The sequence below is a fragment of the Canis aureus genome, chromosome 17 (genome assembly GCF_053574225.1).
Source record: "Canis aureus isolate CA01 chromosome 17, VMU_Caureus_v.1.0, whole genome shotgun sequence".
Lineage (NCBI taxonomy): Eukaryota > Metazoa > Chordata > Mammalia > Carnivora > Canidae > Canis > Canis aureus.
The window spans coordinates 1,153,132-1,277,503 of NC_135627.1; the positions used below are offsets into that span (position 1 = coordinate 1,153,132).

Genomic DNA, 124,372 nt, shown 5'->3' on the forward strand with positions numbered 1-124,372 from the left:
ATAGGATATGTGGTCTTTGGTGACTGGCATCTTCCATGTGCGACAAGGTGTGCAAGATCCATCCCTTTGTGGTCTATGTTCCCACTTCATTCCTTTCTAAGTAGGCTGGCTAATAACCCCTTGTATGAATGAACCACATTTTATTTATCCATTCATCAGTAGATAGACACTTGGGTTGCTCCATTTTTTTTGGCTACTATAAGTAATGCTGTCACGAACATCGATGTACAAGTTTTTGTGTGGATGTATGTTTTCGTCTCTCCTAGGTGTACACTTAGGGGTGCAGTTGCTGGGTCCCCTGGTTGCTCCATGTTGAGCTTTCTGAAGAGCTGCCAGGCTGTTTTACCAGCAGCTACTCCGCTGTGCATCCCCACCAGCCATCTATGAAGATTCCAATTTCTTGCATCCTCACCTACATTTGTCATCTCTCTACTCTGTTACATCCCTGCTGGTGGGGGTGAAGTGATATGTCACTGTTCGATTTCAGTTTCCTTGATGACTGCTGATGTTGGGCATCTTGGCCTGTGCTTATGGGCCATTTGCGTGTCTCCTTGAAGAAATGTCTATTCAGATACATTTCCTTTTACAAAACATGAATGGCCTTTTTATTGTTGAATTGTAAGGGTTCTTTATATATTCCAGATGCAATTTTCTCATCAGATATATGATTGCAAATACGTGCTCCCATTCTGTGGGCTGCCTTTCTGCTTTCTTAGTGGTATCATTTGCAATACAAAGTCTTTGATGTTGATGAAGTCCACTTATCTGCTTTTTTGTTGGTTGCTTTGAGACATCATATTTGAGAGACCACTGCCTCATTTTAAATTTTAGGTCATGAAAGGTCAGAGAGCAGAGATAATGTCTGTATTGTTCACCATCCCCACACTTGGCCATGCCTAGCACATCATATGTTCTCGAGAAATATTTGTTGGATGAATATTTGTGGCAGAGCTTTGGTGGCCCAGGTTTCTCTCTGGATGAAACACGCTGACAGCCTGCCCCTCACTGCTTGACACTCGAGGTTTGAGGACTCTCCTCCTGGTGCCCCCTGCCCCACAGTTATGCCATTGACTCTTGCCCAGTGAAGTGAAGGCATGAAGACTGTGGAGGCCTGACCCAGGGGCTATAATACACATGAGCCGGAGACTGAGCTGACCCCACGGACACTATGTTTACCTGAACGATGTGAAATTGCTTCTCTTTGACCCATTTTACCTGTAAAAATGGCAGTTGAATACGGTTAACCAAATTTTTTGAATCAGGTTCAATGTAAGAGAATGAAAATGAATTTAATGAAACATTTTTTTTTTAAAACTCCCCTTCTCTTTCTCCTTCTGTTGTTTCTTGTGATTTTCTCATTTTCTCACTTCCCCGCCAACCAAGAGCACATGCTCTGGGCCCTGGCTCTTTGCACCCACCATGGAAAGACCCTGGGTCCCTGTGCTAGCACCTGTCTCCTTTACCCTGGGACGGAGGGTGCCGCAGGGTGATGACCAACAGACAGGAGCTGGGCTGGCACCTCCCTTCTCTCTGCTTATCGTGCCTCCATCTCTGGTTCTAGTCCTCATCCCCTCCTTCCCAAGTGACCAGGGATGGAGGATCTCTCAAGAGTGTCTAGACCAGCCAGTGGCCCTGACAGGTGCAGGCAGAGCTGGCCTCCTCCCGTGCTGTCTCATGGCCTATAAGCCGGAGCTGAGCATTCAGGTTCCCACTTAATGCCTGGTTCTTTGCAGCCTGGAGACAGCCTTGCTCACGGGGCTCCAAATCCCTTTTGTCCTAAGACAATAGCAGATATTTCATGTCTAAAGCAGCTCTGCCAGACTCTTGAAAGTTCCCTGACGTTCCTTACAGGGAAATTTTACCAGACAGCTCAAGAAAGCACGTGGGGCTTGAGCACCTGGTATCAGGCAGGGACAAGGGATGAGGGGACATGTCATGTCAGACATGTCGTGACATATTTTTTGTGTCATATACTAGTTGACTGGGAAGAGGAATTTCTCTTGGTCATTTTTTTTTTCCAAGTGCTTGTCATATTTTGCTGTTACTGGAGATCTCAAGTACTGGACTGACTTTCCTTCCCTTTTATTTGACTAAATTTACTCTCTCATCTTCTAAGTCAGACTTGATACGCATCCTGGATGGCAAGTGATGCATTATTCATAAAGAGTTGGTTGAAGTAAGAAAATGTAAGTTAGACACTTTCTTCAGAAATTCCAGTTATAGTACAAAATTTGTGGTCTAAGTGCTGATGAGGTACATTTATGAGTTAAGACGTGACTATTAAGGAGGGTATTTTGCAACAGTTTTTGTGTTCGGTTCTGCTCCTCTGAGTCTCCTTTCCTGACAGTCATGCCCCTCACGAACCTGACAAAGTCTGAGGTTCAGTGGCACGTAGTTTTATCCTGGAAGGGATGCTGACAATGAACATCAAAGCCTGAGGTCGTGACGTCAGAGGTCATGTAAGGTGTGGAATGACAAGATGCCAATCCTTGTTCTAAGTGCTGCTTGATAGGTATTAAGATTGGCAAAAGCACTGCATGGCTGTTACCCTGGATCCTGGAGAGTCATGAGTATTTTATGATGTGGATGTCTTAGGGCTTCCGTGGATGGGGCACAGGGTTGCAGCGAGACTGAGCTCGTGATCCAGCCCTGATTCCAGACCCTGGACTCTGTAGGATCCTCTTGTGTGCATCAGGCCATCTCACTGGATTTCCACTTTTCTTGCACAAAATGAGAAAACTAACACCCTGCTCTTCCCCTAAGGGTGACTCATTCCTTCCTCATGAGACCCGAGTGGTCACTCTGACCTGCTTTAGGTGCGGACTGAAGGTAATTCAGGGAGTTATTGATTTGCCTTTTGAGTTCCACCTTGAATTGTTCTTTGAATTTCAAAGCTTCTAGAGAAACCCCTTCTGATTTATCTGCCAGGCATAAGGCTCTGGTGTTGCCCAGAGGAGCTCTGTTAGCACGGCAGGGCAGCATCCACCTGCCTGGCCTTTCTCACTGCTAAGCTCTAAACCTGCCATTCCTCACATACTTCACCCCCCCAAAACAAGAAAACAACCACAAAATGTGGGGACCTCCCTTGTCCAGCATGTGACATACATAGAAGGGAAAGAGAGAAAGGCATTCACTCCAAGTAGAGACCAGACAACTGCCCATGAACCTCGAGTGAGCAAAAAGTTAAATCCTTAGTATGAAAATCAAGGCTCTGCCCTCCACTGAATGGGGCCGGTGCCTTGCCACCTGCTCAGCTGTTTCTTTTAGGAACCTGGGAGTTCCTAGGAGTCAGGCTCTTCCCAGGTATCTCCAGACAGATGATGAAATGCAGGAATCATTCAGCTAACGTGAGCTGTCCAGTGGTCCCACAGCACTTTCTGGGGAGACGCGGGCTTTGAGAACCTCGGGCAGCTATCGCAGGTCCAGGACCCAGGTCTCATGCTATTCTTCAGTTGCACACGATGGAACTGCAAGCACAAAACTGAGAGTCCACGGGGTCTCTGAGGGGTGCCCACTGGTAGTACAGAGTGTGAGGCACAACTGGCTCATCTCAGAGGGCGGGGGGGCACTCTAGATGCCTGGTCAGTGTGTGCCTTCCTGACCCCTGGGGCTCACTGTGGTGCTGCCCCTCGGCTGATGCTTGAGAAATATTTACTGAGCGGACAAATGGATGGAAGTATGAAATGTAGCTCTCCCTGATCTCCTGGCCTAACACATACCATATTCCACATTCCACCCCCATAAACCCTGAAGTCCCAGGGGAGCCACATTTGAGTATCTGAGCCACTTAAATCCTGAAACTCATGAATCTGGAGAAGCAGACCCAGACTGGAGAGCAGAGTACCCAGTGGTCTTTCTCCTCCCCTGCCCCTGCCCCAGGTTAACACCTGCTGCCTGGCCCTCCATTCCTTGTTAGGCCCCATGAGCACGCCCCTCACCTCCTGCTAGCCCTGTAACCACATATTCCTGCCACCGGTTCCCAGCGCTGGATTAGTCTAATCTCCCGAGATAAGGTGAGAGGCAGGTATCATTAGCACCCCCAGGCCCCTCACCTTTGTCCAGCGAGCTGAATCCCCGTGAGAGCTGCAGCTGGGTGCCTGCCCCATCCCTCCTGGGTGGGAACTGGCCTCAGGCTGCAGTGTTTGCTGCAAGATGGGACAAAGGGAGCAGGAAAGGACAGGATCCCTCTCCACCCCTGTGATGGAGCAAGGAAGTCCACCGTCTCTTTGCAAATGTAGTGGAGACAAAGCAAAACACTAAAACACCCAGCGACTAATCCAGAGCTTTTCCTGTTGGCAAATCCTTTACATAAGATCATTTTCACCAGTGTAGCTGGTAAATCGGTAATGTGATCAGGCCTGGGAGAACCAGGTAAGACCCCAAGAAACACCCTGCCTCTACCACGTCAAGGAGCTCAGGCGGGCGAGCAGGTGGGACATGCAGGAACTGCTCTCCTGTTGGGTTTGGATTCGGATTCTCAGGGTGATGCTCTGGTTGGACGTCTCCCATGAGGTGAAAACACAGAAATGAGGCCAATGTTTCTGGCCCTGGCATCCGTGGGGTCAGGGGCTTGCTGTGGGAAGGCGGTCTTGTTGTAGGAGTGGCCTCTGAGTCGAGCTCACCACCCTGGGATGGCGCGCAGCACACGGGAGCAGCAGGGGCCAGGCCACGGAGATCAGCTCGGGCTCCCTCAAGGCCTCCTGGGTATTCACATGGCGCTCAGATGATGCCGGGGAGGGCTGCTTCGTAGACTCTAGAATGATCCTGGGACAGTCGTTGGCTGAGGGAAGACTCACTTTGGTTCCTTCTCACCCAAGAAGAGGTGTGCTGACAAGCTCTTGTCATGGGTGGAATGAAGTAGAGGCAAGACGGCCAGGCTCTTCACTTTCCTCCCAGGCCAGATGACGATGTGTGAGCTCAGCCCTCCCTCAATGCTCGCGGCACTCGGGGAGACACGGAACGACATTCAATCCCAAGGGGAGTGGATGAATTATTAAACAGCCTAACACAATCGATACAGTATTGCTGGTGCGTTTCCTTGTAGGTATTTCTGGAGTTTGCTTCAATATTTAATTCAACCGAAGCCTGTAGGTCATTAGAGAATGTGTATTCCAGGTTACCGCGAGCTACCGCCCGCACCAGATGGTCACCCCACAGAAGGACGGACGTTCTAGATGCAGGTTGTAGGTCTGGTGGCTGACACTGCAAACATCTCTCCTTCAAAGAAGGGTTCAGAGACTCTCATGTGCTCTTTTCTTTTCTGCCTTTTTATTTAAAAAGGACAAGGAGAGGTTACTTCGTCTGCAAATTCTTCTTTTTTTTTTTTTAAAGATTTTTATTTATTTATTCATGAGAGACACAGAGAGAGAGAGGCAGAGACACAGGCAGAAGGAGAAGCAGGCTCCATGCAGGGAGTCTGATGCAGGACTTGATCCCAGGACCCCGGGGTCATGCCCTGAGCCGAAAGGCAGATGCTCAACCACTGAGCCACCCAGGCGTCCCTGCAAATTCTTCTTAAATTAATAGTTTGACAAAGAATAAGATGTGAGGGGATCTTTGTTGAAGATGGTGAGAAATGGAGAAATTCACATCCAAGAGCAGTGCATGTGCTTCCTGGAGTGGATGTGGGCAGGGGGAGGCGCAGCAGGGAAACTCGATGCTCGGTGTCCCTGGGTGCTTGGAGTGCCAAGGCGCCAGCTGGCGCTTATGCCTTTCCTCGGCTGCTTTCATGTGAGCGCATTTTCTACTAGGTCTAAAGAAACAAAACGCAGAAAATCTCACACATTTAACTTTCCTCCTTTTAGAAATTTTTGGATTGTTTTACTAAGCTGTTGACTAGATTTGCCTCCTCCCAGGCCAAGCTTCTACTCGGTGGAGCTGGGGAGGACAGAGGAGGGGATGGACCAGGCTTGTCTGAGTTCCTAGGTAATAAAGAGTTACAACTTCACATTTTGATGCAGTTTGTGTGACACAGTTGCCGGGGCCACCCTCCAGGAGGCTCCTCTGTGCCGCTCCTTCAGGAGGTGGATGCAGGGATCCCTGGGTGGCGCAGCGGTTTGGCGCCTGCCTTTGGCCCAGGGCACGATCCTGGAGACCCGGGATCGAGTCCCACGTCGGGCTCCCGGTGCATGGAGCCTGCTTCTCCCTCTGCCTGTGTCTCTGCCTCTCTCTCTCTCTCTCTGTGACTATCATAAAAAAATAAAAATTTAAAAAAAAAAAAAAAAAAAAAGGAGGTGGATGCACCTGAAGCCCCAGGGAGGCCCAATGCCCAAGTCGCCGTCCTCCCTGGAGACCATTCCTTCTGGGCTGAGCACTTGTCCTGCTTTTGGAAAGGGCAGCTTTTCCACCAGGAGCCCTTCCTGGGTCAGACAAAGAAGCACAGGCATGCTCTCCCTCTGTCTGGGGGGCCAGAAGGCCACACTTAAGGGGTCTGCATGGCCACAGTCCCTCTGGGTGCTCCACTGGAGGGTCCTCCCTAGCCCCTCCCACTTCTGCCGCCAGTCCTGGACCTGGGGCCATGGCCCTGCAGTCTCTGCCTCTGTCCTCACGTAGCTTCCCCTTCCATGAGTCTGTGTCCAAATTTCCCTCTTCCTCGAAGGACCCCAAGGACTTTGGATCAGGACCCACCCCAGCCTGCTGTGGCCTTGTCTTAACTGTGTCTGCAGAGACCCTGTTTTCAAATGAAGTCACATTCACAGCTTCAGTCAGACATAACTTGGGGGGCCCTCCCCAACCCCATGAGGTCATCATCGTCCTTCTGGTCTGAGGTCAGAGATTAAAGAGGGGATCCCTGAGGCAGGATGCCTGGTCGGGGCCATGGACAGACTTGTTCTCAGGCGTGTGGCCCTGGAGACTGTGGTTTGGGAGACAGTGGCAGAGCAGCAGGAGCCCCCCCAAAAGAACCATTATTTGATTTACTTCTGCCTTGGGTGGTATCTAGCAATTCCCCGTTTCTGAACACTGCCCATGCTGCTGTCTGAACCAGCAAGTTTGGGGGGCACGTTCCTGTCCAGGGCTGGGTCACTGAGCCTGCCACTCCAGCAGCACCGTGGCCGAGGACACTGCCAGGCTGCAGGTCTGAGCCCACGCTGACACTCCATGAGATCCCCCCTTCCAGCCGTGCCTTCCAGACTGCTTGCCTGCAATGCAAATAGGATCACTCATTCATTTTTAAATGAAGAACATGTTTGTATTTCAGCTTTGTGCAAGAGGCAAGTGTGTTAGTGAAATGTGAATTCCAGATTTTGGTAAAATCACGTTCAAACAGTGCACTGAATTCCTCGTTAATGCAAGGTCTGTGTCTAGTCCCTAGACAGGGTACATCAAGGAGGCATTAGAGTACTTCTGATAAAATCTAATCGAATTCCAAGGTAAATTACTTGAAGGAGTGATGGAAACCTTGCTGAGAAGATGGTCCAGCAGAACCTCAAGACTTCAGTTCACACGACGTGTTCCTTTTCTGGTTGTTTTGAGGGTCTAGAGGCAGAAAAGAATGAGAAAGCAGAGTTGCCATTGTAAAAGAAGGTACAAACAAAAGAAAAAAAGACATTTTACAAAAAAGAAAAGTCATCGGAGTATTCTTTCCTACTTGAAAATAAAGTAGGTATTGAGTTTATCGATGCTCTGGCTGCTTCCCCAACCGGAACTGGCCCCTGGTTCGCAGACACTGTGGGTGCCTCGAGGAGGCCGGAGGCTTAGGAGTTGTAGTCAAACCACCTTTTGGCAGGATCATTGAGGTCACGCTTGCTGCAACATGAGGAAAATGTGCCCTGAGGAAAACTGGAGGATGAGCTGGTCTCCAGCTCCTGCAGGCAGTAGGTGGATAATCGACAGACCATCACTGAAGGAAACCATCAGACAAATGCAGAATGTGGGGTTTCTATGGGAAGACTGGCAGGGAGCTGGACGAGGACTTGATCCCAGGACCCTGAGATCAGGACCTGAGCCGAAGGCAGACACTCAACCCACTGAGCCACCCAGGTGGCTGTAAGTTTTCTCTTCAATCTTGCATCCTGTTTGTGAAACGACACCTGTATGACTCCAGCCCTTCTGGGGCAGCACTGGGGGAGAGACTGTTGCTCTGGAGCAGTGGCAAGAGTCCTGCAGCATCTTGATTTTCCGGTAATGATGGCTAACATGTATTTAGTGCTTTTACACACTAAGGCCCTCAGTGCTCTGTGTGCATTAACTTCCCCATAAGGTTATTCTGCTCGGCCCACAAACAGCCACATCTTGCAGGTGAGGACAGACGGATTCAGCCAAGGTCTCACAACTAAAATGCCACAGGATGGAGCAGAAGCAGAAGTGTGTGATGTCTGTAGTTTATTCCGAGATACGTCAATAACAGGACGAACTGATGAGCAGAGGCTTGCCAGGTGGACAGACATGTATACGGTGTGGGCCACAAGGAATCTCGGTGGTGGGTGCACGGGTGTTTGCTGATCCATTCATTCAGGTGTTGTGAGTGTAAAATTTACCATAATAAGATGCTGAGTAAAAATATTTTAAAGTTGCAGAACTGAGACTCAAAGTGAGGCAGCCTTGCTCCAGAGTCTCGGTTCTTGGCCACTCTGTGTCCCTGCCTCCTCAGCAGGAGGATCTGGGCCCCAGAAGCTCGCAGGATTTGAGCCGAGTGTACCTGCAAACACGCTGTAGGACGCAACGGAATCAAAGAATCATCTGGTCGACCTGCCCTTGGCAAGATGAACCTCAGGGAGAGTGTGACTTGCTTGAGGTCTGGGAAGGGTTAGGACCCATCCCCAGCTTGGCCTTGCTCCATCTGCCCACCACTCCATGCTGCTGTGTCTCCTGGTCGGAGTGGTTGGGCAGCCTGGTGGGTGATCCCGTTCACCATCTGCATGTGTTGACCTTGTTGCCAGTGGGCATCTACCTATTGGGCTGTCCTTCCCTCTTGCATCCTGGGCTGCCAGGCTCTGCATCCTCCGTGTCAGCCCATGGCTGTTCCCGTCGGGCCTGTGTTTGCTCTTCTTATTGAGCTGCACAGGAAATTTTACCCTTGAGTTCAAACCTCTTCTGGTTTCACTTCTATTTTTAATACCTTGGATTCAGAGAGCAATTTCCTTCGATGAGCTCAGGCACTTCGCAGACATTACCTAATGAATCTTCCCAGACTGGCGGGTGATGGTATTGTTAACCAGAGGCCATCCCCTCCAAGAACTGAGGTGACCTGTCTGTGATTGCTGGGTGGACGCAGAGCAGAGAGAGAGCCGGTCGTCACCACTGAGATGGATGTGCACCTTCTGACCCCTCCTCTAGGTCCCGGGGTTGATCCATGTTCCTGCACGAGGGGATGCCGGCCAGGCACAGAAGTGCAGAGCTGTAGCATTCCAGTGCCAGAAGGGCCCATGGAGACAGTCTGCTGCAATCTCCTTGCTCCACTGGCAGGGAGATCAGAAAAGTCGAGGGACTTGCCCAAGGTCATTGAGCTTATTCCTGACAAACCCCCCTGCAAGTTCCTGGGCAGCATGGGTCTTGGAAATATAGTTTTCAAGATTAATATTGTGTTTCCTTGTGGGAAATATTAAGCCACACACCTGAGTCCTTGCTCTGAGATCACACAAGCCTTTCTCAGCCCAGGGCAATCCTGCCTTTCAAGGAAATTAGCCTGGGAGACTTACCGTAGGCCCGGAGACCCAGAGAGGCCTGTATGTCTGCAGGGCCTTTCCAGGTGTGTTGGCACCGACAGTGTGCACTCCAGGGGAAGAAACAAGCTGCGGTGCGTGGACAGATCACGCAGAGCACGTATGGGGCTGACACCAGGCCCGGCAGCAGAGCACGCCGGCTGCTTTCCCATCACCTGGAGTAGGTCTGGCACAGGCTCAGGGCTGCCCCGGCACCTCATAATTCCGTGTAAGCTTCCATGAGCTCGGCACACGGGTTCCCAGGGTTTGGGTAATGCTGGGCAGGAGTGAGGAGCCACGCTCCGTGTTGTTCCTCGGCTCCCTCGGCCCTGTGGGACTTCAGGGCGGGTGGGCTTTGCCGCAAGCTCTTAGGAATGCTGCACTGGGGTCGACCTGGACCCTAGCAGAGTTCCAGGGTGCCTAGACCAGGGCCTGGGTGTGTCTTTGGCCTCTGCCCTGTGTCCTGTTGCTCCCAAAGGCGTTTCTCTGAAGGAAATCCTGCCACTTGGTTTTGGATCTCGATTCCCTTCAACCAGAACTCCCGTGACTGTTCCTCATTTCATCTTCCAGATATCACCTCAGTAAGAGAGGTGGTTTTCTCGTCATGTTTTATTCCATTGTTTATTTGTCCCTCCATCTATCCATTAATTTATTAATTTAGTTAATTTGTTATCTATTTCTCTAATCACACTCGGGTGTACAGACTGGATTGACCACAATCCTCTGCACTTCGTCACCGGCCAGTGGATGGTAGTGAGTTACTGGTTATTATTTTTGATAATATAATAAACACCTATAACCCACCACCCCACACAAAAGCTAGGACCCTGATAGTATGATCCGTCCTCACCTCACGTCTCCGCATGTCCCCCCGTCCCAGGGGACAGTCACCCTGAGTCTCTGGCTTAGTGGCCCCTCACTCTCACCTTGCCCTGTCCCCCCCATCCCAGGGAACAGTCATCCTGAGTCTGTGGCTCAGTGGCCCCTTGCTGTCCCCCTGTCCCCCTGTCCCAGGCTCAACCACCCTGAGTCTCAGCTCAGTGGGTCCCTGAGCCGAGGAACCTGAATCTCTCACAGCAGGTGGGAAGCATGTCTCTCCTGGCTGCAGAGGGCGTCATCCTCTCTGTCCTCCGTGGCTGTCGGCTCCAGCACTTCTGGAGAGGGTGGCTGGGGCCAGAGGGCAGCTGGCACCTTCTTGCTAGACCTGCAGGGTCTCCCAGCGCACAGCACAGGCCGGTCAAGCCTTCTGGTAGGCGTACAGTATGGTCACTAATGGAGCAGGAACCGCTCCGAGAAAGCAAACAGTAAGCTTTTCCGACTCACTTACTCTTAACGAAATTTAATGTATCTGGTTTTTACCACCTTGAGGGGTGACAGAGCCAAGCTTATGGCACAGAGTCCAGAGGACCCTGGGGTCCTGAGCCCCGGGGCGGGGGGTGTGGAGGCTGTGAGGTGGGTGAGCTGTGCTACACTTGGCTTGGCCTGTTGGGCAGTCTTGTCCTGAGGTGACTGCGGCCACGCATCTGGTGGGGTGGACACCGCTCGCATACATGGCCAGAGCATCAAGGAGCAATTAATGATCTGACTGCATTTTCAGGCTTTGTGCTGATTCGGCAACAGGGAAGGCCAGACGAAGGGGAACACAGCCCTCAGGGGCAGAGTGGGGGTTCACCCCAGATTTGGACGCGCTGCACATTCTGGGCCCCTCCCCCCAGAAAGCCTCCCTCCCCCTCACGGGGCGCGTGATGTTCTGCGCAGCTGAAGAGCTGCACATACCGGGGCCTCTTAGCTGACCCGAGGGGTCCGGGTGCCTGTATCCCACCTGGCCACCCAGGGGAACCTCGCGGGGCTGCCAACAGGCCGGGGCCAGGCCGGCCAGCACAGGCATAGCCGTCTTGAGGGCACGCGTGCATTCTGTGCGAGTGTGTGTCGAAGCCGAGGACAGCCACACAAGGGCACGGGGCTGGGTGCAGTCCTGCTGTCAGGACCTGACTGAGCTGCACGGACGCTTCTCTGGACTGGAGGTGGTCTTCCACCTGGCCTCCCGCCCTCGCCTGGGCAGCACCAGAAGGACGGACTCGAAGACCTGCCCTAAGCCCCGGCAGCTTTGTTTCCGAAGCTCCGGGATGAGAGCCTCGGCCCTGGGGAAAAGAGTGGAGACTCAGACCCTCGTTTGCCACTTCATCAGAGGGCTGGCCACAGGATCGCTCGGAGAACACAATGAAGTCAGGGGGTGGCTCGTCCGGGTCTCCTCCGAGACTGACACGGAGCCAGGGGGTGAGCTAAGTGACTTGCTCCAGGGCTCCTGGGGAACCCGGCCGGTGCCCACGGGGGCTCCTCTGCATTGCGGCTGCAGCCAGGCTGGGAGGTGTGCACAGCACTGGGTCTCCGGAGATTCCTGCGGGCCATCGAGGCTCCTCCGTCTGGGGCTTCTCTGAGCCAAGGTTGGGGGGGGGGTGAGGCCGGGTCTCTGCTGTACCTCCCCATCCTCAGCCTCTTGGGCCTGGGCTGCCCCAGCATCCCACCATTGCCAGGTGACAGGCTCCATGGCACGCAGGCGTTTACCGCTCAGATTCAGCTGCTCTCCCTGTCACCACCCTCATCTTCCTAAAGGCTGAAGCTCCTGCCAGAGCAGTATCCCAGGCTGAGTTCGGTGGAAGCCCCGCTCTCCTAAGCTTTCCAAATGAAGGGCCTCAAATCTCTGGTCTGAGCTGTGAGGTGTCTCCCAAACACGCCTGCACGCAGCCTCCCGGGCATCAGGTCGACCAGGTGAGAGGGTGTGGGTCTTCACAAGGCAGCCTCGTCTGCACCTTCAGAAGGCAGGTGGGTAAACACATGCATAGAGACCATGGCATTGCTCCCTCCATCACGTGATGGCTCAGTCTTTTTCAAGGGGGTCTTTCATAATTTACGGGGAGCTTGGTGAAGGGAATCAGATAAGCCCTTGTTGGAACAGATGCTTCTTACAATGCAGAACAGCCCATGGCAGTCGGAGCGAAAGGCCACAGCCCCAGCAGACAGCGTTCTTAGGGACAGTGACAACCAACAGACCACCAGTGTGGCCTGGGCAGGCTGGAATCTCAGGGCAGGACGTCAGACGTGTCCCCCAGAGGCTTTTGTTTCCTGCCATCCCAGGCTCTCAACCCCTACCACCCCACCCCCGTGTCTGCAGGGTGGGACACCCCATTTCTTGGCATAGCCCCATGCAGGAGCCCAGGGCTAGGCCAGCAAATGGATCATTTACAGCCCGAGGCACAGTTCAGATGAGCTGGGAGCTTGGACAATGCCCTGGAGCTGGGCGGCTGGGTTCCCAGAACAGCTCCCACCTCCTGTCATCCCCTGGTGGAACTTCTCTGGCTGTGGGAGTCTCTGCAGAAGGCGGAGCTGGACTCCAATGCACACAGTGAACGCGGCGCCCAGGGTGCTCCCCCATGCCCCAGGCCTGCCCCACCCTTCCCCAGGGGCTCTGGGAACCGTCAGCACGTTGGGACACACTGGCTCCCTCTCTCTGGCCACGGGGGGTGGTGGGGGGCGGGGCGTACACGTCCACAGCTAATGGGCCCAGCAGGAATCTCTGTCTTCGCTGCAGAGCCCTGGACAGTATCCTGGGACACTGGCTACACTTTCTATGAGCAATTCTCAGCCCAAATGAAGGAAACATAGATCCGTGCTCCCCATACAGACATTGCTCCGTGAGGCCTTGCTGATGCCTCCGCAGCGAACACCTGGTTCTTGGGGGCAGCTCTCAGACTCCTGTTGTTTTCCTGTGTGTTTGCTTCTGGGCTATTATTCTCTGCGTGGCTCTGCTGCATCCTGGTTGGTTTTTCTGCTGCCAAGGGCAACTTCCTGAAACCCAGTATCTTGTGGACAATAAAAGTGCTTCTTCCCCTTTAGCCTCAAATATTTGCTAATTATCTTTATTCCCTCCAACACAAGAAGGGGGTACTGGGTGTTAAGATACCACTTATAACTTTCCATCCAGCATTGCCTGCCTACCTCAATGTCAGCCTCGTCTCCAGGCAGTGGCACCCCTTGTGTCTCTATAGCTCTAGGCAAGGGGGATGATGATCATGTTTGAATTTCCCATGATAAATGTCCGTAAAATATTGGAAAATATTTCTTCAAAGGCAAGTTGATGGTAAAAATCCTTTAAGCTTGAATTTTTAAATTATGCCCCAAAATCCATAATATGAAAGCAGTTTTTTATGAGTAAGTTGGTTATGAAACACGAGTTCAAGGGGAAATTTAATGTAAACTTTTATCGTCATTGGAGCCATGGTGACGTGTCCCTGTAATGCCCTTTTTCCTGAGATTATGTCACACACAAATCAACAGGAGCTTGACCATGAAGCTCTGCTACCTCCCAGAAGAGATCCAAAGCCAGAGGTGCCTGGCCCCGTGCAGGTGGCAAAGCCCTGAGGGTGGCGGGGAGGAGGCCTAGTGAGAGAAGGGAGCCGGCAGACGTGAGGACAGGTGCGCCCACGGGGAGGGAGCAGGTGCACGCCACCCAGCTTCCCCCTTGAGGGGAGGCAAACCTCACACACACGCACAGACTGGCTGTGTCAGCCGGAGTCTAGACACATAGCTCTCTCCATGGCTGTTCCTTTCTTTGGAGCCAATTCCTCTGAAAACATGAATAAATAAATAAATACCGATGAAGAGTAGATTGAGTGTCATTCCTCTTTCACGGTCTCTGATCTTTTCTCCTTATTTGTTGAAAATGTTCCTTTGGACACATGAAAGGTGACACACTTAGATCAACAAAGAAGAAATTGCTATTCTTATTGCATTGAGGAATCTGCGAATGTGTCATCTGCACAGCTTATGTCAGAAAGAAGACCTCCCCCCTTCGCATCTGTAGGAACTGGAGACGTTAGCTCTTCACAGAGCTCCTGGAACTTAAATCCCTGTGTACAAGGACCGTTCTGGCCTGAGCGAGTGTTCCTTCATCCCGTGTTCACCAGGTGTGGACCACCCCAGACCCCATCCAAGGCATAGGCCTGTCCTCCCCTGAACGAGGAAGGAAGGTGTGGCATGAGCCACAGAATCATCCCTCTCATGATGCCGGGACCACGGTTCCAAGCAAGGCCTTGAAGTGAACACCATTGATCCTTCGGAGGCAGCAGGAAACTGAGATCAAAATCTGATTTTCCTGAGGTTGATCTCTGGGAGCAGACACAGGGTAAGCCCAGACCTGGTTGTTTTAATTCCCAATCTTGCACTTTGCATCTCTAGCCGTTACTTCACAGGGATCATGGAGAGACGTGTCTGGGTGGTAGATAATGCAGTCCTTTGGTGGGGTCCCTCGTGGTGTTCCCGGCACCTGACGACAGCACGGATGGAGGGGCGGGGGGCAGAGGGTCTGTAGTCAGAGGCGGGACCCTGCCGCCCGTTCCCAACCAGCTTCCCCAGGCGCTGGTGCTCGGTGAGGCTTAGTGAATGTCCTCCACTTTTAATATTCAAGAAGTTTAATACTATGAGTTTATGCTAAGGTCATAACGTGTCACACTAACATGGAACTAGAGCAGATTCATAGGCCAGACTCTGCAGGCTCATTTCTGGGGAAGCTATGGGAGGATGTGATGTAGGATGTGCCCAGAGCCCTCCAGCCTCGGGGTGGGGGGTTGGCTGGACTTCCCCCGGCTGTTTCTAGGATGTCCTGGTTAGCCTGGTGATGTTTCTTTGATTGACGGAGGTCCAGGCCAGGATCGTCATCTACATTAAGAGAACCCCTTACTCGGACAGTGCTAAATATACATTTTTACCTCTCTGGCATTTTGTTTTTGGGATGAGACCTGAAGGGTGTCACTTCACTGCCTCCGGACCTACTGGAGTATGCAACACTGCGCAGGATCTGCAAACTCAAAACCCGTGGGCTGGGTCTAGCTCACTATCGAACTGAGCCCTAATCTGCACAACATCAGCCTGAGTTTGGAGCTAATCCGGCATCGGAGGCCAGTCCTGAAGCAGAAACTTCATAGCTTGAGTCTTGTTCTATCCTTTGCTTCTGAGTCAGAACAAATCAGCGAGGCTACCAGGACTCCACTCTGACTTTCCCCTGAGAGAGGTGTCTGTTCTGAGGCAGGAGCCATTCTGATCAAAGGCATCCCTGAGGGAGGATGGAGGCTGATGGCCCACCTGACTCCTGGCCCTCGCTCCCTGTCTCTCACCGGCTGTGTCGCCCAGCAGAGATCCGGTCATGCCCCAGTTTGTCCGTGACCTGACACTAAGTCAGCCTCATACTGCAGCCCCCACAACCTGCTTCCTGGCGCTGTGTCTAGGAAGCCTCCTGTTCTGGTACCTGGGCCTCTGTCTTGGCTCCCTGACATGCTCAGTATGTCACTGACTGCAGGAGAGGTCTCAGAGAGGCCTGTGCATGCCTCTCCAGGGAGCAAGTGTGCGGCTGGGCCTAGCCCTCTGAGGCCTGCAGACACGCGTGCAGCCTGCCAGCTCCAGAGAACCATTACTTGTGCTGCAATCACCCTAGGGGTGCTGGGGGAGAAGCACGGGCAGCTTCGGACGGAGCGTGCTCTTGCCGCCAGAGATGAGGCCACGGCCAGGCCTCTACAATTGTGAGAAAGCTCAGCCACGTGAAAGCTCAGCCATCACTACACCTTCCCACTTCCTTTGCTGCTACTATAGCTCTGATTCCCTATGTTTCCTTAGTAAATGCTTTTCTGAAAATCCAAGCTTCACATCCTGGAACCCAGCCCTGGGCACAGATGTTGGAGGAAAAGCAGGGTCCTGGCATGAGGGCACAGGGTCCAGGCCTGGGATGTGGGTGATGCTAGGGACCCCGAAACTCCACCCATCCAGGTGTCTTCCATATGTGTGGAGTCACCTCTGACTGCACCCAGGACTCGCGGCTCTGGCTGCATCTAGGTGGCCCCAAAGCCATGCTCTCCCCCTGCCACCTGCCTCCCCTCATGCCTGTGCAGACTTCCCCTGCCCTTGCTGGAATCTCCCCCAGCTGCCTCTTCTACCCTTTTGGGGAGGTTGATTTAATTTCAGGCCATTCCCAGAGTGGTCTGATCCATTTCTGACTGAGCCATAGTTCTGACCTTCCCAAAAATCTCTGCTGGGACACGTTCCTAGCAAGTTGCATGTAATAGTTTCATAAATCGTCTGGACAAAGGAGCCCATGGTGACACATACCCCAGCGATGCCAGGAGGAGGCAGGAGCATGCAGTGTGACCTGACTTCTGTTCTCACCTGGGGTGGAGTGAGCTGAACTCCTGGGATCACACCTCAGCCATCTCCTGTCACCCTGAGCTCTGATTTCTTCATATCCAAGTGGGGCCTCAGTGGCCACCTCACAGTTGGTCTGGGAATTAGGAGTAACTGTAAAGCATCCAGCAAAGTCTGCAGAACACAGCAGGCCTGAAGAAAGTGCTGCTTCCTGTTGCATAAGAGGATAAACCTCAGGCTGTGTACTCATCAGACCCTCGCCGCGAGCGCTACATCATGATTGCAGTGCTGTTGTTTTTAAGTAGGCTCCGTGCCGAGCGTGGAGTCCGGCCTGGGGCTGGAACTCACCAGGCTGAGATTGAGACCTGAGCTGAGATCAACAGTCGAATGCCTAACTGACTGAGCCACCTGGGTGCCCCTTCAATGTCTTCATCTCTGTGAGACTTTCCCTGATTTTATATCGCATTTTCCTAGTGTGCTCTCTGAATAAGAGCCACTAACAGGCATGGAGCACCTGCACATTCAGGCACCAAACTCCGAGAGTGATGGCTCAGCAGCTCTGTATGTCGACCTGGTCCAGTGGGAGCTTAAGTCCCCAGTTCTGAGATGAGGTCAGAGGGCAGAGTCCTCTGTCTGTGCACGTCCTGTCCTTTCTACCTTCTTCCCCATCACTGCATCCTCCCTGTCACTGCATCCTCCCCATCACTGCTTTGTCCCCCGTCACTGCATCCTCCCCATCACTGCTTTGTCCCCTGTCACTGATTCCTCTCCATCACTGCATCCTCCTCATCACTGCATCCACCTCATCACTGCATCTTCCCCATCATTACATCCTCTCCGTCACTGCATCCTCCTCATCACTGCATCCTGCCCATCATCACTGCTTCCTCCCTTATCACTGCATCCTCAACTTTCCTGGAAGCAGTATTTGGAGAAGCCCAGGGTGGGACACTCCCCACACACGTGATCTGTCCGTTTTCCAGTTTCTTCGTGGCTAGCCGTCCTCTTGCCTGCCGGGAGCAGACACTGTGGTTCACTTCCCTTTGGGTTCCTGGGACCAGCACAGCACCCGGCATATACAGGCACCAAATGCATCTTTGAATGAACAGACGGACGCACCAGAGGTGCCACAGGGAAGTGAAAAGGAAAGAGTGAGTTTGGAAGGAAGTTGGGAAGACCAGGATGAATCTGGTGATCCAGAGTGGGTAAGGAGGAGTCACAGTGCTGCCAGGATTTCCATGCTGCTGAGTGATGGGAAGGACAAAGGTACAAAGCCAGGAAGGCAGGTGAGGAGATGACGAGGCTTATTTGTAGACTGGGTGGGGGGGTTTGAGGTTAAGTAAAGCATTCAAGTGAAGTATTCTGGCCCAGGCAGATGAAATTGAAACCCAATGTACTGCTGTGGTCGACAAAAATGTCAACAAAATATTGCTGTGCATCATCACCAAGGATATTGGAAACAGAGCAGAAAGTATCTTCCTACCAATTTCTGTACCTGGATATGTATATATTCCTTTGGTTGCCAAACTTGAGAAATAAATGATAAGGCTAGAAAAAGCCCAGGAGGCAACTAATATTTTCAAGCATAAAGAGATTTTCACGAAAAGCCTGGTGGAGGAAAAAAAATGTTACTTGTCAGTTTGAAAATAAACAAAAGAAAAGATATATCTTAGGAAACTGTAATGTGAGTAGCAGATTAAAGCAAATTCTTGTTTACCTAATTGAGGATAGGAAGACTGCAGAGACGACTGACAGCCGTAAGTTGCTATATTCAGTGTGAATGATTCAGGAACACACACGCATTTGTACACACACTGGAGCTCACATGACCCTGGAGCCCTCCAACACCTATCACAAGCTCCCTGTGACCCTTGATGCTGCCCCAGCATCATCCATGTGTGGACTCAATGTTAGCATGTGGGTTGCCCTAGTCACCCCAAGCAGTGGCAGACAGAACTTTTGAAGCAAAGTAAGTATCACTTAATACATTCAGCAATAAAAAATGTGAAGTTTGTTAATCCCCAAAGGCAGAGTAGCACCAAAACTTCACACATTTATATTTAATATAAAATACAATATAAATACAAGAATCATATAAGATACGAAATAAATGTAAACTATTTCATGTTAGGGTTTCTCAAACTTGAGAATCTATGAACCTCCTTGGAAAGAAAAGAATATGGTGACTCCACAGTTTGAACAAAGCATTTGTAGAATATGCTATGATTTCAGTATGCATGAGTGTAAAATTATGTATGATCTCCTTACATGTACAGCAAATTAAATAAGACAAAACTAGAGAATCAATAAAATATGAATGAACAACGTTTCTTCATAATAGAGGAGCTGTTTTAGTTTATCTAAAATACTGGTAAATCTGCATGTCTTGTGCTGTGCTGGCCTAACTAAGTCTTCTGATTGTGAGCATGATACACCATCATTCGAGTCATCATTATTATATTTCTCTTTTCCCTAACAAGTCCATTTAACCACTGATTCGTTATTTAGATGAGATGGTACATATAATAATGTACCATCAAAGCACAATGCTGAGAAATAAAAATAACTGCTTTGGGGGCATCTGGGTGGCTCAGTCAGTGAAGCATCTGCCTTCAGCTTAGGTCATGACCCTGGGGTCCTAGGATCGAGTGCCCTTTGGGGCTCCCTGCTCAGCGGAGAGTCTGCTTCTCCCTTTCTCTCTCCCTCTGCCTCTCCCCCTGCTCATTCTCTCTCTCTCTAATAAATAAATAAAATATTTAAAAATATAAAATAAAAACTGCTCTTACGAATGTCACTAAGAAAAAAATCCACATACGATGCCTACCTCAGAATCCATGTTACAAACTCTAAGATGCATTGTTTTAAATTTTTGCTGTTCCTGTCTAACTATTTGTGACATAATGTGAGCCAATTCTCTGTCAAATTCCTGTGACGTCTCATCTCCCGTCTTGAACCTCCCAGTCATTCGGCCTTGGTAGAGTTTCTCTGATTGACGTGTCTAGTTTTATTTCTCTCTGTTCATGATCCCTCAATGTCTAGGGAGGAATTCTGCCCTGCAGCACTGTGTTCATAGCCTCTGATCAAAGTCTTCAGCGGTTCAACAATCCAACATGCCAAAGTCTCACTATAGGAAATGGTCTTTTCACTGCAAAAACAACTCTTGACTTTGTAACTTGATGAAGGTTTTATGAACACGATGAAAGTGGGGTCATCATGGCTCTGAATTTAGGACGTGAATTTAGATGGAAAGTCACGCTTGGTGCATGTGAGCAGGCGCCACTGCCTCGAGGACACGCCTGCCATCTGAGTGATCAGCAGCAGGTCGCTGGTGCAGGCGGGATGGCACTCAGGCAGTGGTCCTGTCTGAGGCAGCTGTTCAGATGGTCTTCAGTGTGCTGAATGCTTCCAGATTCACACGGAAAAGATCACAACACTATGTAATAGAACTTGAGCCATGAAAAATTCAACACAACCTCTCATCTACTGGAGCTATTTATCATCTATCTATCTAGAACATTCATGTTCAAAAAGGGTTTAGAGGGACACCTGGCTGGCTCAGTTAGTGGACCATGCGACTCTTGATCTCAGGGTTATGAGTTCGAGCTCCATACAGGATGTAGAGGTGGCTTAAAAATAAGATCTTAAGGGAAAAAAAAGATTTAGAGAACTTTATTAGGAATGGAACCATAGTTTGAGAAAGATCAGTAATTTCTAAGCAGGAAGGCACTGGTTACCTCACGGAAGCTGAGCCAGCCTTCCCCAGGTCAGAACGTCCCCAGTCATCTGATCTTGGGCGCTCAGCTTCTCTTTCTTAGCTTCCTCATCTTTCAGGTGAGGATAATAATAATCCCCGCCTTACAGTATTGTTGTGAGAATTAAGTAAGTTAATTATGTGAAACATCTAGAACTGTGCTTGGCACATAGGACGTGCCTCACTGCTATGACCGCCTGTGTGTTCCCTAATATGAGGATCTTTCTTTTTTTCAAGATTTTATTTATTTGTTCATGAGAGACACAGAGAGAGAGAGGCAGAGACACAGGCAGAGGGAGAAGCAGAGGGAGAAGCAGGCTCCATGCAGGGAGCCCGACGTGGGACTCCATCCCGGGTCTCCAGGATCACACCCTGAGCTGCAGGTGGCGCTAAACTGCTGCACCACTGGGGCTGCCCATAATATGAGGATCTTTATTCTTCTTGTAGCCATAAAGCATACAGAATCACAGATGCAAAGACATTCCTTTAAGTGACTCTCATAAAAATGTGGATATAACAGAAAACCATCTTCATTTTATTGTTAATCTTGGCTATGCTATAAAGCAACCCGTCCAATAACCAAAACCTCCGAAGGTTTAGGAAATTGGAAACTGGACAGTGCAGACATGCCCAGAAGGACAGTTTCCAGCCTAATGTGGCCACACCCAGAAGATGCTAAGCAGCATCCAAAGGGATATTTGGAAGCGACATTATAATTTGTCACAACCTTGTGACATCAAACTTAAGAAGCAAAGACACTCATGTCCCAAAAGGTAAGTTACTCAGACTTCAGAGGACCATAGGCCTGGCTTCCAACCCTTTACCCACTCTTTACCATGCTGCCTGGGGGACCACAGACCAAGAGGGACCGGGTGTGGGTTTGTCCAGGGACATGCCATTCGGTCTCCTGTCCCTAAGGCCAGTTCCAGCCCTGGGGACAGCTCTGGGTGCATCTCCTAAGAGGGAGGACCAGAAAACACCAAGAGTTCTGAGGGAATGCTTCTACGCTCAGCACCACGAGAGCTTCCTCATGATGTCTACACCACCTAGTGATTACTGGCTAACTGTTCGGTTCCCGGGTTCACATCCTCACAGGGACACTGTGGGTAGAGAGTTTGCAACAGCAGCAGAATGCCAAACATTGTGTTGGGGGTGAACTAGCTGAGTCACGTTTCCCAGGGGTCTCCCCAATATCCAGCACCGTCCTGCCCTGAGATGGTTCTTGTCTACTTGTGGTGAGAGGAGGCCTCTCAACGGCGGATCTGCAGGGTGGAAGGTGTGGACCTGGGATGTCTGTGTCTGGAGAAGGCAGCTAGCAGGCCTTGAGGGACATGGGGGTCTGCAGCCTTCCTGGGCAGGTGTGGGGTGTCAGGCTCAGGAAGGGTCAACAAAGATCCTGCGGTGAGGTGTGGGCACCAGCTCCCTGTTTCTGCCTGGATCTCAGGGCACCCAGGAGGAGCACTCAGTTCTGTGCACCTGCCAACAAAGACCGACAGCGGGGCTGGAATCTCACGCTGCTGGTCTTGTGCAGCCCCCTCACGTGGAGACGGCACCCTGACTTAGCAGAGGACGAGAGGAGAGATGTGCGGATTCAGGTTACAACAGGGAGAAACGCTTCTTCAAGACAGGCCTGCTGGATGCAGGTGTCATGAAGGGGCAGTTTCAGTAAGAACCAAAGGCAGGAGAGAGACTCAGGGTCACCTGCTCTGAAGGACTTGGAAGGCAGGTTACTGCGCCCTGTCTGGGCTGGGGAAATAGTTCCTCCGAAGGGAAGGAAATGCATCAGAGCGGCTGTCGACATGCCTCCTTGCCCTGTGATCCTGCAGCTTTGCCACCGCCTGCAACAAGGAAGGTTTGACTCAGAATGCATCGTGGAGAATTGAGAAGTCCAGGTGGGCTTTGCCGGGTCTCGAATGTGATCTGTTTGCACGTGTGGTTGGAGGTAATTCAGATGATAGAAAATACACTGGATTTGGTCTCTTGTAAACCCACAGTTTTGGAGTAACTCACCACAGCAGGACACTCAGGTCGTCCAAAAGCTGTTGAAGGTGAAAGAGACACTGAACACACTCTGGGACACATTGGGTCAGGCCCCTCCAGAAATTCGAGGCGCGGTTGCAGGCACAGAGGGTGCCAGGGAAGCACAGACGGGAGACACGTCACAGGTGCCGCTTCTGGACAAAAGTAGAGCAGAAAGACGGCGTTATCGCTCTAGGAATAAGGAAGCTTTAAGGCCTGTAAAACCTGAAGACAAGAAGTAGAGTGGACAAGTGCACCTCCCACGAGGTATCTGGGATCGTGGTCAGAGAAGGCGGCGGGGCTGGTGGCTGGCGACCCGGGGACCTGCCGCAGAGCCGGCCTCCCCAGCCAGGGCGCTGCGTGTAAGTCCTCGTCCACATGAAGAGGTGACGTCCCCGTTCTTGGTGTCAGGCCACACAAATGAATGTCTCGCGTCACCCAGGTTATGTCATGAGGGCTGGGTCAGGGGTGCAGGTACCTCCTCTTGGCAAGACGCTCACAGCCGCCTCCTACTCGGCCCCTCTGAATGTTTACGACTCACGGCCGGTCTCTCCCCTAAGTGCCTTTGGAATCATACTGAATCAGTGCTCATTTACTTATTCGTAGCGGACGCTTGTTGAATGGCGATGTACCCTGCGGGGCCGCAGGTCTTAATGAAACGTGGCCTCTGCCCCAGGACCCCGGTGAAGGCTGACGGCCTGGCCCGGGAGCAGGGGGCCGGCGGGGCGAGGCGTGCAGAGGGCTCCCTCCCTAGGCGCCGAGAGCCCTGAGAGCCCTTCCGCAGGCTGACGGGGAAGGAGCCAGTGAAGGGAACACTCGCGAAACGTCGCTCCTGGCAGCACGCCAAGAGTGTTTTCTGAGCGGCCTTGGGCCAGTGCGGGGAGGGCCGGGGCTGCACAGACAGGAACACGGGCTTCCAGCCGGGCAGCCAGGAGCTCGCCAGCAGGGTGGCTGCCTGGAGGGATGTCTCCTCCCTTGGCGACACCCGCCGCTCCCTTCTGAGGCTCGTGCGTGCATTGCAGCAAGTGCCAGGGCTCAAGGGTCCAGCATCTTCCTGCTTGCGAAGACATTCTGCGCACACAGGAGGGACCATGTCATGTGCCCGTCATCACCCACAAGGTAGACAGGGCGGCTACTTCTATCCCCAGTTTCCATGGGGTTGGTCCACCATAATCAAAGAGTGCCAAATTAAAAAAAAAAGCAGCACACTAGCTATCATTTTAGTTGCATTTTGCATGTGTTTGCCCAGTCCAATAGCAACAATCCACCCGAACATCGAGGATGCTATGGGAAGGTATTTGAGATTTGCTTCACGACCATCAGGGGGAGAGTAGTGGGTCTCCGAGGGATCTGAAGGGACACCCTGAGCCAGGGCCATGGAGGGAGGTGGGAGAGCTCCAGGGCTCCAGGGCAGTAGGTGACATCTAGGGACACTGGGCAGCAGGTTCATGTAGACAAGAAGCGTGCAGGTTCCTCTTCAGCAACATGAGTCAGGGGTCAGAGAGCAGAATGATAACCAAGAGTCAGGTGAGTGCAAAGCCCCATGAAGGAGAAAAGCAGCCAGAACTCCAAGCCGGGGTTGGGATGGGGATGGAGGGCGGGGCGCGGTGCCCCTTTGTGCTATCCCCAGGGTTAAGGCTTGACTGCAGATCAACATCACTTGGGGAGAGTGTAAAGATACCTGGCCTGGGCCCAAGCCCTGGAGATCCTGATGGTATTTGAGAGACCTTTTCAAGTTGGGATTGAGAAGCAAGGATTAAGGTGTGAGCTGGTCCGTTCCCAGGGATTGCTGTGAGGATGGTTTATGTGCGTGTAGGGGTACACAGTAAACTGTGCTCCCCTGTCCGTCACCTTCACCTCCATCTCTGGTACTTTTTTAAAAAAGATTTTATTTATTATTTGACAGAGAGAGAGAGAGAGTGAGAGCGCATGTGCGCACATGAGTGGTCGGGAGGGGCAGAGGCAGAGGGAGAAGCAGACTTCCTGCTGAGCAAGGAGCCTGATGCAGAATTTGACCCCAGGATCCTGGGATCATGACCTGAGCCCAAGGCAGACACTTCACTGAGGGAGCCCTCCAGGTGCCCCTCACCTCCTCCTACCGTATTTAATCATGTGACATGACTTCTCTTTTTCACTGTCTCCCATAGATGCTACAAGAAACGCGTCCTTGATTTCAATGTTGTGACCTATGAGATCATTGCAGAAGAAAAGCATTTTTTTTAACCATCATTTTATTTATTTTGCCAAAATTGCACTTTTGAGTCTATTGTTGGCAGAGACTGCAGCATTGTTTTTAAGAATTATCGCATTGTCGACATTGGCATTACGGAAACCTGATATAAAACACTCTTTCTATCCTGCTTTGATATTGATTTACTATCAGAAGACCATTTTCTGTTCATCTCAACTAGATGGTAAGAGGAACGTGAGGTGGATAGGACACACATTTCCTGACAAGGTATTTCTCATCTAACCTAAAGTAAAAGACATTTTCCTTTTGCTTGAAATATCTTGTTGCATTTTTTACATATAGAAAAGAGCATGTAACTGTGTTAAGAGATGGTAGGATTCTAAATAATAAAAATAAATCTGAAGGATGCATTTTGCCTATTTATGTGCATCCTTTATTATTTCCACTATTATATTTGATAAATAACACCTGTGTGTTTCAGATGTACAATGTGAGGACCTGATAAACCTTGTGAAACACCACATTAAGGTTAGCACACCCACCACCTCGCACAGTTACTGTATTTTTGTGTGTGTGGCAAGAACTGAAGATCTACTGTCTTAACAGGTTTCAAGTACTCAATATGGTATTGTTTACTGTGATCACCTTGCTGTACATTAGATCTCCAGAATTCACTTATTTTGTAAGTGAACGTTTGTATCCTTTGACCATCTCCCCATTTCCCTGACACCCCCAGCCCCGCAATAACCACTAATCTACTCTATTTCTAGAAGTTTGACTTTTTTAGATTCCACAAATAAGTGAGGTCATGCCATATGCAATGCTTATCCTCTGTCTGACTCATTTCACTTAGCATGAATGACCTCTGGGTTCATTCATGTTGCAAAGGGCAGGGTTTCCTTCTTTCTCATCACTGAATAACATTCCATATGTACAGCACATCATTTTTGTGGGTTCATCCATGGATGGGGACCTGAGGTTGTTTCCATGGCTTGGCCATTGTGAATGATGTTGCAATGAACTTGGAGTGCAGCCATCTCTTTGAGAGAATGATTTTGTTTCCATTGGATATATACCCAGAAGTGGGATTTCTGAATTATATTGTAGTTTTATTTTGAATTTTGAGGACGCTCCATACTGTTTTTCACAGTAACTGGACCAGCATGCATTCCCACCAACAGTGCATGAGGGCTCCCCTTTCTCCACATCATCACCAACGCTCGTTACCTCTTGTCTTTTTTATAATAGTCATTCGGGGACTCCTGGGTGGCTCAGTGGTGGAGTGTCTGCCTTTGGCTCAGGTCATGGTCCTGGAGTCCTGGGTTCGAGTCCTGCATCAGGTTCCCTGCATGGAGCCTGCCTCTCCCTCTGCCCATGTCTCTGCCTCTCTCTCTCTCTGTCTCTCTCTGTCTCTCTGTGTCTTTCATGAATAAATAAATAAAATCTTAAAAAATATATGATAGTCATTCAAAAGGGGTAAAGTGATACCTCCTTGTGGTTTCCATTTGCATTTCCCCAACGATGAGTGATGTTGAACACCCTCTCATGTACCTGTTGGTCATCTGTGTGTCCTCTGTGAGAAAATGTCTATTCAAATCCTTTGCCTATTTTTAAGTTATATAATGATGATTCCCTGCACAAGATCTTTATACATTTTGAGTATTATTTGGTTACACTGGGCTCACAAAATCTTCCCTTCTCTTTATAGAAATAATTTTGTAATTTTCTTTAAACGGTGAGATTTTTCAGTGAAGTCTTCTGGGTCTGGATATTTCTTTTTTGGAAACTTTAGTGGTAAGTGGAATTTTTTTAGAGGTTATATACTTATTCAGGTTATCTATTTCATTTTGGCTGAATTTTAGTAGTTTGTGGTTTTCAAGGAATTGGACCCTTCCAAGTTTTTAAGTTTTTTTTTTTTTTTAAGATTTTATGTATTGATTCATGAGAGACACACACAGAGAGAGGCAGAGACATAGGCAGAGGGAGAAGCAGACTCCCTGCGGAGAACCCGATGTGGGACTCGATCCCGGGACCCCAGGATCACGCCCTGAGCCAAAGGCAAACGCTCAACCACTGAGCCACCACCCAGGCCTCCTCTCCTTTCAAGTTTTGATATGTAAGAGTGTAAGCTGTTCATAGCATTCCTTGGTTATCCTTTGATGACTGTAGGATCTGTAGCTATAGTTTTTACTGGTTTCAGACCTGATACTGGTGAGTTGTGTATTTTATCTTTCTCAGCCTTTCCAGAAGTTTATCAATTTTGTTGATTTTTTTAAAGAACTAATCAACTTTGCATTTCACTGATGTTCCCTATGTTTCTTCTGCTTTCAGTTGTATTGATTTCTGCCTTTATCATGATTATTTTCTTCATTTTTTTGCTTTGGATTTATTTTGGCCCTATTTTTCTAGCTTTTTGAATTGGGAACATACATCATTGATTTGAAACTTCTCTTCTGGTCTGATGTAAGCATTCAGAGCTCTCCGCTTCCCTGTCAGCACTTTTCTAGCTGCATTCCACAAGCTTTGATATGCTGCACATTCATTTTCATACAGCTTTATGTATTTTCAAAATTTCTTTTGCAACTGCCTCTTTGGCTCACGGGTTATTTACAAGTGCATTGTCTAGTTTCCATATGTTGGAGATTTTTCTGTTGTCTTTCTATTATTAATTTCTAGTTTGATTCCATTATGGTCAGAGAACATGTTCCACAATTTCAATTCCGTTGAATTTGTGACCTGGATGATTGTTTCTTGTGCTGATTAAAAAGAATGCATGTTCTGCTGTTGCTGACTGCAGTGGTCTAAAAATACTAGCTCAGGTCTGTTGGTTGGTGGGGCTGTTTCATTCCCACACATCTTCTTGATTTTTCCTCTACTTGTCTGTCCACTGTGGAGGGAGTTAGAGCCTCCGACTACGATTTTGGATTTGCCTACCTACATTGTTAGCTCTTTCAGTTTTTGTTTCATATATTCTGAAACTCAGGTTTTTGGTGTCTGAATATTTAGGATTACATATATTCTTGGTTGATGAATCCTTTTATTGTTATGTAATGTCCCTTCCCATCCTTAGTGACTTCTTTGTTCTGTAGTCTACTTTATCTGATACTAATAGAGCATTTCCTGCTTTTTTTAAATTAATGTTTGCATGATATATCATTTTCCATTCTATTCTTTCCATCTACCTTTGTAATGACATTTGAATTGAACTTCTTACAGTGTGTGATTGAATTGCATTTTTATTTATTCTGATAATCTCTGCATTTAATCTTAATACTTGGTATTTAGGACACTTACATTTAAGGTTATTGACACATTAGGGCTTTGGCTTGCCATTTTATTATTTGTGTCTGCTCCTTCTGTTTCTTGTTCCTTTGTTTCTCTTTTCTTATGTTGGGTCACTTGAATATTTTTTAGAAATTATTTTTAATTTCTTTTTAACATTTTTTTGTGTATCATTTTGTATGGTTTTCTTAGTGCTTGCTCTAGGTGTTACAATATATATATTTATGGACATAGTGTATGCATATGTGGATACAGTGTATGTGTGTGGAGATATAGGGTATGTATGTGTAGTACAGTGTACATGTGTGTAGATACAGTGTACACATATACAGATACAATGCACACATGTGTGGATACAGTGTACATGTGTGTGGAGACAGTATGCATGTATGTGGATACAGTGTGTATGTGTGTGGATACATTGTACATTGTGTATACAGTGTGTATATGTGTGAACACAGAGTACGTGTACTTGGACACATGCATAAATTCTCTCTGGTTTCTGCCGTTAGCTCACCACTTCAAGTCAAGTGCTGGAATCTTGCTTCCATTCAGATTCTTTCACCATCTCCATTAGGTCCTGCTCTTGCATATGTTGGATACCACATCAGGTGGTGTGATGATTTTAGCTTTAGCCATTAAATATTATTTAAGACATTTACAAAATAAAGGACGGTTTATTATATTTAGTCCTATCACCACTATTACTATTACCGTCCTGCTTTTCATACTGAAATTCCCAGTCTTCTTTTGTCATTTTCTTTCCATTTGCAGAGTTTCCTTCAGCCGTCCCTTGAGCTGAGTCTTCTGTGGATAAACTCCCTGGGTTTTTCTTTGTTTGAGAAGGTTTTCATTTCCCCTTCATTCTCAAAGGATAGTTTTGCCAGGTGGAAGGTGTTAAATGACAAACAATCAAGGAAATCTGAAGATCTAATTGGCTTTATTAAACGTCTCATGAACAGGGCAGCATTTTATCTAGCAAGTAGAGGGGAGCTCTGGGAACTTGTACAAATGGAAGGTCTTTATAAAAGGAGACGAGGAGAGAAAGTTACTAGCAAAAGAGAAGGCTTATTCCTGGGACAGTCTCTTTCTAGGGGGAAAGCCAAGGGGTCTTGTAGTGCAGGCTACCTCCTCTTCCTCAGAGGATGGAGAGGCCACATGCAGATTCGCTGGCACCCATCCGAGAATTCCTGACCAACACTACATTCTGGGTGGAGTTGGAAGTGTGGTCACATCAGGTATTAAGTCCTGACTTCAGGACTTGGCCTAAGTGGCGCCATTTGGGCCTGTGGTTTTCTCTTCAACTGTTTGTGGTTGACGGATTGCTCTCTCTCGGCTCTTCCTTCCTCTAAGCCTCCATGGTTTTGGACAAGACATTGATTGCTGCTCTGTGTTGGCTTTTTAAATAGGTTATGCATCATTTCTCCTTTGTCTTTGTCTTAAGAGGTTTTATTTTTATGTGGCTTGGTATGGAATTTTTTTTTAAGTTTATCCTGATTGGTGTTCACTTAGCTCCTTGAACCTGTAGGTTGATTTCTTTGGCCAAATGTGGGTGGTTTTCAGTTCTAAGTGTTTAGCCCTCATGCTCTTTATTCTGCCCTATGGGACACAGACAAGAAGAATGTCCGAGATTTGTCATTGTCCATAAACCTCGAGGCTCTGTTCATCTTCTTCAGCACTTTTCCTTCTGTCACTCAGATTGGGTAAATGCTATTGATCTGTCCTCAAATTCACTGCCACTGTCCCACTATTGAGCTCATTCAGTCTATTTTCATTTCTGTTATTGTATTTTTCAATCCTACAATTTCTACTTGGTCCTTTTTTAGAACTTCTATTTCCTTGTTGAGATTTTCTGTTTTTTTCATTTGTTTAGACTGTTCACAATTGTTTCTTGAGGCATTTTTATTGTCATTGCTTTAAAAACCTTGCTGGACAATTTTCCTATGTGATTTATTTTGGTGTTTGTGTGAGTTTGTTAGCAAGGATGCAACAGGAAGCTGCTCAAATCGGAGGCTGAAAGCTCTCAGCAGAAGGAAGGACAAAAGCAGAGAAGGAGAGAAGGAATGTGTTTTGTTTTGCAGGATGGACAGCACCAGCCAAGGAGTCGCCCAGCTCCGTGTCTTACCTGTCTTCTATGTGAGCCAGTCTGAGCAGGATTGGAACTGAGGACCTGCACAGAAGCCCCCGAGACATCCTGGAGTTGTCTTTGGCTCACTATAATACTAAGAGCTCCTCCCGCAGGTAGGGTTCTCCACCATTTTTTGAACAACGTAGGCACCAGTATGTAGACAAGCTCCCCCCTGCCACCTCGTAATACACTGAGTGAAGGCCTCCGTGCTAACCCCGTGGGAGATGGTGCTTAGCAAGTGATCTCCCTGTCTCTACTTAAAACAAATAATGCAAAGTTCTTTGTTCTCAACACCTGCTTGGGCTGAATTCAATTTGATGCAGTCCAAGAGCTGGATGACAAACTCATCTTCTCTTTTTAAAAATCACATGTTTTTCCTGCTTCCTGTTGTGATAAGTGATTTGCACTTGTATCTCATGCATTTGGAATATTTTGTTAGAAGATTCCTTGATCCCACTCAAACCTCCTGTTTATCGGGCGGTCACTCTGGTTCTGTTCAGTATGCAGGGTCTGGCCCACTTCTGTGAGCTGTAATTACAATGCCAATTTAGTTTTGGGGGCTCTATCAATGCAATTAAGGTCTGCCTCACATTTCAGCGAGGTTCAAAGTTTTAATAGGCATGAATTCACTTTTTAATTAGAAAAACAAAAACTCAGTACGGGCATATCGTATCCCATGGGTGAGAATGGAGGGCAACAAGATCCAGGCGAGTCAAGGTAAGGACTAACATAATAGTGTCTCTACTGTGGCCAGGAGGAGATCAGGCAAGTTAGCAGGTCAAGTGGACCTAATGCCAGCTAGCACCAATTTACTGGTACAAGGACTCCGGGTTAGGGTGCACCCACTGGGTTAGGACGTGCCATCTCAAACATGCTCACCAGCATTTGAGAGGTGTTTGCTCAGTGGCCAGAGTTGGAATAAAAGTTAGGTCTTCAGAAGCTGGAATGTCCCCTCTCAGAAAGGAAGATGCATAGCAACACAATCTTAATTAATTAGTTAATTAATGAATGTTACACGTATAAAACATGGTTGTAGAAAGTTTACTTTATATATGTGATCTCCGTGGTGACTCACATTTCAAGCGGAGAGTGTTGCTCTAGAGGGTGATTTGTGTGTCATGTAGACGAACTATCTCTGCTTGCTGAGTCATGAATCTCTGCGGACTAGACCTTTGCTCATGGATTACTACTATTGAAATAATTTTATATATTTAGACCTTTTGTTACTTCTCAATTAATCTTTGATTAAATTTTAATCCATGAAGTAATACAATTTTCACACACATGTAATGCTGAATTAGGCTTCATTTTAAAATAGATTCAGTGTAATGAAATGAGTCTCTCTGTTGGTCTTTTTGTGCAATCCTGAAAAATTCAAACACTGAAATCTACTAATAGACAATCCAGATTCTTTTTTATGGCTATGATTTTCAAAAGTTCACCAGGTATTTTTAACCATTAACTTGGTTGGAACCTTTCCAAATCTTACAAGGGAAAGATGTTCTTTCTACTTTAAGGAGGAAGCAGACAGTGGGAGAAGTCGCATGCCTGGAGCCACGTGGCCGGTAGTGGGCTTGAGGTGAGGCTTTCTGAAGACTTTTGCAGTTTGTTGCCTCCTGCTTTCTCTTGCAGATGCTGGAGTGGAACAGTCTTGCAAGCATGCTGCAAATGAGATGGACTATTCCAACAGCAGCTTTTCTCAGTAAGGCGAAGACTGTGGGCCAGTATAGAAGAGATTTATCTGTGGAATTATGAGAATTCTATTAATGAGATGATGCTTACTAGATTTATTCTGTAAAACCAGAGGATTCAACTCAGTGGCAGTTCCCAGGTCTCAGGTAGTAATCCAGCTATCTGGCCGGCAGAGGGCAGCACGAGGCCAGCACAAGGAGGATGCTCCGCACGGTGCCCTGCATCACCTGGCTGTGCTCCCTGGTCATCTGAAGCCCATCGTGGGCTCTGAGGGGCACCAATGTCCTGGCACCAGGAAGCCAGGCAGGGCCCAGGGGCAGGAGCTTTGAGTCCAAAGCTATTTTAAAATGGTTTTAATGTTTCTTATATGCAATAAAGAAAAATTTGAAAACAACTGGATGTCTAAGAATATGAAGAGGGAAATTAATATAAATTATGATATATCCATTAAGACAGAATATTATGCTACCATTAAAGTAAGGCTGTATCCTATTTGATGACAGAAAGACATGAAATAGAATATTGAGTGAAATGGGAGGATGCAGAAGAGTGTGTAGTACAGTTTTAGGTGTATGTTCACACCTCCTCATGCAGAAGACCAGGTGTGAAGATACTGAACCATTTGTGGTGGCTACCCCTATGGGTGAAATTATGCCTGATTATTATGCTTTAGGTAGTTTTCTCTGGTTTCTCAATTTTTCAGTGTGCTTTTATCTTGGAAACAAAAAAATTATTTTTTATTATTTAAGTATAGTTGATACACAATGCAATATTAGTTTCAGGTGCACAACAATTCTATACACTATACAATGCTCACCACAATAAGTATAGTCACCTTCTGTTATCATACATCATCATCATGTATTATTCTCTACATTATGTATTATTCTCTACTGTATTCTCTACAGTACATATGCTGTACTTTTCATCTCCATGTCTCACTTGTTTCATAGCTGGAAGTTTGTACCCATTAATCTCCATCACCTGTTTGTCCATACCCCCTCCCCTTTGCAATGGCCAGTTTATTCTCTGTACTTATGAGTCTGTTTCTGGTTTTTGTTGGTTCATTTGTTTGTTTTTTAGACTCTACATGTAAATGAAATCACGATATTTGTCTTTCTCTGGTTTAATTCACTTAGTATAATACCCTCTAGGTCCCTCCATGTTGTTATAAATGGCAAGATCTCACCCTTTTTATGGCTGAGTAATATTCCATTATATATATGTATGTGGAATTATAATATATAATATATATACACATACATACATATCTTCTTTATATATAATATATAATATATATAATATTATAATATATAATATTATAATATATAATATATATACACATACATACATACCATATCTTCTTTATCCACTCACCTAACAGTAGACACTTGGGCTGCCTCCATTTCTTGGCTATCGTAAATAATGCTGCAGTAACACAAGGATGCATGTATCTTTTCAAATTACTGATTTCATTTCCTTTGGGTAAATACCCAGTAGTGGACTTACTGGATCATACAATAATTTTATTTTTAATTTTTTGAGGACACTCCATACTGTTTTCCACCTCTGTTTTGTGTCAGTTTGTATTTCTACCAACAGTGCATGAGGCTTCCTTTTTTTATCCCACATCCTCACCAACACTTGTTGTTTCTTATCTTCTTGAGTCCAGTTCTCCTGACAGGTGTGAGGCGATATCTCATTATGGTTTTAATTTGCATTTTCCTCCTGATCAGTGATGTTGAGCGTCTTTTCATGTGTCTGTGGGCCATCTGGATGTCTTTTTTGGAGAAATGTCTATTTAGGTCTTCTGTCCTTTTTTCCATTAGATTATTTGGGGGTTTTGTTTGTTTTTTGGTACTGAGTTGTATCAGTTCTTATATATTTTGGATACTAACCCTTTATCCGATACTTCATTTGCAAATATCTTCTCCTATTCAGTAGATTGTTTCTTCATCTTGTTGATGGCTTCCTTCAGTGTGCAAAAGATTCTTATTTTGATATAGTCCCAGGTTTTTTTGCATTTAACTTAATTAACTAGCTAGTTAATTAAATAAATTTAAAATTAATTTTTAGAGAATTGTGTGTATATAACATTGCCAATAAAATCAAGACAATTCTGTAGGTGAATATATGGAGACAAATTCCCAGACTAAAAGATGCCAAAGGAAAACCTTAGAAATGTAGAAAGACTGAGAACTGAAAAAAAGGCCTCAGAGCCCAGCACTTTGGGAGGTGGGGGAGGTGGGGTGGGGAAGATGGGAGCTGGGGGGGGGAGGAAGTGGGGGAGGTGATGGGGAGGAGGTGGAGGTGGTGGATGAGGAGGTAGTTGGGGAGGGGTAGGGGGGGTGGTGGGTGAGATAAGGGGAGAGGTGGTAGGAGAGGTGCAGAGGAGGTGGAGCAGGTAATGGAGGAGGAGGGGGAGCTGATGGGGGAGCTGATGGGGAGGTGAGTGGGGTTGGTGGTCGGGGAGGTGATGGAAGAGGTGATGATGGAGGACTTAAGGAAACTGCAGGAATTAAGAGCAGAGCATTGGAATTTGGGTTTTCTTCACACAGGAGGGTCGTGGATCCTATTTGTCACTAAAATGCCTTTTGGAATTCTGGAAATAGAGCTTAAACAGTGGGCTTTTTACCTGGAAATCTGAGGTAGGACCCCAGGAGCACAGTTGAAATCAGAGAGCTGGGAGGTCATCCTAGAATCGAGTGAGCAGAACAAAATTCCCAGCAGGAAGCTGGCAAAACAGACCTCCCCCTCCCCAGGCTCTTTACCTGCTTCCCTTTCCTTTCCTGCTGTTCACATGAACTTTGACCCCCATCCTGTGCACCAAAGATCAAGTTAAGTGTGATAAATTTGTGGATGTGATTAGCATTTCAGATTGTTATGTTGAATTCTCCATAGCTTCTGATTTTAAAAACAAAGCAAATCTACTAACTATAGAGAATTAGTTATTAAATAAAATTGTCAGGAGAGAATAAAGATCCAGTTTTAGAAAGAGCAAACTCTGAAGCAATCCATTTATGATACCAAGGATAACACAGCAGAGCTCAGTGAGCAAATCTGTGATTCCTGATGGAAGTGCTGCAGGATAACGGTGAGATGAGGTCATATGTCACGGGACCTGCTCTTCAGTTCTTCAACAAGAGTCAGAAATTAAAATACCGCAGTTCTGTTTTTCAGCTTAGAAAGAGACTGGTGTAGTGGGATGACCGGCCCTTGCCCGCAGCAAAGCTGCCACACCACCACTGTCCTTGACTCTGGGTGTTCTTACCACACTTATGACGCGGACGTCGTTGTGTGAAGCTGTGCAGTGGGTGTGCACACAATGAGACCTGGCCCAGGGGGTTTCTACACGGCTATCTTATATTCACCTTGCACACTGGATGTTACTGAGGGTGAGGAACCATGTAATAGGGTAATTCATGTGCATTAAAGTGTTGGTGTGTAAAACATGGGATGGGAATTTTCTTGGCTTTAATTCTGTGCCTTGTATGATGCAGACTTGCCTCTTCTATTCCAGCTGCACCTATAAGAATATGTCCGAGCTAATTTTATGTTCAATGGAGAAACAGCGGCCGTTGTGCACGGTAGGTCAGTGGTCCATTTAGCTGTTTTGTGAGGCACAGCAAATATGAAAACGTGACAAAGAACAAATGCTTTTCTCCACTCTGCAGAGATGAACAGAGTTCTGCTGCTGCCAAGGGAATTTATAATAGATATTTATAGAAATAAATGAGCCGTCCAGTGATTCATGTGCTTCAAATCAATCACTGAACACAAAGCTCCCTGATTCAAAATGCCTGGGAGGCCTCGGACAGCCACGGCAGCCCCTTGAAGAGCTTGCAGCTGAAGGTTTTGTGGCCGAAAGAGGCTCCTCATCTCTGCATTATTAACTCGGGTAAAGCATTTGTTCAAGCAAAAGGGGAATAAGCACTCTAATCATCCGGAAAACTAATTAACTTCTTTTTTTTTTCAAATGCCTTATCAGATTTCTCCTGTGCAGCTTTCCTTGAATTCCTCAGGACTAAAGGGCTGGAGACATCGGAGAGTAGTAATCAAAATATATTAAGCAGTCAAAAATGTCTTTGAAGCGGAGGCCTCTTTGTAACACTGAAAAAGCGGCAGTCAGGGGCTTTCGATGTGGAGTTGAACCCTGGGTCTCTCCTAGCTGTGAACCTGGGTGAGTTACTGGTAATAACGCCCTGTGGCAGCTTCCCTTCCGTCCCCATGGGGCAGAGCCCCCAGGCCTGGCCCAGGAGCTGTGGAGGTGAGCCTTCCAAACCCTGGGGCCCACAGAGCCACCCACGAGCTGCCACGCACCTCGGGCAGGAGAAGCGAGGATGCATGAGGTGGCCGCGGTGGCCCAGGGGAAGCAAGGGGTCCCACAATGTCAAGGACACCGCATTTCCTGAGAACTAGTCCCATGGGTCCTCGGGCCACGAATTTGGACAGAGCCAGTCTGGGTCCTAGAAGCGCAGCATGCTTACTGGGCAGGTGGAACACCGCCTTAGAGATCACACCGTGCTCTGGGGCCAGCCTGGCCCACAAGAGCGTTAGCAAAGGCTAAGAGGCAAGCAAGGAGAAGACATTACACCCACTTCGTAGGCCTGGGGCCAAGTCAGGAGGGCCAGACCCACTGTCACCTGCAACCTGAAGGGTGCATCCCATCCTGAATCGCAGAGGTGGGTTTAATCTTCCCAATACATCAGCCCAGCCCCAGCGACCTGAGACCCTGACGTTCCAGGTGTTATTCACCAGCTGGGAGGCGCAGCCTTCTCCCCCATCTCTTTCCCCTCTATCGCTCCCTGCGAAGCTCGTTTTAGGGTTGCTCAATCTTCCACCACAGCTCCAGATGACAGAATGCCAACATTCAACCAGTTCATGAATCAAAAAGTTCATGGTAAGGGCATTGTTACCTGGGGAATTGTGAGGAGCAGCAAGAGAATTCTGTGCCCAGACAGATGTTTCCTCCCCAGTATGAGAAGCCATTCGTAGTTCCTTTCTTATAGTATTTTAAGATTAATTTGAAATACGTTTAGAATCGAAGAAGCAACATTCCAGTTGAACACCATCCTAAGAAATTTAATACGCTTCAAAAACTGTAAATCTAGACCCAAGTAACAGGATAAAAAAATGGAGGAAAAAACAATTCTAGGAAGCAGGGGCACAGAGACTCCTGCTACCCCAGAGTCTTTAGTCCTAGTGATATTTATAGCAATACCTGTCAAATGTCAACCTCTGAAAATCAATTCCAATTTCTTAAAAAGTAAGAAGAAACATTGTGCACATAAAACAAGGGCAGTGTCTCAAAAGACTTCTTGGACTTTTTTTTTTTTTAATATTCTATTTATTTATTAGAAACACAGACAGAGAGAGAGAGGCAGAGACACAGGCAGAGGGAGAAGCAGACTCCAAGCAGGGGGCTGACATGGGACTTGATCCCGGGTCTCCAGGATCACACCCTGGGCTGAAGGCGGCGCTAAACCACTGAGCCACCCAGGCTGCCCCTGACTGCTTGACTTCTGAAGTAATTTATTCATCTACTTACAATGCTTAAATGACATTTCCCCGAAATATACGAGTTTTCAAAGCCTAATTGGAGTTTCTTTCTGTTGATCTAATGTCAGAACAATAAATCATGATGATCTCAAAAAAGAAATGTGAATATCAATTTATAAATTAGTTGTAGTCTGAAAGACCATTCATAAGTTCCAATCAATCAGGCATGAGAAGATCTGAGGAGCTGAGTTGGGCACCCATAACCACATTAATCACAAAGTTTCTCACTTAGCTTGAATGCAATTTTCCTACAATGTCACATGTGACATGAAAGAAAGGATACAAGGGATGCCCGGGTGGCTCAGTAGTTAAGCGTCTTCCTTCCAGCTCGGGGCGTGATCCTGGAGTCCCAGGATCGAGTCCCACATCGGGCTCCCTCCATGGAGCCTGCTTCTCCTTCTTGCTTGTGTCTCTGCCTCTCTCTATGAATAAATAAATAAAATCTTTAAAAAAAAGAAGGATAGAAAAGGACTTCATATCTAGTCTACATCAAGGTGAAGGGGGACAGAGCTGCCCGACTCTTGCACGGAGGAGCATGCTCACACGGGGTGAAGGGACTGTGGAGAGGCAGGTGCATCTCGTACAACCCTGCCTCACACAAAGGGGCCCGTTTTACAGAAAAGATGAGACAGTGGTGCATGACCATGGGATTTATGGTCTCATCACAATATCCCATCACCCAGTTAATAGTAGTGTGTCTATGCTGTTCATTAACTGTAACAAATACACCGCACTGATGCAAGATGTTAATAGTAGGGGACCCTCACGCCAGGGATGGGTGGCTATGTGGGACTTTCTGTACTCTCTACTCAATCCATTATAAATCTAAAATAGGAGTACAAAACATGAAGTATACTCATGAATTTTTAAGAACTCACAAGGATGAGAGAATGTCAAAAGGAGCCAGGAGCCAGATGAAAGAGCTGTGAAGGGTGAAGACTGAGCGAGTAAGGCAGTGCTAGATGAAAACCCACGGTATAACATCAATATCCCCAAGTACGTACTGATTGAAGTAAATTACTAAATAAACAAATAGGGGAGAATAAACACATCTTCCATGTAGGACAACTTCGTATAGTTCATGTGGAGATGCCGTATGGAGGGACCTGCCGCCTAGCTCTCCATGCAAGTTCGAGCAGCACAGCGCAGAAAGTCAGGAGAAGGGCAGCCCCCGTGGCTCAAGGATTTAGCGCCGCCTTCAGCCCAGGGCCTGGGATCCAGTCCTGAGTCCCTCGTCAGGCTCCCTGCATGGAGCATGCTTCCCTCTCTGCCTGTGTTTCTGCCTCTCTCTCTCTCTCTGTGTCTCTCATGAATAAATAAAATCTTAAAAAAAAAAAAAAGTCAGGAGAAAAAGGGTGACTTTGCCCCGGAGAAAGTGGACCCACAGGACCTCAGGCTCACAACCAAGGTCAACACCAACAGTGAGGATCAGGCTGGTGGAGCGCACGCACCCAGCTTTGATACACAGCGACTAGCATTGTATCTGCCATCTGCGGACTCAGGGCACCTGTATCCAATGTTATTTGTGAAAAATTTTGGCTTAAATATACTATCTCTCTTAAATATACTTTCCTCTCGTTCCTCCTGTCCTATGTTCATTTTTATCTGGGGAGGGGGATTTTTATTTTCTTTCTGTGGATGAAAATTTTTTATTCTATAGTCTACTTTTTTTGCAGTTTGATAATCATCAATATATTTACTCTTTATTTGGTAGTTACTAGGCCCTTGATTTATTAAAGTCCGACATGGATTAGTACTCTTGCCTCTGCAGGGCATTTTGCAGATGGGAGAACTCCTTAATTACATCCACCGCCTGGTTTATTTGGAAGGTCATCTTCTATTTTTGTTTCTCTGGAGCAGCCTGTCTTTCTTCCATTTGGGTTATTTGAATTCTGTGGAATTCCATTTTAATTTATTTGCTCATGAGAATATCTATTCTAATTGCTTCAGGAAATCAAGGATTTCAAGGCCATTCTCTGCATACAGAAGAGAGGTTTTATGTTGTTTTAGAAGGCCTCGCTGACTTGGGGTTCACTCTAATGTCTCCACCCCAAATCTCAGGCCCCTCTTCTTCTCAATTATGACCTGCCCTTAGTAGAAGAGTCTTGGCAGGACTGCATGTCCAACTTACATCATAATTTACAACTTGGACAGTCAAGTTTGGAATCTGGTCCTGAGTTCTGACTACTTTGTAAGTCCAAGAATAAGAGATTACTTGTGGCACCTGCCTGGCTCGGTCGGTAGAGCATGAGACTCTTGATCTTGGGGTTGTGTGTTTGAGCCCCATGTTGAATGTAGAGATTACTTAAAACATAGATTTAAACAACTTAAAAAAAAAAAAAGAAGAAGGGCACCTGGGTGGCTCAGTTGATTAGGTGTCTAACTATTGGTTTGGCTCTCGGGTCATGATCTCAGGGCCATGAGATAGAATCCTGAGTTGGGCTCTGTGCTGGGAGCAGAGTCTGTTTGAGATTCTCTCTCCCTCTGCCATGCATTCTCTCTCTTAATAAATAAACAAAATCTTAAAAAAAAATAGAATAAGAGCTTCCTCTTGGAGCTGTTGTTGGAGTTCCCTGGCTCTATGACTATACCTTAAGGTATACCCAGGTTTTCCAAACACAGTCCAGTCCAGCCCACCCACACTACAGTCTTGGTAGTCATCACTGCTGCCAAGACAGCTGACTACAGCAGCTAATTTCCCAAAGTCTTGTTTTCAGCCAGCGGTCTGTCTGGAGCAGCCACACGTGATAATACGAACCCATTTTGGAGCTTCAACATATGATGGATTACCCCGTCAACAAGATCCCAACAGGGGCGCCTGAGGGGCTCAGTCGGTTGGGCATCCAACTCTTGGCTTCAGCTCAGGTCATGTCTCAGTGTCCTGGGGTGGAGCCCCAGGTCTGCACTCAGCATGGAGCCTGCTTGAGATACTCTGTCCTCTCCCCCTGCTCCTCCCCTGCTCTCTCTCAAATCAATCAATCAATAAATAATTTTTAAAAATCCTAACATATCTGAGCTCAGACATGTGAGCAACCTAATACTGGAATCTCAATGGAGGATCTCTTCCTTGGGATCATTCCCATTAGCAAGAACTAGATAGTAGGGACTAGTCTGTAAAATAGATACCACTCCAGCAATTTCAACACAGGGGCTGTAATCTAGGGAATTAGTCATGGGTGGTTGAGGCAGGAGGAGAGGAACTCAGTAGCAAGTGCAGAAAATGCTTACTTTTCATAGGGCTGAAGAGACAGTGGGAAGAGTTAATGCTACTGGTATCCTGTGTTCTGGAATCCCCCAGCAGGAGTGAGATCTGTGAGGGGACTTGCACAGAGGGGCCTGGGGCCATGAAGGAGGAGAGGAGCAGGCTGGTAGCAGGTGTTGCTGTAGAGGACATTCAGCAGCTGGCACGGACAAGGCGAGGGGCAGATGCAATAGGGTGATAACTCTGGTCGTCTCCTCCTGACCTCTAGTCCTCTGCCACTGACACCTTTGGCTGAACCCACCAGGAGGCCGGCTGTCCCGGGAGCTTGCACTCCAGGGTTCTTTAGGATGTAGGGCAGGTTAGGGCAGGGCAGGCAGTGGCTCTGAGAGTACACAGGGAAGGATGGGCCTGTCCCGCTCGCAGCCACATTCAAACCTTCCAGACAAACAGCCCCAGGTTGTTAGGGAGCTTCCCTGGAAGTCTTGTCCTTAGCGATACTTGAGGCACCATGACCATGTTAGTCCTATTTAGTTTGTAAAGGTTCTGTCCAGGTCAATTCAAAGCTACCATGTAAGATCCAGTCTGAAGCATGAAGGGAGAAAAAGGCGTTTGTCCTCTCTCCCTTCACCTCCACTGCTGATTCTAACTCTCCAAGTTGGAGTCCAGATAGAGGGATCAGGACGGGGGCTGAACATCCACACTGGCTGCACCTTCTGCCGGTGGTCCTCACTGTCAGCCCCGGATGGCTGTTGATGCTGTCTCTGTGTGGGCATCTGAGCCCAATCCTCTGTGGGACACGCGTGTGACTCTCCTTGAAGGTTCTGTGCAGGGGGCCTGGCCTCTGCGGTTTCCTGGCGGGCCGGACCTGGTGTCTCTGAAATGGTCTCAGGACCTCCAGAACCCCTTGCTTCTCCACCATCAATTGTTCGGCTGTGGATGGGCCTTCAGGATGGGGGTGATGGCAATTAGCAACGCCTGCTTGGCTACGTCCTATCAATCCTGAGGTGTCATCGGCCTCCCATTTCCCATGGCTTTCTTTAGAGTGTGGGGTCCTCAGCTTTGTGTCTGACATCCTGTCACATACCCACCTATTGCGTTTCTTCAAACTGGCAGCGTAAAGGTACATTGGGGTACGTTTCAGTGACAGGAGATGACGTCAGGACAGCTTAGCACACGTCTGCTCTGCTGGGCCACGAGTTCCTCTATTGTCCTTCCCTCTCTGTGCCTGGTATGGCCTTGGTGACGTTGCCATCGCGTCTGTGACCCAGCTCTGCTACCTCAGAACCCTGCATGCACAGCAGGCCCGCTGGGAGGGCGTACAGGGGCGTACAGGGGCGGGGAAGGCTAGGGCCTCCTGCTGCCACCTGGGCCTGCACTTCTGCCCTGGTGTGAGGTGCCGGCCTTTGCCTTGTGCCGCTTCTGCTTTTCCCACTTCTAGGAGCCAAACGTGCCAAGGTGGGTGTTAAGTGTAGGGCCCTGGCCCTTCTCCAGTGGCCTGTGTGGAGGCGTCACCTGCAGCAGGAGACCTCAGGGGGTCTGGTCTGTGGGGCCTCTTCTCTGCACCCCGGGAAGGGATGGGGTCGGTTTCTCTCTTCTGCTTAGCTCACTGGGTGGCTGGAAGGTGCCTGTTGTTCTGTGATATAGGTCAGGTCACCTGGAGACGTCATTCCAGATTCTCAGGCAAGGAGCAGGCTAGCCCCAAGTGGAGCACATGCTGCCCGTCGGCCGACGCACTGCGGACAGGTGCAGGTGGACGGCAGCCGGGGCCGGGGTCCCACGCTGGGCGAGGATGCGTGGCGGGCGGTCCTCCAGCCTGCGGCTCCTCCCTGCACTGCCTGCAGCTTCTACGACTCGGCGTGAGCTGCCTTGGGATGGCCGGAGGTTCCCTTGCCCTCCCCAGTCCTCACCTGCCTCGCCCAGTCTTCTGGCGGCGGTTCCTGGGACTGTTTCTAATGGACCCCCCCGCCCCCCCGGCAGCGCAGCAGGGGGTGGTATCGCAATAGTAGGATCAGGAGACCTTGTGCTCCTTCCAACAGGTTCTTCCACTAAAAGTGTAACCAAAAATTAAGCAAACAAGCAAAAAAGAACTAAAAAGCTATTGTTATGGACTACTGGGCACCAAGCAAGGCTGTCTTCCTGACCTGGGCCGTCCTGACCTTCTGGCGGGGACGTGGGGGGGGTGGGGGTTGTGCACCTGGGGCAGGTGGCACCCGGTCGCCGGGGCCCGTGCTCCGGAACCCTCCAGGCCTGGCGCCTGTGCTCGGGGGACCGTGCGCCACGGACCGGGGAGCTCTCAGGCGGGCGCACCCGCGGCTCCGAGCGCCCGGAAGAAGCGGAGCATTGTGGGAAGAGCCCGCGGTTTCGGCGGGTTCCGTTAAAATGGCGGCGTCGTCGCCGGCCCTGCCCGCGGGGCCGTAGCCTGTCTGGGGCGCCGAGACCCCGCGCGGCGTGGGGCCGGGCGGCCGAGGCCGGGGCTCTGCGGGCCCCCGAGGGCCGTCCCGGGCGAGGATGGCGACCCCGGACCAGAAGTCGCCGAACGTCCTGCTGCAGAACCTGTGCTGCCGGATCTTGGGCAGGAGCGAAGGTAGCGGCGCTGGGCCGCGCTCGGGCGTGAAGGCGCGTGCCAGAGGCCGCCCGTCCGCGGGGAGCCGGGGGCGCGGAGGCCGCGGGGGCCCGCGTCCCGGGGCGGGGGGGGGCGGCCCCAGGCTGTGCCTGGCCTGCGGGCGCTGCGGCCCCGGGGCGGAGGCCGGGCTGAGTCACCGCGCCCCCCCCCCCCCCCCCCCCCCGCCCAGCGGACCCGGCGCAGGCGGCTCGCGGGCGCTTCCCGCTTCGGCCCGGGCCCGGGGTGGCGAGCCGCGGCGGGGCCCTGCCCCTCGGGAAAACCGAGCAGCTCCGAAGGCCGCGCCTCGGCCCCGGGCTCGCGCTCCCGGAGGGTTCGCCCCGCCCCGCCCCGCCGCGGCGCCCCAGCCCAGCCCAGCCCAGCCCAGCCCAGCCCCGTGCAGTGGGGACGTCGGGGGGTCGCGGTGCTCCGAGAGGGCGGGGGCGGGCGGGGGCCTGGGGCTGCATGTTCTGGACAGTTGAAGAAGCCGGGTTACCATTCCTTAAAGCACCACAGTGGGGCAAAGAAAAGGGGCAGTTTTTTTGCTGGAAGACTTCAAACAAAATCACTGTGAAAATATTGAGACTAAATTTTGACCTTTCTTGATTTATGACATTTAGGTACATAATTCGTTTGCTGTTCTATGATAAGGTAAAGGGATAAAGATGGATTTTTCTCTTTTTCTTTCTTTTCTTTTCTTTTCTTTTCTTTTCTTTTCTTTTCGTTTGCTGTTCTATGATAAGGTAAAGGGATAAAGATGGATTTTTCTCTTTTTCTTTCTTTTCTTTTCTTTTCTTTTTTCTTTTCTTTTCTTTTCTTTTTTCTTCTTTTCTTTTTTCTTTTCTTTTCTTTTTTCTTTTCTTTCTTTTTCTTTTCTTTTCTTTCCTTTTCTTTCCTTTTCTTTCCTTTCCTTTCTTTTCTTTCTTGCTTTGCTTTGCTTTGCTTTCTTTTCCACTTCTGTAAAGCGGCACCAACTTGGCACAGTGCTTGCTACATTTCATGAAGTTTAATTAACTCTGTCACTTTATTCATCCAACAAGTGTTTGGGCTCTGCACCTGTAGGCGTTACACCAGGTGCCGGTGATGCAGAGATGCACAGACAAGCCATTCCTCTCTAGGTGCCCCGTGCTGGTGGAGGAGACGTGATAAACCAGCGTCATGCATGTTAGCGGTAAATGCTGTGATGAAAAACAGAGTGGCCTGCAGGGAGGCCTCTGAGGAGATGTTGAAACAGGCCTGAGTGGAGGGAGAGGCTCTGGGAGCATCTGGGGAGCCAGAATGCCCAGAATCTGGTGCGGAGGCCTTGCTGGGGCTGCCAGCCAGGCGTGCTGTCTTCAGGTCTTGTCTCCAGCTCATCTGTGTGTGTATCCCGGGCACTCCAGTTACCTTTCTGGTTTGAAGTTCCTAATCTGAGAAGTCAGAGCTAAGGTTGCTGGTTGTGACTCACTCCAGCATCAGTGTTTTCATTACACCGGCGGGTCCTCAGTTTTCCTCCGGGGATCAGCCACATGGTGGTCTGTTCCCATTGTCCCAACTGGGCTTTGAAGGCCACTCATTGTGAGGTAGCATGATGTTTCTCAATGAAAAAAAAAAAAATCTAAAAAATATTTGAGGCTCCTTTGACTGTTTCACCTGTTCAAGGAGATTGAAGCACTTATCTTCAGCAAAGTTCTATACCCTCCACTCTATTTAAAATTGTGTTTGAATTAAGAGTAAATAGGCTCTCTGTGAGATCCCAAGGGGCTCTTCCAAATAAAATGTATCATAAAATGCATTAAAGATGATTCCTTGTTTGTTCTTTTCTCAACAGCTAGGATTGCCAATTATATTCACAATTCCAAATTATGCTATTTACTGAAGAATTTATAAGTATTTAATAACTTGCCTTGTTCTATTTTAATTTGTTTTGCCTTAGTGAGCAAAGGAGCCATAAGAATGCTGCCTTTGCAATGTTTGACTGTTAAAATTTTTTTTTTCATTAGTGGGTATTTTATCTGATAACCAAGAGCACTTGATTGATTCTTTTCCTAATGTCATAATCGATTGGTTTTATAGTTTTGTAATATTGCTTTCTCAATGCTGTGATACTGAAGAATAATTGATACTTGTTACTTTTTTTTTTTTTTTAAGCTCTACACTGATGCAGAGCTTGAACTCATGACCTACAGGTGGAGAGTTTGGTGCTCTATGACTGAGCCAGCCAGACACTCCACTATTTGTTGAGAGTGAGCAAGGGAGCGAGCAAGCTGGGGCAAGCAGGGGGAGGGGCAGAGAGATGACAGAATCTTAAGCAGAGGCCATGCCCAGCGGAGAGCCTGATGTGGGGCTCCATCCCAGGACCCTGAGATCATGACCTGAGCTGAAATAAGAGTTGGACACTTAACCAACTGAGCCACCCAGGCACCCATTGTTATTTTTAATACAAGTTTCATATGAATCAGTTTTTCTTTTTTTAAATATTTTTATTTATTTTTATTCATGAGAGACACAAAGGCAGAGACCTAAGCAGAGGGAGAAGCAGGCTTCATGCAGGGAGCCTGATTCGGGACTTGAACCCAGGACTCTGGGACCATGACCTGAGCCAAAGGCAGACACTCCACCGCTGAACCACCCAGGTGCCCCTGAATCAGTTTTTTTTTTTTTTCTTGAATCAGTTTTTCATAAAGTATTTAACATTTTTTTTTTTTACAGTTGGCTTTAAAGGACCTTCAGAAACAAAGCACCTAATTGTAATGGTATTTGACATGTTTGTAAAGTTGGTATAACCACTCTTTCTCACCTTTTCCAGCCTGCGAATTTGCTTGAAATCCTGCCAGCCCGTGACAGGAAAATTCTCTATATCCTTGCCTTTCTCCCAGAACATGTTTTACTTATTATGTCTTTGGATAGTTATTTCTGTTTGGAAACAGTGTTCTTGATATTACAGTCTTTCACCTCTGTCAGGGCCAACAGTCCTTTTCATACGTTGTAATCCTCTTTTTAGTGAGATAACAAATACAGAACTTTTATTCAGGATTTCAACATCAGTGCTTAGGTATGATGGTAGTGCACAGGGCATTGAGGTAAGATGATCGCCCAGATCCTTGGCAGTGCTGTGAGTGTTCTCTGGGCTGCGGTGCAGGCAAGGGAAGGAGGGTTGTCCTGCCGGTTCACTGACCTCAGGTGCTATTGCTGTTTGCTTTCATGATTTTCCAAAAACGGTGAAGAGCCCTTGATGAAGTTCCCAATAAGTTATGGTTTTCCCTTGATTACATACTTGGGGAATCAATATATATTAACTGGACATTAAAACTTATATTAACTATTTGTTTAAAAGTGCACTAAATACTAAATGTTGAAATTTCAAAGTTTTAAGCATTATTTGAAAGTTGTGCTTAATGGGCTTATTATTTTAAAACGAATTAAAATATAAAAATGCTCTTGGTTTAAATTTCTAATACAGTAAATATTGATAGATTTAACCTATATAAATAAATTCTTTTAGGGATCCTTAATAGTAAGAGTATAAAGGGGCCCTGAGACCAGATTGAGAACCACAAATCTAGAGCAAAGTTTTTTATTTTTGTTTTTGTCTTGGAGCATTGCTTTTCATTCATTTGGAGTTGCACCTGTGGTCGGGAGACCCAGATAACGGGTGCGGTGGGGCTCTGGAGGCCTGGCGGCAGTGGCCGAAGAGGGGACCTTTTACTGTATCTAAGCTTTCACACCTTGTCATTTTTAATTCTCTACATGTGATGCTTGTTCAGAATTGATCTTGTGGCCCCATCTCTGGGGATTTTGGGAGCTGGGTCTCTGGACACACTAATGTGCAGTCTTTGTGACCTGCATTTGGAGGCATGAAGCGTGGCTGGTTTCGTGTTCCACATAGCACTTGTGCTTTTTTTTTTTTTTAATAATAAATTTATTTTTTATTGGTGTTCAATTTGCCAATATACAGAATAACACCCAGTGCTCATCCCGTCAAGAGCACTTGTGCTTTAGCTGGCATGTCGTCTGTCCTTTAGGATGCAGCATCGTATGCACACAGGAGAAGCAGTGAGGCACATACTCGGGCCTTACCAGACAGGTCACAGCTGCACTGTGTGCTTTCTCCCGAGCTGCACTGCTTTGGAAATCTCTGTGTTCAGTTTTCTTTTATCTGAGTGTGTGGAGCCCTCTTGGAATATAGAAGGTAGCTGCCATTTAACACCCTTGGGCCTACATCTAAGTGCTCTTTGGATTAAGACTACGCAGTTCCATGCATTTCTTGTCCTGGTGTTGTACCTCCTCCAGCCTCTCCTAAGCTGCAGCTCGAGGGTCCTTTCTAGAGAATAAATCTCATCACACCAGGTGAATAGAATTAATGTTTCCTACATGAAATCTACAAAATGAAGACCAAAGTATCTTGCTGAGAAGTTAAAAGCTGGACACTTTATTGAGTTGCAGTTTTAACGGCTGTGGTAGACCTAACATGCCTTGGGATGACATTTTCAGATTAATAACAATAATAATAAAAATAGCTAACATTTTTCCAGTACCTACTAACTTGTAGGTAGTGACACTGCACTTGTACTGTGAGCTAGTGTATGTACTTAGCTCCCAGTGATGCCGGGAAGTTGGAATACTTACTCCCCTCACCTTCTAGCTGAAGAAACAGACGTGCAGAGAGTCCGTAGTTTGCTCACTGTCACTGAGCTAGTGAATTGCAGAACCAAGATTGGAACCCACAGCTTTGGTTCCAGAACCTGATGTGTTGAATTAATTCCTTTCTGTTCTTCTGTGTGGAACTGACAGCTCATTTCTTTGTGTGCTGGGTGGAGGCAGCAGAGTACTAGCCCTGCCTGTGGCACAGCCTCTCGCCTCCGTCTTCACCTGCTTGTCTTAGAGTGTGTGTGTGTGAGAGAGAGAGCACGCGAGAGCACAGCACGATGTCTGCTCTCTGGTTCTTGTTGGACAGGGTGTGTCCTTGAATTTACTGGTGCTTAGTTCTTCTCAAAAAGAGGTTTTCAGAGGTTGGGCAGAGGAGCACAGGCTTCCCTTCCAGGCTCCTGATACCCAGAGCAGATTGGAGGTGGAGACATAGTACATTCCTTAGATGTTTTGTGGAATATTCGCATTTTTAATCTTGGGCTAAGCCAATCATTAAAGAGCTACAGCCTAGGCCTCCTCACCTGGGGCTCTTGATGGAATGACTTTAGCTTTTATGATTTGGATTTTAGAACCCATGGGCATCTGTTGAGGAACAGTGTACATGTGAATCTCATTGTATCCTTTCACAGGGCAGACTTCTTCCCTTCTTCAGAGAGGCCTTCGGTACACAGCCCACTTCACGAGGTCCTCCCTGTTACTTGCTCTCGAGGCATACTGCTCCTTTTCTCAACATACTTGAATATTTTGTTAATGAACTTTTTTTTTTTTTAGAACTCAGAATCCTAGGAATTTATAAGTATTTTTTTTTTTTAAGTAGAATAGTTTTACAGGCACTCCTTTGTAAGCATGTAGTTTTCAGTGACACATTTTTTTTTACTTTAGGCAAGCTCCATGCCCAGTGTGCAGCCCAGCCTGGGGTTTGAACTCACAACCCTGAGATCAAGACCTGAGCTGAGATAAAGAGTTGGACACTTAACCGGCTGAGCCACCCAGGTGCCTCAATGCCACTTTTAATATATATAAAATTAATATTTATTACTTAGGGATCCCTGGGTGGCCCAGCGGTTTGGTGCCTGCCTTTGGCCCAGGGCGCGATCCTGGAGTCCTGGGATCAAGTCCCACATGGGGCTCCCCGCGTGGAGCCTGCTTCTCCTTCCTCCTGTGTCTCTGCCTCTCTCTCTCTTTCTCTCTCTCTCAAATAAATAAATAAATGAATAAAAAAATAATTCTTTAAAAAAAAATTTATTGGGGGATCCCTGGGTGGCTCAGCGGTTTGGCGCCTGCCTTTGGCCCAGGGCGAGATCCTGTGAGTCCCGGGATCAAGTCCCGCATCGGGCTCCAGGCATGGAGCCTGCTTCTCCCTTTGCCTGTGTCTCTGCCTCTCTCTATCATAAATAAATAAATAAATCTTTAAAAAAATAAAAAAAATATTTATTACTTGGAGAATTTAAAAGTTTGGAAAAGTATGGGGAAGAAAAACTACTCCCTAATCTTAGGATTCCACAGAAATACTTCGATTATTTCTTTTGGCTTGCCCCCTCCCCTTTTGTATGCATTCAAAAAGCCCTAAACACATTTTGTGCTCCATAGTGGTGTTTAAGGAGGATTTAGTGTGGGCTTGCCTGTGTGCATGTGTGTTGGGGCGTGCTTGAGATAGGAAGGCAGTGTGAAGAGATGACATTTAAATAGAGAACCAGGTGAAGTGGTGGAATGAGTACCCGGCAGATGTGGGAGAAGATGGTCAGGTTCTGAGCTGGAAGCGGGTGTTATGTGCTCAAGGATTGGCAAGACTGCAAAGCAGGGCTGGTAAGAGGGACCAGGTTGGGTAGGCTATCCTCATGAGTTTATATTTTATTCTGGGTGTGTTGGAAGGATTCAGGCAGACCAATGGTAGTGTTTATGTTTTAAAAAAATCACTCTGACTACCATGTGGATAATTTAAGGGGGCAGAGTAGGAATGGGTGCCTGTGCCAGCTTCATGCTCACCAGATAGAATGTGAGAAGAGCTCCTGAGCTTGGAGAGCTTCCTGCCTGGGTGGTGGCAGTCTGTTTTTATTTCAGCAGTTCTAATAGGTGAATAATGGCATCTCCTTGTGGTTTTAAGTTATGTTTCCCTAATGACGAATGTCATCGAGCATATTGTCACGTGTTTCTTTGCTGTTCATTTTCTTGGTGAATTGTCTGTTGAACACTTTTGCTTATGTTTTTATTTGGATTTCTTTTTTCACCCTTTACTGAGTTTTGAGAGTTCTCTCTATATATCTGAATTCAAGTCCTTTGTTGTGTTTTGCGAATGTTTTCTCAGTATTTTCATTCTTTTAACAGTGTCCTTTGCAGAGCAGAAGTTTAATCTTGGATGGACTCCAGTGTATCACATTTTTTAATGGGTCAGGATTTTGGTATCTTACATAACTCTTAGTCTAACTCCAAGTCACAAAGATTTCTGTTTTTTTCCTCCCTAAGAGTGTTTTAGGCTTATGTTTTATGCTTACTATGACAAATTTGAGTTAACTTTTGTATATGTTGTAGGATATGGGCTGAGATTCTTTTTTGAGTTTACCCAAGAAACCATTTTCCTCCCACATTTAAGTTGCCTTATTCTTTAAAAGTTTTAAAACAGAGGTTTTGAAACATTTTTAAAGAATATTTTATTTATTTATTTAAGAGAGCAGGTGGGGAGATGGGTGGGGCAGAGGGAGAAGGAGACAGAATCTCAGGCAGACTCTGCGCTGAATGTGAACCTGATACGGGGCTTGATCTCACGACCCTGAGCTCATGACCTGAGCTGAAATCAAGTCAGCTGCTTAACTTACTGAGTCACTCGGGTGCCCCTGAAAACATATTGGTACCATGGTCCCATTCCAGATCAATAAATCACGATTGGTGAAAGATGGGCTTTAGACTTAGTATGTTTTTAAAAATAAACTTTTAGAATAATTTCAGAGTTACAGAAACATTTTGACTATCATAGCGAGTCCCCTTTATATTCCATGCCCTTCCCATTGTTAGTGTCTTAATGTTAGTATGGTCTGGTGGTTATTCACTACATACTTTACTCAGATTTTCTCACTTATTACCCCTTAATGCCTCTTTACTCCTGTAGGGCTCCTTCAAGAGTACCATGTTACCTTTAGCTGTCATCTCTCCTTGGGCTCCTGTTGGCTCTGAGAGTTTCTCAGACTTTAAAAATTACTATTTTTTTGTTTTTTTGATGACCTTGACAGTTTCGAGGGTTAAAAGTTAGTTATTTTATAGAATGTCTTGGTTGGGATTTAGCTGGTCCCCCCTCCCCTCCGCCCCCCCGTGATTAGACTGTGGTTATATGTGTGTTTGGAAGGAAGGTCCCAGAGGTAAATTGTCCTTCTCATTACCTTGTATCCAGGGTACATCATGTCAGGGTCACTCGTCACTGTGGTCACTGTTGTCTTGACCTTGATCACCTGGCTGAGGTGTGTTTTTCAGAAGTCTTCTGCCTGAAGCTTTTCCCCATTTCTGTGCTCTCCTCTTTGGAGGGAAGACACTGAGCAGCCCACACTTACGGGGTGGGTGTTATGTCATACTAGCTCCTGGAGGGGAGTATCTATGGCAGTTATTTAGCTTTCATTTTCAAACAGTTCTGTGCGATCAGAAGTATCACCTCTTTGATCCCTAAATTTGTGTCTTAATTTTCTTGGTCACAAATTTATGTTTCTCAATTCCTTTTTTAAAATTTTTTTTGAAGAACAAGCTTTTGATTTCACTGATTTTGTTTTTTATTTTTCTCTTAAATGTCATTGATTATTGCTGTTATTTTATTTTTTCACAATGGCCGAGTTTAGTTTGCTTCTTTTTTCTAGATTTTATTCTGTAAGCTGAGATTGATTTGAGACCCATCTTCATTTTTAATAAAAGCATTTTATACTCTATATGTTTTCTCTAAACATTGCTTTAGCTGTGTCCCACCTATTTTAGTGTTGTATTTTCATTTTCACTCAGTTCAAGATATTTTCTGGTTTTCTTTGAGACTTTCTCTGGCCATTGTGTTATACAGTGTTATTTGCCTTCCAGATGGTTGAGGATTTTTCAGGTATTCTGCTAATTTCAAGTTTAATTCTGTTATTGATAGAGAGGCATAATTTGAATAATTTTAGTTATTTCGTATTTAATAAAGTTTGTTTTGTGACCTCCAGTATAGTCTGTCCTGGTGAGTGAGAGGTGTGTAATAAAATTCTTTATTCTCAGTTTAGTGGATTTGTCTCCTAGGGATTCATCAGACTGCAGGCCTGTCCCTTTCTTGTTTTATGGAACTGTATGTCATTCATTTACTTTGGTTTCTTAATAGCTCCTCTGCCTGCAGTGTTAAAACTTTAGGAAAGTAGGAGGTAGTTAGATATGCCCAATCTATTGTCTCCACTGAAGCATGAGGTGATCAGAACTTAGCCTGATTGGCAATAATTTGCATCCTTGTGTTTACCTTTCAGCTGATGTAGCCCAGCAGTTCCAGTACGCTGTGCGAGTTATTGGCAGCAACTTTGCCCCAACTGTTGAAAGAGATGAATTTCTTGTAGCTGAAAAAATCAAGAAAGAACGTATGTATTTTTCCTCATTGTTACTTTTTTGAGATAGAGAGCATGAGGGGAGGGGCAGAGGGAGAGGGAGAGAAGCAGACTCTGCTGTGTGTGGAGTCTGATGTGGGGCTTGATTTCACAACCCTGGGATCATGACCTGAGCCAAAATCATGAGTTGGATGCTTTAGTGACTGAGTATGAGGGGCATAAGGGGCTTAGTGTGCACTCCTGTATATCTTGTGGTTTGCAGTATTTATTATGCACCTTTTGACCACATATCATAGAATGCTCTTGGCAAGAAAATGCTCAGTATTGTTTCTATTGATTGTCAACCTCCAGACTTCTAATACTTTAGAACTTATGAACTTTTTAATTCTGAGCTGATACTGAAAGCTTAAGAAAGACATCATTACCTTTGAGAAGAAAGCTTTTCATTTATTAGCACCGGGGTACTGTGATGTTCTCTGGCTGTATAAGGTGGGGCTCTGCTGCCTCTCTGTACTCTGGGACTGAGGGAGGGAGGCTTTGTGCAGAAAGACCCACATAGGAAATTTCTCTTGTATCAGTCGGAGGGTAGTTTTTCTCCAGAGGCCTGCTCCTCACAGTTCTCTGGGCTGTCCCACCCCAGCTTCACCTGCTAGAAAAGCAAGCCTTGCTATGAAGGTCAGTGTGTTTTCCTTGCTGAGGTCTGGCTGTTAACTGCCTAGATGAAATGGACTTCGGTTACTTCTGACTGTGTTGGCAAACCAGTGGTGACACCTTCTAGGATTTCCCTCCTTCATGGCATAGTCTCCAACTGCGAGTTGGTGCCTTGTTCACTGCATTTGACCAGTGGTCTGAGCATGTCAAACAGGGCCGTGTAGCGGAGCTGGAGGTGAGGGGCCTTGGTGATTGAGGCACTGTGCTCAAGTACCTGGACCTGGCAGTCCTCACCTTGGCTTAGTTGGGTTTGATGAGCAGTCAGCTTGGAAATGACCCATCCATTGGTGTTATTTACCGTGATATATTATTTATGTAAGAGGTGAAAATGGAGTATTTATCCTGCTGTTAACCTCTAAACACTTCTTTTTATTTACATTTCTTGTCCATAAAACTAAACATAAGAACACTACTCTTCTTGAACCCTGATGACTATTACATCTTAGATTATTTTTCCATTTCAGACTTTAGATTATTTTACATTTTGAATTATTAGTGACAGCTCTAACTATTAGGTACTATATTAATAGATTATTCCTTTTGCAAATTTACATTTCAGGGTCTCCTGATCATATTATACATACACGTAGTAGTTAAAAATAATGTTTGTCATGGGCATTAAGGAGGGCCCATGATGTGATGAGCACTGGGCATTTATGCAACTGATTTGAGTTATTGAACACTAATCTGAAACTAATGATGTACTATTTGTTGGCTAATTGAGTTTAAATAAAAAAGGTTTATTTAAACTGAGAACTGGCATGACATTGTTGGAGTGGGTATTGCAAGGAAGTCTTGAGATTTCTTTTGACAGCAGGAGCCATGCATAGTTTTTTTTTTTTTTTTCTGTGTAATATCCTACAGTTTTGAAATAAGACTTGTTGTGTATTGACACCACGCACCTTTTCTGCCTGTTAGCACCAGGTGTCCACCAGGTGTCCATAACCACTACCACCATTGCTCCTCCCCAGACCCCCTCCCCCCCCCAACATCCCCAGCTCTCAGATGGCCCAGCTGCAGTGGTGGAGTGAGTGCTGTGGATGGCTCTCTCATGTAGTGGATGTAGTGGGCACCATTGACTTACCATATTTCCTTAATTCCTAGATAAATTTTTTACATTTTAGCATTTTTGAAATTTGATTACAGTTTTTGGTAGGTTAGTTGAATTAGGGTGGTTCTGTCTTCTGAAATAACACAAAGGTCATTTTCCATTTTATATACCCGACTTAAAATATAAAAGGTTACGGTGTTTTATATTGAAACAAATTGCAAAACTCATGTGTGACAAAGTTTAACACCTAATGATTCTTAATTTCTCACATTTGTGAGTGGGGTACATTCTAAGTAAAGATTTGTTTTGCAGTCTATTGGATAAATCATTATTTTTTGGTGAATATTGTTTATTTTTATTTGTATTATTTACTATTTTATTGTCCTATGATTATTTTGCATGTCTGAGTTAGTGTCTGTCTCTTTCTATAGAAAAAATATCTCTTAATTTAGTGACTATTCATTTGGAGTATTTCTATATGTTTTAAAAGGAAGTAAATTCTTTGATTTTATTTTTTTTAAGATTTTATTTATTCATGAGAGATGCAGAGAGAGAGGCAGAGACATCAGGGAGCCCGATGCAGGACTCACTCCCAGGACCACGGGATCATGACCTGAGGCAAAGGCAGATAGATGCTCAACCACTGAGCCACCCAGGCATCCTGCAATACATCTTATTTTTATTTTTATTTTTATTTTTATTTTTATTTATTTTATTTTATTTTATTTTATTTTATTTTATTTTATTTTATTTTATTTTATTTATTTAATTTTATTATTTTATTTTATTATTTTATTTTCTGCAATACATTTTAAAGATAGCTTTACCTCTCTGCATAGGATGACTTGACAGTGCAGATGTAATTGGGATGATTTAACTTCTGGTATGTGGTTTCTAAGATCAGAACGTGATACCAAGACCCTTTCCTAGCTGATGTATATGAAAAAGCATTGGCCATCAAGCCAGTCTTTCTGCAAACCAGTTGGAACATATAGAGCTAAGTGAACTTGGCTGATGAGATTTTAAGAAATCAGTCCTGCTGGGTGATTCCTTGGAGCCTACAGATGCTATTAGCTAGATCATGAAAATGGTGCCTTTTCTCTGGTAGCAGGTATGGCAGGGTTCCTGTGAAAGGCGCGTGTGCATAGGTGGTGTATGTGGTGTCACAGGTGTGGGTGAGTGGGGTCTCCTCCCTCAGGGCCCAGACCCAGCGTGTAGCCTCATCCTTAATGGAATGGACCAGAACATGGGCTTCTCGTGTATTACTGTGGGTTTCAGGAAACTAGTGAGCATAGCTCTGGGCATCTGAAGACATTTACTAATATTTGCTGTACATGTTCAAAGAAATGCTTAGAATGTGTGGTTTTAATGTAAGCTATCATGAATGATAAACTTTTGTTATTGCCCTTGAATTTACCACTCCCACAGTATTTGAATTTACCACTCCTACAGGAGTATACATCTCTCCTTTCACGTAGTCATTAATGAATTAAACTGGTGGTAGTTGGCCTCACTAGACTGCTTATTAATATTTGTAGGTAGAATCTAAAAGGTCCCTTTTAACTTATAAATTCCTTGATTCCTGCCTAATAACATCCATATTTTACAAACGTCAGAGAGATTAAATGCATTGACCAAATAGGTAGAGCTGAAATGCCACTTGTTGGCTAATTATTTTGATTCTTAAGCTCAGGATTCTTTTCAGACATCAGTTAACCTGTTACCATGGGTGAAACAGGATCATAAGAGGGATTTTAGAGTATGTGATTAACACAGTCCTTTTCTTTTCTGACTTTTCAGTTATCCGTCAGAGAAGAGAAGCGGATGCTGCGTTATTTTCAGAGCTGCACAGAAAGTTGCATTCACAGGTACCATGTGTCCCACTGGGGTGAGGCCATCAGACCCATTTGGGGCCTTGTGGTCTCACATCCACTTTCCTATGCTGGGGAATAGGTTTTAAATGTAGATTGTGTTTGGCTTTTAAGAGCTTTTCAATATTAAATGTAATTTTTAGCTGCATTTAATGCCACACTGCTTATAAAGAAGATGGAAGCCACATGGGGAAAGTAATTGGAATTATGGACACCTGAGTTTGTAGTGCAGGTGGCTTCGTCCCATCACAGGGAGGAAGCACACTGGTGGAAGTCTTGACTACCCATAGCTGCAAGAGCTTGTCTTCTTGATACACTTTAGTGTTCATCACACCCGAATTGGTGCTGTTATAGTGAATAACTTAAAAATTTCTGATTTTGAACATTTTGTTGTTGGATGAACAATATTAGGACACGATAATAGAACACTAGTAATTAAACAAATTAGAAAAATATGTGCAGATTAACAGCTCCCATCTTTTTGCTAAAACACGCAGTTCCTGGTTTTAAAGTTTGATCCTGCCTTTTCATTGAAAGCCCTTCTCAGCTGTGCTCCTGTGTGAGGCGTGGGCAGGACTTGGCAAATGGGATCTGGTGTGGTATAGAGATGTTGGGGAAGGGGTCTTGGTAGTCCTGGGCTGCAATCTGGAATGTGGCTGACAGAACTGGAGAAGGGAGGATGGCTGGTGAGGGCAGCAGCAGGTGCAAAAAGTTGTGCTGCATGCCGGGAGAAAGGGGCAGGTGGTGAGGGTGTGGTATGGGAGGTGTGGAGGGTCGTGGGGGCTGCGGGTGGCTGGCCCGTGGAGGAGGTGAGCCTTAGTAGGGTATGAATGCTGGGAGAAGCATTCTGTGTCGTCGGCTGGAGTCAGTTAACCGCTTTGTTTTGATGTTTCTCCAGATCTTAGGGTGCACTAATGTGTATTCTTACATTTAAAGTTCAATTTGTGTGTACGTTTGAAGTTTTCTGTCTGAATCATGGTTCTTTAAGATTTCAGAATCCGAGATAACAGGGTCTAAAGTAGTTTAGAAGCATTTAAAACATCTGTGATTCTGGAGTTATTTATCCTGGTTGCTCAGCAGGTCTCCACCCCACCCTTCTGCACCCTGCTTTGTGCACTGGAGGGCTGACAGGTGCAGGTGGCAGCCCCAGGGCTCTCTTTGTTTTGTGGCTTCTGGTTGGCTTTGCCTGGAAATGGCAGGGTTGAGGCCAGTGAGGAGTGGTGCCAGGCTATTCATCCCTTCCTGCCAGGCACCCCTGCGCCCCTCCACCTCCCGTGCCAGGCTCCCTGGCTCTGGTGATCTGTGCCTTCTGCAGCCCCTCAGGCCTCCCTGCTGCTGATGGCCCCTGCCTGCCTGGTGCCGCCCTGCTTCCCTGGTCTGTCCACAGTTCCTTGCAGCTGCCCGGCGCCAGGGGCTCTTCAGGCTGAGCCTGGCCCTTTATACACCTGCTCCGTTCATGTTAACAAAAATGATGCCTCCTCCTCTGTATGTGCCATTTGATGAGTTTTTGGTGCACAGCTTTGTTCACTTTGACAACTTCCTTTGCTCTCCACTCTGCATATCGTCTTTATTTCTAAAGTGAGAGTTATAGGTCTAACCCAGGACTCCCACTGTGTGGGTGAAACTTCCACTGTCTTCCCAAAGCCTCCTGGGCATCCTGACGCTCCATGGGACACTCCCTCAGGGACTTACAGCTCAGTAGCCTCAGACCAGGAAGGAACATGCCTGTGTTTTCTTGTTTCATACCTCCAGGCGTCCGTTCACAGCCACTCATGCACACCTCTGCTCTTTCCTCTATGTTTGCCGTTTTGGTGAATGATAATGTTGTTGGTCTATTCCCAAGAGCCAGGAACCTGAATGTCACATTGACGATTCCTCTCCCTACATCTGCTGTGTCCCCAAGTCTCGTTAGTTGTCCTTTTCAGGCATGCCTCTCATTTGTCCCCTTTGGAGGCAGACAGACCTTAGTTTGCATCCCAGCATGTGGCTCTGTGAGGTAGGTAGGTGGTTTAGGTTTTCACCTTTGCTTCTGTCATTTATGGAGAATAAGGCCTGTGTCCCCACGTGGTTATGCCGATTACAGGAGGTGACATGTTGAGGACGTCCCCCGCAGGCCTACTGTATGTGGCAGTGCTGTTAGTTGATTGCTTCCTAGCCCTTCAAGGAGATGGGATCTGGTGAAGAGCGGCGCTTTGGAGGCAGGCAAATGGGCTTCAGGCCTTGCTCCTGTACCCGTGGTGTCACTGAGCCCAGGGAGTCCAGGACCTTCCCCACAGGGGGCTGTGAAGGTTGCCTGGGTGGCTGCAGAGACCAAGTGTCCGCCTCCCCCTTGACCATGTTGTCCTGAATGACTGCAGTTTCCTGTGCATCTCATTCTGTCTCCTGCAGTCCAGCCTCTGGGGACAGTCAGCAGATACAGTCATGCCTTCAGAAGCTTCCTGCTTGGACGTCTTGGTCCCACGCTGGAGACCCTTTTAATCTGATGCATTGTTCTACTTTTGGTGTCCATGCTTCTGCCTGGCTTTGGCCAGGGTGATCTGTCTTCAGTGCCCTGAAAAGGCCATGCCTACTCCCTCCTCTGTGCCTGCATCACCCATTCTTCTTTGAGACCCTGCCCTCTCTGGGGATCCTTTCATAAATGATGGGCCACTTTAGTGACCTCCCCCCTCACCCATGTCTGACATTTCACGTATCCCACCAGAGTGTATCTGCTCCTTTGTCTCTTTGCCACCAGAGTGAGGACTCTGTCGGGGCTGGTGAGTTTCTTGTTTCTAAAAAATTGTGTGTAAATCAACTTTTTAAGTGAGACCATAATTTAAATACCTGAGATGAGGTTTTTCTTTTCCTTTTTTTTTTTTTTTGAGCTTTTTCTTTAAAGAAACTTTAGAGGAATATTTTATATAACGAAGAGTTTGTGTAAAGTAAGTAACCGTCCCATGGTTTTATAAATAAAGCTATTTATGTATTCCAGCTTGTGCATCTAAAAGGTAAGGTCATATGAATGGAGTAGAAATGCTCTGTAAATTTGGGAAACATGTATTGAGGGTGGGCTATTATGGTGGAGTGAGACGCGATTGGAAAGTAATGGAGTCCATATGATAACCTTACATAGAAACCTAGGTACTGCTTGTTTTGAGAACTCTTACTGCAGAGCCTTGAGTTTCAGTATACGTGGTGCTGAGACTTACATTGTATACTTTAGAATCTCCCTTTTTTTTCTTTCAATTATTCTCTTTTATGGCCTACGTGGCACTTTGATAAAGGAGGGGAAGCGTTCACCTGTTTCATGATGGCATTTTTCTTGTAATCACTACATTTAGGAAGTTGGTTATTCTAAGAAGTATTTTAAAGGGGAATTGCTGTTATTCCGTAATTGGGTAATTTATACACATGTTCTCATTAGGCACTTTGGGGTTGGTTAGTTTCAGGAGGTTGGTTAGTTTCATGACCTCTTGAAAATGTTATTTGCAGCCTTCTATTGGGTAGCACTGTTTGTCATACCTGAAATATGAACACACTTAGACTTATTACCATGTGAATTAAAAAAACAACAACATGTTTCTATTTTGGAAATAAGGATCATTTAGGAGAAAGATAAAGCTGGAGAGTAGTACAGACTTGTTCTTTTAATGTTTTCCTTTTAAACAGGGAGTTTTGAAAAATAAATGGTCAATTCTCTACCTCTTGCTAAGCCTTAGTGAAGATCCGCGCAAGCAGCCGAACAAGGTAAGAGGCTGTTGGCAGCTCAGTGCCTTTTCTTTTTTAAATGTTTATTTATTTACTTTAGAGAGTGCAAACTGAGAGTGGGGTAGGGACAGAGGGAGAATGAGAGAGCATCCCAAGCAGAGATCTCAGCATCCTCACTGAGCAGGGAGCTTGGCCTGGGGCTCAATCCCACGACCCTGAGATCACGACCTAAGCAGAAACCAAGAGTTGGACACTCAACCAACCAAGCCACTCAGGTGGCCAGTGCCTTTATTTAAAACATGCTTAGTGTCTAGTTAGGGCAAGTATACCAATTTTGATAGGAATTGGGTTCTTTACTTAAGAAAATAATGAGAAAGAAATAACTTGTCTAGTTTTCTTGGTAGTCCTAGAAGGTCAAGAGATTTTCTTTTCTTTCCTTCTTTCTTTAGACAGGGCACTTACTGCTTTTCCTTCAGATATTTTCCAGAGTTACATTATTACCTCAAATACAAGAATGTCCCATGAAATAGAGCATAAAAACAGTTTTCACAAGTTGTTAATAGGAGCATAGCTGCATATTAATACTCAATTCTGTATGAGTTAGAGGACTTTTTAGGTTTTCTTGTGTCTTCAGATATCATTATGAACATTAATTACTGTCATACCAGTACGAACTTTGTTGCCACGCGGGTTTAGTTTCTGGCCCACGTGGTGTTGGAAGAGCCGTCTGGCTGCTGCGAGCCGAGTGTCTTGTGCAAGAAGGTGCTCCACTACAGAAACTTGAGGGCCTATGGGGGAGGAGTGTGGTGCAGGAGGCCTGTTTATGTTGAAAGCCTACGTCTGAGTAAGGAGCCGTCTTCCATTATAGGATAATGCCACACTTGCAAAAATATTTGAATGATTGTTTGGGTTTTAGTTTGCTTGGATTCTGAGGAACATGTTTTTAGTTGCCAGACCCTGTGGCAGTTTTGGAGTTTAGAAAACTTTGTGAAACTTTTATCAGTTCTGCCATATTTCAAAAGTATAACAACTAAATTATTGCCTACTGAGTACAAAATCAATTACAGAAAGAACTAAAATCTTTTTTTTTTTTTTTTTTTTTTAAATCTGAATACAAATTATCTTTGTTGATTTGGGAAGTGTTCTGTAATTTTATATTTCTGTATTCTTTTTTTAAGAAGATTTTATTTACTTATTTTAGAGAGAGCACAAGTGGGGGGAGGGAGAGGGACAAATGGACTCTGTGCTGAGCGAGGAGCATGATGCACAGCTTGATCCAATGACCCTGAGATCATGACCTGAGCTGAAACCAAGAGTTGGATGCTTAACTGACTGAGCCACCCAGGTGCCCCTGTATCTCTGTATTTCTTAATGGACTTCATTTTCAGGTTTCTAGCTATGCTGCATTATTCGCTCAAGCATTACCAAGAGATGCTCACTCGACTCCCTACTACTACGCCAGGCCCCAGACGCTCCCGCTTAACTACCAGGACCGCAGCACCCAGTCGACCCAGAGCGCTGGTAGCATGGGAAGCAGTGGCGTCAGTAGCATAAGTGTGTACACCTTAAATGGCCCGACCCCAACACCGCAGTCTCTCCTTCCAGGGTAAATCAAGCTTGCACACATTGATTGTTCCTCTTAGGATTTTATTCTTCTCTGTTTCAAATGGGAATTCTTTCCTCTCTAGTCATGGTTGACTGTAATCTTTTTTGGCCTACTCTACTTTGTTAATGCAAGTGCATAGTAGTAAGGCCCTATTTCAGAAGTATGATAGGATGGGCCTTTCATTTTGAGGTAACTGATTGACATTTCCCTTGCTGGATTCCCATAGTTTCTTCAGTGATTATTGGTCTCCTTTACCCATGTGTGCTATTCTCTTTATTGTTTAAAAAATAAGTAAACTGAAATAAAGCTTTCTTGTCCTCAAGTACTGAGGTCTTCAGACTGAGAATTATGGCACCTTGTAGTGCTCGAGAATTAAGATAAGTAGCTCCGGGAACGCATGGTTAATGTGCGGTCAGATCTCATGTTTCCAGGAGATCTAGTTTGTGGTTGGGAATGAAGCCACTGCTGATGCGGTAGTGGACTTGGAACTTTGCTTTCCTTGTCTTTTTACATATTTCTATGCATGGTTCATTCCTGGTGATCACATTAAAGCAAACTGTCATCCAGTAGGTATTTATACAGAACAGTGACTAGAGATTCATCGTCATGGGTGTTTCACATGAGCATAGTGTCATAGGAAATTACGTTAATACAGTTATGTTCATATCACTAGAATCTTGTGTGTGTGTAGCACACATAGGTTATAAATGCAGTCTGGTGTTCTAGAAAGACAGCAGGATATATTTTTCAGATTTAATCTCTGATTTATGTTCTGGCTGAAACAGTCGACAGACTTTGTCATTTTTACCTTAGAGTTTGAGATAATTGTTGTGAAAAAGAACTGTATAGAGGACTTTGAGCTGAAGTGGTCCTTTAGAATTTTTCTCTTAAATTTAGAACTGTATTGAAAGTCATAGTTTAATAAGTATTATTAATGATTTTTTTCCCCCCCATTGAAGATAAAAAAGAGGGAGAGCTGTGCTCTAGTTATCAGTAATCAGTCTGCTCCATGGAGGTTCATTTGTGTGGCGCAGTCCCAGGAAGCGATATGTTTTTTTTGCAGTTGTCAGAACATATGTCCTCAGAAATCAGCTGTCATGTCTTAGATTTTCAAAGAGCAGCCGTTTCTTTCTTTCTTTCTTTTTTTTTAGATTTTATTTATTTATTTGAGAGAGAGCACAAGAAGGAAGAGAGAGGGAGAAGCAGACTCCCCACTGAGCAGGGAGCCCGATGTGGGGCTCAATCCCAGGACGTTAGGGTCATGAACTGAGCTGAAGGCAGACGCTTCATCGACTGAGCCACCCAGGCACCTCCAAAACAGCAGCTTTGACATATTCTCCAAATTATCAAAAGCTATTTTGACCTTTTGTGCTTTTGCTTTTGACTTTATATTTGTACATTTTTAAGATAAATTGCAAAATCCTGGGAGACTAGTGAGCATATAGAACAGGGGACAGCACTCCAGATTTTTTACTTCTGTGATCACAAATGCTGGATGGATGAAAGCTGTTAAGTTTGAAGTTAAAATTAGTGGTGAATTTCAAAGTGGTTTTAGATGGGTAACCTATGCTATGTGTTTGTAAAGAAAAGTCAAATAGCTTTTGATTTTTATGCTAAGAAATACGTAGGAGGTGCCTGATGCCACCCTAGAGGTCCCAAAGAGCCCTTGGACTGATTAGTTGATGGATTTGAGTAGGGCGATGTCACTCACCTAGCTCAGATTTCTAATGTTATGTAATTCAATATAGTAATATGAACAGAATTTCCAGCAATGTTTTGTCTTTCAAGTGAGTAGCCTGGGTGTTTGGAGATATGAAATGCTCTTTCCTTCTTTCAGACAGCCTCATCATGCTCCTGGAGTGGGAGACTGTCTCCGGCAGCAGTTGGGGTCACGTCTTGCATGGACTTTAACTACAAACCAGCCTTCTTCACAAATCACTACCTCAAAAGGTATCCCAAACACTGTTTCTCGCAACGTGACAAGACCAAGGAGGGAAGGGGATGCAGGTGGTGAGTAAGGATAGACTTAAATGTAGACTTTTTTTTTTGCATATTTAGAATTTATGCTTCCCTTATCTTAAAATACTAATGAGGAGTCCTTGCTTACAGTTGTTGAGTAGTTGTTCTCATGGTGAGAGGTTCAGATGCTGAAGTATGGTCTGATGTGCCTTGGGAAGTCTGGCAGTGCCTAGGATGTTGAAGATTATTTGATGGCTAAGTGGACACATTAAGAGTTTTAAAGCCCTGTTAGATTCCAATAGAATGTTTGAGTTTTTTTCAAGAGAGCCCTATGAATAGCAGTGTTTGAAACATAAGCATCTGCGAATAGAGGAATAGGCTTCATTGTCGGCTCATAATCTCCAGGTTCTGACATCCCTCTGGCTACTATCTGTGCTTGCGTAGAAGGTGAGCACCAGGGGTGTCTTGTGTGGACCTGGGAGTACAGCCCAGTGTTTGAGGCCCAGCCTGTGCAGCCACACTGCCCACCTGTGTCTGTCCTGTACCACATAATTGCTTGTGGGTGCTTTGGCTGGGAGGCTGGCTTCCAGACCATGAGCATGCCCATCTCCGCTCCTTTTTTTGCTGTGGCTCCTGATCTCTAACCAGTGCCTTCAGGCCTGTGTGATATACAGAGCTAACTGAAAAAAGGACTCTACAGTATCCTTGATTAATCCAAAAGAGCTGGAGAGGAAAGGAGGAAAGAATCCAAAAGAGCAAAGGAGGAAAGAAGAGCAGGGTAAATAGCAAACATTCAGCAGTGTGGTAAAGTTAAACCAAACATGTCCGTAGTCACATGAAATGTGCGTGGATTAGATACTTCATTTTAAAGATTCTTAGGGACGCCTGGGTGGCTCAGTTGGTGAGGCATCTGCCTTCGGCTCAGGTTGTGTACCCGGGATCCTGAGATCGAGTTCTGCATTGGGTTCCCTGCTTAGCTTGGAGTCTGCTTCTCCTTTCCTGCTATGTTTCTCTCTCTCAAATAAATAAAATCATTAAGAAAAAAAAGATATTTAAAGAAATTCTATTTAGACAATTGTATACTGCTCAAAAGAGATACATTCTAAATATGGGGACACAAGTAGGTTGGAAGTAAGTGGATGAAAAAACACATCGTACAAACATTAACCATAGAAGGATGGACGGACGCATTACTGTCAAACCAGACAGTGGCAGGAGTGTTGCCAGGGCCAGAGGGACATTTCATAACAATGAAAAGGTCAGTTCTTCAGGAAGAAGTAGTACTCGTAAGTGTATATTCACCTGCTAACAGAGCTTCAGATGTACAAAGGAAAACCAACAGACAGACCCACAATTACAATTGGGTATTTCAACTTCTGTCTCTTAGTAATTGATGAGAAAATAGAATGGTCTGTAATGAGAGGTAGATGACATTTGAACAGTACTACCAAGGATTCAATGTAATTAATATTTATGGAATACTTGAACCTGTCCTCACCTTCTGCCTCACTACCCTGGTTTTGGGAGTGCTCACCTTGACTATATACTCATTACATTTTCCCTCCCACTAACAGCTTGGATTTCTGAGCATTGCCTCCTTGTCATTGCTGCAACCTAAATTCTGACTTAGTTTTTTGTTTCAAGGTTTATGGAAATCCTGACTTTTCCACTGTATTCATTTCTCTTCATGTGGTTGAGAATGGACCTACATTTGTCTGCATGCTTTGTAACAGCACAGTTTTCCAACAGCACAGTTTTCTAGATGCTGTGAGATAATTACCCATCCTTTTTGATAGATTTGTGCTGCTCCCTTTTCTGTGTATTGCTCCTTGGTTATATATGAAGCTCCTATGTACTGCTTTGTTCATTTATTTTTTAAGATTTTATCCAACGTGGGGCTCGAACTCACCACCCTGAGATCAAGAAATGAGTGCTCCACCGACTGAGCCAGCCAGGCGCCTTTTTTTTTTTTTAAAGACTTTTTGTATAAGAAATTATATGCTTTCCATATACTTAGAAAATTCTTGTTTCTTAGAGCTTCATACTTTTTCCATCTTAAGCTCATTTTTTTAGGTTCACAATTTTGTCCTGGTTGCAAATACATAATGTAAAACTAGTGTTGTCTTAAAATTTATTCCCTCTTAAAATGTGTTGCTCTTACAAAAACTGTCCTTCAGGTGCTGGGGAAGTGACTGAAGCAGCCCTGGTCAGAGACATTTTGTACGTCTTCCAGGGCATAGATGGCAAGAACATCAAGATGAGCACCACGGAGAACTGTTACAAAGTGGAGGCCAAGGTGCAGTAACCCAGCCCTGTCTGAGCCGTAATGAGGTGTGATGGGGTGACGGGCTGGATCTTCAGAGCTGGGAGTGCCAGTTAGGTTCCTGTTTCCCTGTGTGTTTGTGGCTCACAGGCTTGTCCTGGGGCCCTTCTGCTGTGAACTGCCTCCTGTGTTCTCTGGCAGTGCTCTCAAGACGCAGTTCCAGATAAGGTGCCTCCACTTGCCTGTGTTCACCTTCCAGAACCTCCTTTCCCACAGCCCCTTATTGATGTCGGCAGTCTTTTTGCAGCTCCCTGCTGTTAAAGAGGTAGCTGATGACACAAAGCTGCTGCCATGCTGAGGGGCTGCCACTCATGCCTCAGTGATGCTCCTTGAGCCCCACATTTACATGGAGGTTTTATTTCCCTGCCAGTGCCTGGTGCTTTTGTTTCCCGGAACCTCGTTCTGTTCTTACAGATGGTATATTAGTTACTTTTAAGTTCCATGTGTTGGAACCGAAGAATTACACTGAAAGTACAAATAGTTGAGAAAAATAATAATTGAAATTCTAGTGTTAATTTTTAACTTTTGATGTATTTTCTTTTCAGGCAAACCTAAGTAAATCTTTGAGGGATACGGCAGTCAGACTTGCTGAGTTGGGATGGTTACATAATAAAATCCGAAAATACACTGATCAGAGGAGCCTGGACCGTTCATTTGGACTTGTGGGTCAGGTATGTTCATTGTTATCAGAACATTTAGGACACCATTCATTTTGAGGAGTGCTTAGTTTATTTAAAATCTCAATATGAAAGTAATTCTTAAAAAAGAGGATTCTTTTTTTTTTAAGATTTTATTTATTCATGAGAGGCACAGAGAGAAAGAGGCAGAGACACAGGCAGAGGGAGAAGCAGGCTCCATGCAGGGAGCCCGATGTGGGACTCAATCTCGGGTCTCCAGAATCACACCCTGGGCTGAAGGTGGCGCTAAACCGCTGAGCCACCGGGGCTGCCTGAGGATTCTTTTTAAATGAATTTCGATAATAGAATATTGTAGCCTTCGTGGTCCACTCAGGAAAAGAGAGACCACGGTGTGTATTGACAGAGGTAACTAAATACTACAGATTGTTCACGGTAGCTGTTGGTGGAGTGTGAACACAGAAGAGTATGTAAATGCATTAAAATAAACCTAGAGATGATGGATTGCGTATCACTTTAAAATACACAGAAAAGTGTAGAGGCTGGTGTTTAAAGAAAATTTTTTTTTTCATTTGCAGGTTCTTCCCACTGAATATGCTTGGTATTCCATCCTAGAGTTCATTCTGGGAAGTTTTTGTCTTAGGACTATGTGAAGGTCTTTCTCACAGCTTCTGATTTGACACCTTTGCAGTATTTAAGATCACAGAGGTCCACGGTGTTTTTAATAATGTGGGTGGGGAGAATGAGCGGTACAAACAACAGTGAGAAATTGGGAGAAACTGGCATGGCGTTGCTAGTTTTTAAATTTTGGTAAACTCTACTCTGAAGAAATAGAAGGAATGTAGTCTTTTTTTTTTTTTTTTTTTTTTTTTTTTTTTAAGATTTTATTTATTCATGAGAGACACAGAGACAGAGGCAGAGATATAGGCAGAGGGAGAAGCAGACTCCTCACAGGGAGCCCGATGTGGGACTCGATCTCCAGATGGGATCACACCCTGAGCTGAAGGCAGATGCTCAACCACTGAGCCACCCAGGCGTCCCCAAGAAGGAATATAATCTTAAAAGATTATTGTCTAAAGTAAATACACTCTTTGCTGTAACCTGATTTTTTCATTCCTTTTCTGCAAAGTTCATTGCTAAGGGATAATAGCTTCCTAACATCAATAAATATAGATGTTGTGGTGCTTGAACGTGGGGAGACCATTGACAGAACCAGAATTTAAGTCATGCGGAACCCCAAACTGCTGTAAAGCACTGTGCCTGCACAGTTCCTGTGGGTTGATGTGTGAGGACTGTGTTGTGCTCTCATGATACCTACTTTTTCCTGCAGAGTTTTTGTGCTGCCTTACATCAGGAACTAAAAGAGTACTACCGATTGCTCTCTGTTTTACATTCCCAGGTAAACTTTATGTTTTAATTTCTTTGTGATTTGCAGTGTTACAAAACTGCAACTATATGGAATTTTTAAGGTTTTTCATTATTGCTATTAAAAGATAAAAAATCTGTTTGCTAATACTGTTTGTACAGTCTGGATACCCCTAAAGCTTCAGGAGAGGCAAGTAATGCTAATTGCCAGGGTTCCACCTCTCCTGTAAACAGATCACTAATAGCTTGAAGGGACCTCTTGCTTCAGTTTTATAAGATCCCTTCTCTACATTCACTTTACATGGATTAAGAAATGATGGATGTATTTGGTGACTTGTACTTAAATATTCCGTCTTTATTGTTTCTTAGCTACAGTTAGAAGATGATCAGGGTGTGAATTTGGGCCTTGAGAATAGCTTGACCCTCCGGCGCCTCCTGGTTTGGACTTACGACCCCAAGATAAGACTGAAGACTCTTGCGGCCCTGGTGGACCACTGCCAAGGTTGTTCTTTGTCTCATGGACCTGTTCTGTTTCAGGGCAGGTTTTAGAGAACGTCACACACATTTATTTTTGTGCCTGATCTCCTGTATCTTTTTTGTAGAAGAGCCAGAAGTATGCCAGTTACATACAAGTTAATAGATAACTTAGGGGGGAACAACCAGTTGTGAACATGGCTCCCGTGTCTTTGTATTTACGGAAGCTTTGTATATTGTTGAAATGAAGGAAGAAAGAAGAGGGTCTAGTGTTAAGGATTTTGTGATCCTTGATGCTGTAACAGTTCATCTCTCTGCCTCTTTTGTTTGTTTCTGACTGAGCAGCCTTTCTTGTGGGGTTTCTCCTCGTGAGGTTATGGCTCACATCCAGGCTCTCCAGCTGTGTGCTACACATTGTCAAGTATGTGTGTCTGGCTGAGGCCTCTTCTAGGCTCTTGGTCCGCATTTCTAGTTGCTTTCTGAATGTATTGTCTCACTGTTTGTTCTGCCTTGCCCAAGACCTCTTTGTCTTTTCTCTTTGTCTGTAATGCTTGAACACTGACAGCCTCCACCTCTTAGGATCATTAGGCCTGAGTGAGACGTGAGAAGCCAGGGGTCAGCCCCTAGGTCATGGTCCCATGTCTGCTGCCACCGTCCAACTCGGTGATGCTAGGGCAGAACTCCAGCATGTCTGGATCCAACTTCACCATTCCACCTGTGCATTCCCTGCCTGCCTCACCTCCTAGCATCTTTTTTACCTCCTGGCATTTTCCCTCAAAGAGAAAGTCTTGGAGGACAGTGCATGAGCGTGTCATTCTCTCCGAGGCCGAGCACTCCCCACCCCCCCACGCCCCCCACCCGTGGGATCCTACCAGACTCCTCTGTTTTCCCCTTCCAGGGCTCACTTAGCTCCTCCAGTCCTGGGCCTCCCGCTCCTTTGGCTGCCTGACATCTGTGCCCCTCCATCAGACCACATCAGTCCTTCCCTAACTTCTTTCAGCGATTTAAGAAAATCATTCTTAACATAAAATTTCATGTGCTTATGGACCTGATTTTTGTCACTGCCATTACTCTGTACTGAGCTGTGCTCCCAGGATACTGGGCACTGTGGACATAGAGCAGGGTGTTTCAGTCGGTAAGTTTCAGCCGCTGCAGTTTAGTGGGTGGAGACTAGCACATGACATCCACAGAAAACCGGAAGGAAACAGACAGCAGTAAAATACAAGTATTCTTGTAGAACTTTTATGTTTTAGGACTATTCTTTTGTATCTTGGAGTGCAGTATCTAGTGTGAATTTTAACATGTGTTTCAGTCAGGAAAGGTGAAAATCATGCTGTAGCTTGAAGAGCAAACCAGAATTTTGCTGCCAAAAAGCTCAGGAGTGGCCCTGGGGAGGCAGGTGCATGTGTGATGACTTGGGAGCCATCCCTTGCTCTTTTGGTTCTGTGACAGGCTCACTGCCACTTCTATGCCCAGAGTGATAGGACACTGATGTACTGCATCTTGATTCCTTGGGCATTTTGGTTTGTGTGGTGTGAACGGTTTGTCCCGGGAGAGTAACTTGCCTGTTGTCCATGTGTGTTCCACAGGAAGGAAGGGGGGTGAGCTGGCCTCTGCCGTGCACGCATACACGAAGACGGGGGACCCATATGTGAGGTCGCTGGTGCAGCACATCCTCAGCTTGGTGTCACACCCTGTGCTTAGTTTCCTGTACCGCTGGATCTACGATGGGGAGCTCGAGGACACGTACCATGAAGTAAGGAATGCCATTCTAGCCTCACACCTGGCTCGGGGTGGGGCGGGGGGCATGGGCTCCAGGACAACTGTTTCCCCTTCACTCAACGATGTGTATTTGTCCAGAGGTTTGAAAGCCATGTACTGCTGAGCAGTATAGCTGTATGTGCTCAGTGGAACATTATTATCCTGGTTTTAATGGTGGGAAACTCCTGCCCAGGTTTATAGCAAAGCTAGGGCCAGGGCTCCCAGTTTGTCCTCCTAACCTCATGAGGCAGCATTGCATTCTGTGACTTCTCAAGGTTACCAACTAAGCTAAACTCACTTGGACTTACTAAGGTGCCAACTGTTTCAGTGAAGTTACTGTGTATATGCCGTTTGCCTATTGAAATACAGTGAGTTCTGCTGGAAGCAGCATGTGTGTTTTCAGTCCTACAGTTAAGACCACAGGTCCTCTGACACTGAACTTCACAGAAGCTCAAGCACTGTTGACACACGTTAAATGGTTAAGCACTCCTTGCATTCTGGAGCAAATATGGCATTTACCTTGAAGAAGCCCTGATGGGAGCTTGTGGCCATGGCGGGAGGCGGCTGGTGTTGGTGATTTGTGCTCTCCTGTCATGGCTTCCTCCTCTCACTTACTTTCTGATGGATGAACTTGATGGAAGCCGTCATGAAATTCATGTTGTGCTCACGTGGTTTCTGATAGACCAGTTGTGCTGGAATCAGTGGCTTTTAAAATATGCATGGCAGCAGAGCCAACCGCAGAGGATGGCTTTGGGGGTGCTTTTGAAGGACTGGGTGCCACCTACAGGTGCAGGTGGCTCATTGTGTCTGGTAGTTCCTCCATGGCGTTATGGTTGTCCTTTGTTACTGCACGTAATGGATGTAGACACCCCACTTTTTGTAGCATCTCTTCTGCTGACAGAGGTTATGGTCTTTGTAGGTGTAGACCTTTTGAACATCATCAAAAAGAACATCCTTTTCTGTACCCGCCTGTGCACATTGGTGAGTTTCTCCAGGGTCAGTCCCAGGAGATGGGATTGCTTGCTCCTGGGGAATGCAGCCTTTCCATTTTGGTCCTACCCTTTCCAGCACCCTGCAGTCAGCCCTCTGAGGTTTCTGCTCCACCTGGGTAGCACTCCTACCGGAGTTCTAGGAAGGGTTTTTACTCCTGTATTGTGGTTTACTGGTTCCTACTGAATTTGACCAGCTTTTCATGTTTATCAGTTATTTTTATTCTACTAATTGCTGTGCCTATGCTTTGCCCATTTTTCTGGTGGGTTTGTCTGTCTTTCTAGACTTGAATCATGGGATGATTTTATACATTTGGTTATCATGCATCTGTGATTGCATTTTTCAAATTATTTTTCTTTTCACTGTTTATTTTTACATTATTTCAGACTTAGAGAAAAGTTGTGAGAGTAGTGCAGAGAGTCACAGATTCGATTGCTGCCCCTCCCCCAATATTAGTTTTGCCATGGTTACCATATACCACATTCCCACGTGCACCTGAGTCTGTTTCTGGACTCCCTTTTTCTGAGTTTAAAGTTTTTGTTTGCTATTCATCAATATTAAGTAACCATAGCTTTACAGTTTGATATCTGGTAGGGGCTTTTTCCATAATTTTCCATGCTGTTTTTGCACATTTCTACATAGATGTGAATTTAGAATCCACTTGTCAGGTCTGTCAAAAGTTTGTTTTTTTTTTTTTGTCAAAAGTTTTTTAAAATATTTATAGGGGTCACACAAGTTACAGATTTTTTTTTTTTAAGATTTTATTTATCCATGAGAGACAGAGAGAGAGGCAGAGACATAGGCAGAGGGAGAAGCTGGCTCCCTGTAGGGAGTCTGACACAGCACTTGGTCCCCGGACACTAAGCCACCCAGGCGTCCCAGTGAAGTTATGGATTAAGAAGAAAGGTTTTTATATGCTCTCTGTTTATTTCCTTTTTTTTTTTTTTTTTTTTAGATTTTATATATTTATTCATGAGAGACACAGAGACCGACACATAGGCAGAGGGAGGCTCTCTGCAGAGACAGAGAGACAGACACATAGGCAGGGTCTCTGCAGAGTCCGATGTGGGACTCGATCCCAGGACCCTGGGATCATGATCTGAGCCAAGGGCCGACCCCAACCATTTAGTCACCCAGGGGCCTCTATGCTCTGTGTTTCTTTAGCTAAATAAGCTATCTTTTTTAAAAAACATGAGCTGAAAAAAAAAAAAAAAAAACATGAGCTGAAAGCTTTGAAACCTATTCTGCTTTCATTTTACTAATGGTCACTTTGAAGTTTTTCAGAACCTATTTTAACCTGTATTTTTCTAAATGCTAATGTCAGGAATAAACCAATTTCTTTAATCCACTCCTGTCTTTTAGATGAGGAATTTTGCACCTACCCCAGGTTCTGCCCTGCTATCCACGTAATCTCTAGCATTTTAGATTGTTATTTTATTATTTTAGTTTTTGTATGCATTTTATAAAAATTGCCTTCTGTCAAGATTTTAATTTGTTTTGCTTTGTTTTCTTAAGGTTTGCATACATTATTTAGACTTGTATCTCTTAGGTTTCACTGGTATTATTCCTTATCACTAAGCTCATTACACCTCCTGTTGTTGAGAGGAACATACATAGTTTTTGTGATATTTTAGCCTGATTATTTTAAAAAGCTAAGTTGTGGCTCATGCTTCTTTCAAGATCCTCCTATCGTATGGTGAGCATAACATTAAACAAGGAACATTCTACTTTCTCAGTAATTACTCAGTGTCCTGACTGAGACCAGCTGGTCTACCTTTGGGCGTCAGGGTCATGTAGAGTAGCTTATCCATTTGGTTGTTAGACAACTGCCTTGAAAAGCCAGCCCATTTCTGTGTCGTGTTACTGGTTAACAAATGGAGCCTCAGAGCTCAGCACCTAATAGGAAATATATGCATTCCCGAATTCTTATTGAAATTGGACTTTATCTCATTCCCAGATAGAACTGAGTCAAGATTTCCTGGAATGACATTCAAAAATAAAAGATTTATATAGGAAAAAAAAAAAAGAAAGATTATAAAAAAATGAAAACTTGTCCCTTTTTATTAATAAAATTCCACCTCTTTCCTCACCCAATAAGTAGTATGTAAATCATAATATGAGTTTGGGTGATAATAACTTTTTGAATAGCTGCCAATCAGTTGATTCCATGACCCTGATTTTCTTCAGAGGTTGGGATAGGAGTTGTTTGGACCCTACTGGCATATATATTACTACCAATTAATAGAGCCACAAACCAGCTAATTATCTTTTTAAAATTTAGCACCTAAATTCTAAATTGTAATATTTTTGTCTTTTGTCTTGAGATTAGTTTGCATTTTCTAGCAATGAGATTTTTCAAGTAGTCTTTAATTATACCACTAATCCATTGTATGCATCTGTGTTTTTAAAGAGGTCTTAAAAGTACCACCAATTCTTTATTGATTGCCTTGTGTGTGATTTGGGCTTATTTATTCATTTATTTTGTTGATACTAATTGTGGTATCGGAGAATCCATGGTAAATGTAGATAGAATCAGAAACAGACTTCAAATTGATTTTCCTCTGGGCTGTTATCTTTACTATTTTTGAACATTGATTTACTGAGGTAAGACAAAAGCAAACTCTTTAAGACTGGAATAGATTACATTTGGGATACTCATATTGAAGAACTCTTATGCATTAGATATGTGTAAGGCAAACTGAAGGTTTTATTTACTTAAAAAAATACTACATAGGCATTCTTGCCTATTGAATACAATATTAGGATTAGTAATTCAGAGGATCACTTAAACTGATCTCAGATCTTGCCTCATTGGTAAAGTTTTTCTTTTTTTTTTTTTTTAAATGTTTTATTTTATTTTATTTTTTTTTAATTTTTATTTATTTATGATAGTTACAGAGAGAGAGAGAGGGAGGCAGAGACACAGGCAGAGGGAGAAGCAGGCTCCATGCACCGGGAGCCCGATGTGGGATTCGATTCCGGGTCTCCAGGATCGCGCCCTGGGCCAAAGGCAGGCGCCAAACCGCTGCGCCACCCAGGGATCCCGGTAAAGTTTTTCTTAAATATTTTTCTTTCTGTATAATTTCAGACTTCTAGAAAAGTCAGAAGGACTATAGATAATACTCCTCAGACTACCTTACTACAATGTTAGTAGTACAGATTTATCCTTTTTTTTTTTTTTTTTTTTTTTTTTTTTAAGGTTTTGTATTGTATTCCTGTTGGAGGTCTGAGGTTAGAGAAGGCCTTAGGATCTTCAGGATTTGTAAATTTTTTATTTGCTAGTTACTTTGCTCAGCTAGTTCTTTATACCTCAAATGAGCTTGCTTGCTTCACTAGCTTTGCTGGCGGGATTTCTCAAAAATGCATTTTGACTGAGCTAAAATTAATCCTTCTTGGGACACCTGGGTGGCTCAGTGGTTGACCATCTGCCTTTGGCTCAGGGCGTGATCCCAGAATCCCGGGATCGAGTCCCACATCAGGCTCCCTGCATGGAGCCTGCTTCTACCTCTATGTCTCTGCCTCTCTCTCTCTCTGTCTCTCATGAATAAATAAATAAAATCTTAAAGAAAAATAAAATTAATCCTTCTTGACATAAAGTTTATTACATTCTGTGCCCTGGGCTTTCCATGTTTAGTACTGTGATGCCAGAGGGCTTATACCACCCATTGGTGGGTCTTGTTAGAACTCACCTGCTTTATAGCTGTTGGGTGGAGCTTAAGGGCTCAGGTTCTGGAGTCTGATGACTCAGGTTTGACTGTTGGCTTCAGTTTCTGTTGGCTGTGTCTCCCGGCGAGTATTTTATTCTCTCCAAGCCTAACCTTCCACATCTTTTCTGTATGTACAGTAGTAGTGCCGATCTCATGGGATTGTGTGTATGCCTGAGGGTTGAGTCAGGCAAATAGTAAGTATGCAGTACATTATTTGCTGTTAATTAATATAAGAAGAGCACTAGATAAAATTTGAATACCCACTGGTCTTTCTCTTACTTATGGTCGTCTTCAACTTGTCTGTTTTCTCTTGAACCATGCATTTATAAATGTTCATTTAAGGCTTTAATTTTGGGAAGGTTCTCTTTAAATATTAAATTTACCAAACGCATTTGGTAGTTTACACAATTGTGTTCTGACCCTTACACCATTAAAATTTGGATATTTTCGTCTCTTCAGTTCCTGCCTGATTTTCCCTCAACTATGTAATTAGTTATAACTTAGTTGTAAAATCATATTTTTTCAAGTGTCTGGTTATGGTAAGTAGCTATATATGAGCTTTATAACCACTCTTTTAAAAGTAGTTGACTTAAATACTTGTATAAGGAAATGCTCTGTTCTGTAATCAAAGAAAGCACAAAATGTGGATAAACAGAAATTGTAAAAAGGACCCAGAGAAGAAATACTGGAGTTGAAAGGTATAGTAACTTTCAGTTAAAAGAAAAAAAATTTTCTAGTGGCTCAACAGATTTGAGCAGGAAGAAGAAAATAAGTGCCTTGCAGGTAGGATAACAGGTTATCTGGTCTGAGGAGCTTGAAGTAGGAAAACTCAGTGAGGCCCACAAGAGTTCACTTTGAAATCAAGCTGTGGAAAGACAGAGAACCTTAGAAGTTTTCACTCAAGGACAACTCATGGAAAAGGTCCTTGGTTAGAACAGCTGATCTCGCCTCAGAAACCATGAAGGCCAGTAGGCAGTAGGATGCCACGTTCAAAATGCCGAAAGGAAAGACTGTCATTCAGGAATTTTGTATCCCGTAAACGCCATCTAAGAAAGAGTGGAGAAATGAAGTCATTTCCAGATAATAAAACCTGAGAGCTCCTAGAAACACAGACCATCAACACCAAGTCCTGGAGAAATATTAAATCTGAATAGATCTGTAGTAAGTAAGAAGATAAAGTCCTTAATCTCAAAAATTTTCCAGTAAAGAAAAGCCCAGGACTAGATGGCTTCACTGGTGAATTCTATCACCTATATAAAAGGTTGTCACTAATTCTTCTCAAAGTCTAACAGAAAATGGAGGAAAGAACATTTCTTAACTCATTTTGTGATGCCAGTATTACTCTGATCCCAAAGCCAGAAAAAGACAACCCAAGAAAACTACAGACCAATATCCTTTATGGATATAGATGCAGAAGTTCTCACAAAGTACTAAAATAGACTAGAAGGTAAAGACTGTACACCATAACCAAGTGAGACTTATCTCAGGATTGAAGGTTCAATGTAATTAAAATCAATGTAATACATCACACTAACAAAGTGAGGAAAAACAACCCAATTGATGCAGAAAAAGCATTTGATGAAATTTGACACTCAGACTAAGAATAGAAAGGAACTTCTGCACCTGATCACAGATATCTGTGAAACCCTAATGGGTGATATCATGTTGGTGAAAAGATATACGCTCTGTCCCCAAGATCAGGGGCAAGGCAGGAGTTCCATTTTCCCTACCTCTACTCAGCATCACACTGGAGGCTCTAGTTGAGGCAGTTAGACAGGAGAGCAGTTAGGAAACAAAAATACTCATATTGGAAAGGAAGAAAATTTGTCATAGATGACCTAATTTTATATATAGAAAACTGAAATGTTCACAATACATACCTAATAAGTTTTCCAGATTAGCTGTATAAAAGAGCCACACACAAAAATCAGTCACATCTTTATATACTTGAAATTAACAATCCAAAAATAAAATTAAGAAAATAGTACTATGTATGCTAGGGTTAAAACTAATCAACACCTAGGGAGAACTTAAAGGAAGGGGGTGGAAGAATTGCACACTGAAAATCCATAAAACTGTTGAAAGAAATGAAAGCAGACCTAAATAAATGGAATGGCACCACCATGTTCATGGATTAGAAGATGTAATACTTTTAAGATGGCAGCAGTTCCCAAAATGATTTCAGATTGAATGTAATCTCTTATCAAAATTCCAGTGGCCTTTTTTTTTTTTTTTTTCAGAAATGGGAAAGCTGGTCTTCAAAGTTATATAGCAGTGCAAGCCACACAGTCTTGAAAAAAAGAATAAAGTTGGAAGACTTACACATCCTAATTTCATAACATATTATAATGCAGAGCATTCAGAGATGTGGTACTGGCTGCCATGAGTATAGACAGCCAGTAAGGGAGTAGAATTGAGAGTCTGGAAATGAATGTGTTCATTTTTGTTCAGTTGATTTTTAACAGGTGTTCCAAGACCAGTCATTGAAGAAAGAATAGTCTTCATTAGGTGGTGCCGGGACAGCTGGATATCTACACACAAAACAATGAATTTGGGCCTTAGTTGCATACCATATATAAAAAGTAACTCAAAATTGATTGATATCACATCTAAAGCTGTAATATTTATAGAAATTAACATAGGTGTAAATATTTGTGGATTAGGCAGTGGTTTCTTAGATATGTCGCCAAAAGCTTAATCAACGAAAAAAGATAAATTGGATTTCATCAGAATTAAAAACTTATATACGTTGAAGGACGTTATTGAGAAAGTAAAATAACCCATAGAGTGGGAGAAAATATTTGCAAATCATATATGTGGGAAGGGTCTAGTATCCAGAATATATAAAGAACCGTCATGACTCGAGCAAAAAGATAAATACCCCAGTTGAGAAAAAGACCATGTCAAAGCAGAGATTTTTCCAAAGGACATCTGCAGTTTGGCTTTAAGTAAGTACAGGAAAAGAATCGAAACATTAGTTATCAGGGAAAAGTGAATTGAAACCACAGTTGGACACTTAGTATTAAATTAGTGATACGGTAATAGGTATATGTTTTATTAGCATTCAGTAAGAAAGATGAGTGACTTTCAGGTCTGTGCACCAGCTTTTAACAGGTGATGAGAGTATATGATTTCTTCTGGTGACGGTCATGGGTACTGGTGTTTGTTCTTTGCACTTATAATGGGAGGACAAGCTAAATTTCAGATAGAAGTTAGTATCAGTAAAAGTGGAATTCCCTTCCCTTTCTGCATTCTGTGATCAGAAACCCCAGCTCGAGAACCCTTAGAGCAAAACCTCCAGGAAAAGTTTTGAACTGGCCATGAGGCTGTGGGTGGGAGCTCATTTCTTGTGGAGTTAACACAAACGTGAACTTGTACATCAGGCTTCAGTTCTCCTGCCTCGGGCTTGGTGGAATGCCAGTCGGCTGTGGGACTGGGAACCTTTTCTGCCCTTGCCTGTCCTGTTGGAGCTCTTGGACTTTCCTTCTCTGACCTAGCTGTCTTTTTTTTTTTTTTTTTTTTTTTTATGATAGTCACACAGAGAGAGAGAGAGAGAGGTAGAGACAGGCAGAGGGAGAAGCAGGCTCCATGCACTGGGAGCCCGACGTGGGATTCGATCCCGGGTCTCCAGGATCGGGCCCTGGGCCAAAGGCAGGCACTAAACCGCTGCGCCACCCAGGGCTCCCCTGACCTAGCTGTCTACTCCTTGCTGACTTTCTTGCTTTAGGCTCTTGCTAGGAGCAGGAGATCTTAGTCTCTTTGCTGCTGGCTATTCAGAGCTTGTGCCATGTACAGTCTAGTTTTGTCCTTCCAGGAAGCTCTCTGGAAAGGATTCTCTCTCTCCTGCTGCTGAGCAGTGGTCAGTCAGTGTCCTGCCCTAGCTGCCCTGGGTTTGGCTGTTCTACAGCCCAAGAATGAGTTTCTTTTTACCTGAAAAAAAAAACTTAAAGGTGGCCTCTGAGCTTTGCGGTTTCTGGTATGGAATCATTAAAAATGGTCTCTAGGTCTTCTAGTTGGTATTTTACTGTGAATTGTTGTAAAAATATGGGACCCCATAAAATTTAAAAAAAAAAAAAAAATATGGGACCCTTTAGCCCAACCAGCAAGAACCGGTATCCAGCTTAACATTGTTTATCTTCTGTTAGGAAGTGCAAAGGTGGGCAAAAATAGAGCACTCTAAGAATTTACGGATATTGTAAATGATTAGAAAGTACTTTCAACATTTGGGGAAACGTTTCTAATTATTTTTGGCTATTACAAAGCAGTATGGATGAAAACATTTGGTGTTTTACTGCTGCCACCTAGAGAAACTATCCGTTAGGCCTTCAGGAGCTCCCCATGGGTTTTCTCCCCAGTGACTGAGGTGAGCAAGTTATGCCAGTTTAAGGTAAGAATAACGGAGTTGGTGTTAATTTACTTGATTTTTATTTTTTGCCTTTGGATAATTCTTGTCAAAGTGTGAGGGGCTTCAATGAGGAGCAAGAAAAGATGGACAGATAAAAAGGAAGGTCTTTGCAGAATTTGGAAATTTTCGAACTTACTTAAATGTTTACTTAGATGCTCTAAAAAGATTCTAAAAATCTACACCCTTGGCTTAGAAGGTCAGTGAATGAACAAGAGATTAATGCAGTGACTGCTTTAGGGAATATCTGTGGGTGCATTGGCACTCTTGTTATTCTGTTTCTTTTATAACTTTGCTAAGAATTACTGAATTTATAAGTTTACCATATAGAATATCTTATTGTTTTGTCACCTCTGTGCCCCACCCCTGACACACTGGTTCGTTCATTTGCCTTGGATGTTATCTTTCCCTGCCTCGGGTCTTACCACCTCCGGTCTCCCCGCCTTGGGTCTGGAACCACCTTAGCTGCTCTGGGTGTGGCAGAAGTGGGAACTCTGGGGAGGTGCCTCCCTGTTGACAGTTGGGAGTTGGGGTCTGTGTGTAATAATGGATCTGTTTCTTAGAAACTAAGCTGCTTGCTCAGAAAATTACCCTCCTCATTTCTGTTTTTAGTAGGGAGGCTTGGCATTTGTCCAACAGTTAATGAGAAATCATGGTACAATTATGTCACTTTTCTTCTGTTTTTTCTGTGTTTGACCCATGGTGAAAATCAAAGAAACTTGAGTGGAAAATGCATCAATGAAATAAAAGCAATTATGTTCTGGCCTTGGTTTTTTTTCCTCTATAACTATATATTTTTCAGAGGATTAATTAAATGCTAGGGTGTACCTATTCCTCTTGGTGTTTGCTGGGAGAGTGATTGCACACAACTTTGCCCTCAGATGAAGTGATGCTTTCATAATTTCGAAAGACTGAATTGTCTGAGTTTTTTATCTTTTAAAATAGTCTTATCGCTCTTACTGATAAAAACTGATAAAAACCTGACTGCGCTCTATCAGGGTAAATTAGTGGGTTTTTTTTGTAGAAACTAGCTCTTTAAGTGAATAACTCATAAATACAATTCATATGCAATTCATCTGATGTTGAATGGTAGGCTACAGAGCAATCATAGCGTGATGATTGGGTGACCTTTCAGGTTACTCATGGTGGGCTTGTAACATTTTTTAAATTTTCTGTCAGCGATAATTGAAGTATATCTTACAAAGTGATAATAGCTTCATTATAGTAGGACCAGTTATTCCTCAAAGCAGTCACTAGTTATGTGTTTAAAATTAGGGAATATAAATTTAAAAATCTAAAATATAAAAATCAATAAATACTTTTATAATTTCAATTTATACCTAAAAATAAGAAATTTGCATTGAAAATACAGATAGTGCTCTTACCTTCATGGCCATAAAATATTGGCATTTATTCAAATATCTACTTACAAAGGAGATTGACTGTAATTGATATCATCTAGCCCTGACTTAACAAGGATTGAATATAAGACGTTAACATCATTAAAAACTTTGTTTCCGGGGATCCCTGGGTGGCGCAGCGGTTTAGCGCCTGCCTTTGGCCCAGGGCGCGATCCTGGAGACCCGGGATCGAATCCCACATCGGGCTCCCGGTGCATGGAGCCTGCTTCTCCCTCTGCCTGTGTCTCTGCCTCTCTCTCTCTCTCTCTCTGTGACTATCATAAATAAATAAAAATTAAAAAAAACAAAACAAAACAAAAAAAACTTTGTTTCCTTAAATATTTATCCTTGGGAGTAGATTTCTGTGAACAGAAGAAAATATCTTTTTTCTTTGATTGCCTTGGGAAAGTGATCTTACTGAAAAGTTTTTTTTTTTTTTACTGTCACCATATGTTCACTCATTGGCTTGAATTACTTAGTTCTTTTGGATAGTATTTTTTTCTGATTTAAAAATACTAATTGAAAATTTTTGAGCCTGTTAACAGAAAAAGTTTATTTTTATGAAATTACTATTTCATCATGAATAGATAACCTGTTAATATATTTTCTGTATTTCTCTGTGTCCATTTCACTGTGTATACTTGGAATTTTGTAACCCTTTAACTTTTTTTAAAATTTAAAGTGAACAATGAGAAAAACCTTTCCAGCCCTCATTGAATATATTTCTGAAGCATATGATTTGGCATTCCTGCTTTAACCAAATAAGGTGTTGTTTTTTTTTAATAATGAAAATTCCATGCTATTAAATTTTATTCTTCTGTACCAAGGCTTTATAAAGCATGATCTCTGAAACTGCTGTATAGCACATAAAAGTGTATTTTGTGGATATATTCTTTTTTTTTCCCCTGGGAACAAGATCTGTTTTGTTTTTTTTTTTCCAATAAGTTCTCAGTTTGTGATAGTTAAGAATGAACTTTAGTTTTAATGACTACATGATACTATTTTATAATTTGTTATATATTCCTTTGTTTTTAGTAGTGTATTGGAAAGTGTAATGTACCCTGGCCAAAAATATATTACTCCAGTAATGCAAGGATAATATTCATAATTTTTTCATTTATATTCACAAATGAAACTGGCTTGTAGTTTCCATTTTGGGTATTACTATTATTATTATTATTTTAGATTTATTTATTTGAGAGGGAGAGAGTAGGGGAAAGGGCAGTGGGAAAGAGAGAGAATCCTCAAGGAGACTCCACACTGAGCCTGGAGCCTGATGCAGGGCTCAATCCCAGGACCCTGAGATCGTGACCTGAGTTGAAATCAAGTCGGCTACTTAACCTCCTGAGCCACCCAGGCACCCGTTTTGAGTATTATTTTTATAAGGTTGTGCTAGTGTTATAGAGATCCATAAAATAAACTCAAGCAATCTGTGTATCTTTCTGTGGTCTAGAATACCTCAATGTAACAATGTCTTTTTTTTTTTTTTTTTTTTTTTAAGTGAAGTAGGCATTTTACATTTCTGATTTTAAGTTCTCTCCTTGGGTAAATAAATTTTGGTTATGTTTTGCTAGGAAACCATTAATTTTATATTGTTATATAATTACTACAAATATTTTAAAATTCTTTAAATACATTTGTCTCTGTGGATATACTTTCCCGAGGGTTGTATGTTGTTCACCTGGTGATTTGGAACTTATGTAAGAATGACCAAAGAGGGACTTTAGGTATGTTATGACTTCAGTGGATTTTACAGTCCTGCTAGGGAGCTGAGTGCTATTGGTCACATGGTCAGTGCTGAGTCTCAGACCATTCAGCTTCTAACTTAAAACAGTACCAACTACTGAGGTTCTGGTTCAAATGCCATTTCTCCCTAAGATGACCTAGGGCTCCTTGGGTGAGTGGCCGATTCTTGGTCTAGGGGAGAAGGAAGATGAGCCTAGTGCATCTTCCATACCAGAAGCAAGGAAGACTAAAGGTCAAGGCTAAAGGACTTTGCAGCTAGCTTGAAGAGGCTCCTGTCATCCCAGAATGGGAAACCTGGAGTGCCAATAAGGATAATAAGTGTATGGACTGGAACACAGATGCATATAACTCCATGTTCATGATGATAGAACACCATTGGAAGCTGGGAAATAAAGATGTTACCAAATACCTCAGCCTCTCTTGACCTGGTCAACTTTCTTCCCTTTTAATCTATTCATAAAATTAATGACCGCGAGAGTTTCTGATGAGGCGTCCTAGCTCAGAGGGAAAGACAGTGCATTCAGAAGAAGGTGCTAGCTGGCTCAACCACTAGACGAATGCCATTCAGAAAGGAAACCTAGACCCTACATCATGTCCAAGGTAAATCCTAGAGGGATGAGGAACCTGAGCTATGAAAATAACATGGCAGGAATGCTGGAAGAAAATTATGTTGGATGTCTGTGTAACCTAGGAAGACAAGAAACTCAGAAGCCACACAGGATTATGTTTACCTACACAACAAAAATGGAGCAAAGCAAAAACATGAAACATCCTGTAGATGTTGGTAAATGATTAACTTACAAAACTTTGTAATACTTGCCTCACAAATGGTCATGATCCCTAATATAACAAACAGTTTTCATATATTGATGAGAAAAGGACAAAGTCAGTAGAAACATGGGTTGAGGAGGAGATGAAAGACAGTTTACAGGAGAATAAAAGCAAATGACCACCCATATGACGAAAACCGCCCCAACTTCTTTTGTCAGAATAATAACAGTACAAGCAGCCATGCTTTCACCAGCTGATGGGCAAAATCTAGAATGGCGCATCCCACTTGTGGGAATGTCTGTGGACACCACTGTATGGAAAGGAAGGCTGGCACATCTGTAAGGATTAAGAATTGCTTTGACTCAGCGGCTATTAGAAAGTGAGTTATAGAGCCAAAAGCACTAGTGTATTAGGACATGACTGAAAAATGAGAGTGGTGCCCTTATTGTGGTAGGAGATGGGCTAGAATCAGTAGCAATTTAGCTCTATTTTACCCCCCCACTCTCCGTGCCCTTTCTGTTGTCAGGAGGCAAGCTGGTCGGTGGGGTCAGCAAAGGTGTTGAGCACTGAATGGGGAAGAAGCTTCTGAGCAAAACGGTGGTTCTCAGAAAGGTCACTTAACGGCAGTGCTGCTTGGTAGACTGGTGCTGCCTGCCTGCCTGCCTATCTGTCTACATTAGCCTGTAGCCAGCAGTCCACGAGCAGGGTATGGCAGTGTTGGCCCCACTGTGTTCCAGACTCGCACATGGACCTCTGGGCAGCGGCCCTCACACCCAGACCCTCATAGTTAGCAGAGGTTACAACAGATAATCCTCTTGAGGATCGTAAATCTTCAGGAAAAAACCTGTTTCATTATACTTCCACTTAAAAAGCCTGGGACATCTAATCATTTAGAGAGTGATGTAGCTAAAATGCTTTCTAAGACCAGTTTCGCTGTATAAAGGCTCAGTCTCCTGTATCTCAAGAGCTTGGCTTTCAGAATGGCTTCTTCCATGTTGCCGTTAGTGGGTAGTCTGCCGTGTCACATTCTGATGTTGCTATGTCTCTTTTCTCAGTTCTTTGTAGCCTCAGATCCAGCAGTTAAAACAGACCGGCTATGGCAGGACAAGTACACCTTACGGAAATCGATGATCCCTTCTTTTATTACAATGGATCAGTCCAGGAAGGTAAGGCCAGAAGGGAGATTCGTGGTTTTGATATTTTAATCTGTATCTACCTGTATGTGCCTGCATCAGGTGACAAAACTTATCATCTTAAAATGTTATTGCATTATAGAAGTGTGTATTAATTGAATGTGTTGACCTATAAATATGTGTGTGTTAATAATGTCTTTTTAGAACTCACTTGATACTTTCCCAGATATTCTTGTTAATTTTTAATTAATAGTTTGTTGCTCAGGAATATTTGTGGTAGTTGAATGATCAATGATTTTTATGTAAAAGTAACTCTAGGATATTTTCTTTTCTAGGTCCTCTTGATAGGAAAATCAATAAATTTCCTGCACCAGGTTTGTCATGACCAGACGCCCACCACGAAGATGATAGCTGTGACCCAGTCTGCGGACTCACCCCAGGATGGTATGATGGTGATCGCTGTGGTGAGGGTGTTGTGTATATATATTGCTGGAAGCATTTTTTTGTCCAATAGGACTGACACGTTTTCTGAATTGTTATCCAGAATACCTTAATATATAGTGTGATATGTGTAAAATATTACTATGTAAATTTTGAATTCCCTTTTTTATGTGGACTTAATAAGTATTGGACTAGGTGTGGCTGTTTTATTCATAGTAAATTACTCTTAGTAATCTGTATTATTTTTAAAAAATGGTACAGCGATAGTTTGCTGAGATAAGAAAGGAAAACTGTTGCTCTTGGTGGCTGCACCTATGACAGAGGCTCATTCAGGAATCAGCAGGAATTCACAAGTGTTGATTGTATTCAGAGTGCTGCCCTGCTCTAGATGTTCTCTGGTTCCCTCATTCACTATTGTCCTCTCCTACTTTTCGCATCATTGCATGGTGTTTTGTGCACGGACAACTTTCTGGTCTTGGCTGTTTCTGTTCGCGTGCTTATTCTGACTCACGCTGCATATGGCACAGCGTGGCAGGTGTAGGCAAGATGATACCAATTATTGTACATGACGATGACTGTGCCTTTCATTAGCTTACAGTCTAGCTATGAAGATAAAACATGGAAAATAAAATGAAATAATGAATAGTAAATAGTAAAAGATAAGAAGTGCTAAATGAGATGTATGGATAAATTGCTGTAAGTGTACAGTGCTGTAGGGTTGGTGGTAGGCGACTATGTGAATGCTAGACACCAGAACTTTTTCACCTGGCATCACCAAACTTTGTACCCTGTGCTGGTCCTCGCCTCCCCTCAGCCCCTGCGACCTCCACTTGACCCTCTGCTTCTCTGAGTTGGAAAACTTCAGATTCCGCAGACAGGTGATACCAGACAGTGTTTCTGTGTCTGCATTATTTCTCTTACCATAATGTTCTCCAGGTCCATCTGTGTTGCCACAAACAGAATTGCCTTCTTTTTTTAAGGCTAAATCATATTCTCTTGTGTACATACGCCACATTTCCTTTACATATTCATCTGTAGATAGACGCTTGGGCTGCTTCCATATCTCATACTTAGGAGATTACTTAATGCTGCAGTGGACATAGGCTGCATGTATCTTTTAGTGTTTTTATTTTCTTTGGGTAAAAAACCAGTAGTGGAATTACTGGATCATATGGTAGTTTTTTATATTTAACTTCTTGAGGACCTTCCATACTGTTTTCCGGAGGGTCTGCAGCAGTTTGCATTCCCGCCAAAAGTGCATGAGTGTATCCCTTTCTCCGCATCCTCACCAACACCTGTTGTTTCTTCTGTTTTTGATTCTGGCCATTCTGACAGGTGTGAGGTGGTACCTCCCTGTAGTTTGATTTGCATCTCCCTGATGATGAGTGGTGTTGAACATCTATTCATGTACATTTTGGCCCAATTTGATTTTTAGTATCTGAGAGGACTCACTAGATGAGGTCTCCAAGGTATTGGAAAAGCTATGTTGAAAATCCAGACTGAGGTCAGGGCCAGCTGTCGGGCTTTGGGAAGTGCCTGCGTCACCATGCTGGTTAAAGACAGGGCCCCTTAGTGTAGTGAATACTCCAGCTGTTGGGGTCAGATGCCTCTCCCTCCTTGCCCCAAGTGCATTCATCACAGACAATTTAGCATATACTTCTTAGGGATGCACAGACCCCAGTTCTTAGAATAGAGAGAGATGTGACCCAAGAACAGATTTTTGGGAAATACCCCTGTTGACAAGGTAGAATAATGAAGGAGAGCCAGGAGACTTGTGTTGACAGATTTTGACCTTTCCCTATCACCCAGAGAAGACAACTAGCTCAGGCCACACAGTGTGGTACCTGTGCTCACTGTGGAGACGTGCAGACAAGGATTTTTGCCAGTGAGGCAAAAGTCGTTGTGAGGCCTGCAGTCGTGCCTGGTGGATTGTGGCTACTATTGAGTTCCTGGACTGCTCCCCTTGGTTACGTTGACGACAACTCAGCCCCTGTCCTCCCTGCGGCTTTGGGCTACAGGGCAAGGGTTTCTTTACCATTAGGCTAGGAGTATGGTTGGAAAGATAAAAGATAGGAAACCTGGAAAGACCGACAGGAACACAAAAGCAAGGGGAAAAGTTGAATTTGTATTTCACATTTGAAAAATTTTGAATATTTGAAAAAAAAAAAAAGAAAGAAAAATTTTGAATATTTGGAAGTGTGACCAAAGAGTAGAATCCAGTTTTACAAATGAGAGTGGAGGATAGGCCCCAACTGTTAAGTGTTGTCATAGTTTTTAAATAAAATCAAATACTTAGTTTTATAAACTGTCTTGTGCCATAGAAGTGTAAGTTAGCAGGAAAAAGCTCTAGTATGTGTGTAATATCCTTGCGCTGTTTCTTTGCAGTATAAAACTATGGAAACGTTTACTTTTTTATGTTACTGCTTGGAGTTAGGTCTGCTTTTATTCCACGTTCTCTGAAAAATCTCCCCACACGTCTTCCCCCATGGTTAGCTTCATGTCGTGGCTGCATGTGACAGCACCAGACCTTCAGCCAGGCTAGCCATTCACAGAGCTCACTCTTTACATGTGCCATCCTGTTTGTTCTTGAGATGGGTTTCAAAAGTGTCATGTAGGCACGTGTGGGCGATTTCAGCATTGAATACCTCCCTTATACTGCACTTTTCATCAGCGTGTTTTAGTGTGGTTTTGAGTTCATTACACTGTAGAGGATAACTTGACCTTTATATCTGGAAATGACCAGCTGATATTGGGGCTCCTCTTTCTGGTCACAGTACACAGGCTGCTTGCACAGACGGCCACACAGCAGCATTTCCAGTTTCTGGGGCTTGGGGCTCACACCTTCCTGAGCACACACATGGCCTGTCATATCTGTCTCCGAGGCCATTTGTGGGTTTTGGCAATGGCTTTTGTACGTGGCAGCCTTTAGTTTTATCTTTATTAAAATACAGATTATAGACGTTTGTGTACTTCTCCTTTTGTTCTTTACAGCTGCAGATGTGTTCACAGATTTGGAGAACGCATTTCGGGGGAAAATTGATGCGGCCTATTTTGAGACCAGCAAGTACCTATTGGACGTTCTGAACAGAAAGTACAGCCTCCTGGACCACATGCAGGCGGTCAGGCGGTACCTGCTTCTTGGCCAGGGGGATTTCATAAGGCACCTAATGGATTTGCTCAAGTAAGAAGACTCTTTGCATTTTTATGAATACACATAGATTCAGCATGATAAAGAGTCTTAGGGTTCTTGTTTTAAAGAATCAATGGCATTAGAGGAAAATGTGTTGAATCCTCTTAGAACATCCTAGTAAGATGAAATCTGAAGAGATAAAGTTCTCACATAGAAGTCCTTTCATTTGTTCGTTTCCCGTGCCTTGGAGATACTGTGGCACTGACAGTCCAGTGTCCAAAGGGTGTGCAGTGGGTCACCCTTAGAATCGTGATGTCCATATGTGTGATTGTTCTGATTTAACGAGGATCTCTCTTCCCATCGGATCTCTGCAGGGGATTATATAATAGTTCATGTTGCTACAGGCCAGACTTCAATTAAAAACTTTATTTTTTAACATATGTGGCACATGTAAGTATTTTCAAGTGAAGCAGAATCAAAATTAATTTTTTGAGACTTAAGTGTTTAACTTTCCAAAACACTTGGCAAAATTCTATTGACGGTCAATTTTGTGAAACTTTTTTTTTTTAAATCATTTTTTTAAAATTTTTATTTATTTATGATAGTCACAGAGAGAGAGAGAGAGGCAGATACACAGGCAGAGGGAGAAGCAGGCTCCATGCACCGGGAGCCCGATGTGGGATTCGATCCCGGGTCTCCAGGATCACACCCTGGGCCAAAGGCAGGCGCTAAACCGCTGCACCACCAGGGATCCCAATTTTGTGAAACTTTTTAAAGATTTTATTTATTTGAGAGAGAGAATGTGCATGCATGTGCGTGTAGAGAGTGTGCGTGCATGTATGCGCGTGTGCTTGTTCATGCTCTGGGGGAGGAGCTGAGGGAGAGGGAGAAGCAGGCTCCCCACTGAGGAGGGAGCCCGATGCAGAACTCAGTCCCAGGACCCTGAGATCATGACCTGAGCCAAGCTAGTTGCTTGACCCACAGAGCCACCCACGTGCCCCTAATTTTGTGAAACTTTTGTTCTCATATTGTTGTTGTTTCTTTTTCATTTTAGTGTTTATAATCTGAACTCTTTATGATTTTGAGTTTTTATAAATCTCATTAAGAATTCAAGTAACAGGGGATCCCTGGGTGGCGCAGCGGTTTGGTGCCTGCCTTTGGCCCAGGGCACGATCCTGGAGACCCGGGATCGAGTCCCACGTCGGGCTCCCGGTGTATGGAGCCTGCTTCTCTCTCTGCCTATGTCTCTGCCTCTCTCTCTCTGTGTGTGTGACTATCATAAATAAATAAAATATTAAAAAAAAAAATTCAAGTAACATTTTATTTTTTAAAAATCTGTTAAGACCAGAACTTGTCCGTCCAGCTACAACTTTGTATCAACACAACTTGACTGGAATTCTCGAAACTGCTGTCAGAGCCACCAATGCCCAGTTTGACAGCCCCGAGATCCTCAAGAGATTGGACGTGAGGCTCCTAGAGGTACTGTGGTCCTGGTCCTGTGTAGGCAGTGAGCTCCCTGGCCAGCCCTCCCATCAATGTTCCCTGTTTAAGTGCATGTAGTCTTACCTGGTGGATGGGGGTTGTGCCTGCTGCTGTGTAATCTTAGGTGGGCATAGAACACGCAGTGCTTACCACAGGCCTGGCAGTGCATTGTGTAGTTAGCCTTACTCTTGTTAATGGTAATGTTGCAGAAGCCACAGGTATGATACCTGTTGGACGTTCTGAACAGAAAGTAATAATAATATATATCAAAATAATAAGATTTATCAAAAATCTATGTTTTTAATTTCAGTTTGATAGAAGATGACTTTTCTTTGGGGAATGAATATCAGAAACACTGTACACTGTTTGCTTAGCTATGATAAAGGACCATTAGCAGAGCCTGTTGGGTTTTTAAAATGTTGACTTTTAAAGGATTTGGGACATATAAGGCAGTGAGTTTCTGCCATAAAAATACGGTGACAAATTTGAAACAGATTTTATCATATTCATTCAAAAATACGCCATTCTTTCCACAGTATCTGTAGAGCACCTCTTAGGTGCCTATTGTTTCAGTGCTGAGGGTACAGGAGTTGGCAAAAAGATGCAGTTCTCATGTGGCTAATGCTCAGAACTATTGAGCATTTTTCCAAAAATTGGGCTTTATTTTGCTGCCTTTTCTTTGAGGACTGGCTGGATCCTTTGGCAGGAAGCCTAGCACTGGTGGGAAGGCCTGCAGTTTGTGTTTTTGCTCCCAGGTCTCTCCAGGTGATACCGGGTGGGACGTGTTCAGCCTGGACTACCACGTCGATGGGCCAATTGCAACGGTAAGGCAGTGCTGGGTGATGTGACAGCAGCCACGGCTCCTCACATTGCTAGCTGTCATGTTGTTGTAGAACTGGCCATCTTCTCAGTGAGCTTCTAGTGCAGGCGATTGCTTAACATCTGGGTGAGACCCACCGAATGAATACTGAAGCAACAATCGCTATGTGTTTTAGATGATCATTAATGAACACTGAGATGGTCTATAATTTTAAGGATTCTTAAAAATACCATTTGTTCCATCCTAGGTTTCAGCAGGTATTTAATAAACAGATTGCTTGTTGTGCTCCACTGTTATTAGACCATGGCTACTAATTCAGGATAATGTGAAAGGAACCACAAAGTGTATTTTACAGGAGTCACGTTTTTACTGTTTAGATCAAATATACTTAGCATTCATTGAAATGGACGGGAAGAGGCTGTACGGTTATCTGTTGTGCATTTGCTGCGCCTCACCAAAGTGCTGTTTCTGTCCACGTCAGTCCAGATGGGGAGGGGTGTAACCCCAGGAGCTCTTTGTGTCTGCAGTTAACTGAGCCCCTTCCTTCCGGGTGCATGCTGTTATATCATACCAGAGTAAACTCCTTTGCCAGGAAATGTCCTTGAGCTGACTTCAGTCATTTTACATCTGAAGGAGGACATTCATCTCTTTAGATTATTGGGAAAAAGACTTTGTTAAGAGGTAATATAACTTGGCTCTAAAATTACTCCAGTTGTGAGCCTCACCCCCACCAGGCTGCTTTCCAGGGCGTCCTCTCCCTGCTCTTGCTGTGCTGTTGCAGCATGCTTGCTGCGAGATGGGGGCTCCCAGTATGTGAATGCAGAACTGCTCTCCTATTTAATTTTTTGTCACATTCAAATTACTTTTTTTCCTCATTTGACTTGTATCCTGAATAGTTGTAGATACTTATTTGTTAAAACATTCTGTTGTGGAGCTCTTGGGTGGTTCAGTCAGTTAAGCGTCCAACTCTTGATTTCGGCTCAGGTCATGATCTCAGGGTCCTGAGTTAAAGCCCTGTGTGGGGCTCCCTGCTGGGCATGGAGCCTACTTTAAACAAAAAATTCTGTTCTATACATTATTATTTAAATCCGAAACTTTGATATTATCTACTTTGTTAATGTTGAGTACGTTGCATATTATTTTTCTTAGTATAAAAGGTACCATAGTAAAGTATTTCTTATTTCAGAGTAAGTATATATATGTATATGTTCCATATACACAGTTCCTTAATTATTTCACAATATTTCAGATTTACTGAGCATACAGTTAAAAGTGGCATAGCTTTGTATATAAACACGTGGTTATGCAGTATATTTTTTAAATTTTAGATTTTTGAAAGCTCTAGTCAAAACAGTCAATAGAAGAACTTTGTTACACATTTATTTTTAAAAAATTTAGGATGGATCTCTGTCTATGGCTAACAAGTCACCTCCCCACTCCAGCAGCTGGAGGGCACGCCTGGGAGGCTACTCTGGGAAGGAGAGCAGGGCTGGTAATGAATTAGCAGGATGTGCTGGGGACATTGTATGGGAGGTGATGTCTTGCACATCTGGCTTTTGCTGTTCCAGTCCTAGGGCAAGCCTCTGTCTCAGCTTGTTACATTTTCAGCTAACTGGAATATTTTATTATTAAAAATACACTTTTAGATCAAATTTTGGAAGAAAATGGATTTTCCTCTTTTTCCTTATTAAACATTATATCGTCTCTGTTTCTTTTCTCATTAATTGAGATTGTAATTTTTGTAGAAAACTGAATTATGAGGACATACCTTATGTTAGTCACATGATTTTTATCTTTTATGACAGTATAATTTTAACTTCTTGCTAATTCTGTGAAGAAGGACATGTAGAGATTATCTCTCATCTCCTCACTTGGGTACTGGGTGGGATAAAATCCTTCAGTTCTTTGTCCTTGATCTCCAGGGAATTAAATGAGGTGTCGGAAACTTATTTAATGTTTTTTCTGAACTGTATACTGCATAGGCAGTGAACTGAAAGACCATATACATGGCAAAATGAAACATGGAGGGTATTTCCCCTATACAAATGTAGTGGGAAGGAATGTTTTCTCTGAAACAGTTACTGTTTTTAAAGAATTGATTAAACTGGATGTTTAAACTGCACATTAAATGTGCTCTGGGAAACCTGGCACTTAAAGGGTCCCTTGAAATAGCATTTGTATAACAAAGATTTCTTTAATTCATTTGTAAAATTGTTTCCTTCAGTCACTGTTTATAGTTACAAAAACAGTAGTGTGGGCAGCACAGCAAAATAGATAATCCCCAAAACATTCACAGTTGATTTCAGAGTCCATTCAAAACAGTTCCTAACCATTCCTGTTTAGACATGCCGTCGTGAGTTAGTATTCAGCACCTGCCAAATACTGGCACAGAAAGGCCTACAGAAAAATAGACAGGTAGTCCTTGTAACACATGAGCAGTGCCAAGAATATACAAAATAAGAGAAGGCAAAGCAGTCTACAACGAAGTGCTAAAATTGCAAGGGTCAAATGATAAATATTCTGTCTGGAGAAGAGGGACATTGGTGAGGCCAGGGAAAAGTGTGTGGCCTGTGTCCTTGGGGGCCATGTGGGGTGTGGGACTAGCTAGGGCATAGGGAGTACCCGGGAGTGGTGTGAGGGGGAAGGTCTCAGGCTGAGGGGCCATGCTCCCGGGGTGGGGAGGGGCAGCCCAGAGCTGCTGGAAGCAGAAGTCCTACATGGGTAAGCTGTTCCTAGTTCTTTGTGCTGCGAGGGGAGTGTTGGTAATGGAGGCGACGCATTCCTTGTTTGAGGTGTCTGGAAAAGGGCAGACATGTGCCCACATCTGTTCTGCACACATTGGTGTCAGAAACATGTTTGGCTGTCATCTGCAGAAAACCCTGTTACGTGTATGCATGGGACAGATGGGCACTAGAAGATTATTTGTGGTTCACCTGACATGCGTATTTAACTGGTGTCCTGTGTTTTTATTTGCTCAATCTGGCCCCCATAGGAGGGAGGCGGGCATGGAAGGAAGGCCTCACCCCACCCCTGCCCATGGGGCTCATCCTCCTGGGATGTGACACCGCTGGCCATTTTGCAGTGAAAGAGCCATAAATACGTATGTGAAAACAACCCGGAGCCCTCTTTACAGGCTGGAGATTGTTCCAGGCCCATCCTCCATGAGATTTGCCACCCTCTTATCTCCCTCAGGTGGGCTCGGGTAGCAAAAACTGCTACGGAGCCAGAGCTGGAGTTGGAGTTAAGAGTCCACAGTTTCGACTATGGTTTAGGCTCAAAGTCCCGACGTATCATTTCCTAACCGTGTAACCTTAGGCCTCTGTTTCTCAGTCTATAAAATTGGTATAAAAATATCTACCTGCTGTTCCTGTGAGTTTGCTTGACATGATGCTTAGCACATCAGTAATGATCCTTTCCTGAAACTTACTATAGTAATTGGTTGTGTACAACGTAGAGTTTATTAGAGTTGATTGTGTATGCTTTGGCTTTTTTTGCTTAAAGATAAAAAGATGAAAGGTGGAGACCTGTCCAGGGGGGGAGGGGGGCTTCCATCACAGAGTACTACATACAGTCTGTCTTGTGCTGTTCTTCACAGGTATTTACCCGAGAGTGTATGAGCCACTACCTGAGAGTATTTAACTTCCTCTGGAGGGCCAAGCGGATGGAATACATCCTTACTGACATTCGAAAGGGACATATGTGCAATGCAAAGCTCCTGAGAAATATGCCAGGTAAATGCACTGCTGGGCAGTCAGGGGGCCTGCGTTGCAGCCTGGCAAACAGAGGAGTGGATTCATGCTTTTGGATTTGGCTTTTGTGAAAAGGCTCATTTGTAATATTGCTTATCTTGATTTCTGTGCAAGTCAGAATATGAGTCAAATTAGATTGTTTAGATCATGAGGTTTTTTTTCAGAGTCACATTCGTTAGTACTCTAGTGTTTACATATGGATTTTATTTTGATTTTTAAGGAAAGAAAGCTGCTTAATAAATTGCTGGTTCACTTAAAATTCACCTAGTATTTTGATTAAGGTCTATTTTGGAATTGCTTTAATGTTTTGGTTCATAAACCAGGATGTGGAAATATTTTGTAATATTACTTTGTAATTATAAGCCATAATAAAGATTCTCATGTCAGCTAGCCAGGTTTATTTTAATGTTATGAATACTGAATAATTTCATTTATGGATAATTTTGAAATCTTCATATTGAAATTCATTTGGTCAGAACCTTTGAGAAAGTATTTCAACGACGTTTCTCTAAAGAGAAGTGACACTTGTAGGTTCTTAATCTTTTGGTGAAAGTGGTTATTGAAAAAAGAGCCATTGATTGAAGACAGGCACGGGTCATCTGTACATGTTTACTAGGTCAAGGCTGATCCTGGAGCAGCTCCCAGAGTTCCAGAATAGGTATACCCAGAAGCCGGGGGCCTGTGTGTTGACAGATATATTCCGTGTCCCATGCTTTCTGAATTCACAGCTGGTCTTTTCCTGGGGATCAGGATCCCCTTACGTTCCTTGCCTTGCTTTCTCTGGACTCACTTTGTAGAAAATTAATAATAAGGAGCCTCTGATATAGCTGGGAAAGAAGCAAGAGAGAATGTTTTCCTTTAGATACCATAGTGGTCGTGGACAGGAAATACTGTCTTGGAGCATTTCCAATCCATGAGGGCTGCCTGGCAGAAGGGCTGCTTTGTGATGGCAGAAGGAGGCATCCGTCACTCAGAGGACCTCACGGTCTCCTGCTCTTCACTGTGTCCCTCTTTCCCATGGTGTGTTGCGGGGTGACTCATGCAGTCCACCGGGTGCTCGCTGGTGAACTGTCCTGTTGCCGGCCTCACACCCTCCCCTGGTGGCATCCAGGCTGTGGCGTGAGTGGTGTGGTGCCCGCGTCCTCCCTCCTTCCTGATTTGGACGGTCTCTGGGTGGTGTGTACGCTCTGTCACAGGGAGGCCTCTGGCTCTAGCTGTTAGCTGGTTGTGACACATTGCTGATTTCAGTATCATCTCACCAGGGTCAGCATGAATTTGCTCTTCTCAAGTATTGGAGTAGTCCGCAAGCTTTTTTCTCCTCAAGTCACAGACTTCTGATTGATTTTCTGTGTGTGGGAGAAGTATGCTTTATCTTGTAGAGCATTAATCACGTTAACATAACTTCATGGTGTTACAGAGAGCTTTGTGTTAGCTTCTTTCACTGACCCTTTCTTTGTCACTGAAACTTCTCCTAAAATATTTATAATAGCAGAATATTCCTTCATGTGTATATATTTACACTGTTCTATCTTTTCTCTTTGACATGTATTCTGTATTCTTTTTTCCCATGAATATAACTACTGCCATAAAGTTTAAGTATATATTTATATGCATCTAAATATTTCTTTAGATGAATTAGAGATGGAATAGCTGAGGTAGCAGGTATTGATTCTATTTTTACTTTACATTTGCAAGCACTAGTGCTCATACTTCAACTCTGAGTGTACGTCATCAGATGGCGTCAGGGAACGAGGTGCTGATTGAGGGCACATGCGCACTAGCAAAGCCCTCTGCCTAGCGGCTGGCTGTATTACTCTTGGTCAGCTAACATCCATTTATTTGAAAAATTTTAATGCTTTTTAAATGGTGAGTATAAACAGTTTTTTTGTCATTTGTGTTTCTCTTTTCGGGAAACTAGTTTTTTACTCATGTTTCTGTTGGGGTGTAATATTCTTTTAGTTATAAGGAATATTTTAAAGTTGTTAGTGTTCAGGCAACTAAATGAGCAGAAATCAACTAGCTTTTGTTAATACAGCAAATTTAGAAACATCCCGCCAACTATAAATCTGAGGCAGAAATACAGAAAGATTATTTAAAGTGCTCCTGTAAACCACCTTTGGAGCTTTTCACACATGTGCAGTGTGTATAACAGGCTTGGTGAATGTGTACAGGATCATTAATTATTACCACAAATATCATTTGAAAAATATTTATCAAAATATTTTAATAATAGTGAATAGTTACACTTGAAAATGATTTGCTTAGTATAGGAGTTTTCGGTATTGGTCTCCCAAGATGTTTATGCCTGTTTTTATATATTTGTCTTTCAGCTAGACAAAAAACAATTGTTGATACGAAAATTGTTTAAAGATTTGGGTTCTAAAAAAAAAAATAAAAAAGATTTGGGTTCTAGTGGTATGGAGTCTTTTTGTTGTTGTTGGATTCAATTAATCTAAAAAGTATTAGAATTAGTGGCAACTAAATTTGTATTTCATATTGCAGCTAACTAAATGAAATAGACAAGTATGGTTAAATGAGCTTGTATTCTTTCTCTTCTTTTGTGTACCGGAGGGACCTAGATGGAGGTCCCTCCCACCTGGGGAGTGGTATTAAAACGATCTCCTTTTTGGTCCTTATTAGAAATAAAAATGAACGTGGTGGAGGTGGGAGATGCGCCACCACAGGCCCTCTGCTACATTTTGTTGGTGTAATTGGCAGCTGTTTTTCTTCCTTGTGATTAATATAATGATAATGTTCATCCCACTGTGGACAGTGTTCTAGACTGCAGAAATGATAACTTAAAAAGTGAGTAGACATTTTTCTCTTCAGAGTTTCTCTCTATATGTATCATCTTTGTCTGCATGGATGAGTAGGTGCCCCCCCGGTGATTAGAGATTTATATGGAGTTCCCTGTGCTGGACCCGTAAGCCATGTGGTTCATGGTCAGCACAGATGCTGAGCGGCACTGGCTAGGTGAGTCTGTAGGCCACCAGCACTTGGCTGAGGCCATGAGCTCATTTCCTTCCTCTGCCTCAGTTCCCTCATCTGGGGTGGGATAGCAGCGCTTGCTTCCTGGGGTCACAGGGATTGAGTCTGAGTAGTGCACTTACCTGTGCTGCCCAGGGGTGGGGGGTCTCTGTGCTGGTGTCATTGCTGCCTGCCTGGCCATATGATGGACAGCTAATGGCCTCTGCAGGAGGACCTTCGTGGTGATTAGAGATTCCACACAAAGGAGCTTTGGAAAGTCCTGATTCCCACTAACTTCTTTGAACCCTTAGCTTTGAGAAATAAATGAGATGGGTAATTTGACCTAGTCACTTAAATACAGTAGCATTAGTTAGAAATGCAGGCTGAAGGAGGTGATTTGCAATTGTGAAGAAACTGTTTTAGGGTATTTTTTTTTTAAAGAAACTTTAAAAAAAAATCATTTTAACAACCCTTCTCACTGTAGCACCTCCAGATGAATAAGTGCGAGTTGGAGATGGCTCAGCCTTTTGGTGAGTCTCTTCCAGAGCCTGCCTTGCTCAAATCAGGCTTGAAGTTCTCCCAGCATCCCATAGAGGGCAGCACAGAATTACAAATGTGGATCTTCCATTTCCATCCTAAAGAATCTCACAGAAGAACCTTTCTTGGTGGTGTGTATGAAGTTGTCTGCTGTGAAATTAGCCTAGTGAGAGACGTATTATGTTTATGTAGTTATTGGACCTCAGTGCAAGTGTTGCTTTGCTTTTGAGATTCTTTATTTGTAGGTCAGCCACAGCCATAAAAACACAAGCACTTATATGTGAAGTATGTATTAAATGTATTTTCAGGGTGCTGAGTAACAAGATCCAAGGGGTATTTCTGGTGTAAGTTAGATTTTTTTAGGCATTAAAGGACCAAATTGTCCCTTACAAATTCATTGTATTTATGAATTGGGTTCCTAGTCATTTGTTAGAGAGCAACTAGGCCATGAGAGGTTCTGAGTACAGTGTCTAGGATGTGACTTCCCATGTGGGGAAGACTTGCAGCACTATAGGGACTTCAGACTTCCATTATATGAGTTGTTAGGTTCCTTTTCAGTGTGCAGTGCTTCTGAGCAGTGGCCACAGGTCCCTGTACTCAGAAGTTTTATTTTGGAAGAACGTCATTAAAGATGCTATTTTGTATACTCATTTATAAAAGAAAAGATGATTGATTTCTCTAGAAGGAAAATAAAGTATTTGGTAGTACTTTACACTGTTAAAGGGAAGAACACCTCTTTTAACATTGTTGCTAATTTGCCTTGGTCAGGGAAGGCCTTTGAACAGGATGTGCGTTTAAATAGTCAAAACACGGGGGAATACACTCATCCACCTTAATTTTTGAGGACGAAGTCACTCATTCAGCAAATGATTGTTGAAGGCCTACTTTGTGCTGCCTATTCTTGGTATCCAGTGATGGACATGACAGACAAGGCCCCTGTGGTGGCTATGAGGGCAGGATGGACATTTATTTTTATTTTTTTTAAAGATTTTATTTATTTTTCATGAGAGACACAGAGAGAGGCAGAGACATAGGCAGAGGGAGAGAAGCAGGCTCTCTATGGGGAGCCAAATGCGGGACTCAATCCCAGGACCCCAGGATCATACCCTGAGCCAGAGGGAGATACTCAATCTCTAAACCACCCAGGTGTCCCAGGATGAATATTTAAACAAGAACTTAGAATTCCCTGTGATGAGTTGTTTGATGTGGAAGAGACCAGGTGATCTAGGAACATGAAAAGGACACACCTGGTGGATGTGGGTAGTGTTCAAGGGCTCCGCGGAGGCATTGGTGTCCAAGGCAGCACCTGGGTGGATGTGAGCATGTCAGTGAAGGAAAGGGTGTGGGGTGGGGAGGATGGGCCAAGACCCAGGTCTTGAGGGCTTCACAGGCTGGGTCTTGGGTAGTCTGACTTCAGTAGCAGAGGGAACCACAAGAGGACTTGCACCAGGGAGTGGGACACACTCAGATTTGTTTGGTTCTAAAAGCCACTCTGGCATCTCTGAGGAAAGTGGTTCTCAGAGGCAACATTGGAGGTTGGCAGAAGCATTGATTGTGATCCTGTGGAAGGGTGGCTGTGGTGGACACAGCACCCTGGGGCTGGGGAGAGTGCACGGACTTGAGGAGCTCTGGTGGGCAGGGCTGGGTGATTGGGCTCAGCAGGGCATTCACCAAGCCCTGAGCACTGGGGGAGGAACACTTTGGGAGTAATCCTTCTGTTTCAGATACATTAATTTGAGGTGTTTTTAAGAACATAATGTGACACATCTGGTTGGATTGATTTGATGAAGCCCAAGACAGATCAGAACCAGAGATAAAGATGTAGATAATTCTGGAAGCCATGGAATTGAGTTTGCCTCAAAATGGGGTGAGAAGGGAAAAAAATAGGTCTTGCAGCAAAGAGCAGCAAAACAGGCTCTCCTAACTGAGATGAAGAAAAACAACCAGAAAACTGGGCAGTGGACCTGGGGAGAGTCGTCTCTCTGAAGCCATAGAAGGAAGTACTTCAGGGAGGAGAGAACGCTCCAGTAAGGCCACACTGCAGGAAAACAGCTAAGGTAGAGACTGGTGACCAACCCCAGCTGTCCCTTGTATTTGGCGACCTGGGCCAGGGCCGATGTGACATCCCTGGGCAGAGGACAAGAGAGCTGGGCCCAGAGTAGCTTCCCGCCTGAGGGTGTGTCTCTTGGGAAGGATGGAGGGAACTGGTGGACGGAGGACTCCAGGGTAGTGGCAGCTGGAAGGTCAGGCAGAGAAAGGAGAAAGTTTCTGGGCACTGTGGAGAACTGGCTGAGGCCGAATGCCATGAATTCTAGGTTGTTTCTCTAGATGCTTCTGTTTTGTGGTCATTGAGCTGCATTTTCAACTCTTGACGTGGGTGACATGAGAGATTCTGGTGGATTAATGATGGGCGGTGGAGAAATTGTGCAGTGATGTAAATCCAAGATCATAAAGTGGAGTCAGTAACTTAGCCACTGTGTTATCAAACTGTGTATGCCACACAGAAGTTCCTGGTGTATGGAGTTCAAAGATGAAATGTGAAAAATGTTATTAAACTTGTATAACATACAACTAAAACCCAACATGTGATCCCGATAGTGCCGGATTGTCACTGGGACCTTGGTGAGAGCACCCCGGCGAAGACCCCCTAACCAGAGAGACACGAGCAGTAATAGTGTTTACTGGATGGATTGAGCTTTTTCCCTTGTGTACAGAACACTGGCTTTGAACTAGATGCTGAGATGAGCCACACAGATTTCTGTGTTCCTGTAACACACACGGGGCCTCAGGGACAGTGCTGAGAGGAGCTTGCTTACTGTCTTCATGCACGTCCATCAGGATATGCGATGAGGTCTACGATTTTGGCAGTGATGTTAAACTCTGGTAGAAGAACGTCAGGTTGGACAGGTATAAACTGCACAGATGGCTCAGTAGGGTGGATTGTGAGCCGAGGGCATCCACTGAGTCCATGCAAAGCCGCGCATCTTCAGAAGCACTCCTAATAGAGGGGACATTCAGAGACATGGGATACCACAGCGAGACCTGGGTGTCCTCATGTGTAGCTTGTAAAGAATCAGTGTGGATGGTGCACACCTTCATGCGTGTTGGATGCTTTAAGTATACACAGTCTCTCCAGGTAAGACTGCCTGGCCTTAGGGGGAAAGGTAGCACACTCCCTGTCACTCCAGCTCTGGAGTAAAGCCCACAGTGGAGGTATCAATGGCAGTCATTTCCTTTAGAAGCGTCCCGACATGGTGATGTGGACGATTCCCACTTAACACAAGCTTTCATGGTGCTCTTTTATGCCAGAAATAATTTTTAGGTAAGTAGGCTCTGAATATCAGGTGAGACACTTCTGCCCCTTTGGTAGTTTTAGTAGGAAACTACATTCTTCTTTTTGGGCTCATAGATGAATTTGCAGCCAGTAGCCTGTTCTGCATGGGAGTATTTACCCCATCCAAGGTGGCCTGCTGCTTCTTCATGGGGCCCAGCAGTGCATACTGACCCAGGCCAGCAAAGTCCCCCCTCAATGTCAAGGGCAATGAGGCACTTCTCTTTTTTTTTTTTTCTTACTCCTCTTTTTATGTATATATCCCCACTGTTCTTTTTGTCATGGGTTTCACTTCCTCATTACTCTTATGAAGGGACAAGAATGATTTCTTGAATAACTGCCTGCAGCAACAGTTGATTACCTAGGGAGCTAATTAACATCAATATGTCCTGTCTGACCCCTAATGAAACCATTCCTTTGGTGGCCCCCTCTGCTTGAGCCCTCCTCTGCCATGGTCTCCCCTAATACTCTGAAAAATTAAAAGTATGAGCAGAGAATGGCTCCTCTGTGGTGACCTCCAAGCCTTTTGATGGTTTTATAGTCTTGCAAAGAACAGGAGCAGAGTCCCATTTCCTTCCTGCTTCATGTTTTTCTCAGGTAACAGGATCCCAATTGGGCCCTTAAGGAAATGGCACTTTTGTCTCCAGGTCACTGGGAGTTGTGAAGTCTTGCACAGCAGCAGCAGACACATGTGTTGTAAAGAAGTCACAGAACTGAACATACATTTATATCCGTATGATGAAATATGTCTGTTTAATTTTCAGATGCAATTATTTTATTTTATGCCATTCAGGTCCTTACGTTATGTAAAGTAATGCAATGTGATTAGACAGCTAAACCCTTGTGTAGCTCTAATGGCATGGAAATTAGTTACAGAAGTGCCACTTTCTATTTTAAGGGTTTATCAGTAAAAGCTAGTGGTTCTACAGGAGGGGAAATGTGTTTCTGTGGCATCTAATACCTGCTCTTCGGCTCTCTTGCAGAGTTCTCTGGGGTGCTGCACCACTGTCACATTCTGGCATCTGAGATGGTCCACTTCATTCACCAAATGCAGTATTACATTACATTTGAGGTACATTTCAGAGCATTCTTTGATGTTAGTTTAAATAAGTCAATGTTTTAGGCTTTTGTGGGGTGTCTTTTGTCAAAGATCCTATACCAGGATGACACAACCCTAAGTGTTGCATTGTTGTTTCCTAGGTGCTTGAATGTTCTTGGGATGAACTTTGGAACAAGGTGCAACAGGCCCAAGACTTGGACCATATCATCGCGGCACATGAGGTGTTCCTGGACACCATCATCTCCCGCTGTCTGCTGGACACCGACTCCAGAGTAAGACCCACATACCATTTACAAACAGGAACACAAATAATAATAGTCTTCTCCTCTTGGGCTCCTGTCACATGGCAGATCTTAGAAATCACCTGATGCCCACATTAGTAGTAACTAGGCCTGTCTTATTAATAATCTAAAGTTCAAGGTGGACCATTTCTGAGCAAAATTAGAACAAGAACATGCTCTGAAATGGATGTAAAAGCGGTAAAGCATATAATCACACCCATCTGTTTCCTCGGTGTAATAGTAGTGTCCCCTTGTGGGCTTCAGGAGACCTAGATGAACCACCATGATGGTTTTGTGTTGTAGACTGAGTAAACCAGGCAAGGCTGTGTGAGGACACAGCAGATAACCACCTGTCTGTAAGTTCAGGAAGATAAGGTGAAGATATGCAGGGCACTCCATGCCAGCCCTTCGTGTTCTTATCCAGGGATGGTCTTTTCTGTGTTTGCCATCATTAAGTGAGTGTCTGGCTGCATGTGTTTGAAAATAGTTTGTCTAGAAAAGTTTTTTTTTTTTTAATAAATTTATTTTTTATTGGTGTTCAATTTACCAACATACAGAATAACACCCAGTTCTCATCCCATCAAGTGCCCCCCTCCGTGCCCGTCACCCATTCACCCCCACCCCCCGCCCTCCTCTCCTTCCATCACCCCTAGTTCATTTCCCAGAGTTAGGAGTCTTTATGTTCTGTCTCCCTTTCTGATATTTCCCACACATTTCTTCTCCCTTCCCTTATATTCCCTTTCACTATTATTTATATTCCCCAAATGAATGAGAACATATAATGTTTGTCCTTCTCCGATTGACTTACTTCTCTCAGCATAATACCTTCCAGTTCCATCCACATTGAAGCAAATGGTGGGTATTCGTCGTTTCTAATGGCTGAGTGATATTCTATGTATACATAGACCACGTCTTCTTTATCCATTTCATGTTTCGATGGACACCGAGGCTCCTTCCACAGTTTGGCTATTGTGGCCATTGCTGCTATAAACATCAGGGTGCAGGTGTCCCGGCGTTTCATTGCATCTGTATCTTTGGGGTAAATCCCCAGCAGTGCAATTGCTGGGTCGTAGGGCAGCTCTATTTTTAACTCTTTGAGGAACCTCCACACAGTTTTCCAGAGTGGCTGCAGCAGTTCACATTCCCACCAACAGTGTAAGAGGGTTCCCTTTTCTCAGCATCCTCTCCAACATTTGTGGTTTCCTGCCTTGTTAATTTTCCCCATTCTCACTGGCGTGAGGTGCTATCTCATTGTGGTTTTGATTTGTATTTCCCTGATGGCAAGTGATGCAGAGCATTTTCTCATGTGCATGTTGGCCATGTCTATGTCTTCCTCTGTGAGTTCTCTTCATGTCTTTTGCCCATTTCATGGTTGGATTGTTTGCTTCTTTGCTGTTGAGGTGAATAAGTTCTTTATAGATCTTGGAAATAGCCCTTTATCTGATATGTCATTTGCAAATATCTTCTCTCATTCTGTAGGTTGTCTTTGAGTTTTGTTGACTGTATCCTTTGCTGTGCAAAAGCTTCTTATCTTGATGAAGTCCCAAGAGTTCATTTTTGCTTTTGTTTCTTTTGCCTTCGTGGATGTATCTTGCAAGAAGTTACTGTGGCTGAGTTGAAAAAGGGTGTTGCCTGTGTTCTCCTCTAGGATTTTGATGGAATCTTGTCCCACATTTAGATCTTTCATCCATTTTGAGTTTATCTTTGTGTATGGTGAAAGAGAGTGGTCTAGTTTCATTCTTCTGCATGTGGATGTCCAATTTTCCCAGCACCATTTATTGAAGAGACTCTCTTTCTTCCAATGGATAGTCTTTCCTCCTATATCGAATATTAGTTGACCATAAAGTTCAGGGTCCACTTCTGGGTTCTCTGTTCTGTTCCATTGATCTATGTGTCTGTTTTTGTGACAGTACCACACTGTCTTGATGACCACAGCTTTGTAGTACAACCTGAAATCTGGCATTGTGAGGCCCCCAGATACGGTTTTCTTTTTTAAAATTCCCCTGGCTATTCGGGGTCTTTTCTGATTCCACACAAATCTTAAAATAATTTGTTCCAACTCTCTGAAGAAAGTCCATGGTATTTTGATAAGGGATTGCATTAAACGTGTAAAATGCCTGGGTAACATTGATATTTTCACAATATTAATTCTGCCAATCCATGAGCATGGAATATTTTTCCATCTCTTTGTGTCTTCCTCAATTTCTTTCAGAAGTGTTCTGTAGTTTATAGGGTATAGATCCTTTACCTCTTTGGTTAGGTTTATTCCTAGGTATCTTATGGTTTTGGGTGCAATTGTAAATGGGATTGACTCCTTAATTTCTCTTTCTTCAGTCTCATTGTTAGTGTATAGAAATGCCACTGATTTCTGGGCATTGATTTTGTATCCTGCCACGCTACCGAATTGCTGTATGAGTTCTAGCAATCTTGGGGTGGAGGCTTTTGGGTTTTCTATGTAGAGTATCATGTCATCGGCTAAGAGGGAGAGTTTGACTTCTTCTTTGTCAATTTGAATGCCTTTAATGTCTTTTTGTTGTCTGATTGCTGAGGCTAGGACTTCCAGTACTATATTGAATAGCAGTGGTGAGAGTGGGCATCCCTGTTTTGTTCCTGATCTTAGGGGAAAGGCTCCCAGTGCTTCCCCATTGAGAATGATATTGGCTGTGGGCTTTTCGTAGATGGCTTTTAAGATGTCGAGGAATGTTCCCTCTATCCCTACACTCTGAAGAGTTTTGATCAGGAATGGATGCTGGATTTTGTCAAATGCTTTCTCTGCATCTAATGAGAGGATCATATGGTTCTTGGTTTTTCTCTTGCTGATATGATGAATCACATTGATTGTTTTATGGGTGTTGAACCAGCCTTGTGTCCCGGGGATAAATCCTACTTGGTCATGGTGAATAATTTTCTTAATGTATTGTTGGATCCTATTGGCTAGTATCTTGTTGAGAATTTTGCATCCATGTTCATCAGGGATATTGGTCTGTAATTCTTTTTGGTGGGGTCTTTGTCTGGTTTTGGAATTAAGGTGATGCTGGCCTCATAGAACGAATTTGGAAGTACTCCATCTCTTTCTATCTTTCCAAACAGCTTTAGTAGAATAGGTATGGTTTCTTCTTTAAATGTTTGATAGAATTCCCCTGGGAAGCCATTTGGCCCTGGACTTTTGTATCTTGGCAGGTTGTTGATGACTGCTTCAAGTTCCTCCCTGGTTATTGGCTTCTATTTCTATTTCTTCCTGTTCCAGTTTTGGTAGTTTGTGGCTTTCCAGGAATGCGTACATTTCTTCTAGATTGCCTAATTTATTGGCGTATAGCTGTTCATAATATGTTTTTAAAATCGTTTTTATTTCCTTGGTGTTGGTAGTGATCTCTCCTTTCTCATTCATGATTTTATTAATTTGAGTCTTCTCTCTCTTCTTTCTAATAAGGCTGGCTAATGGTTTATCTATCTTATTAATTCTTTCAAAGAACCAACTCCTGGTTCTGTTGATCTGTTCCACAGTTCTTCTGTCTCGATTTCGTTGAGTTCTGCTCGAATCTTTATTAACTCTCTTCTTCTCCTGGGTGTAGGATCTATTTGCTGTTTTTTCTCTAGCTCCTTTATGTGTAAGGTTAGCTTTTGTATTTGAGTTCTTTCCAGTTTTTGAATGGATGCTTGTATTGCGATGTATTTCCCCCTTAGGACCGCTTTTGCTGCATCCCAAAGATTTTGAACGGTTGTATCTTCTCATTAGTTTCCATGAATCTTTTTAATTCTTCCTTAATTTCCTGGTTGACCCTTTCATCTTTTAGCAGGATGGTCCTTAACCTCCACGTGTTTGAAGTCCTTCCAAACTTCTTGTTGTGATTTAGTTCTAATTTCAAGGCATTATGGTCTGAGAATATGCAGGGGACGATCCCAATCTTTTGGTATCGGTTCAGGCCCAATTTGTGACCCAGTATGTGGTCTATTCTGGAGAAAGTTCCATGTGCACTTGAGAAGAATGTGTATTCAGTTGAGTTTGGATATAAAGTTCTGTCGATATCTGTGAAATCCATCTGGTCCAGTGTATCATTTAAAGCTCTCGTTTCTTTGGAGATGTTGTGCTTAGAAGACCTATCGAGGGTAGAAAGAGCTATATTGAAGTCACCAAGTATAAGTGTATTATTATCTAAGTATTTCTTCAGTTTGGTTATTAATTGATTTAAATATTTGGCAGCTCCCACATTCGGGGCATATATATTGAGGATTGTTAAGTCCTCTTGTTGGATAGATCCTTTAAGTATGATATAGTGTCCCTCTTCATCTCTCACTACAGTCTTCGGGGTAAATTTTAGTTTATCTGATATAAGGATGTCTACCCCCACTTTCTTTTGAGGACCGTTTGAATGGTAAATGGTTCTCCAACCTTTTATTTTCAGGCTGTAGGTGTCCTTCTGTCTAAAATGAGTCTCTTGTAGACAGCAAATAGATGGGTCCTGCTTTTTTATCCAGTCTGAAACCCGGCGCCTTTTGATGGGGTCATTAAGCCCGTTTACGTTCAGAGTTACTATTGAAAGATATGAGTTTAGTGTCATCATGATATCTATTCAGTCCTTGTTTTTGTGGATTGTTCCACTGAAGTTCTTCTTAAAGGGAAATTTTAAGAGTCCCCCTTAAAATTTCTTGCAGAGCTGGTTTGGAGGTCACATATTCTTTCAGTTTCTGCCTGTCTTGGAAGCTCTTTATGTCTCCTTCCATTCTGAATGAGAGCCTTGCTGGATAGGGTATTCTTGGTTGCATGTTCTTCTCATTTAGGACCCTGAATATATCCTGCCAGCCCTTTCTGTCATGCCAGGTCTCTGTGGAGAGGTCTGCTGTTACACTAATACTCCTCCCCATAAAAGTCAGGGATTTCTTGTCTCTTGTTGCTTTAAGGATCTTCTCTTTATCTTTGGAATTTGCAAGCTTCACTATTAAATGTCGAGGTGTTGAACGGTTTTTATTGATTTTAGGGGAGGAATCTCTCTATTTCCTGGATCTGAATGCCTGTTTCCCTTCCCAGATTAGGAAAGTTTTCAGCTAGGATTTGTTCAAATACTTATTCTGGCCCTCTGTCCCTTTTGGCACCCTCGGGAACCCCAATTAAACGTAGGTTTTTCTTCCTCAGGCTGTTGTTTATTTCCCTTAATCTATCTTCATGGTCTTTTAATTGTTTCTCTTTTTCCCTCAGTTTCCATCTTTGCCATCAACTTGTCTTCTATGTCACTCACTCGTTCTTCCACCTCGTTAACCCTTGTCGTTAGGACTTCTAGTTTGGATTGCATCTCATTCAGTTGATTTTTAATTTCTCCCTGATTGGATCTAAATTCTGCAGTCATGAAGTCTCTTGAGTCCTTTATGCTTTTTTCTAGAGCCACCAGTACCTGTATAATAGTGCTTCTGAATTGGCTTTCTGACGTTGAATTGTAATCCAGATTTTTTAACTCTGTGGGAGAGAGGACTGTTTCTGAATCTTTCTTTTGAGGTGAGGTTTTCCTTCTAGTCATTTTGCTCAGTGCAGAGTGGCCAAAAACAAGTTGTATTGGGAAAAGGAGAAAAAGAGGAGAGAAAGAAGAAAAGAAAAGAGAAAAAGAAAAGAAAAAAAGAAGAAAAAGAGAAAGAAAAAGAAAGAAAGGAAAAAAAGGGGTGGGGGAAGCAAACAAATCAAAAAGCAAAAAAAAAAAAAAAAAAAGAAAGAAAACACAGGAGTATCTTCTGATTCAGTATACTTTAGGTCCCTTGACTTCCCCCTGGAACTTGTCCATCTATTTGGTCTTCTGGGGGAGGAGCCTGTTGTGCTGATTTTCAGGTGTTAGCACTTAGGGGAGCTGCTCTGCCCTCTCCTGGTGCAGGGCTCAGTGGGGGTTGTTTACCCCGTGAGGCCCCAGGAGGAACAACCACGGTGGCGGTGGCCAGCTCTGGAGCCCTGGATTCAGCCCCCGTAGGAACTCCGGAGCTCTCCGCCTGCAGGGCCTGGAGGCTCCAGGGCAGGGCCGCTGATCTGCCCAGCTCGGGGCAGGAGCGTCCTTGCTGTCCTGGGCCCTCCCGGCCTCTGCCTGTCCTGGGGGAGGCGGGATCCTGGGCTGTGTCCCGGCGCCCTGTGCTCCTGGGCCTGCACTATTGGATTTGCGCTCCCGCCCCGCAGCCCCCTCCGCGGAGCCGCTGCCCGAGCCCCTCCGAGCTGCTCCGGGTCCAGCCGTCCTCTAGCTGCAGCCCTTCAGGGAGCTCGGTGCACTCTCCCTGGGGCGCAGTTGCTCTGTTACTGTCCCAGGGAGCCTGAGGGCATCCCCGCCCTCCTGGGGTCCTGCTCCACCTCCCTGCGAGGCCTTTCCACCTGGGAAGATTGGTGTAGCTCCTGCTTCTCTGGGACGGAACTCTCCTGTCCTGGGGGTACTCGCGGGGCCCCTCCCCCTTGGATGCCTTTTGTTTATTTATTCCCCACCCCCCCACCCACACACCCCCCACCCCCGACTTCCTACCTTGATAGAAGCGCGAACTCTTCTCACTGTAGCATTCTAGCTGTTCTCTCTTTAAATCTCAGGCCGAATTGGTAGATTTTCAGGCTAATTTGAAGGTTATCTAGGTAATTTGGTGGGGACAGGTGATTTGGAGACCCTACTCTTCGGCCATCTTGCCCCTCCTCCTCCTGTCTAGAAAAGGTTTAAGTGTCACATGGCCCCAGCTTTGTTGCTCATGTTGCTCCCTGTAGACCCTGTTCTGAACGTTGCTGTTCCACGTGGCCAAGCCTTGTGGGGTTCTGATTTTATTTTGATGTCTGGGGAAGCAAGGAACATGTTTTCAATTGAAACAAAGATACTGGGATCCCTGGGTGGCGCAGCGGTTTGGCGCCTGCCTTTGGCCCAGGGCGCGATCCTGGAGACCCGGGATCGAATCCCACGTCGGGCTCCTGGTGCATGGAGCCTGCTTCTCCCTCTGCCTGTGTCTCTGCGCCTCTCTCTCTCTCTCTCTCTATCATAAATAAATAAAAATTAAAAAAAAAAAAAAAAGAAACAAAGATACTGTGACATAAGAGTCAAAATTTCATGTGCCGTTTTTGACATTCAGTGTGTGACTTCAAAGAAATTTCTGGCTCGTGGAGGGCTGCATCAGAGTCTACCAGCAGCCCCCTCAAGGGAATGCACTACTTCACAGAGACTGTTCCATTAGCAGATCTGGGTTTTCCAGGCATGGCTGGGAAACAGGTACTCAGGATGCCAAATTTTATTACTAAAACTGCCACTCATTTGTGTAAAAAATTGCCCAAAGATGCTTCTATACAGAAAGCTTTTACAAATATATGGAAACAATGGCACAAAAGTAATTTAAAACCCTTTGGTTATAATGAATAATTTAAGAAATAGCCACCTGCAGCCTTTTGGCCCTGGCTGCACTTAGTGAGCCACTCTGTGTCGGCAGAGCCCGTAGTGACCGTCTCTGTAGGCTGTGTGTCTGTTGGCCAACAGGCCTTTTCCTGTGCTGTTCAGATGAGTTGGTGTAGTAACACAGGGGATGCTGTTGCCTGGGGCTCTGCGGGCACAGTGCTGTCCTGCGGGAAGAGGCAGAGACACTTGTCTTTCTCATGCAGGTCTGCGAGAGGTAAATGGTAATTCACAGGAACTGTTCTATCATGGTGCCTGACTCATGACTTAAGTTAGTTACTTCTGTTTTTCAGTGGTTAAAAGCCCTGGTGTGTATTTTACAGAACTTTAGTGTGGTTCAGGTCTGTGCTTTTCAGGGAACATGTGAACTTCCAAGGTATGCTCCACACTGACAGCAGGCACCCTGTGGGATATGAGGAGCCGTCAGTGGCTGGCAGTGCTGGCTTTCAACCCTGTCCACCCTGACAGTTCGAAACAGTCACACTTCTTGCCTCTAGGAGGTTCCCACTGATGTGAACAGAATCCAAGAAGAAAATATTCTTGCCTGTAAGGCAGTTTCCTTATGGTCATGGATGTGTACGTGTGAGTTGCCAAGTCACTGCAGGGAAGGAGTTGTGAGGCTAAAGGCTTAGTAATCGTTTTTGAAATAGCCTCTGCTGATGGTTTTACTTTTAATTTAATGGTTTAAAATAATCACTAGAGGTTTTATTTTTTAAGGAATCCAATATATAGAACAGATTAGAAACATCTGTTAGTGACAGAAATTCAGTCTCTTTTGGTGTCTCCCTTAGTAAGAACACAAGCTTATTAAACAGACACATGGTTTTGAAGGTGGGGTTGTGGCACTGCTGGTGCAGATGTGTGCACATGTGTAATTCTCGTCTGTGCGTTGCTGAGGAAGATCCTGTGTTGCTTCTTTGGCTGTACACTGGTGCCACCCAGAACGCACACTTCTGGTTCTCTGGTCTAGCAGACTGCTGACAGAGCCCTTTGCATACTTTGCTTGAAGGCAGAGAGAGCACTCAGTCACCTTGTGAACTAATGAACTGTTCCAGGAATACTAGTATTTATTTGATTACAATAAAGAAACAAATTGGAGAAAATAAATCTTTATTAAAAACAAAAAAAATTGGCCCATCTCCATCTTTGGTTTACTTTTGCCTTATCAAGTAAGACCCCTCCAAAAGAAAAAGCAGCCTTGTGGGGAACCCAGTGTTCACCGGGAGTCCCAGGACATCTGACCCTCAGCAGCAGCAGCCACAAGTGAGTGGGGTTTGTGCACGTGTGGTACCGACCCTTTGAAGGGACATGTTTGACCCTGGGCAGGAAAATGGGAATGGCCTTGCACACATCCTCACTGGCCCTGGCACCTGCCCACCAGCGATGAGCCAGGGTGCTCGTTCGCACCAGCTCAGCTTCCTTGCTGCTTCATGTCTGTGAACTTGGCACCCCTCCTGCTACTCCATCTCACTTGTGCTTCTCAATAAAGTCATGTCATCTTTCTCCCATAACATCTTGCAGATCTTTTGTAGGTTATTACTACATTTATGGTATTTGGCTGGTCTGGAGGCCTGCTATTTGTTTCATTACTTTTATCTTTTATCCATTTTTTTTTTTTTAAATCCCAAGAGTTTCTAGATCTGCTTAGATTTTATTTTTACAAGGAAAACCAGTTTTGTTTCTTTCTTTCCAGAGGGTCTGCTTTCTGCTTTTCCTTGCTTTGAGGTGTTAGCTGGGTCCCTGAGGAGCATGGGTAGGACTCTTTATCTTGTCCCCGATATTAAAGAGATGTTTTATTCTTTCACCATTCACTATGATGTTTGCCTGCAGATCTCATAGGATCTTTATCAAGTTAAGGAGGGTCTTTGTAGTTCTAGTGTATTTAGATAGTTTATATAAATCATGAGAGGCTGTTAAGTTTTAACATGTGACTTTTTTTTCTGTGATTTTAAAATTATCTTTTAAAATGGGTTTTTTTTTTTTAAATCTAAGCTGGCAGAGGATAGAGCCGAGAACTCTCAGAAAAATGATGTGAGAATCAAAAAGAATCTCAATGGTAGATGTCTGGGACAAGAAACAGAAACTAGGGCAGGGATTAAAGAAAAAGTAAAATAATGACTGGGAGTTTCTACCTCAGGACCAAAGCCTTCTTGTTCAATTCTAAGTCTGTAACCCTCCCCTTCAGTTGTGGTGCACTATTGTCATCCATGAAAGACCCCTTGTGTTTGCGGCTTTGTCTTAGCCCTATCGCTACCGTTGGTGCACTTGTGTTTGTTTGCTAGTCCTCCTCGGATATATATCTGGTGTTTTGAATGGATGTGTTTTGATTTACATAAGTGATTTTTGTATAGATCTCTTTCTGTTGCCCTCTTTCTATGCCATGCTGGGAGAAAAAACTAAACGATGACTGATGCTCAGGTATGGCACTGTGCAGCACATGTGGACAGTGAGTCAGTGACAGTGATGTGTTTCCATTGTTAAACCATCCTTTCCTGCTGTGAACTGTTTTTTGAAGAACTGTGCTGAATTTTTTTTTTTTTTATTTGATTAAGAATCTCCTTTCTCATATTGTCTGTGTCTGGCCTTGGTGTATTTGGCACCAAAAAGAGAATAGGATGGACTTGCTTTCCTATTCCTTTCTGACCTTGGAGTCACTGCACTCCTGAGACCCCTGCTTGACACCAGCTGTGTGATCTGGGGCTGCACCATGGTTTGTGAGCCTGCTCTGAGGGTGCAAGGGGCTGTGAAGCATGCGTGGAGCCCCGAGCTGGGCAGGACCTAGTGCAGCACATACCACAGGGCACTCAGTAAACGAGAGTAGATGGGCAAAGAGCACTTGGGGAGTGTGAGTCGATGACTTGTTTTACAGACTCTCTCCTTACTAATTACCAATGTCTTTATGAAAAACTTAGTAATTAGCATGTTGGAGTTCTCATCATAAAAAGAAAAAAACCTTGTCTCCTATTCTCAGGCACTTTTAAATCAACTTAGAGCTGTGTTTGATCAAATCATTGAACTTCAGAACACTCAGGATGCAATATACAGAGCTGCCCTGGAAGAGCTACAGAGACGATTACAGTTTGAAGAGAAAAAGAAACAGCATGAGATTGAGGTATGGCTTTTCTACCAGTGGGTTTATAGTTTTAATATAAATGAGTTCATTGCCACTACAATCACAAATACAACAAATAATTTTCCTGCTGAAATGCTCCTGGAGACTGTGTTCACACCTGCATTTAGAGTCCTGAGGAGACCCTGTTCCAGGCAGAGTGGTCATCCTCACTGTCATCCCGTTGTGAGCATAAGGACTGCGTGCACAAGAATCCTGATAGCCTATGGGCGCTGCTATCTCTTTGGAGTGGTTTTGGCTCTGTATACCTGGTCACCTCTAGCTGGTGGACACACATGGACATGTGGGAACCAGAGCTGTGCACTTGCAGCGACCTCCAGTGACCTTAGTAAAGGATTATTATGTCCTTTATGACCTTGGGTTATGAAGATTTACTGAACAAGGTTGCTCATTATAGACTTTCTTATATTTGGTGTCATCTCTGTAATTTTTTCTTTCCCAAGGTGCTTATTCTTGGGATGGTGACAATTTTTTAAAAGGTTTTATTTATTTATTATTTTGGGGTTACAGGGAGATAGAATCCAAGCGGACTGCCCACCAGTGCAGAGCCCAATGTGGGGCTCAATCTCAAAACCGTGAGATCATGACCTTAGCCAAAATCAAGAGTCGGACACTTAGCTGATTGCGCCACCCAAGCGCCCTAGGGAGGTGTCAGATTTTTTTAGATAACACAATTTGGTTAGTTTTGTTTTTAAATGTTCCCTTAAAATTTGTGTGAGGATCTTTTCAGCTTAGAAAGCTCTCAACCCCCTTAGAGTATATACTGTCTCCTCAGGGTTTTTTGGAAACAGAAGGAGGGCTTGCTCCATTTTTCACCAAGAGTGGGTATGTGTGTGACCCTGAAATGCTGCCTGGCCTCTGTGTGGGCATGCCAAGGTGCCAGGCCTGCCGAAGACCCTATCCGAACCATGCTCACCAGCATTATGCCTTTGGGGGGCTTGACTATCCTAAGACAGATTTCCTTCTTTGTAAAATGGGAGTGGACCTAAGGAAAACCCCATAGACATGTGTAGGATATGTTAGTTACTTATCATTTGGGAAGCATTCAGTAAAACCTAGTCACTGCTGTGATTTCCAGAGCTTCACACAGCCCCAGAGAATCTGCCCTTCTGGAGGATTACTAAACTATATAAAATCTACAAAAATCAGTCCTTGGGAGTTTCACCCTCATAATAGCAGGGCGGCCAGTGATGGGAGTTGATGTTTCTCTCTCCAGACTATAAACTGTCAGTGCCAGAGTAGAACAGATCTACACAATGAGTCATGATTATTCAGTGTGTTTTATTCAGATGTGTTTTGGGATACTGTAGGACAGTTAAAAGCTGGAACTGTAAGAAATTATTTAAATTCAGTGGGCAAAATGATTGACAAAGCAACCATTTAGACTGTTGCAGTGTTAAAGAGACTGTGCAAGAGGGACTCCGCCCCGAGCCCCCGTGCCCTGCGAGCTCTGTGAGGAGCCTGCCTCCTGCTTCTGTCCCTAGTGGGCCACCCACCTCCCCCTGGTTCTGTGCTTCCTTTCCTCTGTTCCCTCATGTTCATAATGGTATTTCCAATTCAAGTTTAGGATTAAAGGGACTTTCTTTTCTTTGTTTATCTTCTACATTGGAAATTCTGGTTTCTAACATCAGCAGACTGTTACTTGCTATCTGATAGCCCCCCCAACCCCCCAGCATACACAGATGTGCACACAGCTGTCTCCACATACATGCTGGTACTGACCCCAGCAGGGTAGCAACAGTAGTTACTGAGAAGGACACATGCTAGTTTTACACATCAGGATCCAAGTTGTAATGCACTTGACATAATTACTCCCATGAGGTTATGCCCCCAGCTCAGTACACAGATTAATGGTTTTGTTTTTGCTTTTAACTTATAAAACAAAATTGAATTTAATTTTGTAAAATAGTTATTTGGTTCTAAGGTCAAATTGATGAAACAAAGCATTTAGACAAGTCTGGCCTTTTTGCTTCCTGCTCTGTACTGGTCTGTGTCATGAAGCCCAAAGGCAGTGTCACCAAGTTATGATGTATCAAAGGGTAGGACACTACAAACAAGTTTCTGTTTGTCCTAGAAGTACAAAGTTTGTGTGTCATTCTGATGAAAATATTGAAATTCACCATATTTACAATCTAAAGAAGAAAATTGCACAATCATCTCAATAGATAGAGATCATTTGATTCTAAGGAAAATCTGAAAGAAGGTTTGCTTGAAATATCTGAGTCCAAACCTCATGCTTAATGGTGCAGTCCTGGGAGTGAGACCCAGAACCATCAGCTCTTCATTCAGTGTGACAGTGATGGTCTATCAACATTATAAACCAAGACAAAAGAATGCAAAGTGCAAACATGTAAGCAGGCTGTCTTTTTTTTTTTTTTTTTTTTTTTTTTTTGGTGAGAGGGTTCGGTGTCATGGTTGTGGACATAGAAAATCCAAAATAATCTTTAGATAAGTTAGCTGGGGTTAATAAATGAATTTATCAAAGTAACAGGAAACAAGGTCAGTATACAAAAATCAATTATATTTCTAATCAACCACAAATGAAATAAATTTAAGAAATATCTTTAAAAGAGCATTATAATGTAATAAAAAATATACATGGAAGATCTTTGTACAGAAAACGATAAAACAGGGCTTGACAACCAAGGGTCTGCAGGCCCGGCCTGGCCCCCTCTGTGTTTCTGTAGTTGGAGTTTTATTGGAGCAGCCATGCCAGTGATTTCTGTGTTGTCTGTGGTTGCTCGTGTGCTCTAGTGGTAGACCTGAGTAACAACATAGACCAGGTGGCCCACAAACCCCAACGTATGTGATCCTCTGGCCCTTACAAAGAAAGCTTGCTTATCACTGCATCACAAGAGATAGTAATGAGCCCCTCGATAAGTCAAAGAGTGTACAGTTTTGAGAAGTCAAGTGTTTGTGAATTGGAGAACTGATTGATTCAGTGCAATCCCAGTTCTAATCCCCAACAGTTTTGGGGTTTTGGTTTTGTTTTTTTTGTTTTTTTGGTGGGTATAATTTTTTTTATTTTTTGTAGAAAACAATTCTAAAATTTATGTGGAAAGGTGTAGCATGCAGTGAAGAGAGTTTTGAACAAGAATACATTTATAGTTGAGTATACATATACTCAACTCGAGACATCCTCGAGACTTAATAAAATTTCATCAGTGAGAAGAATGGTGTTGGCTCAAGCAAGGACAATCAGGGGAGTAGAATAACGTCCAGAAACAGCCCTACACATTGAGATCATTAGTTCTTAACGGAACAGTGGGGAATGGAACATCGATAAGTGGTGCTGGGTGGCTGTATTTCAACCCTGCCTCACACATGCCAAGCACCATGACATGGGCTGAACATGGAAGTTAAAATGCTAAAGCTCCCAGAAGGTAACCTAGAGAATAGTAAAAGAAATTAAAGTTTTATCATCACAACGGAATAACCCCATTGATAAAAAGACAAGAATCGTACTCTAATTCCTATATAGACTAGCTGAAAAGCATTTAGTTAGACTCACCATTCATTAAGAACAATCTTTTAAAAATAGAAGTGGATCTGTTTCCAAAATAAAAAGATCCACCATGCTTAGGAGAAATAGCCAGAAGCCTTCCCACCAAAGTGAAGGGTTAATGGGCTCTAGGACTTTGAACTATCTGGTTCCCAGGTCTGTGATTGTGTCCACAATGATGGAAAGATACAAGACATTGCTTTCAGTAACTAAAGACTGGTTATTTTGTGACAAATTATTGCAAGTGTTACAATTATGCAATGGAGTCCTATAGTTACTAAAAACAAGGAGCAAGTTCTCTGGGTGCTCATATGTATTGATATAAAATATTTCCAAGGTATCTTACTGATTGGAAAAAGTAAGCAAGAGTGCAATTGGGCATCAACAGATTATGGTGAAGGTGTTTAGCAACACAAAGGGTGTAGAAAACATACATTTCCCTACCTTCACCTTCCAGCCCAGTCCTACCCTGGGAGCTTCTTGTACCCAGATTTTACTTTCCTGGTCCTTCTGATTCTTCAGGGCCGGTGGGGAGTGACAGCAGCAGAGGAGGAGGAGGAGAATAAGAGGATTCAAGAATTTCGAGAATCTATACCGAAAATGTGCTCACAGCTGCGGATTTTGACACATTTCTACCAGGTGCGCATTGGAGTGACAGAACAGTGTCCCAGTCATATTGTTCTTTTTCTGCAATTGAGCACTGCGGTCAGGTGATTGACACAGAGTCCTTTTGGTCCACACATCACCCTCAGTGGGGCCCAGTTTTGGCTGTGATCTTTGTGGAGGTCCTGGGCTAAGAGTGCTGGCCTGGAGTGGTTTTGGTGTTGTCAGCAGTGAGTGGGAGCCCTGTAGGGGCTGAGCTCTGCAGCCCCAGAACCCTGTGGGAGCCTGAGGTGAGACGGGAAGTGCATAGGTGTGCGGGGAACTGCCGTGCAGGGAGCACGAGGCAGCAGGTGCTTAACTCAGGGCCACAGACCCAGGAGGCTGTGAGAAAAGCGGATATACAGAGTCTGTGTGCTCAGCTTTTTATTTCTATGTTGTGGTTTGGTTTGAGTCCATCTGTTTCTCAGTGTGATTTTAGTGATGGAGATAGAGGTGAAAAGGTTTTATGAAGAAGTTTTACATTTGGTTGCTGGTAACTAATTAGAAAGACAAGCATTGACGTTGAAATGTTTAAAAATTCTGTTTCTGTGTGCTAATGTCTCCATGTGGTTCATGATTTAAAATGAAGCAACCTCTGTGTTCCATAGGCATCTGGTTTGCTTCCCAGGGTCCTCATACTTTTGTAGCTGTCTTCATCATAATGTGAGCTGGGGAGGACTTTGTCCCTTTGCAGATGGGCTTCCTCTCACATTAGTGACCAGGGCACGTTTGTTGAAAATATGTCTCCTAAATGGTGGCAAAGATGAGGTTATGCTCAGTGCAAAAATACCTTCACCGGATGGGTGTTTGGATAATGAAATACCTATACCACTTGAATTCACATTTCTATTTAAAATGGTTAGTTCCGGGATCCCTGGGTGGCGCAGCGGTTTGGCGCCTGCCTTTGGCCCAGGGCGCGATCCTGGAGACCCGGGATCGAATCCCACATCGGGCCCCCTGTGCATGGAGCCTGCTTCTCCCTCTGCCTATGTCTCTGCCTCTCTCTATTTCTCTCTCTGTGACTATCATAAATAAATAAAAAATTAAAAAAAAAAAATAAAAATAAAATGGTTAGTTCCAAACCGTTGGTGAAGATAGTAGTATATCTGTAACGCAGTTATCTGTAACTTAAAAATGTGTGTCGCTGTGCTCATTTCTGAAAGAGATAGGAATGGTTACACATTTCCTGGGAGACTTCATACGTTTTTGAAAAGTAATCTTAATCTGTATAATCCCAGTTTTACTCAGATTATAATCTTAACCTTCTTTCTAAATCATGGCTATTAGGATTTCTTTTGCTTAACAGAAAAAGCCCTTTTCTGTTCTCTTTTGAATTATTGGTGCCTGAAACAACAGGGTGTTAGCAGTGCCATGCCCCACTGCTCAGGAGCAGTCTCACCTGGAATCCTCAACCCAAGGACAGAAGTGTCCCTCACAGCTCCTGACAAGAAGCCACCGCCTATACTTTTGGTAGTAGCATTCTCAGGAGAGGGACTGTATCCTAAGCTTTCGGTCTCCCAGAAAGACAAAGGGGTGTCCATGGCCTCCGACTGTGTGCTTGCCCAGGTGTGAGTTCCCTTGTGTGACATTCCTGAATCTGCAGGAGCATGGGAAGGGACTGGGGAGGGACAGAGATGCTGTTAGGGTTTGAAAAGACTGGTGGGATTGGTGTTTCAGTGGCGACTTCTGCAGGGGGCCTTTCCCAGGTCTGCAAGCGTGGAGACCCACATCACCTACATCCGACAGACACACATCTGCTGGCTGTGGCTCAGGAGCCTGGCAGGGATGGGGTTTGTGCTCCTAAGCAACTCAGCCCTGCAGAGAAGCAGCCAGTTTTTGTTATTTGAAAGTTTGAGTAAACTTCAGTCATGATCCCTTGTCTCTCATGTTCACCCTCTGTTTTCCCTTGAGGGCTCCACGATTCGGTGCTCTTTCATAACTCAGGTGAAAGAGGGAGTGTGTAACACTGGGTTTTAAATTTAAAATGAAAAGAATAGGCTTCTTTAACATCAGAAGCTTTGCTGTTTTGCTTATTCATATAGAACTTAGGGCAAAAGGAAAAATCTATTGGTTAATTCTTTTAAATAAAATGTATTGATTGTGCATTTGTATTTGTGGATGTGGGTATCTCTTCCTAACATGGCTGTGAAACTCGGGTTCCCGGAGTGGCTTTCCTTCCTTGGGATGCCTGCTATGGTGGGGGTGTTCCTGCAAGATTGTTGATCTGGGAGGAAAAACCACCCCAAATGAGGCTGCAGTGGCACGGGGCGGGGGGCTGTTATGTTCTGTGGATAGCTCCCCTTTAAAGTTGATACTCCTCTTTTTTTGTCCTTAGGGCATCGTGCAGCAGTTTCTGGTGTTGCTGACAACCAGCTCTGATGAAAGTCTTCGGTTTCTTAGCTTCAGGTTGGACTTCAATGAGCATTACGAAGCCAGAGAGCCAAGGCTCCGAGTGTCTCTGGGCTCTCGAGGGCGGCGCGGCTCCCACACGTGAACCTTTCTGTGTCCTCACAGGGATCTACGGATGCTACTACTTGCATTATGAGACATAAACATTCACATTTAAATCCTCAAGGCCACTGGCATGCTACAGACGCCTACTGTTCCTGCCCACAAGTACTTCAGTGTTTTCAATGGCATGGCGTCTGATAGAATCAAAGTCATGTTTTTATACATTGGAAAGTTGAATATATTTGTAATATCACTAAGTTAAATAGGCTGGTTTGCACTATTCAAATTTATTTTTTAAAGTCCTCATATTTAAGAGATACCACACTTTGTTGAGGCTTCATAAGCTCTCCATGATATAATTTATATTTGTCATTTTTTAAGAAATCACAGTTGCTTTTAGAGAAAATTAGAGCGAATGGATGTTCATCAGTTAAGATGGTAATGTCATTGCTATTTTTTTAACATTCTCCTTAGAGGCAGTTTTTGTTATATAATCAAATTAAATTGAAACAGAATGTCCCTTCTAAGAAAATATATAGAGCATTTTATTTTGGTTTGTAGTGTGTAAAATATTAACCTGTGTAAGAACCTTTACACGTTTATCTTTCTTTCAAAGTTTATCTTCTTTCAAAGTTTACATTTTTATATTTAATTTACTCTTTCTGATAACTTCTAAAATTAGTGTAGAGCCTACATAGGGGTCATGAACAGAAGACCCACAAGCCTCCATTTCTTGATCTGTTGGCTGAAGTGATATGTAAATACGGATGACTACAAAGTTAATGAACTATTTTATTTTCAAATTCTGATAAGCATTGGAAAGAAACTGACTTGAATAATGAAGATTTCCTTTTTCCTTGCCTATTTTTTCATTGTAAATATTTATATACTACTGACCAGATGTGGGGGAAACTGTTTTTTGTAAAAATGTCATATCAAGTCACATAAATCTGCCTTTATGGTGTTGCATAAGTGAAACTTATAGAATTAAAAGCAATTATCTTTCAGATGTATTGGCTCTTCCTTGACTACTCTGTGAAGACAGTGAGGTCACCCTCTAGGCTCGCAGGCCAGGCTGGCAGTTTGTCAGGAGTTTGTCACGCCAGTGCATGAGCTGTGCCGTCCATGAAACCTGGCATTTGGACTGGCATGAAACCTGGCAGCCCTCAGGGCATGGCCAGAGGGGTACCCCCCAACCCCCTTTTTTAGCTGTCTGAGGTTCCCGTCCGAGGCCCTTTAAAACCAGAGGAGCAGTTCAGGTGCTGGCTCTGCAAAGATGAAATCTGTGGTGAAGGCCAGAACTTTATGGTACCAATTTTAGTTTAAAAATCTGTAAAATTGGAAATTTGAAGCAGTATCTCTACTGGAAGTTTCCCAAAACTGATGGTGTGTTGTGTACAGGTTCCCCCACCATCCCAAAGTGGACACTTGTAGGCAAACTTTGGCATGCCCGAATGGAGTAGGTGAAGGAGCATTGCCATGGGCTCCCGTAGAGGAGTGTTTGCACGCTCCCAGACCCCAAAGTCACCTTCCTTAGGCTTTCCTGAGGACACATGCTGCCAACAGAGGCACAAAATCAAGAGAAGGCCTGGATAAAGGCTCTGGCAGCTGGGCACTGAGATGCGAGTGTGTCCCTAGAGGGCACGGGATGCCGAGGTGCCAGCGTGTCCCCAGAGGGCACTGGGCGCCGAGGTGCCAGCGTGTCCCTGGAGGGCACTGGGCGCCAAGGTGCCAGCATGTCCCCAGAGGGCACTGGCTGCCGAGGTGCTAGCATGTCCCCAGAGGGTGTGGGAACTACCGTCCCTGCCACTCCACTGCTGCAGATCCAGTGCTGGGCCTTCCGTGTGCTTCCTGCCTCTTCATAAAGCGAAATCCTCTTGGAATGGGTACTGATGGAGGTCTTTTGTAACGCCCGAGTGATATGACACAGACTTTTGAAAACAGGGGCCACCTGTATTTCCCAGAGAGATGTCCCGAAGATTTTTGACCTTGGAGTCTTTGTTTTTTTTAAAAGGCCTTTCTCCTCTAGTCCTCAGTAGAACCCACTCTGAAAAATGCTGATCCAGATTTGGGGACTGAGACTCTGTCAGAGCCCAGGAGCTTGTCAAGTACTCAGGCATGGTTTGCAAGTTATGGAGGCACTGTCTGAGAGGGTGCCTCGAGGGGGGGGGGGCAGCAGAGCCCGAGCACACTGTCTCAACTGACACGGCCCTGCGAGAACTCATTCCAGACCCCACTGGAGGCATCGCATGAATGGGCAGGCCTGGCCCAGAGCCATCATCATCAGTGATGAGTCGGGGCTCCCACTTGGTGAGTGAAGTGAGAGAGCTCATAGCAGGCAGTGGGGAGTCGTCTCTGGAGACCTATATCCTGGTGTGGCCCTGGGAGGGCTGCTGCTTCATCCAGAGAATGATTGTGCTAACCTTCCAGGGTGATTGTAAAGATCAGAGATGACTGCATTGGGTCAGGCCCTTAGCAGTTTCTTCATAAAGAGAGCTCTGTGATCCTGGTGGAGGGGAGCCTTTGCCCTGGGCAGCTCACGTGGGTCCAGCTTAGCTTTCCTGCCGGTGAGGGTGCCTTTAACTGCCCAGGAAGGTCAGGTACTGTGGCTGCAGGCTCAGTTCATCCCCAGACAGAACTTGTCTCCCACAAGTCCTGTTGGGTTGATGGGCTTGACTGAAGAGGGAAGGGTGCCATCTCTCCTTCTTGTGTACATGTATCTCACCAGCAGAACTCATGGCATCGTGATTCTCCTTGTCCTATGGCTTCATAGGACAATGGTACAGGCATCATGAAAACCCCACTTACTAGGAAGAAAGCACTTTTATCAAATAACCATGGTCATACTCAAGGGGAGTCACAAGGCACAAAGTCTACATGAAGAGTGTTACCAGAACGTATAGCATCTGGGGGTCATGTATGCAGCAGAGCTGGTGGTTGGTTTAGTGACCTGTGGTGAGCATGACTCCTTGTGGCTGGGAATGCTGGTATGAACGCTATGGCCACAAGCAGTGAAGACGAGCCTCCTACCCCAGTCGTCCCGGAAGACTTGTGTAAGCTGAGCATAGCTGGCTGGGCCTCGGTGAGCAAGAGGATGCACCACCCTGTTATGTGCATTTAAGTGGACAAGGGGTGCAGAGTGGCATGTAGGAATTTAGAATTCAGAAATAGTGGTATTTACAGGTGTGTGGAAATAAGTGAGTGCAGCTCAAATGTGAAAGCAGAATTGGTCAGTTCTGTGTTGGTGACTCAGGCTGAGTCGCTCAGGTCTATTGGACTTGGACGTGGTAGGAAGAAGGGTGCCTAGAGGGCACCTAGAAGGTGCGCTCTGGCCTGCGCTCTGGCCGCATTTTGGAAGATCACTTCCCGTGACTCTGCTCAGTTTCAACCATACTGGCTCACTGACACTCTTTGGTGGGTGGGTTATGAACAACCATTTGCTTTTCTACTTTGCTTATGAGACTCAGATTTCTGAATTCCGAGCTCGTTTTTTTTTCTAGAAAATCATGTTTTCATTTAGGCTTTCAAATTTGTTGGCATTAATTTTTATACTGATGCCTGAAATACTTATATTTGAATTATAACCCTTTCATTCCTAATATTACATATTCGTGTTTTCTTTTTCCTTCCTGATCACTTTTACCAGTGGAATTATAGCTTATGTCTTTCAAGAATTATCTCTTGATATTACCATTTTACTATGTATAGATGCCATTTTCTGCTTTTTTTGTAATTTACTGTTCTGTATTTAATGCTTTTCCTCTTCCTCGTTTGGTTTATTTTTTCCTGAATTGAATGCTAATGGAATTTTTTCTCGTGCTTCTGACGGAATCATTCTCTGCATTAACTTGAGTTACATCACAGGCTTTCGTGGGGTGCTTTTCTATGTCCTTAATTCCTAACTAGTCCGTGATTCTCTTATTTCCTTCTGACTGTGGATATAGGTACAGTTCAGAATGTCTAAGAAGTTTCCTTTTTTTCCCCTCATTTTTTTGTTTCTGAAAAAGAATAGAAAAAGACGCAGAAATTTGTCAAATCATATATCAAAAAAGAAAATGCTACTATGTATGAAGTGGTAGGACACAACAGAAACATCAGTAGACTAGAACAAAGTATCCAAAAGCTGGTGTTTGTCATGGGTCCTTAGAGTCTGTGAAGGTTCGCTTCAGAGATAATGTGAACTGATTACTCAACAGATGCTTTGGGGTAAACGGCTTTGGGCAAACCATTTGGAAAAAAAAATTAAGAGCTTTACCTCCTGTGGCACAGGAAAACACATTCACCTACAATTGCCATTCACATTGTTTCTGGTGTTACAAAGAGAGCTGCTATGAACAGGTGTGTAAGCTTCTTTCTCTGAGTAAATGCCGTTATTTCTCTGGTGACGAGGAGAGGGAACGGCTAGACCATCTATGGTAGGTTTATGGCTGAGGTGTTCAGAGACAGGCCCCTGTGGTCAGAGTGTGTCACTGTCTCTAGTTGCTGCCCATGCTTGTCCGCGCTTCCCAGAGTGCCCTCTCCACACGAGAGGTCCTCACAGGTGTGTGGTGCCATCTCTCTGGTGTCTAATGACATTGGGTGTGTTTTCATGTGCTTATCTGCCATGAAATTGTGTCTGTTAAAATATTTGCTGATGTTTTATTGGGTTGTTTTCTTACAGAGTTTTGAGAATTGTTTATGTATCTGGATATAAGTCTTTTATCATGTAAGTGATTTGCACATTTTTCCTCCCAGTTTCTTTTTTAAAAACGTTAAGCATCTATCAGGCTCTGTGCTTGAGTGGAGAAATTTTTATTTCAGCCCATGGTGTCGACAGTCTCCCATAGGTACAGTGTGCAGGGAGAAGAATCCAGACAAATGACTATACATAGAGAATCAGAACAAAGCTGCTACTCCTTTTTTTTGTTGTTGTCATTTTAACCACAAGATGAAACTTGTCCGAAAAAGCGGTATCTATGGATTAGCCTGCAATTAACCAAGAGTCATCACTATGACTATAGTAGTTTTCAATTGTTGTCAACTTTAAATCATAGCTATTTGTTTAGAGGGGCCTGTCCATCACAGGTGGCTGTTGAGCACTTGAAATGTGCCTATTCTGAATTGAGATGTGCTATAAGTGTAAAACACACTGCAAATTCCAAATATTTAGTATGAAAAAAGGAATGTAAGATAGCTCAATATTTTTTCATACAGCTACATGTTGAAGTGCTATTTTGTATATGTTAGCTTAAATAAAATAATACTAAAATTTCGCCAGTGTGTTTTATTTTTTTACTTTTTAATATTGTTACTAGAAAACTATAAATTATGTATGTGTCTCCTGTTTATTTCTGTTGGATGGTGCTTTTTCTGTTCTCAGATTCTGTTCAGGACACCACATAACATTTGGTTGTTATATCACGTTAGGCTCCTTCTGACTGTGACAGTTTCTCAGGCTTTTTTTCTTGTTTTTCTAAGGT

General features: G+C 44.3%; 1 protein-coding gene and 2 long non-coding RNA genes across 5 annotated transcripts; 2 read left to right on the forward strand and 1 right to left on the reverse strand.

Moving 5' to 3' along the window:
• Positions 1-28,646: 28,646 nt before the first annotated feature.
• LOC144287679 (uncharacterized) lies at positions 28,647-63,644 on the reverse strand. Its single transcript, XR_013355416.1, has 3 exons — positions 63,450-63,644; positions 52,335-52,428; positions 28,647-31,941 (listed from the first exon to the last, which is right to left on the reverse strand). It is a non-coding gene; the product is annotated as an uncharacterized LOC144287679 (long non-coding RNA).
• Positions 43,030-119,922, forward strand: TUBGCP3 (tubulin gamma complex component 3). 3 transcript variants are annotated; one of them, XM_077854920.1, is made up of 22 exons: positions 43,032-43,237; positions 52,342-52,449; positions 55,979-56,046; positions 59,698-59,775; positions 61,125-61,342; positions 63,180-63,352; positions 65,479-65,597; positions 66,170-66,295; positions 67,590-67,658; positions 67,994-68,126; positions 69,688-69,854; positions 83,931-84,041; positions 84,344-84,452; positions 87,441-87,630; positions 88,923-89,058; positions 89,817-89,885; positions 93,477-93,612; positions 101,449-101,537; positions 101,666-101,797; positions 112,160-112,300; positions 116,343-116,459; positions 118,798-119,922. In XM_077854920.1, the coding sequence occupies exons 1-22, from the start codon at positions 43,162-43,164 to the stop codon at positions 118,954-118,956; spliced, it is 2,724 nt and encodes a 907-aa protein (XP_077711046.1). In that variant the 5' UTR covers positions 43,032-43,161; the 3' UTR covers positions 118,957-119,922. The 3 variants fall into 3 exon arrangements, with proteins under 3 accessions (XP_077711048.1, XP_077711047.1, XP_077711046.1); XM_077854922.1 differs by lacking the exon at positions 116,343-116,459 and having other exon boundaries at positions 43,030-43,237; XM_077854921.1 differs by lacking the exon at positions 89,817-89,885 and having other exon boundaries at positions 43,030-43,237.
• Positions 43,651-44,930, forward strand: LOC144287680 (uncharacterized). Its single transcript, XR_013355417.1, has 2 exons — positions 43,651-43,872; positions 44,371-44,930. It is a non-coding gene; the product is annotated as an uncharacterized LOC144287680 (long non-coding RNA).
• Positions 119,923-124,372: the final 4,450 nt, after the last annotated feature.

Excerpts from the sequence above, each read along its gene's own strand:
- TUBGCP3 (XM_077854920.1), top strand. The coding sequence starts at position 43,162 with ATGGCGACCCCGGACCAGAAGTCGCCGAACGTCCTGCTGCAGAACCTG. Across the intron at positions 63,353-65,478 it reads GAGGGAAGGGGATGCAGGTG|GTGCTGGGGAAGTGACTGAA; the intron begins GTGAGTAAGGAT and ends ACTGTCCTTCAG. Across the intron at positions 66,296-67,589 it reads CATTTGGACTTGTGGGTCAG|AGTTTTTGTGCTGCCTTACA; the intron begins GTATGTTCATTG and ends TTTTTCCTGCAG.